This window comes from Piliocolobus tephrosceles, chromosome 10 (genome assembly GCF_002776525.5).
Source record: "Piliocolobus tephrosceles isolate RC106 chromosome 10, ASM277652v3, whole genome shotgun sequence".
Classification (NCBI taxonomy): Eukaryota; Metazoa; Chordata; class Mammalia; order Primates; family Cercopithecidae; genus Piliocolobus; species Piliocolobus tephrosceles.
The window spans coordinates 65560139-65704317 of record NC_045443.1 but is presented as its reverse complement, the minus strand read 5'-3'; the positions used below and the strand labels follow the sequence as shown (position 1 = coordinate 65704317).

General features: G+C 40.4%; 2 protein-coding genes and 1 long non-coding RNA gene across 8 annotated transcripts; 2 read left to right on the top strand and 1 right to left on the bottom strand.

Annotated features, from left to right (window-relative positions):
- Positions 1-6138: 6138 nt before the first annotated feature.
- Positions 6139-8338, bottom strand: LOC111528607. The gene is made up of 3 exons (XR_002727088.1): positions 8268-8338; positions 6915-6969; positions 6139-6207 (listed from the first exon to the last, which is right to left on the bottom strand). It is a non-coding gene; the product is annotated as an uncharacterized LOC111528607 (long non-coding RNA).
- A 44370-nt stretch (positions 8339-52708) lies between these two features.
- On the top strand, positions 52709-91005 carry MDM1 (Mdm1 nuclear protein). 6 transcript variants are annotated; one of them, XM_023195327.2, is made up of 16 exons: positions 52833-52863; positions 53883-53997; positions 58400-58767; positions 59846-59980; positions 60174-60249; positions 62178-62345; positions 63772-63872; positions 63956-64055; positions 68756-68785; positions 69116-69291; positions 70113-70439; positions 71325-71437; positions 71532-71641; positions 82372-82624; positions 88351-88410; positions 90204-91005. In XM_023195327.2, exons 7-16 carry the CDS (start codon positions 63811-63813, stop codon positions 90314-90316), a joined length of 1344 nt encoding a protein of 447 aa, XP_023051095.2. In that variant the 5' UTR covers positions 52833-52863; positions 53883-53997; positions 58400-58767; positions 59846-59980; positions 60174-60249; positions 62178-62345; positions 63772-63810; the 3' UTR covers positions 90317-91005. The 6 variants fall into 6 exon arrangements, with proteins under 6 accessions (XP_023051092.2, XP_023051091.2, XP_023051094.2 ...); XM_023195324.3 differs by lacking the exon at positions 60174-60249 and having other exon boundaries at positions 52709-52863; positions 88354-88410; XM_023195323.3 differs by lacking the exon at positions 60174-60249 and having other exon boundaries at positions 52709-52863.
- Positions 91006-130526: 39521 nt separating this feature from the next.
- IL22 (interleukin 22) lies at positions 130527-136236 on the top strand. Its single transcript, XM_023195343.2, has 6 exons — positions 130527-130549; positions 130638-130869; positions 131636-131701; positions 131818-131961; positions 132892-132957; positions 135602-136236. Exons 2-6 carry the CDS (start codon positions 130684-130686, stop codon positions 135677-135679), a joined length of 540 nt encoding a protein of 179 aa, XP_023051111.1. The 5' UTR covers positions 130527-130549; positions 130638-130683; the 3' UTR covers positions 135680-136236.
- Positions 136237-144179: the final 7943 nt, after the last annotated feature.

The window sequence follows — 144179 nt, the reverse complement described above, 5'->3', positions numbered from 1 at the left end:
TACCCTAGTTTACCTGGGGATAAAGACTGTGAGAGTATGCTGCAATGATGATGGTGGTGATTATAGCTAGTTATGGCACATACTAGATGCCAGGCAACCATATACGAATTATCTTATTTGATAGTCACAAACTCCCATGAAGTAGGTATTATTAGTATCCTTATTTTGCAGATAAAGCAGCCAGAGCTTAGAAAGGCTGAGGAACTTGCCTAAGGCTATCCAGCTACTGAGAGATAAACTGTGGTGTGAATTTAGAGAACTTGACTCCTGAGGCTCCACCTGTGCCTATAATTCCAGCATGACACTTGGGAATGGGCACTCAGTAGAGCTTCTTGATCTAAACTCTCTCTCTCTCTGTGTGTGTGTGTGTGTGTGTGTGTGTGTGTGTTCCTGTCACATCCAAAACTACTAGCACCGAGGAAGTTGGGCATGGTGTAGGGAAGAGAAACCTTTGCTGTTAAATCTCATTTCCAGCAAAACTGTCAATGGAAAGGTGGCATGGAAGGGACAACCAGCTCATGTACCAAATTACTCTCAGCTTGCTTGTTATCTTAGACTTATGTTCTGGGAGTGGCCAACCCTTGTTTTACATCTGTGTTAGTCTTTGCAGAATGAAAAGCAAATCAGTGTTTAATGGGGACTATTAATCTTGTCACCTAATTGAGTAGATCTAATAAATCTTTTCATTCAAAACCCAGTGGAAATTTCCAGTTGGAAATGAGTGTGGGGAATATCCAATCTCAAAAATATTTTCATACCCAAAGATTATATATGAGTTTGTGAAAGATGTTGAATGCTCAATGAAATTGAATGAGTATGAATTGAACACTTATCCTGGGCCTAGAACTGTTGGCAGTTGCTTTTGAGAGTTACAGAATACATTTATGATACTTACTGCACTTACGAATTTTGCTATGTGGTTTGGGAGTATCTGAAGTGTCTTACAGTAGGTCTCTAAACAGGTAATAATAAAAAGTCCAAATACATTATTTCGTTACACTCCACGAGGATCAAACTTCATCATGACATGATTATAATTTGAAATATGAGTAAGAAATATGTAGGGTCATGATCTCCATAAGCCCATTCTTTGCTTCTTAATTAAATTTTGCAGCTGATAGAAACATTGAAAGCAGAGCATTAGCTTATAAATAATTCAGAAAAGGGCTGGTAACTCCCATAGTATATGTTTTATGAGTTTTGTTTAAGAAGAGTCTATTTCGTGTTAGGTAAAGTTAGCCATTGTTTAGAATAAAGACCTGCATTACTTTCTATTCTAAATTAAACTGTTAAAGGGAGTGCTTGCAAATAAATGCCTTGGTGCTTTTTTTTATGTTTATTAGGAGCAACATCACTTTGGATCAATTATTTAATTTCCTTATGTCAGAGTTCTTTCAATTTAAAGAAAAATATTTCCTTTCCTCATTTCTTTTTGTCTGAGGATGAACCAGACATTGGAAGTTGCAGCCTGGGATCGTACTGGAGTTCTCACTGTGGTTGCATTCTTTCTTCACATTCAGCGTCCTCTCTTAAGCACACATTTTCATGCACATCTATTAAATTACCTGGGAGAGAGTTCTAGACATTATCAGTCAGTAAATCCGGTTGTCTCATTTTTCATTTTAGCTATTGTTGGGGTCATATGCCAAGGCTTGTATGAAGGGCCTAGAAAAATATCTGCTGCAATGTGATTTCTTTTATCCTTGTATGAGACCGTAGCATGAGACAGTAGACTGGCGAATTGGCAGAGCGGGGAGTGTGTGCTTACAGGGAGCAAAGAAAAGAGTTTTGATTCTTCTTTAGCTAAATGTTGTAAAACTTTAAAGCTTACATTTGAATAATCGTTGCAGATGGGTTAGATAAAATCCATCAACTCACAATGTTTTTCCTGTTTCCATTCACTAGTGAGTAACAGAAGCTTAAAAGAAGGAATGTTCTCTAAATAAGATATAGAATGTGGGTTAGGTTTACAAGTTAAGAGTTCCTCTTTGCCCTGCCCCCAAATTATTTTTAGGCCCCAGGCCTCTGAAGCCAAGGTAATCTGCAGGCAGCTTTCTCATTTTATCACAAGTCAGTGGTCTCTCCCCTTCCTTGTCCCTCCTATCTTGTCGGCAAATGGCTCTGTGGGAAACCAATTCTGCTTCCTGTTTAAACTGTAGAAACAATTCACTTAATTCAATATCTAGCTTTTGATTCTATTTGCAAAAATAGAGTTGTAAATAGTTCCATTCATTAGCCAATACTTTTTTTGTTTTTTGTTTTTTTTGGTCTGTTAAGCATATTTGGGTCATTTTATAGTTAACCTTGGCTGAGGGAGAAAAGTTCTTTGAAGCTCTTACTTACTTACTTGTGATTTTTTGGGTATGATATGGAGGCTTTGCAGGGCAGAAGCATGGCTTGACTGACCCAATGCCCATTTCTGGCTCTCTTCATCCTCTCTGACCTCTATAATAGAGAAAGGGGAAACTGAATATTCACTGCTCTAACCTCCCCTGAAGCAAGGGTGGCCTTGTAACAGTTCTGGCCAATGTGGCATAAGCAGAATTCTGGTGAGGTGGGTTTTGGGAACAACTTTTGATTTCCTAATAAAAGAGGCCAAAACTGCAGGCACTATTCCTTCCACCCATCTTGGTCTTGAACACGGCTATAATGTCTGGATCTATAGCAGTCAGCTTGCAACTTTGAGACAATATGCCAATCTAAAAATGGCAGAGCAGAATTATAGATGAACAGATGAACCCTTGGTTTTTATTAGATCATGGAGCCCCATACTATACAGGACTGCTTCCCTTTAGACATCATACATGAAAAATAAATCCCTTTGTGGTAGGTTAATACAAGGCCACAAATTCTTTGACACTCCTCCCAGCAAAGTCTAATTCACCCTCCCTTGAATATAGGCCAGCCTTACCGACTTGATTCCAACCAATAGAATCAGTAGATGTGACACTGCATGCCTCTCCATGCTAGGTTCACAAGGTAATGCGGTTTCTGCCTTTTTCTTCTTCTCTCTGACATATGCCTTGGGAGCATTGAGCTGGCATGTTAGAAGTCAGTCTACACTGAAGCTGCCATGCTGAAGAACTCATGTGCGAGAACACATAGAAATCGAGATGCCTGAGGAGCCCCAGCTGTACCAGCCTCCAGCTTTCTGAGTCTTCTCAGCAAGAACTGTCAAACATGAGAGCGAAGCAGCCTCCAGATGACTCTGGCCCCAGTCTTCAGGTGCCCTAGCTGGTGCCAAGTGGAGTAGACAAGCTGCCACCCACCAAGCCCTTCCCAAATTGCAGACTAGGAGCAGAATAAATGTTATTTTAAGCCACTAAATTTTGGTTTGTTATATATTGTAGCAATAGAAAACCAGAATCCCTTTTTTTAATGCCACTGTTAGTTGGATATTCTGTTACTTGCAGCCAAAAGCATCCCTATCTGAAATACTTAGTAGTGGAGAAGATTAAAATAAATCACTAAAACAATCCTTTTGAGTTGCTATATACGTTGATTATCCAATCTATTCCTCTCTTATTCTGTTTGTGGCAGTCCATTTCACTGTAGTACTAATATCATAACTTCCCATTGAAGTCAGTGCTGCTTTAGTTATGTAAAGGTTTTATTTACAAAAGGGCTGGGCTAGTAGAAACATGGAAAAAGAGGGACTTCAATTCAGGGCACCATACTGCTGTTTTCCTGCTCTTTTGGCGTTTTGATTATAATAAAGACAATATTAGTAACTTTTTCACTAGCAGGTACAACTTGAGAGTTCCTAACTTTATAAAACTCTCATCAGTGTTTGAAGCTGCTTTCTTAATAAAATGCTCCTAGCATTTGACAGCTTTATTTTTTTCATTGACATTTGAAGCTTTTAAAATAGATGAATATTGAATATCATGTTTAATAGGTCAGATTCTTTGAAGAAAATTTCCACTAGTTAGTTCCCATTTTCTAAAGAATTGATGGTCACTCAGTATTGTTGGAATTCTTAAAAAAGGTTTTAATCATAAATTTATTTTTAAGTCTGGCATATGGAAACTAGCAAGGTTGTTCTAGATTAATATTCATATCCTTACATGGGAGCTACACTATAAATTAAAAATCTTTTATTCCAAAGTAACATAATACTATTTTTAGTGATGGAGATTCCTAAGCAGCTTTGCAATATTGTTTGGGCAGTCTTCTTATCCTATTGCCCTGAAACTTTAAACCTGAAAGAACAGAACTGCAACTCCTGAAAGCTAGTTGCACAAAAGCCAACTTCAATTTTGTGTCTTTGTTTACTCAATGTCCACATCCTTAAACTGTTGGCAAATTTGCAGCTGGGTGGAGCAGCAAAAATGTCGTTGTGCTGATGATATGGGGAGGGATGGGTGTGGAGGCTAGATTGGGGCACCAGAGGGGTCTTTGCAAAGGAAAGTTACGTAAGTGATATCATATGCAGAAGCAGCCTCTGGGTTGAAAAATAACTGCACAGAGAGTGTCAGCCTTTCTTGGATTTCACTCCCTGATTTACTATCCTTAAGGGTCAGACCTATATTCCTGGGTGGGCTGGAGAGTCTAAGTGCAGTGAGTTCCTAATAGCAACCCTGCACAATAGCTTAAAAAGTCTGGCAATGTTTTTTTGTTTTTTGTTTTTTAAATTTTGTCTCAAGGCAGCAAGGTGCTGTATGCAAAAGCTGAACGAACATCTCAATGAGAAGCCAAAACAGGACAGATGTTTCAGGCTGCGCCTCAGATCTGGTTGCTTCCAGCATGATTTCCTTAAACAAACAGGAAACACAGAAAAACGGAGAAGACAACTGGTTTTCCATGGCAGCTCCAAAGCAGATTAAAACAAGCACTAATTTCTCATCCTGTCCTTCTTCTGCCTAGCCATTTTTTTAGGAAACTAAATTATTAATTCATGAGATAATGCCTTGTATTCATGCCATCTGGTATTTTTATTTTTGTAACCTGTGAAAAATAAGTTGTCACTGTGTGTCTATCCTGTGTCAGAGATTCCTTGGGAGCCTATGTCATAATTTACTTGGTACCGAACCCCCATCTAGCACCTGAGGGAAATTATATATACGCAGTCCTATAGACCGAGGGAATGGTGGGAGTAGGGAAGAAATGTAACAAAATTGAGACAACTGCAAGTACATATGAGATCTGCCACCTGCCTAGGGTGACCCTGAACTCTGAGCACCCTAATATGTTAAGTATCACTTGAGATCTTCACATCATTAGGGAGAAGCAGGTATTTCTGTTCTTTGGCCATCGTGTGCTCCACATCTTACTTGATGGCATTCTTTGGATTAGGACCCTTGGTGTCAGTCCCAAGCTCCTCGGACACCCTCTCTTAGCTAATGCCTTTCTGTGGGTTTCTCAGATGCCTGCAGCATTCTGCTTGCCCCCAAGCTCATTAGCAGATACAGCTTATAAATTCCTTTCTAATGCCACTGCCTGTTCCTGAAGTCCTACACAGCTCCAGAAAACAGAAAACCTTCACCCATATAAACGATTGCCTTTAGAAGCATCACCTTCTCAAGCTGCAGCTAACTCCTTCCAGAAGCTTGAGTTTTCTCATTCACAGAGGCAGTATTTCTCAAAGGATCAGAATTATGTAGCATGCTTGTTAAAATACAAATTCCCACTGAATCAGACTGTCTCAGGGTGGGATTGGGAGTTGGCATATGTAACAAGTTCCTTATGCAGGCAGTTACAGCTTCCATTTCAGGATAGAGAGCTAGTTAATTTCATCCTTGTACACATCAAGTTTAGCATTTCCTCTTAAGAATGAGAATACTTTTCCCCCTCACAGCTTGGAGACCTTAGGAAAAGTCTGTCAATTTCAACTACCACCCAACCCTTCAACCGGCAGCAGCCTTAAGAAAATTGACGCTTTGTGGGTAAAAACTGAGTCTAAAACCTGCATCGATCTTTCATCTTTGGCCTTGGCCAGACTTCTACGCTTACCTTTGAGGAGCTGCCTGCAAAATCATCCATACTCTCCTGTACTCTCATGTTTTCATTGTTTTGCCTCCTCACCCCTGCCTTACCACACTTCATGTTCACCCCCATTTCTTCTACCCTCTGGACTTCTACTCCATGGTAGACTCCCTCAGCCCCCAGACCTCAGCTGAAATCTGGGTCTCACTGGGATGAGCTTTGCCTTTCAGTCTTCCCACATGCCGGCTGCCCTTTTCTCCACTTGCATTCGGAACCATAGAGCTGTGGGTGACAGATGAGGGATAGAGTTAGAAAGGGGTTGGCCAACTTTTCCCGTAAAGAACCAGATAGTAAATATCTTTGTGGGCCACACAGTCCATCATAACTACTCAAGTCTGCTGTTGCAGCACAAAAGAAACTATAGACAGTATGTGAATAAATGAATTTGTTTCAATAAAACTTCATTTATGGACGTTGAAATGTGAATTTCACATAATTTCCACACATTACAAAATAGTATTCCTTTTCTGAAAAATTATCAACCATCGAAATGGTAAAAACCATTCTGAGCTTCAGGGCAATACAAAAACGGAGTGCGGGGGCAGGGCGGGGGGCGTGCGACTGGAGTGGCCCGTGCGCTGTGGTCTGCTGATTCCTGATAGAAACCAGTGCTTCTCAGACTTCAATGTACTTACATGTCACTAAGGATCTTGCTAAAATGCAGACTCAGATTAAGTACATCTGGGATGGAACCTGAGATCCTGCATTTCTAACAAGCTCCCAAGTGGTGTTAGAGCCCCTAGTGAGCGCACAGCACTTTGGGTAATAAGGTACTACAGTCAGTCAGGTGTAGAAGCTTCTCTTTTATATAATAAAGGCATTAAAAATAGCTTAATGACATAGGAAAATATCCTGACTGTAATGTGTGTTAGATGGAAAGTGAGACAGTCGAGAGCACAGGCTTTCAAGCCAAACATACTCCCACTTACCAACTATATGCATCTGGACACATTTCTTAACCTTTCTCAGTTTCTGTTCATTCAACTGTAAAACAAAGAAAAATTATCTCTGCCTCGGGTGGTTGTTTGGATTCTAACAAGACAATGCTTGTAAAACACTCAGCACCTAGCAAGGCCTCAATCCTAGCCCTTCTTATTTTTAAATTTAAAAAGCAAGATATGAATCTGTATATAACAAACTAATAGGAATGTTAATTTTGAGAGTCTCAGGGGATTTCCTTGCCATCTTTTTTAGAAAACATTTGCAAGAGTCATGCCCATTCATTCATTCATTCATTCAAGAAACATTTGTTGAGTTCCTACTTCTGCCAGGCAATGTGTTTTGCTGGATCTGCCAAGACGAGTGAAACGTAAGCTCACATAAGTTGGGGGGCTGGGAACAAAAAACAATCTCAGCATAGAAGAAGAGCTGTTTGGGAGTGTGCAGTGTGCTAGGGAACATAGAGGAAAGAGTGTTCACTCTGCTGGGAGGAGAGGCCAGAGGGATTCTACACAGGAGGCCACTGTTAAGCTGCACTTCAAAGGATACATATGGACTGCCTAATGGGGGAGGAAGGAAGAGAGTATGCAAAGGCAATGGGGAGTCCAGAGAACCTAGACCATAGGAGTGTGTGAGAGTGACCAAGGAGAAGGCCCTGGCTAATCAGAACAGGTGTAGGCCTTTATGCAGCAGAGATTTGAACTGGCTGGGTATCAGTTCTGGAAAGGCCATTATCCCTTTTGGAAAACATCCTGACAATTACAATAATATGTGCTAGCAGGGACTTCAGAAAAGACAGTGCCAGAAAATCCCTCACCACTTTTGCGGGAGCCGTCTTCAAAATTAGTTCTCTGGGACCGTACTTGACTCGATAATTGCCTACCAAGTGTCTGTCACGGGAGGGAGGCTTTGCATAGGGCTGCAGGGATGCTGCAATGAGGTCTGCCATCTGCCACAGGAGAGGTTAATCACTACACCACAGGGTGAAGGGAGCCAAAAACAACATCTCCTGGAGCTTTATAAGAAGGAGAAAAAGATGAAGGAGTATGGGTCTGAAAGTGAGAGCTCCAGATGGGCTTCATGGAGCAGGCAGCATTTGAGTTGGCCTTGGAGATGGCCCATTCTGTCTCTGGGCATTCTCTCCAGGATCTCCGGCTTGATGGGGGATTCAAGTCTATTTCTGTAAATTGCCAACTTCAATCAAGGGCATGGTAACTAACAGTAGGTTCCTGAACTGACCTTCTAGTGCTGAGAAAGGGACAGAAGGTGTCATCTGAAAGGGTCCTTAACCTGTCTCTCCAGAGGAAAGCTTGCTATCAAAGAAAATTTGGATTATAACTTACAGAATTAAAATTTAGAAATGGTTCCTGGCAATCTCTCTTCTGTCTTCCATTCCTGGTTCTCTGAGGCCTTCTGTCCTCTATAGTAGTTCTAAGACAGAGGGTTATGTGTGAGACAGAGTAGATCCAGCAGCATGGGGAGGAGGTACCTATTTGGGTTGGTCCATTTGCATTCTGATTCACCGTGTCCTGAGTGGCTTAATACTGTTTTCAGCCTGCTCTCTTCTCTGTAAATTCCTCCTTTCTCAGTGGTATGAGATGGATTTTTCTGCCCTCAGAGTCTCCTAAACCTTGCCTGATCTTTTTAAAACTCATCTTTCTCCATCTTGTTTGCCCTTAATTGAGATTTAGCCATGCCCAGGCCTGTCTGGTGACCCCAGAGGGCCCAAGCTGAGTGGCTCTGCCCCAGGGGAGATTTGTGCCTGGGTCTTGGAGCTGAGAATGTGGGGAAGGCACCATGAGGCTGCTCCACAAACTGTGGACTAAGTTTGTGCTCAGTAGAGAGGGGTCTGCAGGCGGAAGCGGAGGTGCTGATTTTTACGAGGAACTCCCTGAGACAAAGATTCATAAGCAACGTTGCTCAGGGTAAACCCAGACATTGTTAGTTGCTTCTAGAGCTAGTGCTTACAGAGTCCTAACACTTGACCTGAACTGGCTCAGCTCGGTCTTTCCACAGTGTTAAGGGAAAGGGATACTTTCTGCACGGAAGAGAGTTTTTCTGTCCCCAGAGTTGTAGTTTGGGGGATTTCTTAAACTGCTTCTTGGGCAAGAAAACAGAATGCCTATGAAGGGCTGGGCTGAGAAGCTGCTCCAAATCGCTATTTCTGTAGCCGGGTTGCCAGAACATAAATAAGAAGCGTTTGTGAACACACGAGATGCCTTTGGATGCTCCCAAATATAAGCATGGGAGAAAAGATTGCAAAGGTCTCCATTTATATGGTTGGCAGAACACATTACTAAAATGTGTGCCCTTATTTTAGTGTAAGCTCATTTGTACGCACTGGCTGGCCAGATCAGGCGAAGTTTGAGTTACATTTGTAACTGTACATAGGTACATACGAAATCGATACTGAAAGCCCTGTTCTAGAAACAGTGTTACCCAACCCAGTCAATCCAGTCACAAACACCATGGCATAGGTCTCTGTTTACAGGTGCCACATTTAGTATGGCTATGAGTCATCAAACCTCTAATTACTTCTTAAAGTTTCCTAAACCGCTCTTGTCAGTAAATAGCAGTATGGCATGGGGCTCTACCTCTGCAAATGAGGGAGGGAGTATAGTTAGCTGAATTTTTAGTCATAGATGGTCTATCTTATTTCCTAGAATGTGTAACTGGGACTTTGTCATTTTGTTTACTTCTGTATCTGCAGCGCCTAGAACAGTGCCTGGCACACAGTGGGTGCTTAATATTTGTGAATAGATAAATGAATGAACGCTTGGATTTTATGTATGAGATGGAGGCCATCTCTCTTCTCTGTTCCCACTCAGTTGCTGTTACATCTGCCAACTTCTGCTTTTACTTGAGCCCCTGGCATATGGAAAATTACACCCTCTCAGTGTAGACTGTGGGCAGAATCTGGGACATTATGGGTCAGCACATGGGTGTGAGTTCTTGTACAAAGAACTTTGCAAGTCCCAAAGGCTCTGAGGGACTTTCAGGCAGAACACTATCAGGCTCATCTTCCTTAAATCATGCTATTTTTTTTCTCATTATGAAAATAACACATGCTCATTAAACAAAGTTTGGAAACGCTAGAAAATATGAAGGTAGAAAAATTACCCACAGTCCCTTTACCCAAACACAAATCCACCCTTTTCTTTCTCCCAGTTTATCAGATAGCTTTTAAACCTGCACCATTCTCTTCAGTCTTGCATCCAATCCAGTCACAGCGCCAGGAAGAGATCTTTCTAAAACACAGATCTGAAAACACTTCAAAGGCTTCCTGTTGCCTTTAGTGTCCAAACTGCTCCACAGGATTGGCTCTGCTTGTGTCTTCAGCTTCCTAGCCCTCTGAGCCCCTATCATATTACGCTTGTGCCAAATGGAATTTCCTTCAATTCTTCAAACAAGCTGCACCTTCTCGGGTTTACTCTGCTTGGAACCCTCTCCACCTTTCTTGGCTCTATTCTTTTAGTCTGTTTCCTTGTCCGTGTTTATCTGTTTTTTTTCGTACATTTTCTCTTTGATTCAGCATTTAGATAGCATTTCCCCTAAAAAATTTTCCTGACTGTCCTTCCCCTTTTCTCTACCAAATCTGAGTTTGGAGGTTCTTTTGTGTGCTTCAAAAACCCATACATTTCTCTCGTCATGTAGCTCATCATGCAGTATTTTAGTGCTTCTTTGTAAGGGCAGTTTTCTAACCTCAGTGCTTAGCCCATCCCCTGGCTCATGGCACACAGCTCAATAAACAGTAGTCAAAGAGAATTTAGATTGACCATTATTTACATTTTAAAAATATTTTCATTATTAAAATTTTTTTTAATTGACAAAAATGGTATATTTTTATGGTGTGCTAGAAATATTTCCTCTTAATCTTTGTTTTAATCACATTGTGGTTGTTTGTTTTGAGACAGGGTCTCACTCTGTTGCCCAGGCTGGAGTGCAGTGGTGTGATGTCAGCTCACTGCAACCTCTGCCTCCAGGGGTAAGCGATTCTCCTGCCTCAGCCTCCCGCGTAGCTCGGATTACAGGCACATGCCACCACACCTGGCTAATTTTTGTACTTTTAGTACACACCAGGTTCCACCATGTTGGCCAGGCTGGTCTCGGAGTCCCTGACCTCAGGCGATCCAGCTGCCTCAGCCTCCCAAAGTGCCGGAATTACAGGCATGAGGCACCGCGTCCAGTCTACACTGTGTTTTCTATTTTACGTAGATATAATAATTGTGCAAATTTAATGTTATAGATCATATTGTATCCGGAATTGGTGGGTTCTTGGTCTGGCTGACTTAAAGAATGAAGCCGTGGACCCTGGCGGTGAGTGTTACAGTTCTGAAAGATGGTGTGGCCGAGTTTGTTCCTTCAGACGTTCAGATGTGTCTGGAGCTTCTTCCTTCTGGTGGCTTTGTGGTCTCGCTGTCAGGAGTGAAGCTGCAGACCTTAGTGGTGAGTGTTACAGCTCTAAAAGGCAGCGCATCTGGAGTTGTTCATTCTTCCAGGTGGGTTCGTGGTCTAGATGGCTTCAGGAGTGAAGCTGCAGACTTTCGAGATGAGTGTTACAGCTCTTAAAGACAGCATGCACCCAAAGAACTAGCAGCAGCAAGATTTATCATAAAGAGCAAAAGAATAAAGCTTCCACAGCAGGGAAGCGGACCCAAGCAGGGTAGCTCAGGCAGCCTGCTTTTATTCCCTTATCTGGCCCCAGCCACATCATGCTGATTGGTTCATTTTACAGAGAGCTGATTGGTCCACTTTACAGAGAGCTGACTGGACCATTTTGACAGGGTGCTGATTGGTATATTTACAATCCTCTAGCTAGACAGAAATGTTCTCCAAGTGCCCACTAGGTTAGCTAGATACAAAGTACCAGTTGGTGTATTTATAAACCTTGAGCTAGACACAGAGTACTTACAAACCCTGAGCTAGACACAGAGTGCTGATTGGTGTATTTACCATCCCTTAGCTAGACATAAAAGTTCCCCAAGTCCCCACCAGACTCAGGAGCCCAGTTGGCCTCACCCAGTGGATCCTGCACCAGGGCTGCAGGTGGAGCTGCCCGCCAGTCTGGAGCTGTGCCTGCACTCCTCAGCCCTTGGGCGGTCCATAGGACTGGGCATCATGGAGCAAGGGGCAGCACCCCTCGGGGAGGCTTGGGCGGCACGGGAGCCCACAGCAGAGGGGAGGGCTTGGGCATGGTGGGCTGCAGGTCCTGAGCCCTGCCCCACCAGGAGGCAGCTGAGGCCCCACGAGAATTTGAGCACAGCATGGGCAGTCGTGGGGGACGTGGCACAAGCTCCGCAGTTGCTGGCCCGGATGTTAAGTCCCTCACTGCCCTGGGCCGGTGACCCCGACTGGCCACTGGAGTGTGGGGCCCACCGAGCCTGCACCCACGCCTGCCGGAACTGGCATGCTGACCCAGTTCCCACCCATGCCTCTCCCTCCATACCTCCCAGCAAGCAGAGGGAGGCGGCTCTGGCCTTGGCCATACCAGAGAGGGGCTCCCACAGTGCCATGGTGGGTTGAAGGGCTCCTCAAGCGCTGCCAGAGTGGTCACTGAGGCCGAGGAGGCGCCAGGAGCGAGGGCTGCTAGCATGTTGCCACCTCTCAATATCATGTAAAAATACTAATCTTAATTCTTTTTACTTAACATTGTGTGAAGTATTTTCACTTTTACCCAATCTTCATATACTTCATTTTTAATAACTGCATACTATTCCATCAAGTAGATATATACTCTTGCTTACTAATCTTCTATTGTTGGATGTTTAGACATTTTAGGTGGTTTAGCTTCTTGCAAATTATGAATAATTTTGCTATAAGTATCTGGATATCTTTGGGCATAAAGATTTTTCGTGTTTTGAAGTTTTCCCTTAGAATACCTAAAGTAAGATTTCAGAGTCACTCAGCATTTGGAGTTCCTAATGCTTGGTGCCTAACTGCCTTCTCAAAGTGTTATCAATTTCTATTGGCACCAGCAATTTATGAAATGCTCATTTCACTTACCTTCACCAAGGCTACTTCCTTCTCATCCACTAAAATCTCCTGAAGAACTTGGACCTTCCAGAGGCAGCAGCACTGAGTACCCAGGCCAATGCTTGCCCCTGTTCTCACTCCCTTCTAAGGACAATATTTCAGCTCCAGTTTGTGGAGGGCAAACTTTCCTGGTTCTCACCCACTCAGGTTGTGCAACCTTGGATAGCATATTTAATCAGAGCATGTTTCCTCCTTTTAGGGGAGTGAGACAATTCTTCGGTTGCTGTTTATTCTATTTCAAACTCTTTAAATGGACCTAGGGCATCCTCTGCTTGCATTTCCTACCGTTTCATCAACACACATGCACATGTGCACACATGCGTATATATACACACACACGTGTGTGCTCCTGCACACACCACCCTCTGAGGGCCATGTCTACCAAGACCATCTTCCCTCTCACCTCGTCTTTTTCTTGGCGCTCTGATTTCTTTGCTTTTCCCTGTAGTTCTCAGCTTCTCCCTCCCCACCCCATCTCCCTTTTTCCCTCCCTCCCTCAATTCCTTCCTGCCTGCCTTCCTCCATTCATCCAACAAATTTATCAAGGACCTACTAGTCCAGCCATAAGTGCTGGGAAATGTGGAAAAGAAGGCAGCAGCAGTTCCCACCTGCATGGACTTTACATACTAGTGGGGATGACAGGTTAAAAACAACAACAAACAAACCCATACAATAGAAAGTTATACATTGTGACGGGCATTAGGAAGGAAATAGATGAAGGCTAAGAGAGAGAACCTCAGGAAAGATCTTTTGATAAGGGAGTAGTACCCCCCTCCCTCACCCCTGCTTACCCCCTTCACTCCTTGCTGGGCTTTCATCTCCACAATACTTACCACCAGCTGACAATAAACTTTCCTGGTTTATTTGTTTATTGCCAGTCTCCTCCAGCTTGAATGTAAGCTCCACGAGGGCAGTGCTTTGCTGTTCACTGCTGTGCCTGGCCACTGCGGGCCTCTATAGCATGAATGTGGAACTGGGGCTATTTGTGAGGATAGGTGGTGTCGGAGGTACAGGCGGAGGGAACGTAGTGTGCAGAGGCTCTGAGAAAGGGAAAAGGGGTGGAAAGGAGCCCAGAGGGGCTGAATCGGGTGAACAAGGGGGCAGCAGCACCAGGAGAGGTTTGCCAGTCCTTGCAGGCCCTGGTCATGGGTTTGGATTTCACTCTTAGGGTAGTGGGAAGCCCATGATAGTTTTGCTTCGATGGGACACTGGGATACGCCTCCCTGCCCTGGCAGAGTGTGACTAAAATATTTGTAAGTGGGAGTGGAGCTGGGAGTGGGGAATCCACATGGTGAGTTCTTGTGCATGGTTTTGTCTTAACCCGATGACCAAATAGTCCCTGCTGGGTGTGGGGGACTAGACTCCTTCCAAGCCTATTGTTTTGGGACCCTGTGATTATCAGGCAGCAAACATATGACTACACTCCCTGAGTTATCATGTTTCCTTGTGTTTTGACATCCAGCCTAGTGGCTGACCAGATGGGAAACCTTGCTCCTGCAACAGGCAGGCTCCGGAGCTGCCATTTTTAGGATGACAGTAGATCTGAATGACATCTGGTGGTTTACGGGAATATCTTGTCACTGACCATTTCAAGGGCAAACAACTTCCTTCTCACCCACCTGCTTGCTGCCTGCTTCCCTTTCTTTGCCTTCCTCTCCCACTGGGGAATGCCAGCCATTTGATCAGCATTTGTCAGCTCAGTTAAGCCACATCATTGTCTGCCCAGAGGGACCTATTTCCCTTTGCTCAGTCCAGGCCCTTGAGCAAATCTGGGAATTCATGGGATCCGTGGAGCCAGGAGGTTTGTGAGTAGCACAGAGTAACACAGAAAAGTGCAAATGGGAAGCTGGACAACTCAGGAGACTGTAACATGAGGTATGTGAGAGATACCATTTCTCTTCTTCCTGGAAGGGGGATGAAGGTGTCTTTTTTTTGTTTTGTTTTGATTGTGAGCAAATGGCCCAGCATAGATCCAATTGTTACAACTGAATTAAATTTACAACAAACTTAGTGTGGCACATTTTGAATAGAGCACCTAATTATTATTGGGTTGCATGGCAATAAGTAATACCCTATAAACAATTTATTGATACAGTATAGCTTTCATTCAACCAAACTACACTTTGTTTCTCTCATCTCCCTTTGCCTCTCCAGCATCTATAATTGGCATTCATTGTATTCCCTGATGGTGCTAGATTAATATCATATGGGCAAATAGTACTTGGTAGCAATTACTATCCTGAAGAAGAAATTAGAATCCACTGACATCATTAACAAGTGGGAAGACCAGCACGGTGTTCCAGTCCTGGGATTCAGACTTCAGCCCATCATTAATTCAGCAGTAGTATGGGCTACAGCATAATCACTGTCACCCTACACATCCGAAGGTCTTAGGCTGTCCTTTGCCAAGAGTGGAGTGGCTGGGGGCAGGGTAAAGACATTCTTGCAGCAAAGTTCACTGGATCCTGGGGACTGTGGTCTTAAGGCAGATGGGGGCGGGATAAGGTTAAAGGAGTGGGGCTGGCAGCAGGATCCAGGGACTCTACACTTCCTTTACCCCCACTCCACCCCTGCATCAAAAATATGTAGAAAGAGCGGGGAGGGTGTGGTGACTCATGCCTGCAATGCCAACACTTTGGGAGGCGGAGGCAAGCAGATCACCTGAGGTTGGAAGTTCGAGACCAGCCTGACCAACATGGAGAAACCCCGTCTCTACTAAAAAGACGAAATTAGCCGGGCATGGTGGCGCATGCCTGTAATTTCAGCTACTCGGGAGACTGAGGGAGGAGAATCACTTGAACCTGGGAGGCAGGGGTTGCGGTGAGCCCAGATCGTGCCATTGCACTCCAGCCTGGGCAACAACAGGGAAACTCTGTCTCAAAAATAAATAAATAAATAAAATAGAAAATATGTAGAATGAGTTTGGATCAGGATTAGTCTTACTGTAATATCAGAAAAATTCACCTGTCAAACGATGGCTCTCTCACTTACATATTCACCAAAGAGACAGAGTGTTTTATTACAAAAAAGGCATAAAGGTGAGAAAATAATATAAACGATCCAACCTTTGGGAATATCTGAAGAGGAGAGGCAGAGAATGCCTTAGGAGGGTGGGGAGCAGGTGGAGCAATCAATGGGAGGGTGAGGTGTATGTGTGAGGGGAAGGAAGTCAAAGTGGGGACTGAAGAGAAGACAAACTTCTCCAATTGCTGATGTTGCCATGTGGTCCTGTATGTTACAGAAAGAGGAATCTTCATGACAGTCTTTTCTGTTTGAGAGCACCACACCCATTCCTTTGGGAATATGAGTTTTCTCCACTTATTTCCTGCCCTAGGAGTTTCATGAATTGGCTTGCCAAGGACAGGGTCAAACTATCTCTGACAGCAATTAGAATTGCTTAGTGGCCTACAGAGTAAGCGGCTTACTTCAGACAGATGGGACAGCAGTGGAAATTTGAATTCTGCTTCGTGGCGGTCATGTGGGTACTTCATTTTTCTTGGTCATTGAACCTATGTACAACCGCAGAGAAGGGAACAGCAAAGTGTGAAAAGATGCTAAAGCCAATTGAGCAATCTGTTCTTTGCAGGCTTGGGAGTCCTTAAAAAAAGCTACTTCAGAATAGGTCAAATGGACGGGTGGCAGGCAGTTCATGGTTGCTATGGTGACCAACAAACATGTTTGGCTTCTAGAGGCCCTGCCCCTGAACAGGATGATGGCTTTTGTTATGAAATTTGTGAATGTCCCTTCATCTGTTTCTTCACTATTTATTTTCAAAGTTGTCAATAGTAACGAACTCTGCATCACTTGTGGCCCATCTCTGTCCAGGTTTGGTGCAATCCTTGGCCCCTACATTTATCCCTGCTGTGATGTGAGGTTCTGACCTCTCTCAGAGCCTGCAGAGGTTTATGGGAACCACAGAAAAGCACTGGGGAGTATGGCCATGAGGAAACCACGGCTCTGCTGTGTGACTTTAACTGTTGTGGCCCTCAATTGTATTAAAAGGGGGTTAAAAAGATCTGCTCTTATTAGGAAAAATGACTAACGCATGCTGGGGCTTAATACCTAGGTAATAGGTTGATAGATGCAGTAAACCACCATTGTACATGTTTACCTATGCAACACACCTGCACATCCTGCACATGTACCCCAGATCTTAAAGTAAAAATAAAAATTAAAAAATACCTGCTCTTCCTGCCTTCTGAGATTTTGTGAAGGTATATGAGATTTTAGATGTAAACGTAATTTGAAAATATTGAGTGCATTATATTCATTTGTAAAGGAGCATAATAATTTAAGTCCACAATCCTGGGATACAACGCTTATTACAGATGGTAAATATGTAAGTGTCAACCCTAATTGAATGATAGTGGCTGCCTCTGTGTTGAGAAGGATGTGAGGCTGCATCCAGGCTCAGCTGGCAATGGTGCCAGTCATTTAGTGATGTCTGCTGTGTGTATATGAGGCAGAAGTGGCATCACAAGTGCCATGTATTTGCTGCCTTGGTTTAGGACATTCTTCCCTGCTTCTTGCTGCTGCCTTTGGAGGTTGGGAACTCATTACTACTCTGTAACTTGCTTGGTGTTGGTTTGTCAGGGCTGATTCATGGGAGTAAACTCCTACCCTTTCAGCCTGAAACCTGTAATTTTGTTTTTTTCAAATCAACATTTTGATTTCTTACTGGTAAAAGTGAAATGTGTTTATTGTTAGAAATTTGACAAATAGTAGAGAAGCAGACAGAATAAAAAGAACAGCCCATAATCTCATCATTCCTGGATAACTTTTAACATTTTGTTTATAGGTTTCATGCCTTCTGATGTAATTTATTTTATAAAAGGATCATTAGTTGCTTTATGGAGAACAGATTGTAGGCAGGCAGTGTGAATTCAGGGAGACTAACAGGGTGGCTCTCATAGAAGTCTAGGGGAGAGATGCTGGTGGCAGAGGAATGGGCAGTGCTGATGAGGAGAGGAGCTGGATTTGGTGCATATTTTGAACATAGAGACAAAGGACTTGCTACTAATGGGTTGGAATGTAAGGTATGAGAGAAGAAGGAAGGCATCAAGCATATGATGCCCTGGTTTCTAGTCCCATCTCTGGTGAAAGGATGATCCATTTACTGAGATGGGAAACAACGAGACAGAAGCAGGTGTGTGCGTGTGTGTGTGTGTGTGAGGGGAAGGAGACAGTAATGGAAATCAAGAGTTCCATTTCGGATATAAGAAGGCCAAGTAAGAATTTCACACCTAAGCAAGGATTTCTAGTCGGGAGCTTAGGGGAAGAGGATGGGTAGGGAGATTTTATCTGGCGGGTTATCGGCATAGAGAGAATGTAGAGGAGATGGTCTCAGGAGTGACATGTAGATGGCCAGGAGGTCTGAGGACGGAGACTGAGCCCTCCAATATGGATTGGTTGGGAAGAGGAGAAGGATGCAACATGGGAGAACAAAGGAGCAGCCAGTGGACTAGAAGAAAACTAGGAAAGAATGCAGTGAGTGGAAGCCAAGGGCAGAGGGTAGTTCAAGAGAAAGGAAGTGCTCCTTCTCTCTTTGTATACAGAAACACTCACATGCATATACACATACGCACACACATATTTTTACATGAGACTATGTCCATTTTTATATAAGCGTAGGGCTTTTCATTTATTATGGTGACTTTTTTATGCCCTTAAAAACCTTCCAAAAGATTATTTTGAATGGCTTTAGTCTATACTTGTAGATGTAACCTTAGAAGGAACAACCTTGTATATATATTTTACGTTTCTTTAGATTAAATTCTTGAAGTGGAATTACTGTGAATATGAAAACCTTTAAGACTTTTGATATCTGTTGTCAAAGTGCCTTTCAGAGAGGTTGTACCAAGGTTGTACACTCCGCCAGCAGTCAACTGAAACCAAGCATTTGGCAAGTACTATTAGCATTAAAATTATATATATGTGTGTGTGTATATATACGTAATTTTTAAATATATATAAAGAGAAAACTAGATAACATCACGCACACACATACCCATATATACACATATGTATGGATATATATGTGTCTATATTTGTCTGTGTATATATATGTATATGTGCAATGCTATCTAGTTTTCTCCACTTGCAGGACTTGATTACTGGAGGTTGAACAAGTTTCAACATAAGGCTTCTTGTGTGCGGTCTGAGTGGTGAGCAAGTTGATCTGGCACCCACACCTTCTTAAGTATGAAAAAAATGAGTGTAAACATCCCCCGAGTCAGTCATTCAGGGCATGAGGGCTGCGGAGGAGGAGGAAAGCTGGTTCTGAGCTAGTTTCTCAGTGGGGGTGGAGTAGATCTTTGTCAGCAGTGAAGGAGCCTGTGTGGTTCCCACAGCTCGCAGTGCCTCCTCCCTTCCCGGCCCTACTTCCTGTGGGCCCAGCCTGGGAGAGAGCGTGGTCACTGAGAGGCAGAAGCAGCCCTTCTCAGCTGCACCAGCCCCGATGTGATAGGTGGTGAAGTCTGTGTTGCCCTGTGAACCGCAGCCACATTGCCCAACTCGGCAACAAACACGAGCCATGGGGCCCAGGCTGACTGCCCCACATACAGTGTCCTTTCCTGCCTGGGTGGAGCCTTTTCGGTCTGAGAGGCCGGGCCTCTGCAGAGAGACCTTCCTAATCCTCCCTACAGCCTGGCTGGGCCTCTGTCCAGCCGAAGCGGAAAGACCCTGTGTGCTGTGAAACTGCAGCAGGGCAGCATCCTTCTGTTGCTCTGTGACGTGGTAAAGGGCGATTGCACTACGTTGTTAGGCTGTGGATGTGGAGATCGACAATACTGAGGTGATAGAAATCTTAAAAGAATGTGTGGGACATAAAGATAGGCCAACAATGGGGATTGTGGCAATCTTGTGTGTAATATTTCTCATTTCATCACTGTGCCAACTACAATGGAACTCAAAGGAAAAAAGAAAGCACCACAACCCTTTGCTTTCTGGATAGCACAGACACCTGTAATATTTTCTATGGTCGCCAAGGAGGAATTCCTGAGAGAGTGCAATTAGCACAGGCCCAGAGTCGTCAAGTCCAAAGGAAAGGACTCTGTGAGAAGTTAAAACTGCAAGATGAAAAATGTTCAATAGGGATGGCGCTGATATTGAGTTTCTTTAGATGTTTTTCTTTCTGTATTTATAAAATATTTCCATTGTAAAGCATTCAATTAATGAAGAATGGTGTAAAGTAAAAGCTAGTCTTCTCTCACTCCCTCACATCTCACTCCCACTTGCTAACAGTTTGGTATGTGTTTTCCAGTGCTTTTATTATGCAATTATGAACATTTATATAAGAGTATAGTACATAACCCATGTATAGTCTGTTTATCATGCTGCTAGCAGTTAGTGTTCAATAATATATGCCCACACATATAATTTAAAAACTGAAAATGAGATTATGTTTCGCAAATTCTGCAACTTGTTTTAAGTTTTATTTAAATGCAATTTCTCTTTGTCTTTTTGGCAGGTAGTTTAGTTTCATCTTTGCTTCATAAAGACAAAAAATCAAAAACTTTTTCCAGCCAAGGACTACCGGGTAGATGAATTCATTCGACTATTATTTGTTGCCTGCCAATGATGCATCAGGCTTTGCTCAAGGAGCTGGGAATGAATGAAGTAACAATTCTCACCCTCATGGAGCTGACATTTTGGTGGAGGGAGGCAGGCAATAAACATGTTTAATAAGTGGATTGTCAGATGTTGATAGCAGAGCTGATAGCAGAGCATGTTGGGGATGGTTAGGGAAGGTCTCCCTGAAAAAGTGACACTTGAGCCAAGGTCTGGAGACGGAAGGGGTAATGTCACATGGATATCTGAGGAAGGGTGTGTCAGGGAAAATGAACAGAATGTACAAGAGCCCTGAGGAGGGAGGTGCCTTCCTCAGAAACAGTAAACAGGCAATGTGGCTGGGTAATGGTGAGAGAAAGGAGGACAGATGGGGTGATTGGAAAGGACCGGCGGGGCCTTGCAGGCGATTTGGAGGTCCTGGGCTTTTAGTCTGAGGGGGATAGCCTGTTCCTGGGGGCATGGAGCAGAGCAGCTTCATGATGTGATGCGTGTTTTCACGTGAGCACCCCAGCTGCTGTGGAGAGTAGACTCTCTCAGGCAAGGGCAGAGGTAGGGATGCCAACTGGGAGGCCATGGTGGTGATGAAGCAGGGGAGTGATGGTGAACATTGGGCTGGGTTGTTGGCAGTACAGGTGGGGACGCTGTTGGATTCTGGGTACACTTACAAGGTAGAGACAATAGGATTTGCTGATGGAACAGATGTGGGATATGAGACAAAGTGCAAAGTCAAAGATGACTATCAGGACCTAGCAATGCATGGAATGTTCCTAATGAGAGCTTTATTCATTAGTCAATGCAAGAAACAAACAACATGAGAGTATGGATGACAAGAGACATCAGAACATGGAGATCTAGAGGGCCATTATAGACCCTCTTTTCCTCTATTTTTGCCTCCACAGCATCATGTGCTATGCCACATGTGTGTCTCCTCCATACCGGCACCTCTCAGTCCTCACCCTGAGAAACCCCCAATGGCAGAGGAGAACAAACTATGAATCCCAGCTGTCTGGGCCAGAGCTTATGGGGCCCGTTACAAGCATGGCATTACATTAATACCTTGTACTAACAAAATCTATGTTAATGCTGGATTCTGCTCCAAAATATCTACATGTTCATTTTAATATATTCATTACCGATAATTACGTAAAATTGTTGGTCTTGTATGATGCAGGCCCTTGACATACACCAAGAATCCTTGAGGAGATACAAGGCTTGCAGATGTTTGGCCCATGCCTTTCCTATTGTATGCACAGGAATACTGCCTCCCAAGAAGAGCCCACTTATTCGTGGGTTGCCTGGTCCCTGAAGCACCTCTGCACTTCCAGGACCATGCTGTATACCTGCACTGAGATGAGCAGGTAACCGGATCAGTCACAATACCGAATGAATTTCTCACCAGCTTGGGCTCTTCCATCTCTACACTGTAGTACAGGCACTTTCTTACACATGGAAATCGATTTTTCTTCCTTCCTTTTACCTTAGAACATTCTACTCATCCTTGGGTTTTTAAACCTGTTAAAGCTTTTCTTAAATTTCACATCCTGTTCATGATGCCTTATGTTACCACTCAAAGTGATAACTTGTTTCAATTAATCCTTAGAGCACTTACTTTCTTTGAGGACCATCCTATATATTGGGAAGACAAAGCTTGAGTCAGAAGAGCAGGGCCTTGGAATCAGACTACTTTAGTTTACATGCAGGCTCTGCCATGACCATCTGCGTGATTTCAGGCAACTTTCTTCACCTCGAAGCCTATAAAATGGAGTTGAAAGTGGAACTGGAAGGATGATTAAGTGAAATGGACACGTGAAGCCCCTAGCACAGTGCACAGCCATTTGATAAATATTGTCTCTTCCCCCTTCACCTCTTAATTTGATACTTTTAAGTATTCTACTTGTATGGTTCCATCTTTTGAATTTTTATGTGTTTTAGTTCTCTAACTAGACAATAAACTCTTAGAGTTTGGAAACCACATTTTATGTTTCTTGACATCCCTGAAACATCCATCACAGTTCTTTGAATGTGGGAGATGATTAATAAATGTTTGCTGATTGATTTATGGATTTTTTTTTTTTTTGACAAGTTTAAAGCTGAAGGACATACTGCTGTCTGGAGTTGAGAACACAGCAATGAGCCTCAAAGAAGAAAATGAGCCTCAGTGTTCACGGAGGAAGGTCATTGCTTAGCACCTTGGGGAGACATGTAGCTGATGGATGAGGAGAATGCTGGATGGCTATGCTGAGTTGGCTGTAGACTCTGCTCACCAGCTTTGGAAGTATTACCCAGACAGATGACAATATCCTGATAACCCCTCCACGACCAAATTCTTTTTTTTTTTTTTTTTTTGAGACGGAGTCTCGCTCTGTCGCCACGGCTGGAGTGCAGTGGTGTGATCTTGGCTCACTGCAAGCTCCGCCTCCCGGGTTCATGCCATTCTCCCACCTCAGCCTCCCGAGTAGCTGGGACTAGAGGCACCCGCCACTGCGCCCGGCTAATTTTTTGTATTTTTAGTAGAGACGGGGTTTCACCGTGTTAGCCAGGATGGTCTCGATCTCCTGACCTCGTGATCTGCCCATCTCGGCCTCCCAAAGTGCTGAGATTACAGGCTTGAGCCACCGCGCCGGGTCCCAAATTCTTTAGCAAAGCATTTCAACAGGGCATCACCGTGGCATGTGGACTGACGGGTTGCACAGCTGTTATTATGTGCTTACAAGGGAAATTAGGAGTAATTAATGGACTGGGATCATTAACAGTATTATATGGAAGCGAATGATTTAATTTTCTTTCTAAGTGAAGAGGTAAGCACAAAGATTTCACATCATTAAAACAGATGTGAATCAGCATAGCAGGTTTGAAGAAACTACATTTTTTGCTGTATATAAAAGTTTAATTTTTAAACTTCTGTTTCCTTTTTGAAAAGGTAATGCATGCATAAGGTGACTTGAACAGTTCAAAGTAGTATTAAATGATTACTCCCCAGAGACAATCACTATTGCTAGTGTCTTGAGTGTTCTTCCAGAGGTGCCCTATGTATTCGTGTGTGTGTGTATGTGTGTTTGTTCCTTAGCTGGAAGTAGTTTCAAGAATCCAGGAACTTCCTGTTGGTCTGCTATATCTGTTTGGTTCATTCATATATCTCTGGTCGTTACCCCAGAAGCCAGCCTATACAGCCCAAAATTTATGGTCAATAATTATGTATTGATTGAGTAGATCTATTTTAGTTAGTGACTGATTTAATCTGTTTTAGCAGTTTTTAAAAAATGATTGGCATTTGCTTGATACATCTTTATTGTGAATTAACAAGACATGTAATTTGACATGTCTAGATAATAGAGCTTCTTAATGAATTCTAATGTATTGGTACAATAATTTAAAACCACTGGTGCAGAAGCTGCCCCTCTGAATATTCTTCACTGACTGGAGGGAGCTCTTTGGAAAATATGTGCCATCGGAGTTTAAATAAGAATGGGTTACAAAGCAAAAAAAGAAGTTTAAAAAACATGTCAGAACACACATGCAAATTGGTGCAGTTATTGAATGTTGCTAGTTGGGAGGTTATATATTTTAAAAATTGCCTCCTTGAGTTTACAAGCCACGTATTACTGTGGCTGCTGCCACTTCTACTGTTATTGCTGTTGCCACTACTAACATTATTATTTATTTGGCATCTGCCCCAGTACCATGTAGTATTTTATATGCATTATGTCCTTTAATCTCGTAGCAACATTATCAGGTAGGTATTATTATCATCTGCATTTTATAGATGAGAGGACTGAGGCAAATAATGATTTCATAACTTGCTTATGTTCACAGAGCTAATCAAATGGTGGAAGAGGGATTGTGGCCCAGTGTAATACTGGAGCACATATTTCTGAGTCATGCTTCATTTTTGACCCAAAATGGAACATTCTTATTGATCATCCTTTCTATTTGCCAAATTTAGCTCCAAATGACTTTTTACAAATTTTATATTTTTTATTAAGATGGAGTCCCACTACATTGCCTAGGCTGGTGTTGAACTTCTGACTTCAAGCAATCCTTCCACTTCAGCCTCCCAAAGTGCTGGGATTACAGGTGTGAGCCACTGCGCCAGGCCATCAAATGACCTTTTTTTTTTTTTTTTTTTTTTTTTTTTTTTTTTTGTGGAGATAGGGTCTTATTACGTTGCCAAAGCTGATCCTGAACTCCTGGTTTCAAGCAATCTCCTGTCTCTACCTCCCATAGTGTTGGGATTATAGGTGTGAGCCACTACACCCAGCCAACTTTTGACTCTTTCGACAAATGAAATCCACTTTCAAAAAGAATGCTGTTTTGTTAGCAATGGCTTTTCAAAAGATATGTGTCAATTGCTAAAATCAATTTTGAAAGAGGAGTTCCCGAAACGTTTTGCATTATTAAAATGGGTGAATACTTTGAAAGGGATAATAACTCATTTGTGTGTCTATACATGTGTGTTTGCTTAAAAAAATCTGCCCTTCTATTTATTGTCACACCTCATATATTTAATTTATTTAAATATAGGAGAATACAGGGAATTTCCTGTTAGAGTTACATAGTTGGAAAATACCAAATTGTCTGTGTTTCTTCACATTTCATTACTAGGCATCCAGATAGTCCTAGGCAAATCTATGACTTATGCAAAATGTGTCTTGCCACATCCCTTTCTTTCAGCACTTCCCTTTAATTATTTCTCCATCTACACTCTCCTCTCCTCATTCAAAAATACCAAGAGCTTGGTGACCCTCTGCAGCCATATGCAGAATCCTCAAGTTCAAGGCCCTACCCCATCCTATCCTTTCTGGGTACTCCTTTCATGTTCTCTAAAATCATTCCTCTCTTTAGCCATTCAACTAAAATTTTGTTCTTGTAGAATAACGAATAACATGTAACGTTCAGGAGAAAAGACAGCAGAGAAAACTAATCCACATTAAAAGGTGTAAATGACTAACAGCTCTAGCTTAATATAGAGATCCTGACAGTAGCACTGATATTTAGAAAGAGAAGATTATTAGGTCAAAAGGAGTATATTCTTTCTGGCCTGGGTCCCATTCTTGTCCTTTCTCGACCATAATAGATCCTGTGTGGGGAATTTTTTGTCCTACTTCAGCTCATGCAAATCTTGTATCTGTGGTTGGACATTATTCTTTGATGACAGCAGAGACCTACTTCTGCTTTTGGAATATGATAGGGGGCACTTGTTTATTTTGGTTGGGAAAGGAGGAGATTGTTATAGGCACTGATGGGGGAATGGGGGCCATGTTTCCCAAGGGGATTCCAGGATGTGTCCATGAGAAACACATTTAATATATTATTTGGGAAAGAAGTGTTTGTTATTGTTACAGTAGTTTTGCTTGATGATTTTTGTTTTTAACAGTGAGAAACTGAAAATATTCTATGATCATCTCGTTGCCTCTAACAGTGCTTTTGACTTATAGGGTGTGTGTGATTCCCTGAGATACTAACTTTTCTGCCAGTTTCAAAGTTTAATAGTATTTGGGGCATGCCACCTAGTGGCGATAGCTTTTGGTTTATTGCTCATTGGAAGAGAATAAATCAAAACCCTAGTAAATCAGTCTCCTAGACTTGAAAGCCACATGGGAGGCCATCTAGGTCATCCGTTAGCTTTTGCGTAAGCAGGCAAGTAAATCACCCTTTCTGTGGATCTGAGACAGAAAAAGCAGGGCATCTAAAGCCTCCTGGGCTCAGAATTCCTCCAGCTCCCAGTTCCCCAGTGAACTTTGAATGTTTGTGGCCTGCATGGCTGAGACGAGGCCCTGTATCTCTGTAGGCATTTTGGCAATCTCAGCAACAAATGCTTGGAAGACAAGGTTCCTCTGACTCTGAGCCCTGACTTACCACGTCCTCGCTCTGACCTCTTTTCTCCCTCTCCCTTCCCCCACTCTTAACTTCTCCTTACTCTCTCCACACTCCCGCTGCTTTTAGTGCCTGCCTTCCATTATCATGCTTGGTGGACCCACCATACCATACTTTTTTTTTTTTTTTTTTTTGCCATAGCGTCTTTTAAAATTTCTATTTTAATTTTCTGTCCCTAAATAGAAAAGGATTCATGCTTAGTACAGAAAGGTTTGGTAAAAACCCTTTTTGTGTCTATGTGTGTGTGTGTGTGTGTATGTGTTGAGTGTTGTTTAAAAAACAAAAATAATACAAAATACTATTCACTTAGAAATAGATCATGAGCATTTTCCCCATGTTAATAATGTTCTTCTACTCTAGGATTTTAGTAACTGCATCACAGGATATACCAGAATTTACTTAATTACTGTTAAATTCTAGGAAAGTGAGAATGATAGGAAATATTTTTAATTCACAGTCACATTCAGTTCACACTTTATTGAACATTGATTGTGTGTTATGCTCCTGTATAAGCCATTTTTACATTCATAAGTACTTTTAACTTTCATTAGATCTCTATAAAGGCCAGGAGCAGTGGCTCACACCTGTAATCCCAGCACTTTGGGAGGCTGAGGCGGGCGGATCACCTGAGGTTGGGAGTTCAAGACCAGCCTAACCAACATGGAAAAACCCCCGTCTCTACTAAAAATACAAAATTAACTGGGTGTGTTGGCACATGCCTATAATCCCAGCTACTCGAGAGGCTGAGGCAGGAGAATTGCTTGAACCTGGGAGGCGGAGGTTGTGGTAAGCTGAGACTGTGCCATTGCACTCCAGCCTGGGCAACGAGTGAAACTCGTCTCAAAAAAAAAAAAAAAAAAAAAAAAAAAAAAAATTTATATGAGGTAGGCATTGTGATGTCATTTTACAGAAGAAACTTAAGGATCCGAGAAGCAGCTTACCCAAGATCACATAGTTTGGAAGGAGGAAACACAATAAAATTTTTATCTGTGGATTTACAGTCCCTCAGCCACTTCCCGAGGTCCCAATAGATACTGAATGTGAACATAGCTTTTCTGAGCGTTGTTGCTCTTTGTCTTCAAGATGGGAACAGAGAGAGACCCCTGAAAGTAGATTAGTATTAAAAGGCTTTTTAGAGTCAAGGTGGGGATTGCAAAATAGGGTATGAGAAAGAGGAAGGAGAATTACTTAGATAGGAACTGCGTTTTCATAGCCTCAGGAATAGCTCTTGCTAAATGCTCTATATACATTATCCAATTGTATCCTCACAACACTGGGAAATATATACAAATATAATTTTACTTTATAGATGGAGAAAATTAAGATCAGAGAAGTAGTTGGTCTAAGGCCACTTTGCTGGCAGGTGGCAGAGGCAGGATTAGAACCCAGCTTGTCCGATTCTAAAACTTCTTCAACTGTAATATGAATTTCCTCTCCAGGTTAAATGAGTGTCCTAATCATTCTAAGAATGAGTAGTAATAAGAATTTTACAGTGATATAGTCATCGGTCCCACCCCTGGTTTTGAGGGTGTGTTTGAAGGGGGGTTATGGAGCAGATGAATGAAGTAGGGGGAAGGAAGGGGGAAGAAGAGTAAAGTGAAACAAAGCCCCCCAAAATCTAAAAAGCTGAAAGAATGCCAGTTGCAATGAAAGCAAGCCATGGGGAAGACAGATAGGCAGTCTTTGATGCAAAACATTTGGAAAACAATGCTCAGCTGTTGAAAAGATTGAAATTTCTGCTTTCTCATATTTTATAAGTAAAGAAGAAATCTAAGAACACTTGTTAGAAAGTTGTTTCTCCAGTGGTCCAATGTACATTTCCCAAAAATGGTTACCTCAAAAAACTCATCATATTACTTAGCCTAAGCGCCAGTGAAATAGTCTTTGTATCAATTATCCCACAAGTTTATAGTGCAGGGTGAGAGATTAGCAGCAATATACTTTTTCAGGCATTGTGGCCATTTCAATTGCTTCTGATTTTTTTATCTCTAAAATAGGTAATACTCCCTAATTCATAGGTGTTGTGAAAATTAATGAATAAATACTAAGAGCTTTGGGAGGGATTTAAAAGGGAGATGTTAGCTTATGCTATTATTATATCCTCGTTTCTATTCTGAAGTCATAATGCTCTGATAGTGACACTGTCATCATCACCATGGAAACCCATGATATATGTCACTTTTTTCTCTGGGGCCTTTCTCCATCCTCCAGGCAGTTCCTGATGCTGCCACAAAAATGCTTAGCTCCCATTTCTGATCATCTTTAAGTTCCCTCACTGGTTTGTAAATGCCTTTACTACTAAGTAAATGCCTTTACTACTAAGCGTTTCCTTGAATCTGTCCCTGTCCCTTCACCTACATCTTTCTTCTCTTTTATTATCCTGTACTCATTCCTGTGATTCTGGACACATAGCTTTCCATTCATTTGTTCTCTTCTACCTTGCTCTTCCTTTCCTCCTGTGTGTGGGAATAATCTTTGTTGATTCAACAAGTTGTTCTTTATCCCTATTAATGTCTACATGGAGAAGCCAAGGCAACTTAATGTTATCAACTTTATTACTGAAGTTTCAACGTCAATTATTGAGAAGTTGGCTTGGCACAGTGGCTCCCACCTATAACCTCAATACTTTGGGAGGCCTAGGCAGGAGGACCACTTGAGGCCGGGAGCTCAAAACCAGCCTAGGCAACATAGCAACACCCTGTCTCACAAAAAAAAAAAAAAAAAAAAAAAAAAAATCAGCTGGGCAGGGTAGTACATGCTTGTAGTCCTAGCTACTTGAGAGGCTCAAGCAGGAGGGTCACTTGAGCTCAGGATTTTGAGGATACAGTGAGCTATGATTGTCACTGTGCTCCAGCCTAGGTGACAGAGGAAGACAGTCAAAAAAAGAAGGAAAGAAAGACAGAGAGAGAGAAAGAAAAGAAAGGAAGGAAGGAAGGAAGGAAGGAAGGAAGGAAGGAAGGGAGAGAGAGAGAAAAAGAAAGAGAAAAAGAAAAGCAAGCAAGCAAGAAGGCACCATAAGTAGATTGCTCTAATCCCTGAGCATGAGTGAAATCAAATCAGTAACACTAGTTACCCATCTATGGGGCATCAGGTGGATATTATACCAGGTTGTTTCTAGTAGTTAGCAGTTTGTAAATGAATTCGATCAGATTTTTAAAACTCTGATGGTCTTCATTCTTTTGAGAGATATTTGGCATATAAAGACAATATATCTTTATTACAACACTTAATCTGAAGAAATGAAGCATATTAATTCTCTAATGAACATTTTTAATATATTTTCCATGTTACCAAGTAGTGTTCAGTTATCAAAAGAACATAATGAGATCTGATGCTGTATGAAAGAAAGCAGTACTATCTTGCCTAGAAGGGAACATTCAGGCATTTGCTTACAGCTGTCAGTGGTCATTTCTGCAGTGTTGAATTGTCTCTTCCTTTTCCTCCTCTACTTTTGAGTCACTTAAAATGAAAAATGGGAAAAATAGCATGCTCTGATTTAATGGTTTCCCATCCTTCAAATACTCTCCTTTTAAACATTTTCTCTGACATTAGTTTCTCTTTCCTAGCAGGAGTCTAAGTGTTTAAGCTCCTGACATATTCCCACCAAGTGGCTGTGAGTGTGAGAAGCAGTGCAGTACTGTAGGAGTGACTGGCTAAGCCTCTTGGATAGGGAGAAAGAACTAGGAGTGTGGCTGTGAAGTGGGTACCCTAGGGACAAGTATCTCTGTCTTTAGAATCTGTGTACCTAGTGTGGCTCTAACTTCAGTTCAGGGCCCAGTTAAAGTGGGGCTGGATGTCTCACGAAGTCCTGGATGGCCCCCAGTTCAGAGGACCCAGTATTCAAGGTGCCACCTTTACTTAGCTCCTGATCTGGGTTGGATGTGAAGTCCCCTGAGCTGACTTCTGACTCTGGCTCACCTCCCGATGCTTATATGCCCTTTCCTGCCCTTGCCAAATGATCTCCCTCTCACTATGGGTTCTCACACCAAATACAAACCTGAAGGTGAAATAAGTCATTGCTGTGCTCTGCTGAACCCCCAGCCTATGTAGGCGGCAGATGACTGATGCCAGGCCGGCTAAAGCCTCACTTCATTCTTGTGATTTTTCGGGCCCAAAGGAACTTGAATGAGTTGAATCTAAAGTTAAAACTAAACCAGAGGACAGTAAGCCATTTGCTCGGTGGCCTCTATAGCAATCACCCTTATAGACTAAGGGACAGGGGAATGACAGTGGCCCCCATGGCTCCCAGTGGCTTGTGCTCCTTCGGCATTTCCTATATTTCCCTTTCACCTTCCTCACTGGAATGACATTTGCAATCCTCCAAGCCAGGCACTATATTAAGTGCTGTACATACAGTACTTCACTGCATACATAATAATAGTAATACTATTATTATTGTGTTATTATTACTATTGCATTTTTGCAGATGATGAAACAAAGGTCCTATAAGCATTTCGTAGCTCTGGTGCTGAGTTCAGGACTTAATGTGTATCAAGGGCTCAATAGTATTTATTAAACTGGAATTTGACCAGTTCTAAGGAGTTAGTCTTATCATGTTAAAAACTCTGGACCTGGGGACAAGGCAAGTGCCTTTTTTTTTTTGAAACGAAGTCTCGCTCTATTTCCCAGATTGGAGTGCAGTGGTGTGATCTCAGCTCACTGCAACTTCCACCTCCCAGGTTCAAACAATTCTCCTGTCTCCGCCTCCTGAGTAGCTAGGACTACTCTGCAGGTGCACACCACCACATCTGGCTAATTTTTGTAATTTTTTTTTTTTTGAGATGGAGTCTTGCTCTGTCACCCAGGCTGGAGTGCAGTGGCATGATCTTGGCTCACTGCAACTTCCACCTCCTGGATTCAAGCGGTTCTTCTGCCTCAGCCTCCCAAGCAGCTGGGACTACAGGTGTGCACCACCATGCTCAGCTAATTTTTGTATTTTTAGTAGAGACGGGGTTTCACCATATTGGCCAGGCTGGTCTCAAACTCTTGACCTCAGGTGATCCACCTGCGTCAGCCTCCCAAAGTGCTGGGATTACAGGCATGAGCCACCGTGCCCGGTCGGCAAGTGTCTTCTTTAAGACTATGGAGATATTGACTTATCATCATTAGTCTCTAGGATTTCTGTGGGGTCTACTTTTCTGTCTTTGATCCTACAATTGGGTCAGTCTTCTTGGTTGACTATACAGCTACTTGACTATAACACAGTTAAAAAAATTCCTTGTGATTACTTGATTATGCTCAGATTCATTAGATTCTGTTTCAGTAGAATATGTTGACATAAATTTGCCAACATGTTGATAGGTATAACTTGTAAAGAGGGCTGTCTGGTCTAATATTGGCTTAAAGCAGGGAAGAGGGTTTCTTTACTGCAGGGCTTCCTTGCACCTTTAATATGTTAATATGCATTGGTGATCTCTTAAAGGGGGAATAAATATTTCATCAATTCTAAGTAGCACTTCCCTCTGTATTTTATTATCTCTGAAGTAGGATGCTTCTTACAGTCAGTGGTATCTTATAGCAGTTGTCGGTGAGGCAGCAGTTGTGCTGTGGTGGTCACTGCCTGGGTACATGCGATGTTGGCCATAGCTATTTCTGTTGTTACATCAACTGAGTTAGGTATATTCCTAGCACAGCATAGAATGATGTTTCATTGCTTTTGAAAGTATCTTCATAAAGATCACACTATGCATTTTTATTGAAATGAAAAGTTACTGTATATGTCAAAAGATATGGAAACAGAGCAGTCGGGTGTAAATAAGATGTTAGAGCAGCAGAAGCTCATCATTGTAGGTTAACTACATGTCTTAGTCTACTTGAGCTGCCATAACAAAATGCCACAGACCAAGTAGCTTACATCAACAGAAATTTATTTTTCAAAGTTCTGGAGGCTAGAACATCCAGGGTGAAGGCGCTGGCAGATTCAGAGTCTGGTAAGGGCACACACTTTCTGGTTCATGGATGGTGCTTTCTCCCCATGTCCTCTCATGGTAGAAGGGGCAATGAGATTCTCTCAGGCCTTTTTCTTGTTGTTATTAAAGTGACAGCAAGTTTATTAGGAAAGTAAAGAAGCAAAAGAATGGCTACTCTATAGGCAGAGTAGCCACATAGGCTGCTTGTAGTTATTTCTTGATTATATGCTAAACAAAGGGTGGGTTATCATGAGTTTTCTAGGAAGAGGGTGGGCAATTCCCTGAACTGAGGGTTTCTGTTCCTCCCCTTTTTAGGCCATACATGGTAACTTCCTGACATTGCCATGGCATTTGTAAACTCTCATGGCACTGGAGGAATGTCTTTCGGCTTGCTAATGCGTTATAATTAGCATATAATGAGAGTGAGGATGACTAGAGGTCACTTCCATCCCTATCTTGGTTTCAGTGGGTTTTGGCCAGCTTCTTTTCCTCATCCTGTTTTATCAGCAGGGTCTTTGTGACCTGTATCTTGTGCCAACCTCCTATCTCATCCTGTGACTAAGAATGTCTAACCTCCTGGGAATGGTGCCCAGTAGGTCTCATCCTTGTTTTACCCAGCTCCTGTTCAAGATGGAGTTGCTCCGGTTCAAATGCCTCTGACATATTTTCCCTCCTTTTTTACAAGGGGACCCTTAACCCTAACAGTCACAGAGGGATGAAGAGTCATCTTCTGTAACTTCTTCAGGCTGAATAGGGGCTGAATATTACTGTCTCAGGCATGTTTTTAAGGGCACTAATCCCATTCATAAGGGCCCTGTCCTCAGGACCTAATCACCTCCCAAAGGCCCCACCTCCTATTACCTTCACCTTAAGGGTTAGGATTTCAATGTACGAATTTTAGGAGGACACAAGCATTCAGCCCACAACACTACAGTTTCTTATATTCTTGCAAAGCAATAACCAAGTGCTTGATAGAAATTAAGAAAGTAACATACCCAGTAGCTAGGGCTATATTTTGTTACCGTGGTCGGTGCACAAGGAGTGGCTACCACTCACCAAGGCCACAGCGCAACGGAAATCAGGAAAATCGCCAAATCCCTGGGGAAAGCATTATGTCCTAGTTTAACTGGCATTGCTTTTTCTTTCCTAGTGGTATGTAATCAATAACTTTGTAGATTTGATGACATATGTTAGTGTGAAGCATTTTCAATCTTACTTGACCACAGGCTCTTGTTTCCCTAGAAACATCTCTTGGAACTACTGTTCTGTAGAATAGAATAATGATAATATTTAATACTTACAATTAGCCAATCACTATTTACATTTTTTTCACCTGTGTTAACTAAATTAATTCTCACTACCATCTCGAAATAGGCACGATTGGCTGGGCACAGTGGTTCACGCCTGTAATCCCAGCACTTTGGGAGGCCGAGGCAGGTGGATCACCTGAGGTCGGGAGTTTGAAACCAGCCTGACCAACATGGAAAAACCCCGTCTCTACTAAAAATACAAAAAAAAAAAAAAATTATCCAGGCATGGTGGCGCATGCCTGTGATCTCAGCTACTCGGGAGGCTGAGGCAGGAGAATTGCTTGAACCCGGGAGGCAGAGGTTGTAGTGAGCCAATATCGTGCCATTGCACTCCAGCCTGGGCAACAAGACGGAGCGAAACTCCATCTCAAAAAGACAAAAACCAAAAACAAACAAACAAAAAGAAATAGGCACTATTACTTTCCCCATGTTGCAGATGAGGAAACTGAGGCACATGGAGATTAAGTAACTTGCCTAAACTCACACAGCTAGTGTAGTAGAGCGAGGATTCAAACCCAGGCAAATTGTGCGTTCTTTAGCACTAAGGTCCATAGTTCGGAAAACGCTATTCTGGCCACAGACTAGGGAGGAGAATGCTGCAAATCCGACTCATAGTTAAAAAATGAATAAGTGGCACAACCACCACTGCTTCTTAAAATAGCAGGAATCTACAGGGAAATATAAAGATTTCCTTGCTCTTTGTTTATATTGCGAATGCGTTATTACCTTTTGTATATGCCTTGCTCACTCCCTCCAGGTTGTGAACACTCTCAGTGCAACACTGAAGTAGTACAAGTTTAACCTGAAGAAAATACCAGAATAAGCCGGATAAATATCAGCGCCAATGTAGGCCAGATCTGAATGTCCTGAAACGATCCGTTACCTTACAGGTTGCTGCTGCAGTGAAAGGGAAGCTGTTGCTTTTTTTCCCCCCGCCCCACAAAGTTGGTGGGGGCTGGGGGGAACTTACAGAAACTAGACCACTTTGTGCCACTCTTCCCATCTTTCAACTTGCTACTCTTTGTGAGATAAATTTCAATGAACCAGATGGACTTGCTGAGAGAAGTACCAATCTTCTATTAGCTCAGTCCCTAGGGAAGAGGCAGGTGACAGAAGGAGTTAGGCAGAAAAATAAACCAGAGAACAAAAGATGGTGTCATTGCTTGGAGCTGTGGTGATGTTCAGGTGCCAGGGGCTCAGATTTCTCAGGCAGCTGAGATGGGAGGAGGATTTTGCTTACTCCATCTTAAGAGGTTTCAAACTCTGCAACATGGTTTCTCCACATGCGGGTTGCTTCTGATTTGTTTGGTCTCCCTGAGATATGTCTGGCCGTGTACAAGCTGCTCGTGAACACAACACTAGTACCTAATGGTAATTTAAGGAAATTATACTCTTCCGGAGACAAAATGCTGTTCAGTTGCTATGTATCTGTGCCAACTGGGTAAGAAAGGAAGATGATTCCCAGCCCTGTCCACTGGGACCGGTGAAAGGCTTCATTGCACCTTGGTTCTAGGCTGTTTTTTTGGGGCAAATGCTTTGGCATTTTTGGATTCCAGAAGGATTGTAATGTTTAGACATAGACCAAGGTTTAACTTGGATGTTAACTTTCTTTTTTTATTTAAATTTTAAAACCTGCACCAAGCTGAATTGGGTATTAACTTTTAGGAGAGAGAACACACAGGTGTTAGACCGGTTGTATAGGGTCTTTCATGTTCTTCAACCAAGGTGGATAAAAGATATGGATTTAACCTTAACACATGAATTGTAGCCCCAAATGAATCAGATGGAGATGGCTATCTTCATGGCAGCTGGCTAAATGGCAGCTATTGAAATAAAAACAAAAGCAAAATGACAATTCCAGGGCTGAGAGACAGTTAACAAATGGAAAATTCCAGTGTGTTGAAATAAGTCATCCTTGTATACAATAGCCACTCCACACATATATTATGGTACAAGCCAAGTAGTAATACAATTCTGACAAGGTTTATTACACTCAGTTTATAAATTAATCTTCTGGGCTTAAGCCTCAGAGACACTCTTTGTTCTGGGAAGCTGCAAACTATGAGGCACTTGATAAGAAACTGCTAGAAAGAATCCAGCTGTTAGCCATTATCATTTTTCTTTTGAGCATACTGTACATGGTATGCATAGGTACAGAGAGAGTATTCGAGGAGATTAAAAACCATGGTTACATTAACGCACACCTATCTCAGGGGAACTGCACTGACTTTTCTCTCACAATGTAGGGATGCTTCCTGCTGTTCCTCTGCTTAATCTGGCAGGCTGCCTTTGGAATCTGTAGTGCCTTGAGTCACTTTCAGCCGGGTTGGAGGATAGAAGCCACTAAAGCATAATAGATGCTAGGGCAAGAGAGCTAATAATCCACTTAAATGTCAGTCAAGAATGTGTGCAACAGCTGAAACGTCCTCTCACACAAATATTTTGCTGGAGGTAGAATGACATGTAGGTAACTACTATTTCAGAGTCCTGTTCATTATCTTCGATACAATAAAATCTGAAGTCTTTCACCCATATGGAAATCATCTGAGCTTAGGAAAAATATATATTTGAATACCAATGAGGTGGTATAAAACATTCGTTATATAACAAGGTTTCTTAATTCCTTTTCATTTTAAAAGTGCCTACTATTGTAGGCAAACATAACCATTTTAATAACTTTTTAGTCAGATTTGCAAAATCTCCATGTGGCAATCAGAGCAGAAGAGTTGGCCTCTCACCGGGCAGAGTTTTCTGAGGTTAACAGGCTACTGGTTTTCTCTTCTCAACCCAAAAGCCAAGAGGTACAACTTCCTAATTAGGTCACAGGAAAATGACTGATTAGTCCAACTCTGCGACTTGCCACCTCAGTCTGGAGATGGGCTGTAGTCTTTCCTTCACACATGGGAGGTGACGAGTGTTGGGGCAAGAACCTAGCTTTTGGGGCAGTCGCCTTTAGTGTTAGGGTGTTGGCTGCTCAGCCAGACATCAAGGGATCACCCAGCCCCTTCGCACTCCCTTCTGAGGAGGGACAGCACCTGAAGCTCAGGTAGGTAAAGGCTAGCTGCTGTTTGGGGGGATACTTGACTGATCTTCAAACAGACGCAAGCTAATATAGCACTACATTATTTGTGAACAGCCAGAACTGTTCCTTTGTAACAAGGCAAAGAAAGTGTGGCTTTCAGAGCACACCACATAACACTTGTCCCCTTTCGGGATAGGGCAGTTGGGTAGTTGCCAATTTATGGGGATACTTATTTCGTAACGGACTGATGGTTGGGCCTGAGTGAGCTCTCAAAGCAATCCTATTGACCTCACCTAAAAATGGGGGACAGGGGAACAGTATTTTTTAGATTTCTTCTGTGATTCATTTAGAATCAGGTAAATAAAAACTGACAAACTGCATCATAAAAAATGTGACTCCTGGCTGGGCATGGTGGCTTACCCCTGTAATCCCAGCACTTTGGGAGGCTGAGGCGGGCAGATTGCTTGAGGCCAGGAGTTCAAGACCAGCCTGACCAACATAGCGAAACCCCGTCTCTACTAAACACACAAAATTAGCTAGGCATGGCGGTGGGCACCTGTAATCCCAGCTACTTGGGCATCTGAGGCATGAGAATCATGGACCCGGGAGGTAGAGGTTGCAGTGAACTGAGATCACGCCACTGCACTCCAGCCTGGGCAGCAGAATGAGACTATCTCAAACAGATTTTAAAAAAACAGTGACTCCTACTTATTCGTTCCCTTCACAACTCAGAAGTACAGAAATTTTGTATTACTGAAGTGAGGGTGAGGTTTTGGATTTCGCTTCCTTGGGTCTTCAGTGTATTTTTTACAGTATAATCTTCTTAGATTGTATTTTTGCATTCCTTCACATATCTCCACATGTGAAGATTACTCTGAGTCAGTGATCAATCATGATCAATCATGGGCAAGTTACTTAGCCTCTCTGTGCCTCAGTTTTCTCAGTTGTAAAATGAGGATAATAATATTTCTACTATTTCTAATACAGAATTATTGTAAGGATTAAACAAATTAATATATGTAAAGCTCCTTGGCATATAGTATAGTGTGTATTATTAGTAGTATTTTTATATTTTATCAATTTATGAGTCTTTTCTATGGATTTATGGCTTTTCCAGGTGTGGAGTAGGGAAGGGTGGGGCAGGGACACTGAACTTTAGAAAATGGATTTTATAATCTACTACACACAAAAAATGACTTACATTTTGAAACCACATGGAATAATGTGCCACAATGTGTCATCAGGGTCAAATGTTGGTTTCAGGTGCTGTAGTAATAGTAAGAATGAGGTCAAGTGGGTTTGTGCACCTCAGGGAGGAAGCTGAGATTGAGCCAGACTGAAGAACAAGTAGATTGAGACTGGTAGAGAAGAGCGAGGAGGGAAATTTAGGCGAGAACAAAATGCAAGAAGCAGAGACCAGAAAGAATGTGACGTGGTCTTGGTGCAGTAGGGAGACGGCAGGCAAAGTGGAAGGAAATAAGGTTGTACGGAGTGGAGCCATATTGTGGAAGTTCTAGAAAGTGCTCTCTAGCTAAAGGATTCTGCACTTGATGGGAATGGAAACTGGGAATACTGAACATTTCTGAGTGAAGAAAAGAACAACATTTGGGATCTAAAGAAGATTTCCATTATTGGGGCTGCAGAGCTGAGTCCATGGAGACACACAAAGAGGCTGTAGCCCTGGCTGCCTTGGCATGAGGAGCTGGGGCTGGACTGAGGCATAGTAGAGGGCAGAAGAGGAAAGCAAAAGGTTTAAGTGACATATCAAAGGAAAAATTTCTAAGAAAATTAGCAAGACCTCGCCGGGCACAGTGGATCAAGCCTGTAATCCCAGCACTTTGAGTGTCTGCGGCAGGTGGATCATGAAGTCAGGAGTTCGAAACCAGCCTGGCCAATGTGGTGAAACCCTGTCTCTACTAAAGATACAAAAAATTAGCCGGGCGTGGTGGTGTGCACCTGTAATCCCAGCTACTCAGGAGGCTGAAGCAGGAGAATTGTGCCATTGCAGCAGCCTGGGTGACAGGGCGAGACTCCATCTCAAAAAAAAAAAAAAAAAAAAAGGAAAGAAAATTAGCAAGATCTGTCAACTGACTGAATAAAGAAATTGAAGTAAACGGCAAGTCAGAGATTATTACAAATGTTCAATTATGTGGATCTGAGAAATAGAGACACCATGGAAAAACAGGAGGACAGTTGATTAAAGGGGGAGAGAAACAAATGAGGAGTGTGGTGTTGTATAAATTGAGTTGGTGGTGAAAGTGTGATGTCCAATAATGATAACTAACCTTTATTATTTACTTTGTGCCAGGCACTAGGTGTTTTACACATGTAAACTTATTTTATCCTCAAGGAAACTGTTTGAGACAGATATTCTTATTATCCCCATTTTATGAAGGATGAGAAGTTAAAGATGACCCCAAGTTTATACAGTTAAATTGGGATTTAAACCCAAGCCATCTGAATCCAGTGCTTATTCTAGACCACCACTTTGCTTTACTACCTCTCAGGAAGTCCAAGCTCTGACAGGAAGTCAAGACTGAACATTATGGTTGAGAGTCATCAGTGCAGAGGTGCTCACTGCAGTTACGGGGATGGATGAGCTTTCTGAGGGAGGAAGCATGCAGATAGGACAGCAGGTGACCAAGGATGAATCCCAGGGGAGGCCTACAGTGAGAAGTGAACACAGGGAAGGGTGCAGAGCCCTGTTGAGGGTGAAGGAGACTGGAGAACAGCCCAAAGGCTTGGCCTTTAAAGGACTGGTTTGGCGATGAGTTTGAAGATGGAAGTCAGAGTTAAGAAGTGAAAGCTCAGGCCGGGCGCAGTGGCTCATGCCTATAATGCCAGCACTTTGGGAAGCCGAGGGGGGCAGATTACTTGAGGTCAGGAGTTCAAGACCAGCCTGGTCACATAGAAAAACACTGTCTTCACTAAAAATAAAAAAAATTAGCCGGGCGTGGTGGCATGTGCCTGTAATCCCAGCTACTTGGGAGGCTGAGGTGGGAGAATTGCTTGACCCTAGGAGGCGGAGGTTACCATGAGCTGAGATAGCACCACTGCACTCCAGCCTGGGCAACAGAGTGAGACTCTGTCTCAATATTAAAAAAAAAAAAAAAAAAGTGAAAACTCTATCCATGATTGGAAGGGGAAGTGACAAAGTTTAGTCAGGGAAATGGAGAAGAAAGAACAGAGTGGCAAATTGAAGGGTTTACTTGTTTTCCCTCTACCTCCCCAGCAACACACACAAAATAAGAGGAACCTATGCCCCAAGAATATAGAGGAAAGAGGGAGGATTTAATGTGGAAAAGGAAGGGTGCACATGTGAGAGAGAAAATCCTGCAGACACCATAAAAGGAGAGAATCAACAGCTTTTACTCTAGCTGTGAGAAAAGGAATTCTGCTTTGTCAAGATTGGAAATGAGCCTTAAAATCAGGTCACTCATGTGGTCCTTGAGATAAATACACTATATTGAGGAGGATAAACTTGAATATGCAATTTCTCTGCCAATTTATTTATTTAGCAAAGAAATCCATGTGGCATCTCCGCTTGTCATTTAGGCATCTCAAAATTAATAAATCCAAAATAACCCTTAACTTCTCACCTTGCAACTGGTTCCTCTGTTTCCCCCTCCATCCTCCTAGTTGTTTAGGTTAAAAACTTTGGCTTCATCCTCAACTTTTTTCTTTCTCTCACACATAACATTTAATTAATCAGCAAGCCTTGTCTATTCTGCTTTAAGATCTATCAATAATAGGATCACTTCTTCACTGATACCACCTTACTCTTAGCCACTGGTAATATTTGCCTGGACTCGGAGGGTCTTCCTGCTCCCATCCTTGTCTTGTTGCCATCTATTTTCTTCACAGATGCAAGGGTAAGTTTTATAACAATGTAAATTGTATCATGACACTATGATGTTCAGAACTCTGCAATGAATTTCCATGTCTCGGAATAAAATCGAAAGTTCTAGCCACAGCCTCCAAGGTCATCACCTACCATTACCCCCAGAGCTTCCTCTGCTACAGCCATATTAGCTTTCTTGTTTTTGTCTCAGGGTTTTTGCATATGCTTTTCCTTATGCAAGAGCATATGGAACAGATTCATTCATTCAACAAATGTTTGTTGAGTACCAACTAAGCTCCAGGTAGTTGGGATACATCAGTAAACAAAGTGGACAAACAACCTTGCCCTTGCTGTGCTTACATTCCTAGCATATCTGCATCTCTCACCCCCTCTGCTCAAATGTCACTTATCAGAGAGATCTTTAACTATACGATCTCAAACAGTGACCCCTCCCCCACACCCCCTCATCACATATTCCTTTACGCAGGTTTATTTTGCTTAATAATTCCTATCACCATCTGACACATGATATAATTCTTTCTTTCTTTTTTACTTGTCTCCTTCCAGTAGAATGCAAGCTCCATAGCAGAGACTTTCCTGTTTTAGTGTCTGCCGTCGTTCCAGAACTGCACCTAGCACATAAAAGGTGCATTCACATGTTTACAGAATGAATTAATGCATGTGCAGGGTGAGCACTTTTAATTTGGAAACTTATGTCTTCAATTCTGGGAAGATTTCTTGCATTGTTTCTTTGGTAATTTCCTTCTCTACTTTTTTTTTTTTTTTTTTTTTTGTTTTGTTTTTTTTTTTTTTAAACAGAGGTGTTATGATGTCATTTTCTGGGTCTTTCTGATAACTGTTGACTTTTATTTTCTTTTATTTGATTGTTTTCTTTTTGTTCTAGTTTCCAAGAGATTTCCTCAGCTTTATTTTCTAACTCTTATACACCATTTAAAAATTCTCCTATAATGTTTTTAGTTTATAAGAATCCTTTTATGTTCTCTCATTGTTTCTATTACATTGGTATGGTCATTTTATTTACAAGTTGGACTGAATAGGGGAAAGACTTTATTATTTCCCATTTCTCCCTGCTAAATCCCATTCCCGGATGCAATCTCATCTAGGTTCCAAACTTCTTCAGTTACTCCTAGTTAGGAAATAAAAAATCTTCTGATTACTTTTAGTCAGAAGAACAGCCTCCTTTTCCTGATTTTTAAAGTTCTCATACAGCATAAAGATCTCATCTGGTTCCCTTTTCCCTTCCTCCTGTCTTTCTACCTTCCCAACCATGTGTCTGGTTAGGACTTGGATATCTGTGTTTGAAGAGATGCATACTTGACATTTCTACTTCTTGGCTTCTCCTTCTACTACCCTCTGCTTTCTAGATGCTATTTCTGACGTTTTCAGAGCTGGGCTCACAAGGAGAGAGGATTAATGAAAAAAGGCCTTTTGTGGCTTGTGCAGTTTGTAATCCAATGATTTCCTCTGAAGTGGCAGGTGCACAATTGCTGGCTCTTTCCCTTGAGGGATGTTTTTGGAGGACTACCCAGTGAGGACCTCTGACTGCAGCTCCCTTTTTGTGGGCAGGGCTGCACTTCAGGGACCACACTGATCTCACTCTCAGCACCTGGACTTCTGGCAATCCACAGTTGGGTCACATTTCCCCTCCAGGGAATACTGTTAGGCAGGATTGAACATGACTCCAGGTTGGTCCTCTCCATCTGTCCAGCTTGGCCCACGAGAGCTCATACATTCTTGCCCCTTATGCATATTGTTCCTAATGCACTCTCCTCTCTTCATTCTGCTGTTAAACCAACTCCAGCTGCAAACTTTCCCCATTGCATTTCCCACAATTCGATAATAGCCACTCTATCTCACAAAGTGAGAGGAGCACATGGGAAGTTCTCCAAATGGTCCCCTTAAAGCTGTTTACATTCAATTTGAAGTTAAAGAACACATGCCCTTTCCTCCCTCCAAATGTACATTTAAGGAAGCATTGTGTAGGGCACAGTACTTGGAAAAGACTGGAGAATTGAGGACTGTAGATATTAATTTTTCTTCAACCAGAGGAGGAAAAAGGACTTTCTAATAAGGCAGCTCTGTAAGCTGCCTAACAGTTCACCTGCTACTGAGGGCAGCAGAAATGTCCCAGCTTGGGCCCCAAAGTAGGAATGCATCCCTGACTCATCGCTGTAATCCCAAGATCTATATCTCTTATCCACAATGTTTTAGAATAGTCAAAATATATGCCTCTGGTAGTCACAGAGACAGGGACATAATATTAGAAGAAATATTGTGACAATTAATAGTACTTATGTAGATTTTGAAGGATTGTTAGAGAAGAGTTGTTAAGGTAGGATCATGAGCATCAGACCAACCTCGGTTTGACTTTTAGCTGTGTCACTGATTAGCATGTGACCTCAGGCAAGTTATTGAATATCTCAGAATTTTATCTGCCAAAAAATATTAACCATAACACCTACATCCTACATAGTAGAATTGACTGTATGCTGGACAGCCTGTTGGTCACTCCACACCATCAGCGCCATGCCTGTCTAAGGCTGGGAACTACCTTTCCCAGAATCTCCTTTCTTATGTAATTCCAGGTTGGAGTTAGTGAATGAGACTTTGAGTTTGCGACTTGTGCAAGACTTGGTAGGCAGAAGTGAGGGGAGACCATTGTTCTCAGGGTAAATCTTGCTGAGGTTTATCAGACAGGGTCACAAGATGTGGGAGTCTACAGCCCTTTCTATGAGCTCTCACTCTGTAGTGATAGCAGAATTCTCAGTCTTCACCCATCAGCTCCCTACCCATACTCCAGGCTTTAGGCTGAAGTCATCAGCAACTTTTTTTTCCAGTCTTCGGGCTGTCACTGTCTAGACTTTCACTACTTTACCTTCTCTCACATCTGGGCAAGCTTGCATTTCTATATGAAGCCCCTTATTCCTGTACAACCTGTAGTGGCTCTGATTTCCTGACTGAAACGTTATGGTACAGCATGGATAATCTAAAGACATGTAGCAAGGACTTAACCAATTGTAGTCAATACTAATAATAATCAGAACAGGTATTGTTTAGAATAATTTGAGACTAAAAGATGACTGAAGTTAAACTATGTGAGTTCCATTGTTTAGGAACAGCAAAGATGAGGAAGGGTACAAAAGGAAACATTCTTCATAGCCTAATGACAAGAACTGCTCCCATTTCTGTAACACTTTTCAATTCACAAAATGTTTGCACATCGGCTGTCCCTATAGTTGCAGCATTTAGCTTTCCAATCAATGAATTGATCACCTACTTTATGACATGTATGGTTGTTACTGTGCTGCATGGTAATTAGGCATAAGTGGTAGTAGCTGGTTTATAAATGACTGCAATTGGAATTAATTTTAGGGAGCCAATTTTTTTTCTTTTGGTTCACAAATGTGGAAAATTTTCCTTCATGTCATGTTTTATAGTTTCATAGATAAAAATACAAGTCTGCACAGCTCCTCAGATCCAGTTCCTTTTTTCTTGCTCTCTTCTAGGGCTGGGGTTTCTCTGCTCCTCTCTATACCCAATTCCCATCCTTCCTTTGGCTATGGATGTCATAAGCAGAATATCCTGTTTGCTCCTGGATCTGGCTTTCCTCATTGTTTGAATGGCAGCAATGCTACCAGAATGTCTGGAAGCACAAGGCTATGGATGATCTGCCCCCGGAGCAAAACATAACCACTTTGCCACAAAGCAAGGAAGGGGAGACCAGCCTAGGGAAGGGAAAGGAGGAGATGCAGATCCAATGTTTTGTCTCGGAGAGTTTTGAACCAGAAGTAGGCTGGAAAGCTTATGAAAAAGATAAAGGATTCTTTTTAGGATCCTGGCAGTAGGAAGAGTCAGTTCTTTGCTAAGGCAGGAACTGGACAGGATGAGGCAATGTTCCATCTGGGACTCTACACTGTGGCAAAAGGAACTCATGCTGACAGGTACTCTCCTTCACTCCTGAAGGTTTGAAGACTAAGGGTCTAACAGCTGCATTGAAACTAGCTCCCAACAGGACCAGAGTTTTTTTGTGTGTGTAAGGCTTCAAGTATGTACTGCTTGTTAGGAATACTGACTGATTAAACGGGAACATGCTTTCAGTGATGCACTGTCCATATTCCACTTCCAAGAAGGATGTGTTGCTGCTCCTACTCGGAGTGCTTTCTGCTGTCAGCCCCTTTAGAGGTTACCTCCACGGCAGATAGCCACCTTTTCCAAGGTTACAGCTTCCAAAGGAGGCTCATTTTGGCCCAAGGCAGGACACCTCTGACAAACCATTTTAATTCATGATTTCTCATGGGGCTGGCTGAGGCTGTCAGGCCTGCCTTGCAGCTGGACTTCTCCTTCTACCCAGTTCTACTCCGTTGACCTCCCTTCCACAGGTGTTGATCTCAGGAACCCTCATTAACAGACATTCAGCACCTTAAACTTCATCTCCGAGTCTGCTTTCCAGAGAACCCCGTCTGCAACAGACTGCTCTCCATAACTTCAATATTTGCTAATATTTCTATTTTATAGTTGTCCCCTCTGCCATTCTCTTTCACATCACTTGTTTATACCTGTTTTATTCATTTGCTGTCATTTCATGAAGTTTTAAGAGGAAATTGAGAGGAATGCATGTCTGCCCTGGCATTCAGTTACTGTCATGTTATGGAGTTTTAAGAGGGAATCAAGATGCACACATGTGTCTGACCTGGCATTGTACTGGTCAGAGTTAAATTGCAGATAATACAATTTATTCTAGCTATTCAAAACAGAAAGGGTATTTTCAGGGTATTCAGTAGTGAGGAAGACCTATTGCAATACTAGTGTACCAATTCTTCATTCTTCCTTTACAACGTGACTTTGCCACTCCTTCCATGTAAGGGTTGAGTCTATTTCCCTGGACCTTGAATCTGGGATGGCCTTTTAACCTGCTTTGGCTAACAGAATGTGGTAGAGGTGATGGTATGCTATTTCTAAGCCAAGTCCTCAAGAAGGCCTCACATACTTTGGAATCCTTTGGAATCCTCCGTACTTTGGATCCCTTTTGGAATCTTTCCTTTGCCATGAGAACAATCCAGGCTAGCCTGCTAGAAGATGAGAGCCCATGTGGAACCATGAAAAGTTGTCCTAGCTGAAGCCAGCTGAGACCAGCCAGTTTCTAGCTAACCCATCAGCTGGCCACAAATCCACAAGCAGGCTTAGTGGGATTAGCCAAGCTCAACCTACATGAGCAGAACTGGCCAACTGACCCAGAGATTCATAAGCAATAATAAATGGTTATTATTTTAAGTTGCTGCATTTGAGAGTGTTTGTTATACAGCATTATTGTGGCAACTGATGATTGATACAAGTGGCTTACGAGAGCTGAAGAAGTAGACTCTAGGGCCATATCACAGAACAGACTCACTAAAGGAGCCTACAGTCAGGAAGTCGTGTAACCAAGAATCTGCCTGCTAAGTTGAGATGCCTTTGCTACAAGCTCCGACTTCATCTCTGCTATGACCAGGAAGCTGCTGGTAGAGCTGCCAACTCCAGAACCATGCTGCTGTTGCTGCTACTGTCAAAAGCAGAGCAAACCTGTTCTCTGCTTTTTTCCCATCTAACTCAGTTTATGCAAGTGCTTCTGATCAGCAGAATGTAAATTATACCCACACTTCAGTTGCAAAGAGGTCTAAGGTCAAAGGGATTTTTAGTTTTCCAGCTTCTGCAGTAGGAGAAGGAGGTTGGCATGAATTTGGAATGACTCAGTCTCAGTGTCACCACAGCATGATTAACTAAAATATGTATGATTCCTGAAACTTATTCCATAGATAGTGCTCAATGATACTAAAACAATATATTTATTTGTGCAGTATTTTACATTTGGACATATCATGCTACACTGTAAACCATCGTTAATTCAATTAATAGAAGTGGAGAGGTTGAAGGATGAATTGAATAACGTGGTACTAAGATTTTATGAACTAATTGCTCCAGCAAAATACATCTTTTTTTGAGATGGAGTCTTGCTCTGTCACCCAGGCTGGAGTGCAGTGGTGCAACCTCAGCTCACTGCAATCTCCACTGCCCGGGTTTAAGCAATTCTCCTGCCTCAGCCTCCTGAATAGCTGGGATTACAGGTGTGCACCACCATGCCTGGATAATTTTTGTATTTTTAATAGAGACAGGGTTTCACCATGTTGGCCGGGCTGGTCTCAAACTCCTGACCTCGTGATCCACCTGCTTTGGCCTCCCAAAGTGCTGGGATTACAGGCATGAGCCGTGCCAGGCCATAAAAATCTTTTAAGGGAATCAACAATTAAAAGCCACAAAAGAGGAGAAACTGACTTTATGTTCTGAAAAATTTTTGGTCTCTTATTGATACTTCAGATGCCATTATCAGTAGAAAGACTGGTGATTTCAGAAAGAATAATAAGCAATCTGGGCTTACTCTGCAGTTATTTTATTTATTTATTTATTTATTTATTTATTTATTTATTTATTTGAGATGGAATCTCACTCTGTTGCCCAGGCTGGAGTACAGTGGCACAATCTCGGCTCATTGCAACCTCTGCCTCCCGGGTTCAAGCGATTCTTTTGCCTTAGCCTCCCGAGTGGCTGAAACTTACAAGCATGTGCCACCATGCCCGGCTAATTTTTGTATTTTTAGTACAGACGGGGTTTCACCATATTGGCCAGGCTGGTCTCGAACTCCTGACCTCGTGATCCGCCCGCCTTGGCCTCCCAAAGTGCTGGGATTACAGGTGCATATACATTATCTGTGATAAAAGAAATATTTCAAAATTTATCTTGGCATAAAGGTAGAGATTTACAAGATTCTTAGAAAGGCTGATCTGACCTTAAGACACAGAATCTGATTTGATGAGATGAGAGAATTCATGCTTTCAAATCAGCAATTAGCAGTTCTAGAAAATATCTGCATCCCTGTGAGGACTTTTCAAAGAGATGGTGATTTAGGACAATAAATAATCAGTGAAGAAAAGGAAAGGGATTTCTCGGAACAGAATCATATAGTGAAGATATTAAAATGAAAGAAGTTTTGTGCCCCAAATGTATTCCCTAGGCCTTGTTCAACTGCAGCACAATATTATTATTATGGTATGTGAGGCTTGCCAGTGGTTTATGCCTTACTGAGAGTTACTTTACTTAGCTGCGGCCTTGTATGGTGAAGAGTCCTTTCGACTCACCAAAAAGAGAGAGAGAAAAAAAGTCCTGTTGTCAAGAGAACCTGGAGTCCCTCCAAAAGGTGCCCCACTGATTCAAAAGCCAGACACTCCCTTGTCAACAAAGGCATCTCACGGCTAAAAGTCTGGAGGGCAAATTGCACTTGGCTCATTGCTAAGTCTTAATCATAGACCCTATTTATTCGATTCTTACTGACATTAATGTGAAGTATCAGCAATTTTTCTTCTCAGACAGAATCCATGGATTTAATTTTATCATTTTTTTTTAGTTGTGCAATCAGAAATTCATTCATAGGAGGAAAAATCAGTTAATACCTATGGAAAAATGCAAAAGAAAGCCGTTGTCAGACTGATTGCTTTTTGGCAAAGGCTGAGTTCAAGATTTACCAATGAAAGCCCAATTAAGTGTCACCTGAGAGAATGTTAACAGAGCTAAAGAGCATTACCAAGCCCAAAGACTGGCATTTCAGTTACCTTGTAAGGTATTTCAGAGAAAATTACGTCTATGTAAACACAAGGCTGTGTATCACTATATTGGTAAAACAGTAGTTTCTAAAACAGCTTTACTCTGATTTCTGAAGCAACAAGAAAAAAGAAAAGACAACAGAAAGCAAATAATTTACCTTTTTAGGAAGTGATCTTGAGTAAATGTTAGTTCAATCTTCTCAAGGAACATCTGGCTTGGATTCAGCTACCCAGGGCAGAACAAAATAAATGAAAGGCCTCTAGATCAGGTGTTTCCCAGGATGGAATTTAAATTCAGCTTCTTTATCCTGCCTGCTCTTTAATCACCTATCTTAGATCAAACTTTCTGGCTCCAGGTTTAAAAGCATCTTTAGAATACCAAGGTGCTCACATTTAGCCCCTTTCTCACTTTCTCCTTTCTTTTTACTTCCTGTGTTCTTTGTGTATGTATCGGTCCCCCATTAGAAGATTATAATTACATTTGAAGACAGGGGCTATGTCTTATTCATCTTTGTACCTCCCTTCTTCAACCCTCGTCTGATGTGTTTGCTCATATACACTTTTCTTTTGTTAAAGAAAAATAAATATAGTTAGAGGCAAATACAAATTCTCCACTGTTTTAACTGCTACTGAGAAAATGATAGGAGATTATTAATTTGTGAAGCAGTCAACTTCCTTTTTTAATAGAATGAGTAGTAGATGAGGATATTTATATTTCAAGTGCAAATAAAATTTGCCTCAAAGGATTTTGATATATTTTTGTCTCTAAAAGGAGCAACAGCCTTTTTGTGATGTACATGTCAAGATAAATCTAGAAAGGGCCAATGGAGTTATTTTATTTAAGGAGAATTGCCTCGGTGGTAACTATCAATACCTTAAAGTTTCTATATCTTACCAGTAAACTGAATAAAATGCTCTTTTCTTTATAGCTGCCGCTGATGGAGTTGGACTCATGAGTGAGGGAGAAAGTGCCTGTGAATGACATCATTATACGACATCATACGACAGTTTTTTTCTTTCTTTTATTCACTTGTCTTTCTTTTATCTCAACTGATGGTATACCATACACAGTCTTCTAAGCCTTGCTTTTTTTCTTCGAGAGTCTTCTATGTTAGTTCATAAAGAGGTGCCTCTTGCTTGTTAGGGGTTGTATGGAAATGTGCAAGTTAATAAGCTGTTGCATGTCAGTTCCAGTCTCACCCTTCAGACTCTGCAAATCACATGGCCAGCTCCCTGTTCTGTTTGCCAAGAAAGGAGGCTAGGGAAAGACTGGGATGCTCTGTTTTGCTTGCTGTTCCTCCCCGCAGCACCTGAACAGTGATCTTCTATCCCACAGTGGCAGTCTCCAGCTTTTCTCTTTTCCAGACGTTCCCAGAGGCAGTCTCATTTTGTCCCCTCAGAGGCACTCCATCCGTGGAGCAGTGGCCCTTTCTCAGTGGTCTGACCAACTCCAGGAGGCCTCTCCTACAAACCTCCTCATTCTAGTAACCTCAACATTTTCCTTTTGTTCTTTCAGTCTTACAGTATGAGCTGCTTCCTGGAGTTCCTCTTCTTTCTCCTTTTGGCTTTAAGTTCTCAAATAACTAATGAACCAATAGCTTATATTAAGTTCTCTTTGTGAGCTGGGCGCGGTGGCTCAAGCCTGTAATCCCAGCACTTTGGGAGGCTGAGATGGGCGGATCACGAGGTCAGGAGATCGAGACCACCCTGGCTAACATGGTGAAACCCCGTCTCTACTAAAAAATACAAAAAACTAGCCGGGCGAGGTGGCGGGCGCCTGTAGTCCCAGCTACTCGGGAGGCTGAGGCGGGAGAATGGCGTAAACCCGGGAGGCGGAGCTTGCGGTGAGCTGAGATCCGGCCACTGCACTCCAGCCTGGGCAACAGAGCGAGACTCCGTCTCAAAAAAAAAAAAAAAAAAAAAAAGTTCTCTTTGTTGAAATGCCTAATGTAGGGTCTATTTTCCCAGCTGGACCTAACATATCCATGCAGGATCAGAAGGCCCAAAGGAGCAGAACAGTCTGCGCTACTCTTTGGATTTGGATGAACCGTAATCTATTTGACTAGTTCTCTCTAAATTGTAACTTTTGTAACTAGAAACAGTACATTAAACAACCTTAAATGAATACTTTTTTTCACATATATGTGAGTCTATCTGTAAGATAAATTTATAGAACAGGGACTCCTGGATCAAATTGCCAAAAATACCCTTCATAGAGGTTGTGCAAATTCAGTCTCTCACAAGCAATAGACAGAAATCTATTCATATGAGAAACAGAGAAATCAACGAAGGGAAGAGTGAGCCAGGTGTTATACCATTGTCCCAGTAAGAGGGCCTTAGCTAGTGGAAAGGAGAAGCACAGCATGAGATCTGTCACTTGAGGAATTACTTTTTGGCTTAGACTCCATGGACTTCATTTTGAGCCCTTTGGCGATGAGAAAGGCTAAAATAGAAATGAAAAGAAGGTTCTCTAAGATATAGTGTTACTCACTTCAAAGAGGGTAACGCAAAAAGGAGAGGTGCTTTGCCAGAGATTACCACCAATGCCAGGCAATTTGAGGAGTGGCTGTGCCCAGTTACTATGCCCAGACTCAGTACCAAGCTAAAGTGGCTGTGATAGCCAGCAGCAAGAGTGACACCTACAGATGCATGGTTATTGGAACAAGCGGCAGTGCTGCCCAGCATATGCTATGTGGTTGCTGCCAGCACATGTGAAACACCTCCTAGGGACTCCCGAAAAAATGGATAGAACTTTGTAGGGTACTGGGTACTGTTTCCTGTAGTAGCAGACAAGATAAGAGCTGGTAAAACACAGGCTACAAAACTCATTTACTAAGGTTGTCACTTTTTTTCCCCATTTCTATATCTTTGCCTCTTAAACTTGGGGAGGCTTTTGTTTAACAACAGTAAAGTAAAATCTTCTTCCTTAAGTCTTTATGATACTTCTCCAGCAAGCCTGGGATGTGACTGAGTTATTTTTACAATCTGCTGTTTGGTTTTCTGTCATTTACTCCCTGTTCAGCAGAGCTCTTCTGCAGTGATCACTGCCCTTGTTTTGCAGACAGGTTACATTCTACACACTAGCTCTTGCTGATTTCACCTTAGCGTTTTGTGGTAACAAAGCTGCGTGCACAACCAGAGTTGTGCCTTTCTTACTCTGTAAAATGGGCTGCCTTCCTGCAGATGACTTTTATGTTCCACTGTGTCTTGTTTGTGCCATTCTTAATTTACACGACAGAGATGCTGTCATCACCAATTAACATTAATCAAGGGCCCCCTGGATGCATGGCTGCATTGGGACTAATTTAATATGCTCTTTGTTCCAGATATCAGGTGGCTTCTTCAAATGCATTTTTAAGTATCTCAGTGATGATGAAGAAGAACGGATACATCAATCAGGATTCAGGAAGACAGCTTTTGCAGAAAATGCTTAAAGGGAAGCATCAAGCATTGGTGTTGATATTTGAAAGTTTAAGAGAGGTATACTTTTATTCAGTCAGCACACGACAAATGTAAAAGGCACTCATTTGCTGTTCCTGGAACAAGCTTGGCAGCATTCCATTTAGACATCTGCCCTTTCATCGTCCCACTTTTTACTTATTGCAGTCCTTTCAGTCTGAATATTTCCTCCTGAGGCATTTTCTGCCCTCAGAAATGACTCCCTGCTCCCAGTTCCTGTAGCCTTTATCATTCACACCTTTCACTTCGAAATTTAGCACATGTCACATTACACCATTATTGAATAAATATATATCCTTCCCAAGTGTATCAGAGAACTATCTGGACAATTTGTTTCTTTCCCAATTCTCAGAATCAGCAGTGTTCTGTCAAGAAATATTTACCGACGATGATGGCAATAGTCGATTAAAATCAGATGAAGTTTTATTTTTAAAAAAAGGTTGAGAGGAGAGACAAGACTGAAGGTTTGGAAGTTGAGACTCACAAGCATCTTTAATAAACGTTTTCTCATCTAAGCGCTGTATGTACATCATTTTGGGGAGGGTAGAGATTGAGGGAGGAAGAACATCACTGGAGGAAGAGACAGCAGTTTGTCTTTCGAGTTTCAATAAAGTTTCAAAAATCCTGCCTAAGCTATATTTATTTTCTGGCCTTTCCCCTTTGATGTAACAATAAACTGTAATGTGGCTGTCGGTTGTACGAACCGGTATTCAGCCGAATAGATCTGAGCACTTTCCTTTCAGAAAAAGAAGCGTTCAGTTCTGTCATAGATTCTAGAATGAAGAACACACTGGGCCAGCGAGGCTGGCGGCTGGCGAATTCCACCAGCAAGCAGACGCATTGCTGCGCTGGAGCCGGCGAACCAGGGACCGGCCCACCCAACCCAGGAAGGCAACGCCGGGGTCCCGCCCAGCCCGGTTCCGGGAGCCTTATTGGCCGGCCTTCCGCCCGCCATCTCTATCAGCCTCCGGGATTTGGCACGAGCGGTAGGCGGCGCCCTTTCGGTCACTCATTGGTCAAATCCTAATGGAGGTAAGGCACTCTACGAGTTTCTATTGGTCCCTAGGCTCCAAAAATGGGCGGGGAAAAACAGAGCGACAGGGCTCTAGGAGGGAAGCGCGGAGTGCGCCGGCGCGTAGTCGGGGACGCCGTGCCGAGGGTTTGCTAGGGAACAGACTGTTATCGCCCCGCCCCCTCGGAGCTTTTTGTGCCGTTAACTGTCGAAGTGGTGGGGGCTGCGGCGCCGGGCGACATGCCAGTGCGCTTCAAGGTGAGGCTGGGGTCCCCGGGCCGGAAGGTGGCTGGGGGGAGCCACGGCGGGGGAAGTGCGGAGCGTCGAGGTCACGCTGCTTTTCAGCTCTGCAGCCCTCGGCCGGGCAGAAGCTGCAAGCCCCAGGGCGTGCCTGAGGGGCCCCAGAATCTGCCCGCCGCCTCTTACCTAGTTCTCTTTCCGCTCACTCACATTTGCAAGTTGCTGTGTGCCAAAGAGTCAGATGATGCGGGACAGATTTACTTAAGGGGACTCGAGAGGAATGTAGATGGGAGGAGGCCACTTTGCGAAGAGAACTAAAGGCGACTTCAGTTTGGGACACCTGAACTGAAGCTAAAGTGGCCCATTTAGCTTAGCATTTAACCCCCATTCCCTTTAAAACTTTAGTGTATGTGGCTTTTAAAGGCTTGAGAAATGGGTTCTTAGTAAAGATAGGGTATAAAGAAATACACATTTTTCATCGTTGTGCATTCTTAGGGTATGTTAAAAGTTCCAGGTAGCTGGTAGCTGTCAGGGACTAGCACCCTGCAACTTCACAGGTGGCCACAGCGTCCCACACTTCCTGACTCATTTATCTTAAAGGCGTGTATTCAGAATGGAAGGGGAGTTTGCCTTTTGTTAACTTTACCAAATAGCAAAAGGCCCTAGGCATAATACATAATATTGTGTACTCCGTGAAAACCTGGGATAAATCTAGTAGAGTGATCAGAATTTAGATTGTCACTAGTTATCTGACAAGAACTCATGCTTTGGAATCAGATAATCAGTGAAAGGGTAACCTCTGAGCCTGGTATTCCTGGTAGCATCTGCCTCAAGTGGTGTTGAGGCTTAAAGGATGTAACTCGTGTGAACTGCTTAGCACAGGGCTGGGTGAATATTAGCTCTTATTAAGGAGCTCGTCTGTGTTTAATTTTCAGTCTTAAGTCTCTTTGGAGGTTCAGAAATTATTTTTCACTGATGTCTGCTTTAAAACATCATTTATTAATTGCACTGTACTCAAAGTGTACTTTGCATTACAGGGGCTGAGTGAATACCAGAGGAACTTCCTGTGGAAAAAGTCTTATTTGTCAGAGTCTTGTAATTCCTCCTTGGTGCAAAAGTACCCATGGGCTGGACTTAGATCAGATCAATTAGGTAAGTTGAGCAAGCTAATAGCCATTCTAACCTGGGCTAAGTTTATAACTTGGGCTAAGCCATTATAACTTGGGCTAAGTAAACCTTGGGCTAAGTTTACCAAATGATATATTAAAAGTTCAGTTGGCCTGGTTGATTTATTCATTTATTAATCAAATATTTATTGAAGGTTTACTATGAGCCAGGACTATTCCCAGCAGCTAGTGTGGCTGGCCAGGTTTCACTAATGGAGGCCTCCATCACAACTGTTTCAGTACTGACTGAGTAGTTAAGTTAAATATTAAAAGGTAAGAAAAGCCTTACACGGAGGCTGGGATGTAACAAAAACCCATGAAGAGTTTTGCCTAGGCCTTTCCTTGGCCGTAAAGCATGACAAAATAAGGAATTCTTAACAGGATCCATTTAGGATTAAACAAGTTTTAATGGGGGTCTGCAGAAACTCCCCAGGCCTCCACAAACAAATTTATTGGCGGTCTGAAGGAACTCCTCAAACCTCCGTGATTCAGCAGGAGACAAGATAAGGGTAATCAGCCCAGCACCTAGACGCATTTAGATAAAGTAAGTTTACTGATGCTCCAGAAGAAGGTCTTCAGGACTCAGACCTTACTTATAGATTAAAAGAAGTTAATCACTTACATCCTTAGATGAATGCACACTTACACGTAGACTTATAGCTTAGAAGGTATATAAGCTCTGAAAAACTTTGTAATTTGGGGTTGGTCTGGTGATAATTTCCAGGCCTTCTCCCCGTAACTGGTTATAGAAACAAAAACTTACTTTCTCCCTAGTTCATCTGCATCTCGTTATTGGCGGAGAGAAATAGCAGCCCGACCCTCAGTTTGGTCTGGGAACACTAGGGATATAGCCCTGAACCAAAGTACCTTAACTATGGAGAGAAACAGTAAGCAAGTCACTCAATAAATAAGGGAATTTCAGGTTTTTATATAAAATTGTGGGGAAGTGTGATAGATAACATGCAGGAGGGGTGGACTGGAGGGAAAACGCTGTAGATTAGATGGTTGGGAAAGGCTGTTTTTGAGGAGGTGGTATTTGAGCTGAGACCTGAAAGCTGAGGGGAAAGTGCTGGGGAAGAGTGCTCCCAAGGTCTTGAGAAATGGAAGCTTAGGGAGATTAGGTCGCTGCCCCAGCTTTACAGCTAGTAAGTGGCAGAACCATGATTTGAAATCAAGTCTGTTTTGTGCAAAGCACGCGATTTCAGAGGTCATGTTCTTGTTATCACACATGCCTCCTCCCTGTGTCCCAGGGAAGTCAGATTCCTGGGCCAGGGTTTCCCAGAGGGTGACAGAACAGAAAGGAGACAGACTGACTTCATTATACCTGCTTGTTTAATTCTTCCTTACTGGTATATTAGATCTCTGAGAGTAGGGCTCTGTCTTATCCACCACCTTGTTCCTACCCAGTACCTAATATAGGCCTTGGAACAATCTATTGCTTCTTGAAACTAATTTTTGAATGAATGAATAAGCCGAAATTTGAATCCACAATAGCTGTTGGGCAAATTGAGCTAGTTTCATCAAGTGAGATTTTAGGAAGCCTGTTACATAGGATTGCTGGGAGGGTTTAAATGAGATGTTGCCTATTAAGGGCCTGGTTCATGTACACAGATCAGTGCTTGGTGCCCCACATTTGATGTGTGCGAGCATGGCGGGTAAGTCACATAAATGTTAGATGTTTGAAGCCAGGAAAAGACTTATGGGTAGGGTACCAAGCCTGGGAAGTTAGTAAGATGAGGAGGTATTTTCAGAATTAGGTTGGGAGAACAAGGGGAAGAGTGGGCAAGAGTGGGTGTCTCTTTTAGGGTTCCTCTGAAGCATCATGATCTGACCCACTGCCAGACTTCAGAGACTGGGTGTCCCTGCTTCTCTGGCAGGGTGCTAGGAAAATCCCTCTGCTCATAATCCTCTTTTTACAAATGACTAGAAATTCCACATATTTGAACCTCCATTAGATTAAGAATCGAAATAAATCTCTGTTTAAGCATAGGTATCCCACCCTGCTGAGCACCTACAGGGCTATTACGACACTGGAAAATTCATTAAACTGGGTAGTTGTCCAATAACATTTCAGCTTAGATCAGCTGCATTTGAGGGGAAGGTGACGAAATGAGACCATGAGAGCAAAGCCACCATAGAGCATGGTATATAATGAAGGAAGGAGTGGACTAGGGGAGGAACGTTAGTGGAGAATTTTAGGTCATGGGGAGGGACTGAGCAAGAACTCCAGAATGCTTAGAATGGGAGGTGGGAGGTTAGCAAAAAACAACAGCAGTGTTACCCAGGATGGCTGTCCCTTCTTTTAGAGTAGTGTATTTTTACCCTGGGGATTTGCTGGTGCTGGAGACAACAGCAGACCACTTGAGAATCTTCTTTTATTTTACTCTTCTACCAAAAACCTGCCTCTGTGTTAAAGCAGAGAGGAGTCTAATTGGTGATCTTCAAGCTTTTAGCTTTTATACTTCCTAGAAAAATTTAGAAAAACATTGTGCCTCATCACAATGTTTTTCTAAATTGCTATTTTTTATCATAAATTTTTATGAATAGTTTTGAATAATAGAATTTCTGGTATATTGCATAGTGCTTATATGTTTTACATATATTTTGTAAAAACTCTGGAACTGCCAGTTTAGCCCATTCAATTTATGGAAAATGTTTATCATGCAACTGGCAAAGTCAGTATTGATTGGCAAACTAACCGGCCAAATTAGAATTATTTTCTGTGAGGAAAAAGTCTGTTTATCTTTAATTAAGGTAAATGTGTTAATCTGCATATGTACATTTCACATGATATCCCTCTCATACCTGAATTTTAATACTAAGAAGGTAGATGGAAAATCCATGGAGATATATGAAATAAGATACTGTTCCTTTGTTATTTCTAATCTCGGTCTGCTTTGCTTTGCTGTCAAATATTCTCCCTCAGGAATATGCTTTCTTGAATTGTCCCTTTGTTTGGCTTCCTACCCCTGAGGTTTTGTTCTACCTTGGGGGGATGCACTGGAGTACATTTCAGGCTGGTTAAGAGGTGTGTCTTTCTTCTGTAAAGTGGGAAAAGGGAGATTATGAAAGGGGCGGTGGGAGATGGAACTGCAGATGGCAGATGCAGCTCTCAGGCAGACAGATCAGCGTCCGGCGAGAGAGCACACACATACGGAGTTGAGGATCTGGAAAATGATTCCCTTAAGCCGTCCACTTCTGTTTACCCTCCACATCTTTGTGTGCCTCCAGACAGATATCCAGCCAGTGTGAAGACCTGTGGTCTAGGGAAGCCTTTTAAAAGGGTAGGGACCCGGGGTGACGTGGCCAGCACATCTACAACAGAGGCTAAGGAGTCCTGGGTTTTACCTCATGCCCAATTTTCTTTCCACCTTCCTTTTCCGTTCTGGTCTTAATCTTCCTTCTCCACCCTGCAGCCGTCTTAAAGAATGGCCCTAAACTAGGGCAGTCTCTCAGTGGCTGTCATTCTGCAGAGCTGCTCTTACCTCCATAGAAGGTTAAGTTTTTGGACATTTGCTTTCCATACAGAAATATAGAGAAATTGTATCTTAGCTGTTGTTAAAAGGGCTTATTCTTTTTTTTTTTTTTGAGACAGAGTCTTGCTCTGTCGCCCAGGCTGGAGTGAGTGCAGTGGCACAGTCTCGGCTCACTGCAAGCTCCGCCTCCTCGGTTCACGCCATTCTCCTGCCTCAGCCTCCCGAGTAGCTGGGACTACACACCCGCCACCACGCCTGGCTATTTTTTTTTTTTTTTTGTATTTTTTAGTAGAGACGGAGTTTCACTGTGTTAGCCAGGATGGTCTCGATCTCCTGACCTCGTGATCTGCCTGCCTCGGCCTCCCAAAGTGCTGGAATTACAGTCATGAGCCACTGCGCCCGGCCTATTCTTTTTTAATTCTCAGGAAATCAAGGCAGATGTAGAACCAAGATCCAGCACAATGACATCTTATTCCTTCTCATCTTGGTCTGCTCTACTTAAGAGAAGCTTTGTGAAAAGTTCCAAATTTTGACAGTACCAGGGCCCATTGTTCTGTTAAGTAGCACAGGAAAGTAATTAGAAACGAGGCAACATGTACTGCCTGGCTTGCCAGGTCTATCATGTTGCAATTCTAGTGACTTTTGTTAGGATAACTGGAACATTGTGACCCACTGATTTTTAATTTTTTGTTATGGTTAAATTTTTAATGCTTTTAAAAGCAAAATTAAATATTTTATGTTGAAAAGTTGTACTTTTAAAATCCTATATTCTAAAGGATATTGTGTGTATATATAGGTGCATATATCTGAACTAAATTTTAAATTTCATTTCTCCTTCACAAGTGTTCTTAAAAGTTGTCTTTATAACTTTTTGCTTTGGTAGCTACTAGTTTTGTATACCGTGTTTTGTAGGGATCACGAAGGAGCCAAGTTTTATTTCAAAAAGAAGAGTCCCTTACCATGACCCACAGATTTCAAAATCCCTGGAGTGGAATGGAGCTATCTCAGAGAACAATGTGGTTGCACTGCCAGAACCAGAAGCCCCAGAAACACCAAAATCACAAGAAGCAGAACAAAAGGATGTTACTCAAGAAAGAGTTGACTCACTAGAAGCTTCCAGGGTTCCCAAAAGAACCAGATCTCACTCTGCAGACTCCAGAGCTGAAGGGGCTTCAGATGTTGTGGAAAATAATGAGGGTGTAACAAACCATATACCAGTTAATGAAAATGTGGAATTGGAGCATTCTACCAAGGTTCTTTCAGAAAATGTAGATACTGGGGTAGGCATATTCACTGCATTTCTTTTCAAAAGCATAGAATTCTTTGTTGGTTTCATCGTCATTTCTGTAATGTTACATTTTGTGTTTCAGAATTTTCCATTGTTGTTTTCTTGTCTAATGTCTATAAGAATAGTTGATAACAGGCTGTTGACTTTAGTTGTTGTGAATTAGTTCTATTCTTACTACTCGCTATTTTGTAGTAGTTATGCTATGATATCCCTTTATTGGATGGACCTCCTGTGTCTGGATTTTATTCATCATGTATTAGCACCTGAGTCCTAAGGGAGAGATCAAGTTGAGACAGAGAAGGGAAGTAGGCCCTTACTTCTGGCAGGGTGCTGAGCTGACTTCTATCTAGCTGCTTTTCAGTTTCTTATCTGTACAAGAAGACAGACAGAAACTCAACTGATGAAATGCAAAAGGAAGGAGAGCTCTGGCTGTCTCTCAGAGATCTTGCATTTTTGCTCTCTTATGTCACAGCTGGCCTGCAGCAGGTCCCTGTGAGCACATAAGCAGAGGCTACCAGAGCTTGCATGGGGATCTCAATGCCTTCCACGTTTCTTTCTCCATTCTGTTCCACTGCTCTTCTCTGGTTCATGTCCACCACTGACTGGGACCCTGAAGAGGCATTTCAGAGTGTTGGAGAAGAATCCATAGCTTGTTGAAAAAGCTGGGGGTAAAAGGGAACAAGGAAGGTGATGTGTGAGTCTGGCAGGCAGGAGAAGGGGTGTTCACAGAAGCAATGTGCAGATGAGGCAAAGTACTGGGACTTTTTGATAATAGATTTAATTATGAATGATTAGTAGGAAAGGACTGAGAGTATTATATTTTTCCTGGGATGCCTAATAGTCCTTTGATCGAAAGGAATTTTAAATGGTTTGACACTTGAAAAAAGATACTATTTATAAGTTAAAGAAAGTTTGCTGTACCACAATGTGCATGTAGTTTACAATTTTGTACTGTAGACTGAACATTTTGTTAAGAGGATAGATTTCATGTTATGCATTTTTTACCACAATTTTTAAAAAGTTTGAATAGAAATTTTTAATGTGTTTGAGTGGATTTTTGTTTTGAACAGTTGGATAGACTTCTGCGTAAGAAAGCTGGATTGACTGTTGTTCCTTCATGTAATGCCTTGAGAAATTCTGAATATCAAAGGCAGTTTGTTTGGAAGACTTCTAAAGAAACTGCTCCAGCTTTTGCAGCCAATCAGGTAGTTTAATGGATGTAATACATTTCTGAGTACCATTATCTTATCTAGTAATGTAGATTTACATAGAATTAAGAGTTGCAAGAAATTAGGTACTTAAGTAGCCTGGAGGTAGGTTCTAGAAAACCAAAGTGAGAATTTTGCTAAAATCGTCCTGTTACTTATGATTTATGGTAGTAATATTATACTGTCCTAGGCTACTGATGATCATTGTTGCCAGATGCAGCACATATACTAAATATGAGACAGGGTAATGAAAACTTGGGGAACTGGTAAGTTTTTGCATGCTATAAGATTTTTTTACTTAATAAAAAATTGTTAAATTGATCTTATTCTAAAATGTTGTGTTTTGTTGACTAATATATTGCATGTTTCCTGTATTCTAAGAAAAGCATAACTGCTTTGAATATTTATTTTAGTAAATACAAAATATGTTGACAATAACACAAGATACATAATTTTGTCCTTATATCAGACAAATAGTAATAGGCATTGTCGGTATAACTATATTTGTAAAATTCAGAAGCTGTAATGATGTGGTTTTAGATTTCATTATACTCCTGAACAGTTTTAGTGTTGAGATACCATTACTAATAAATAGTCTGCTGTTTTACTACCTTCATCCTTTAGGCAGTTCTTAGGCTTTAAACTCTCATTTATGTTCTTAACAGTACTTCTAGGCAGAGACAGGAAATACCTCCACTTGTAATATTCCCAGAGACCTATAATGGCTTAGTCTGTTTTTTCTTCTGGTCTTTGTGTTTTTCTTTATAAATATACAGACTTTCACACACCCTTACATTCATTTTCTCCTGTACATCAGCATTCACTTGTGTATTGCGTATAGCCCTAAGAACTGACAGGATAATTAGATTCAGCAAGACAATAACATCTAGTCATCTTACATTAAGATGAAAAAAACACCAGTGATCCTATAAATTGTGGCAGCTTTGGGCTTATACAATTTTTAAAATACCTTTGACATTTATATAACATTTTAAGAACCTATGAAGTAACAAAATGGTAAGTACCCATTATTAACCTAGTGAATAGGATCAGTACTTTTGCTTGCCTACAGGGTTTTTTGGAGATTAAGTGTATCTAAAACATTATTTACAACATGAAAATTGTAATTATTCAGTTTTTTATAGAGTATTTGACCTTGAAGATAGAGCTGATTCAAATCAAATCGTATCGTCAACAAATAGGGCTTTTACATGTCAGTGAAAGCGTTGTGTAGAAATGTTACTTTTATAAGAGAAATCACTAGCAATATATTCACTGGTAGTTTTACTGCTTTCTTTAATGTGTTTCACAAGCTTTTTTTTTCAGAAGGAATTGCACATTGTTCAAAGCATACTGAATTCAGAGTCTATGGATTGAAGAGCTTTGAGACAGCTTTTAATGCTTGTTGATAGGAAACCTCTAAAAAGGTTGTTCATTTCTATTTTATCAGACACCTGCTTTCTGAAAGGATGTCTTATATTAATATGTAAAGGAGTCAGAACAGTTTTTGGCAGGAGAGTCCTTGAGGTTATACTGTACTAAAGTAGATAAACTGTTTAGATCTGATCTGTATGAAGATACCCTATTCAGCATTACAAACCAGTAATATAACTTGTTTGAGTTCCCTATCTTTTCCATTTGCTTTCCTTGTAATCAGTGGTAATATGCTGTGAAATAGAAACCATATTGTGAAATAGGATAAAAGGAAACATTTAACAATACAAGTGTAGTAATTGCTCAGAACATTTTCTTTGCCTTAATAAAATGTGCTGAAAATAAGCCAAGGGAAGAAAAGCTAAACAAATTGAACATATTGGGTATTCGAAAATGTCAAGAATTTTCTATTAAGGCAGGAATAAAAAAAATCATGTCAGGGAGGAAGAAAAAAACCTGTATAACTAACAACAGAGTTGCCTTAAAGCTAATGTCTATGTCATATGAAAATATGCCAATATTTATTTTGGTTATAAGCTATATTTTGATTATAAAACTATTATTCAAAACATAATAATGAGTATATAAAGGTGACCTTTGGATGTTAATAATATATGTGAAATGAAATTAAAATCATATATAACTTTGCTTTTTTTGTCCTATAATTCAACTTTATGTATGTATGTTTCGTTAAGTAGTTGAAGACCGAAGTTCTGCATATTTAATGAACAAAACTAAACTAAGATAATTTTTGTTTAAGGTTTTCCACAATAAAAGCCAGTTTGCTCCACCATTCAAAGGTAACTCAGTCATCCATGAAACTGAATACAAAAGAAATTTCAAGGGTTTATCTCCAGTGAAAGAACCAAAATTAAGAAATGATTTGAGAGAAAACAGAAATCTTGAAACAGTATCTCCTGAAAAGAAGGTATTCATCAACTTTTAACCTTACCAAACAAAATCCCCATTATTTTAGATTCTCCACATTTTCTTTTACTTACTACCACCTGGGAGTTTTTGGTTTTCGCTAGTTCATTAATTCATTTGTTCATCAAATGTTCATTGAGCCAGCTAGTAGGAGCAGATATGGGTTGGTACTGAGACTACAAGGCTGGCAAATAGCCCCAAGCAGCTGTTGGGCTAGTGGGGAGACAGACATAAATAAAAATGATACAGCATGTTGAGTACTTAACAATGCAGGGGGTAAGTCTAATATGTTTAATATCAAAGTCTGGTAAGTTTAATATCAAATGACTGCATTTATAGTAACTTCCCGGGGTAACAGTAGTGCTAGAAATACTTATTTTAAGTTAAACACATACATACTCACATGTATTTTATTTTTATTTATTTTTTCAAGACGGAGTCTCACTCTGTCACCCAGGCTGGAATGCGGTGGCATGATCTTGGCTCACTGCAACCTCTGCCTCCCAGGTTCAAGCAATTCTCCTGCCTCAGCCTCCTGATTACCTGGGACTACAGGTGCATGCCACCATGCCTGGCTAATTTTTGTATTTTTAGTAGAATTGGGATTTCACTATGTTGGCCAGGCTGGTCTCGAACTGCTAGCCTCAGGTGATCCGCCCACCTTGGCCTCCCAAAGTGCTGGGATTACAGGCGTGAGCTGCCACGCCTGGCCATCACAAGTAGTTTAAACCAAAGTGTTAGCATGCCAGATTATAGCCAGTATAATTCATATGATCTACCTCAGAATATACAAACAACAGCTTCTGTGTGATATTACAGCCATTTAAGTTGCAGAATCAGGCTAACATGATTATAAATTACAGGTAATTGGGGTGTAAATACTATTTTTTAATCTCCTGGAATGTTGATACCTGATATTTTATGGGTCCTAAAAATAGTATATAACTATAAGTAAATATGACTAAAAGTAAAATGATTTATACACCCACATATATTAGGCCTATGATATTATTGGAGAAAAAAAAAGAATTGTTATTCAGTAAAGCGATTTAGTAACTAATTCATCAGGATCCTATGTTTAATTACTGTAATGCAATTGTAAATTTAGAATATCAAGTTCAGTGTGTGGTAACATTATTTAGGTATGTATTTTTTAACTTAAAAATTTTCTTCCTTAGCCAAAGATCTGAAATCTTTATTGTTAGAAAATGAAACTATATCCTCAGCTAAACTTCAAAAATAACTAACCAAATATAATAAAAATTTCACAACTTGTTTGTTGATTTCTTCTTTTTGTTTTCTTTAGTATCTAAAGCTTCTAAAAATAGAAATGTCATTAAATATTCAAGTTAACTTTATAACATCCATGTTTTCACTTTAATGTGTAACATTTTAAGCATAAAAAGCTTAAATTATTTCCATTTCAGAGTAATGAAATAGACGATCCTTTAAAATTGGAAGCAGAGATGGAGTTAAAAGACTTACACCAGCCTAAAAAGCTTACTCCTTGGAAACATCAAAGACTTGGGTATGTATTTTAATAGGAAAATATAGTATTTCAGTGATCAACATGGTGAAATATTTACTTTACTTTCATTTCATTTCTATTAGGAAGGTGAATTCCGAATATAGAGCAAAATTTCTGAGCCCAGCTCAGTATTTATATAAAGCTGGGGCTTGGACATGTGTGAAGGGAAACATGCCAAATCAGGTGAGTGTATGTGAGCTCAATAAGCCCACAGGTTCTTTCAGCCTCTATTAACACTTTAATTTCACAATGAGTTCCATTTGGTAATAGAGACCACAATTTAAAGAAGTATGATATAGTAATAGCACTAACAGTATCAGGAACTTATGTATTAGGATGTAAATTATCAGTGTGTTTTTTTTTAATGCCACTGGCTCTTCAGCAATTAATATTCATTGAGGTCTTTTAAGTTAATGCTTTTTACCATCAAACATTTGATCGTGTTAATAGATTGAATTTATAGAATTGTATCATTATAGATTGGATTATTTCATAACTTTCAGACCACTCTCTCAACTGAAGATTAAATAATTTGTCTGATAGTGATGCCCATTGTCAGTGTGTACGCTTACAGTTTGTAGGCAAAAGAATAGTGCAGCTTGTGTGGTTAGAGGTGTGAGCTACAGTGTTGGGATACTCTAATGTGGGAGAAACTGGGGATCTGAAGATAGGTTTGAGGGGAAGGGTAATTCTAGAGTTGAGAAGTGCTACTTTAGTACTAGCTTCTTATACTCAAAGGATAGCGAATGGAACATTTTTGTTTGGTATTAGCATCTTTCAAATCGTATCTTGACTTTTTTTGCCTTTTCTGAGAGAACAAGCTACAGTAAAATGTTTCTGTTTAGATTAGACATTAGTAAACATCCCACTTCCCCCTGTCATTGTAAACAGAAGGATAATTTGGATGGGGAATGGGTCTTTTATTTAGCTCATTACTTAAAACCATGGCCCACAATTATGTGTAATCAGCCTCTGGGGGAAAGGGCTAGTGCTCGGTGCTCAGTGCTCAGTGCTCTGCAGCTCCCAGACACATGTCCTAGTGACTATCATGCTGTCGCTATTGTTTCAGGAGGTCACTTGATTCCTTCCACCGTGGCCACTCTTTTGCTTTCTACTTCTCTATTTGAGCATATCTTGAAGACAGCACAGGCAAGTAAAAGACAAAGCTCAAAGCTGTCCCAGATATTACCTGGGGCAATGTTCATATATTCACCTTAGTGAAATCAAGTTAAAACTAGGAGCATCGAAAGCACCCATGATGGAAGAAAGGCAGTGAGTCAGCTAAACTCTTGAGCAGTTTGTGACCATCCCAAGTCTTGGCAAAGGTCTCCCTGACTGAGGAATCTGATAGTGGGAGTGAGGAAAAGCATGACAGAGGCAGAACAGTGTGTGGCCAGTAAATCGGTGTCAGCTGCTGGCCTGTTGTGTTTGGGCATGACACTAGGTTGAGGTTATGAGAAACTCTTTGTTTTGGAAGACTGTGTTTTCTCTGAGATTTCTACACTTGATCTTAGCCAAAAGGCCGAGAAGCAATTTCTTTAAGATGAGTTTAGGCGTCAGAACTAAACATCTAATTGGGAAGATTTGTTAAAACTGAAGTAATAGTAACATGAGATTCCTTATCCTGCCTTGATGGACAAGAACATTGTTGTTGTCAATAGACTTTTCAAAGTTTCCTATTGTGATATCTTGGTAATGTTGCTTTTTTTGCTTACTAAAGACTATATTGGTAGTTGTAAATATTTAAATTAGTGGTATAGTTTGCCTTAATTTCTTTGAGAATAATAATTCAGAAAGTAAATTGAAGTTAGAATAAGAATTTTTAGCTAAGAAGTCAGTGATCATTGATGATAACAGTTTTAGTTGACCAGGTTGTAGACATTTAATATGGGCCATGTTTTACTTAGATCTCTCGGAAGTCATTTACTATAGGCAGCTGATTATGAGGTTCCTAAATATAAGGTACAGTACTCCTTCATTTTCCCACTCCTGACATTCCAACACTTATGACTAACGAAGTCATAAGTGACTTCGTTGTTGGAATATTAACTCACTTTTTGAGTCACATTAGTTTTTGAGTCCATATATCATCTTCATTTCTTTCTATGTTTGAGATGTACTTTTTGAATATGTTAATAGTCTAAAGTCACTGGAAATTCTATGCTAAGTCCCAGTTACCTCTCATAGAGCATTAGGGTGATTGGTTTTATTTGCCCAGTGGTTGTGTATTTGTCATCTCCATTACAATAACCACTTGACTATTGCTTTTTAAAATGCTCACTTAAGGGATTGTTTCTTAATAGTTAGCAATTACAATTTTTTAGGTTCTATTCTCAGAATAACTACTTGATGTTAAATTTCTTTTTTTCTTAATAGTTAGTTAATCTTTTCATCATCGATTGGTTGAGGTGATTTTATTCTAATGTGTCTTCCACAAATAGGACTGTGTTTCAAGATAAAGTCCCGCATTTGAGAGATGTCCTATAAGTTGACACACATTGTAAAGACTAGGTATAAAGTGACCCCTCATTTTGGGGGGATGACTTTTGAGTAAAAACAGTTTTTATCCCCAGTTTCTTGAGTTTGAATTTTCTGCATATGTTTTAAATAATTTAGTTGAACTCTTAATTTGCACAAAGAAATTCAGAAAAGAAAACATTTTTACTTATAATTATATCATATCATATAATGTGATGACATTACTTGACCCAGAAAGGTGCGTGTATGTTGTTTTGAGATGGGAATGGTTTATTTCTATCCTTTTTAGTGGCTCTGGTTGTTGGCTATAGGGATTGTTCTATTTAACATTGAGTTCATGCCATTCATTTTTTTCCTCTTCTTTTTAGTAGAACATACTACCTTGGAAAATGTCAGCCTTCTAATTTTTCATCTTAGTTTAGGGTTACAGATATTTAAAATCATATATTTGTAAAATATAATAGCACTAAGATTATTAATAAAGATTGTTGATATAGTAAATTTAAAGCACTTAGTTTTAAATGTCAGTAACAAATAGAACTGAATAAATCAAAGTTCTACAGAATTTTTATGAAGTATCCTCTCCCCCTCCTTTCTAAGTAAAGTTGATGTCAAATAAAACTGGATGACTGTGTACATGGAGAGTATTCATCCATTCTTTCATTCATCATGCATGGATAGATGCAGCTGCCTCTGCTGCCCCCTCCACCCACACAATCCCGCCACTCTACCCAGCACAGTGCAGGACCAATTGGTCCCCCTTTTGAACCACTACTTCAATTTACATTTCATTTCATTTGTTTATTATGGCATAGACCCCCATCAATATTATGATAATTTATGTACAGGTTGACCTCCTGTCTCAGACTGTGAGCTCACTGAGGGCAGGGAGTTTCTTGCTTATCCTTGGCTGCCCTGGTTAGCTCAGGCATACCACTTAGTCTGCACTCAGGACAGGTTGTGGACTCAGTGCTTAAGTGCTACATTTTACCTCACCTGAAGAAGTTCATAGGTTGATGGACAAGGAGGACATGTGCAATTAATTCCAGTAAAATTGAATATGTATTAATGGGGATGTGCACAAAGAATTCTGAGAACACAGAGGAGGAAGTGATGCTAGAGCACGTAGGTGATGGAGTGGCTATGAAACATCTGAAACATGGGGGCACTTATTGGCAATAAAATCTGGAGTATATGGAGGCACTTTATAACAAGGTTCCTGTGCATTCAGAATACCCTGGTTAGAAGTTCAGTAGAGTTAATTCATGTACCTCACTTCTACCTGTTAAATGCGAAAACCACTGCTAGAAATTTTCTTTAAAATTATAGGAGTTGATAGAAATGATAGATTAGCAAAGCTTTTTTTTTGTTGTTGGCAGTGAAGAAAATATTTCATATTATCCTTTAGGATTTTTTTTTCAGGTATGGTTCATTAGAGTAGGACTCTGTTGGCATTATATGGTTTCTTATGCTATATAGGTGCTGTCTTTTGCTTTTGCCAGTTCGTTAGAGTTGTAACACTTTCATCTCTGCATTCAAAATCGTACCTTGTTAAAGAGCTGAGAATATGTTTCTACAATTACTTTTACATTGCTGTTTCATTGTTTGGTTTTTTTGGCCTGAAAGAAAAGCAGTTCTAGAATAAAGATTTTCTGTCTTGATGATTAAAAAAATTAGTGTTTTTCGAAAATAAATAAAGCTATTGAACAGAATTTTAAGGGTAAAATTTCAACTTATTTTTTTTTACATTGTGGAATTGTACTTGGAGAAGCCAGCAGGTGGCAGTATGATGTATAAAGTGAAAGGTTTCAGATGGGTATAAAGGCTCCTTTTCATCAGAAAATGTTACTTGCATATTAAAGAATTCATATCACTTTATTATTCATCAGAACTTTTTTTATCCTGTCACTTTGTTGAACATATTTCTATTATGATTTTGTGGGCTATTATTTTAAATTATATATTTAGTACTTTTTTTTAAGTAGAGATTTTGCTGATTCCAAGGGAACTTTGAGGAATTTGGAGAGGGAAGCCTCATAACCTCATAACTCTCCCAGTGAGGGCTTCTGTAGCAGTAGTAGCTGTATGCAAAGCCATGAAATAAAGCTGGGTTAGGGATTTCTGGCATGTAAGCACCCTTCCAGAGCTGGGGAAATAGGAATAATAATTAGAATGCCTCATTTATCTGTCATCAGCAGCATCCTAGCCATGCAAGAATGTGGCTGGTTTTCAAGATAATAATAAGCTATCTTGGTTACTGAACTAATTACTAAAAATACTAAGAAGTATTGATTGACAAGTTTGGTAGATATTTAGAAGGGAGAATAATGTGTTTCATTGGTTCCATTAATATTCAGTTATGGCATTAACCTATCATTAAGTATGTTTCTGTATTCCTTCTCTAGGGTTCTCTAAATGCCATGTGGTATGCCGAGGTTGGTTGCTTTTGAGTTTTTAAAAACTATAATGCATAGATCACTTGTGTAATTTCAGTTGGAATAAAAAGTAGATGTCAATGTTTTTCTTAGCTGCTGTAAATTTTTCCCTGCCTGCTGGTCTGAAATAAAACAGCTGCATCGTGCTTTAGCTTGATTGTTTTCGTTTTTGCTTAAATGCACAAAGTCTGATGACTGTATGTGGCTAATTTTGCCTTCCTTTGTCCTTGGTCCCTGGCTGTATTTGTTCAGTGTCTTTGATATGCTACTTGGTGCTATTTGTAAAGAAGCATTTACAATAGTATATGATGTCTGAACTCTCCTGTATAGGTTAAAGAACTCCGAGAAAAGGCTGAGTTTTATAGGAAGCGAGTTCAGGGGACACATTTTTCTCGGGACCACCTGAATCAGATTCTGTCTGATAGCAACTGCTGTTGGGATGTCTCCTCAACCACAAGCTCAGAAGGAACCGTTAGTAGCAACATCAGAGCATTAGATCTTGCTGGGTGAGATATTCTTTGTGGATGGCAAAAAAAAGTTTGTTGACACTTACATAGATCATAGAATGTCATAGGAAAATGACCTGACTACTCAAAATTTGTCTCCAGTCAAATGGAAATGTGGCAGCCATTTATTTCATTTTTATTCTCTGTGAAAAATAAAGCAATATAGATTGCTTTATTTGTGTATGAATAACACGTAATGTAAATCTGGAAGGCTAGATTTTTATAATATTTTTTGTTGACAATTAATAGCAGAGTAGGGATGATTATATGGTAGATGTAAAAAGACCTTTAGAAGGTGAAAAGAAAGTCAACAACAATAAAAACGTAGAGACTGTAAGCTATTAATGCATACCTATTATCATTCATTGATGGATTTTGTGGCTGATTCAGAACTTGACTGCTGATTTTATGGAAGAGCACTCTGCTGTTTTGGGTTTAAATGAACATGATTTCACTATTTGTAAGCGAAAGTAATTGAAGAACTTAGACCATGGGATCCTAGGTTTTGTGTGTAAATGCCAGTTTAGGGCTAGGTATGACTTGTGTCAGCAGATTAGATGTACACAAGCATATGTGAAGGTAGGAGTAAAAGAAGATAAATACATTTTGGAATATTTTAATAGAAACTCCAGATTATAACTTTGATTTATTTTACTATAAAACAAATTAGATTTCCTTCTTCAATGCCTGAGCAAGGCAATATCTATGGAAAACGTATAGTTGTGAACAGAAGAAGGAAACGATGGACTCACTAAAATTGGTGTAGATTAGGAAAGTGCAGACTATTCACATTTAAAATAAAACTGATTTTGTTAACGCAGAGATCCTACAAGCCATAAGACTTTGCAGAAATGTCCTTCTACAGAACTAGAAGAAAAAAGAAAGATCGTGGAAGAACAGCCCCAGAAAGATACCACAGAGAAATTGGGAGTGTCAGCTCCCACTCTACCTGTTAGAAGGCGGCTGGCTTGGGATACAGAGAACGCTAGTGAAGATATACAGAAACAGCCCAGGGAGAAAGAGGAGGAGAAGGAAGAGGATGACGACAAGGAGCAAGGGGACAGGAAAACGGGCAAGCAGGCTTTTATGGGAGAGCCAGAGAAGTTGGATGTACATGAGAAATCCAAGGCAGACAAGATGAAAGAAGGGTGAGAGTTTTAAATTACTCAGTATGGAGAAGCATTATTTACGTAGTCGATATGTACTTTGTTTTGTCACTAAATATAGTGGTTTACACTTTTGATTTTATGACTAATAAAGTGCAGATTTTATTTCAATGTCACAAAGGCACTGCTATGTGGTGAATAATTTGATTCAGGTATTTAAGTCACTACTGATTGGTAATTGAATACTTGAATTCTGGGCTACTTTGGGAGGAAGTAGTTAGGATTATTTTCATTTATGTCCTATAATTTATGGGTGCCAGATTTGCAAATGTGTCTGGAAGAATGACTTTAAAGGAAAAAGCTGGTGCTCTTTAATATCAGATGATTCTAACAAAAAAGATAATGTTTTATGATATTTTTTAAAAAGTGATTTCTGAAAATAGCTAATTCCTGTTGTTTTATGTGTAAATTGCTTTGGGGAGTTGCTCTTCTCCACCTATGATAATACTGCCTTTTGTCTATAATCTAAATCCCTTATTCATTCATGGATGTTATGGAACTTGAGCCTTGATGTAAGGAAGGATTCTCTGCTGTGCTGGTGCTGACTTGCAGTGATTTTCCCCCTCATCCAGTATTCAGTCACTTTTTTCTTTGTGGGTTGTTTTTATTCTATTGATATAGTCCATATAGCTTATAGTATTTTTTCAGTGTTCAGTTTTATTTTTGATCTTGTGCTTAGTTCTATTCATTATTGAAAATTTTAGTCTCTTTTAGCTGCATGTGGATTTGGTGGTTATTTTTTCAGAAACAAAATGGCATTCTCTTAGAAGTTTTATACTTTATTGCACAATGATGACAAAGTATTTTTTTAAATCATATTTTCTGGAGTAAATGCTGTATAGATTCATAGATTGTTTCAATTTATAGGTCGGATTCTTCTTCTGTATCCTCAGAAAAAGGAGGCCGGCTTCCTACTCCCAAGCTGAGAGAACTTGGTGGAATCCAGAGGACTCATCATGATCTCACTACTCCAGCTGTTGGTAATCAGCAAACACCGTGCAGTTCTTATTTAACCTGCTTTTTCTACATGATAATTTAGTGTAATTGAAACTATCATCTCCTTTATTTTTCCAGGTGGTGCTGTTTTAGTGTCTCCATCTAAGATGAAGCCTCCAGCCCCAGAACAGAGGAAAAGAATGACCTCTCAGGATTGTTTAGAAACTTCAAAGAATGATTTTACTAACGTAAATATATTTTGGGGAAAAAATTATCTCATCTGTGACTAATTATTGTAGACATGTAATAAATGAATGATAGGTTAAGAATTTAGAGAATTGTGGCTATCATACGAGGAGATGATACTGTTAACCTACTTTTAGTAAGGCAAAAGTCTTGACATTTTTTCTGTTAGAAGCATTGTGTTTCTGTTGATACACTTTCAACTTTGTCAGTAGTGACTCAACAGGAAGAGAAAGAAAATAGTACTTTTATTGAGCATCTCCTGTGTGGCAGTTGTATTCCAGCTATGTTCCAGGCATTGTTTTAGTGCTGGGGATATAGCAGAGAACAAACAGACAAAAATCATGGCCGTCATTGAACTTACGTTCTAGTGGAGGAGAGAGACAATAAACAAAATAACCAGGTAAAATACACAGTATTTTAGATATTGATTAGTACTAAGGAGAAAAATAAAGCCGCTGAAGTGAACAGGAAGTGGTCAGGAAAGTCCTCAGTGCGAGAGTGGCATTTAAGCAGGATCTGATAAAGGTAAGGGATTGACCTGTATGCGGATCTGGGAAGGTCTAGGTGACAAGAACAGCAAGTGCAGATCCCTTAGGTGAAGGGGGTATCTGCCTCCCTGAGGAACAGCTAGGAGATCACTGTAGCTGGAAGAGAGAGAGAGAATGAGAGGGATAGCAGTGTTGATAATGGGTTCAGAGACATAATGGGGTGCTAAATTGTGTAGGGCTTTGTAAATCATAGCAAAGATATTGAATTTTTTTCTGTATGCAGTGGGAAGCTATTGGAAAGGCAGAGGAGTGGCATAATATTACTTAGTTTTTTCCCAAACTGTGTTGAGAATAGATAGTAGTAGAGCAAGAGCTGGTGCATAAAAACAGTTGGGAGTCACTTACTCTATCCAGGCAAGAGGTGATGGTTGTTTGGACCTTGGTGGTGGCAGTCAAAGTCATATGATAAAGTTCAATTCTGGATATACATGGAAGGTACAGCCAACAAGATTTGCTGATGGAGAAAAATTAAGGGTGACTCAAGATTTTTGGCCTTAGCAATAAGGATGGAGTTACCATTTAACTGAGTTGGGGAAGATCAAGAATTCCATTCTGGACACACTAAATTTGAGAAGCTTATTAGACATACAAGTAGACATGTTGAATAGGGAACTGACTATATAGGTTTGGAGTGTAGAGGAGAAGTTGGGCTATCGGTACAGATTTGAGGCTCTTTATAGCTTAGGTGAGTCAGGTATTTAAAGTATTGAGACCGGAGGAAATCATCAAGGGAGTGGGTGTAGACAGAGAAGAATAGTTGCAGACAGGTAGGTCTAAGCCCCAGTTTTTTGATATTGGGAAGTTGAGGACTAGTCAGCAAAGGAGACTGAAGGAGAGCAGCCAGTGAGGTGGTGACAGACAGGAGACTGGTATCCTGGAGGTGTCAAGGAGGAGGAGAGTCAATGCTACAGATAGGTCAGTAAGATAGGACAGTTGCTTATTGGATTTAGCAACACGGAGGTCATTGGTGACCTTGATAAAGGGCAGTTTTGGTGGAAGGGAGGAACAAAAGCCTAAGTGCAAGTGAATTCAAGAGGAAAAAGAGGAGAAGAATTGAAGAAAGCTGCCATAGATAATTCTTTGAAGTGTTTCTTTTCCAAGAGGGGAAGCAGAGTAATGCAGGAGTAGTTGGGAGAAGTAAGATCAAGACGGAAGACATTACAGCATGTTTGTATGTTGACAAGAATAATTTTGGAGAGAGAAAAGCTGATGATGCAGGAGTGAGGGGAAAGTTGTTGGAAAGATGCTCTTGAGTAGGAGAAAGGGCTTAGGATCTGGCGGAGATATGGAAGGGTTGGCTTTAGACACTGACTGTTTATTTTTACAAGAGGGAAAGCGGAATTCATGGGCACTGCTGATGAATGTAGGAAGATGTGATGGCAGCTTTTGGAAAACCTCTTCTTACTGCTTCTTGGTGACGTGTGAAGAAAAGTCCTTGCTGAGAATAAAGCTGGGGAAGATGTTGGAGATTTGAGGAAAGTGAAGGCATGAAGTAGTCTTCTCAGAGAGTGGGAGAGTGAGTGGGCCAGGGGATTGTGGGATATTTTAGGCCAGTGTTAAGGGGCCATTTTAGGTTGGTGGTCACAAAGTTGGCGGAAGACCAGTCAGGAAGGGTTGTGTGCCTTTCTCCAGCAATGTTTGGCTGCAGAGGTGCAGCATACTTTTATCAGATAGAGAGTTGGATTTACCTAGGGTTTGAACTTGATAGAGTCAGAGTGTTGCATTTACCTAGGGTTTTCAACTTGTCATGAGAATAAGACAAAGTGAGAAAAAGGGGAATGGAGTTAAGGTATATATGAAGAAGGGATTATAATGAGTTGGTGAGGGAAAGACACTGGGACTTGAGAACAGTGCAGAGGTGATAAGATCAGTGGATGGATGGTCTAGGTAAAATAAAAGACTTGTTGGAATTGGGGCACCCTTGGGGATTAGTCTTAAAGTTAGGAAATGGTGGTTAGAAATGTAGATTATGGAGAGGTTGCATTTACCAGTAATGACAAGGCTTAGCAATAGGTGTAAGTGGTTGGAGTAGAATAGAGAACATTCAGAGAAAAGGTTGAAAATCTATAGGGAATGTTGCTGATGGCTGTTTGTGAATTTGAGTACAAAGTAGGAGTTTTCAGGGTTTGGGAACAGGTGGGAGATGGGATCAGAGTACCCTCTACCTCTTAATCCCCAGTGCTTAGAACAGAGCCCAGCTCATAGCACGTAACAGATGGAATGAATGTTATTGGAGTGACAGAATATCTAAACTATTTCCTGTTGCTTATGTATACATTGGTTTATTAAAGGAAATGTGACATTAGGAATACAGTCAGAGGACTCATGAGAATCAGATCTTAGTGGACTGTTACACTCCTCCTGAGAAATCCAGGCTGCCATCTGGAAGGTGTGAGCTTTTAGGCAACTGTATACACACAGCTGATTCAGCCAAAATGAGTGACTAATCTATATTTGCAACTGGATTTATATGTATTATTTTCACTTACTGTGGAATTAATTTATTGAGTAATCTAAGTAGAGTAATATCATTCCTCAGAATGTTAATGCCAATCTCTGTCTCACTGTGCGTACTGTACACTTTTAACATTTTAATTACCAACTCCTCTAAAATAAGCAAGTTTCTGGCCTGATGCGGTAGCTCATGCTTGTAATCCCAGGACTTTGGGAGGCCAAGGTGGGCGGATCACATGAAGCCAGGAGTTCAAGACCAGCCTGGCCAACATGGGGAAACCTTGTCCTTACTTAAAAATACAAAAATTAGCTGGGCGTGGTGGCAGACGCCTGTAATCCCAGCCACTTGGGAGACTGAGGCACAAGAATCACTTCAACCCAGGAGGCGGAGATTGGAGTGAGCTGAGATCACGCCACTGCACTCCAGCCTGGGAGACAGAGTGAGACTGTCTCCAAACCAATAAATACATACATATGTACATACGTACACAAGTTTATTATTGACAACTTGATTGGATATCCTTCCATGTGAATTTTCTGCGACCAGCACTACCAGGGACTATACCTGGAGCTAGCTAGCTTTGGTTATTTCCCAGTGTCTACCCCTTGGTTACTGGTAGGCAGAGGAGTCACTAAACTTTGATATACACATCAGTTTTTCCCCTTATATTCTCTTATAGAAGCATTGATAAGAAATTACGTTATTATTATGTATAAAATTAAACGTGTAGGTCATTCAATTTCCAATAAATTATCAGTATGTACCAAAACTTTAGGGTAGAATTCTCATATTGGTTTGATCATCAGGAAGCATTTTCAAATTTAAAATTATATTAAAAACCCAAGCATGGATTTGCTTACTTCATTCATTTAACAGATTTACCCATATGCTGTGGCAATGATAGTGGATAGAAACAGACATGGTACATAATCTTAGGAAACCTGCAGTCTGGTAAGATACATGTTAAAATCACACACAAAAAAAGTGAAATTAAAACTAATAAGAGTTTCAAAATACAAGTATTTAGCGCTATTCTGGAAGGAATTGGCCTAATCATGGAGATCAGAAACCTTCTTGGAAGTCAATGATGCTTCTTTGAAAAAGTCATAACTGAACTAAGATAAAGGAGAAAAGGAAGCATTAACCAGGAAAAAAGGATGGGGAGAAGGAGCATAGCATATGCCAAGATCTTGTGGAGAGAAAGAAGGCAGAGTTTGAGGAAACAAAGACCAATACAGTGTGTGGCAGGGAGTCTGGTGCAACATGAGGCTGGAAAACATAGCAACATAGGGATTTCTGTCATTATCTGAAGAGCAATGGGAAGCCATTGAAATATTTTAAGTATGGGAATTGTGATGGATATATGTTTTCAAGATCTGTCTGGCTGCCATAGGAGGCAAGAGTAGACTGAATGCCCTTAAAAGGCCATTGTAGTAGTCCACGTAGGAGGTGTTGGTAGCTTGGATGAAGGAGGGGAGAAATAGAAGTGGATGAAACTGCACAATTGTGTAAGGGGAACAATGTTAAGGCTTGATGCTGGGTTGGATAACAGGGGATGAGAGACAGGGATGCCTGCTAAGTTTCTAGCTTGCCCAACAAGATTGATGGAGGTACCATGCACTGAGCAAGAGAACTCTGGACAAGGAACCTCTTTGGAGGGGTGTTTTATTTTCATTCATTCAATTCAATATTTAATAGGCTCTTAACAAGTGCCAGGCACTGTTCTAGGATCTGGGGATTCATTAATCAGTCAAAATCCCTGCCTTCATGAAGCTTACATTTTCACTGGGAGGAATAGACAATTTTTAAAGAAAATACTTTCACATAGTAGTAAGCACTGTGAATTAAATAAAACTACATATCTCTAAGGGATGGGTAAGACAGCTTTAGTTTGGGCCATCAGGACAGGCACCTCTAAGGAGATGATGTTTTAACTGAGACCTGACTGATGAGGAAGGTGCCCATGCTGATATCTGGGGCAGAGAATGTTTTCCAGTTAGAAAGAACAGGGACCGGCGCAGTGGCTCACGCCTGTAATCCCAGCACTTTGGGAGGCCAAGGCAGGTGGATCACTTGAGGTCAGGAGTTCGACATCAGCCTGGCCAACATAGTGAAACCATCTCTACTAAAATTACAAAAATTAGCTGGACATGGTGGCGCGTGCCTGTAGTCCCAGCTACTTGAGAGGCTGAGGCATGAGAATTACCTGAACCTGGGAGGCCGAGGTTGCAGTGAACCCAGCTCGCGCCACTGCACTCCAGCCTGGGCGACAGAGTGAGACTCTGTCTCACAAAAAAAGAAAGAAAGAAAGAACAGGAAGTGCAAGTGTTCTTCCCTAGGGCAAGAACCCAGAGAGATTAAGAATGTGGCTGAGACTAGAAAGGGAGGCCAAGTAAGGATCTTAGTAGTTCTTTTTTTTCTTTTTTTAAGTTTAATTGTATATTCACTTTTTTTCTTTTTTTTTGGAAACAGGGTCTCACTTTGTTGACCAGGCTGGAGTATAGTAGTGCGATCTTGGCTCACTGCAACCTCTGCTTTCCAGGCTCAAGCAGTTCTCATGCCTCAGCCTCCCAAGTAGCTGGGACTATAGGCGCCTGCCGCCACATCTGACTAATTCTTGTATTTTTAGTAGAGATGTGGTTTTGCCATGTTGGCCAGGCTGGTCTTGAACTCCTGGCCTCAAGTGATCCACCTGCCTCGGCCTCCCAGAATTCTGGGATTATAGGTTACAGCCACCACATCTGGCCCACTTTTTGCTTTTGGAGACAAGGTCTTGCTGTGTTGCCCAGGCCCGAGTGCAGTGGTGCGATCATTGCTCATTGTAGCCTCAACTTCCTGGGCTTAGGCAATCCTCCCACCTCAGCCTCCTGAGTAGCTGGGACCACAGATATGTGCCACCATGCCTGGCTAATTTTTGAAAAAAGTTTTTTGTAGACTTGGGGTCTCACTGTGTTGTCACACTGTTCTCAAACTCCTGGGCTCAAGCAGTCCTCCCAAAGTGGAAGGATTACAGGCTTGAGCCACTGTGCCCAGCCTGAATTTTATTTTAGATTCAGAGGGTTCATGTGCAGGTTTGTTACATTGATATATTGTATAATGCTGGGGTTTGGGCTGTATTGAACCCATCACCCAAATAGTGAACATTGAACATTTCATTCTTTTTTATGGCTGCGCAGTATTCTATGGTGTGTATATGTACCACATTTTCTTTACCCAATCCCCTGTTGATGGGCACCTAGGCTGATTCCATGAGTTTGCTAATGTGAATAGTGCTGGAATAAATCTATAAGTGCAGATCTTTTTCACAGAATTATTTCCTTTGGGTAGATACCCAGTAGTGAGATTTCTGGGTTGAATGGTAGTTCTAGTTTTAGTTGTTTGAGAAATTTTCATATTGCTTTCCACAGGGGTTGCATTTCCTTTTCTCTGCAGCCTTGCCAACATCTGTTGTTTTTTGACTTTTTGATAATAACTATTCTGACTGGTGTGAGGTGATATCTCATTATGGTTTTGATTTACAACTCTCTGGTGATTAGTGATGTTGAGCATTTTTTCATGTTTGTTGGCTGCTTTGTCTTCTTTTAAAAAGTGTCTGTTCATGTCCTTTGCCCACTTTTTAATGGAATTGTTTTTTTCTTGTTAAATTCCTTATAGATTCTGGATATTAGTCCTTTGTCAGATATGTAGTTTGCACATATTTTCTCCCGTTCTGTAAGATGTCTGTTTACTCTGTTGATAGTTTCTTTTGCTGTGCAAATGCTCTGTAGTTTAATTAAGTCCCAATTGCCAATTTGTTTTTGTTACATTTGTTTTTGAGTACTTAGTCATAAATTCCTTGCCTTAGCCAATGTCCAGAAGAGATTTTTCTAGGGTTTCTTCTAGGATTTTTGTACTTTGAGGTCTTACAGTTAAGTCTTTAATCCATCTTGAGTTAATTTTTATATATAGTGAGAGGTAGGGTTCCAATTTCATTCTTCTACATACAGCTAGCCAGTTTTCCCAGCACCATTTATTGAATAGGGTGTCCTTTTTCCATTGTTCATTTTTTTGGTCATCTTTGTTAAAGATCAGATAGCTGTAGGTGTATAGCTTTATTTCTAAGTTCTCTTTTCTGTTCCATTAGTGTATGTGTCTGTTTGTTTACCAGTACCCTGATGTTTTGGTTGCTGTAACCTTCTAGTATAGTTTGAAGTCAAGTAATGTAATGCCTCCAGCTTTGTTCTTTTTTTTTTTTTCTTAGGATTGCTTTGGGCCCTTTTTTTTGCTTCCATATGAATTTTAGAACTGCTTTTTCTAATTCTGTGAAAAATGACATTGGTAATTTGATAGGAATTGCATTGAATCTGTAAGTTACTTTGGGACAGTGTGGCAATTTTAACAATATCGATTCTTCCAATCCATGAGCGTGGAATGCTTTTCCATTTGTTTATGTCATCTATAATTTCATTCAGCAATGTTTTGTAGTTCATGTGGAGATGAACTCAAGGAGATAACCTCCTTGGTTAGCTGTGTTCCTAGGTACTTTATTTTTGGGGGGCCATTGTAGCAGGACTTTATCCTTGATTTTGTTCTCAGCTTGAATTATTGGTGTGTAGAAATGCTACTGATTTTTGCACGTTAATTTTTGCATCCTGAAACTTTACTGAAGTCATTTATCAGGTCTTTTGGAGGGATTGTTATGGTTTTTTTAGGTTTAGAATCATATCATGAGTGAACAGAGATAATTTGACTCCCTCTTTTTCTATTTAGATGCCTTTTGTTTCTTTTTATTGCCTGATTGCTCCGGGTAGGACTTTCAGTACTATGTTGAATAGAGGTGGTGAGAGTGGGCATCCTTGTCTTGTTCTTAGTGGGGATGCTTCGAGCTTTTGCCTATTTAGTATGATACTGGCTGTGGGTTTGTCATAGATGGCTCTTATTATTTTGAGAGGTATGTTCCTTCATTGCCTAGTCTGTTGAGGATTTTTATCATGAAGGGATATTGGACTTTATCAAATGCTTTTTCCACATGTATTGAGATGATCATATGGTTTTTGTTTTAAATTCTATTTATCTGCTAAAACTATTCCCCAAAATCAAGGAGAAAGGATTTCTCCTTAACACATTCTATGAAACCAGTATCATCCTGATAACAAAATCTGTCAAGGACACAACAACAACAACAAAAGAAAACTGTAGACCAATATTCCTGATAAACGTAGACACAAAAATCCTCAACAAAATCCAATCAAACTGAATCCAGCAGCACATCAAAAAGATAATTCATCACAATCAAGTGGGGTTTATTCTCTTGGATGTTACTCTAATGTCACTGAGAAACCTCTGGAATATCAGAAGCAACAAAGCAAACAGGATATGCTTCAGAGGGTAAATCCAATCACTGTGGCTCCTCAGTGGAGAATTGCCATACACAGGGCTGAGTAGAGCAGTGAGACCTATTGGCCTTTTGAGGCTTTAGGCTCAAAAACAGATCGCAGAATCAGTTATGTTAAACCTGGGAACCCCATGTCTTTTATTTTACAGGTTTCTTTCAGGTATTTTCAGCAATTGTAAAACCAATTTGACAAAGATCACAAATTTTGTTCATATATATAGAAAAAGGAAAAAAAAAGAACAATTTATTTGTATTGTCCTAAGTGATACTTGTTTGAAAAAGAAAGCAAGTGGAAGATTTGTGGTTTTATCCTACATACTGATTTGAAATATGTTTATTGGTTGAGACCAGCAGCCCTAGGCCACTTTGAAGCAATAAGCTCTACAATCACAGACAAAGATATCTAAGTTTAGAAAGCAGTGTTTTGAATGTTACATTGATAGAATCAAAGATAATAAGTGAAGGCAACAATTACAAGAAATTATCAGGAAAGTTTGGAACTGTATTTGATTTTACTGGTTTGCCTTCTTTTGTTTTTAATTTAATTTAAATTTGTTCTTTTTTTAAATAAATAGAGATGGGGTCTTGCTATGTTAACCAGGCTTGTCTTTTTTTTTTTTTTTTGAGACGGAGTCTCGCTCTGTCGCCCAGGCTGGAGTGCAGTGGCCGGATCTCAGCTCACGGCAAGCTCCGCCTCCCGGGTTCACGCCATTCTCCTGCCTCAGCCTCCCAAGTAGCTGGGACTACAGGCGCCCGCCACCTCGCCCGGCTAGTTTTTTGTATTTTTTAGTAGAGACGGCGTTTCACCCTGTTAGCCAGGATGGTCTCGATCTCCTGACTTCGTGATCCACCCGTTTCGGCCTCCCAAAGTGCTGGGATTACAGGCTTGAGCCACCGCGCCTGGCTACCAGGCTTGTCTTAAACTCCTGGCCTAAAGTGATCCTCCCATCTCAGCCTCCCAAAGTGCTAGGATTACAGGCGTGAGCCACTGCATCTGGACTATTTTTATTTTTATTTTTTGAGACAGTCTCTCTCCGTTTAGTACAGTGATGCGATCATGGCTCACTGCAATCTCTGCCTTCCCAGCTCAAGCAATTCTTGTGCCTCAGCCACCCAAGTATCTGGGATTACAGGTGTGCGCCACCACACCTGGCTAATTTTTGTATTCTTAGTAGAGATGGGTTTCACCCTGTTGGCCAGGCTGATCTTGAACTCCTGGCTTGAAATGATCCTCCCACCTTGGCCTCCCAAATTGCTAGGATTACAGGTGTGAGCCATTGTGTCTAGCTAGCTGCCTTCTTTTAAAAAGTAAAATTGTTAGTGACTTTTAGAACAGTGATACATAGTCATTGTGGAAAACAGCAAATACTGACCAAACTAAAAAAGTAGGTAAGTATCTTACATGTACTGTTCAGGGACATCCACTGTTAAATTTTTGAGTTATTTAGGTATATATGTATTAGAATATTTGGTTATTTATTTATCATACTGTAGAAAGGTTTTATAATCTATTTTTAGTGCTGTTGTGAACATATTTTCACATCATGAAATATTCATAATCTTATTTTTATGGAGATGTGCAATCTATAGTTACACCATAGTTTTTAAAAACCAGATGCTTATTGTTAAAATCTAATTTTTATTCAGATTTCTATTGTTATTTCTTAATCTGTTTGAAGAAATCCTGTAAAGAAATCCATCCATAGCTACATTTTTCTTTACATTATTTTGTGTTTGTAACTACTCCCCAAGTATTATTGTGTAGTCAAATAACACAAAATTTTAAGGCTTCTGTGTGTTTTGCCAGCCCCCCAGAAAGATTGTACTCCCAATAGCAGTCTATGAGATTGCCAATTTCTCTACATCCTCGTCAGCTCTGGTATCATTGTTCTTTTAAAAATTAATTTTTGAAATTTGGTACGTGAAAAGTTAATATCTCAGTGCTTTCATTTTATAGTTGATATTTAGTAAGGTAGAATATGTTTGCTGTTTGTGATTTGTGTGTACAGTATATGAATTGCTTATTCATACCCTTTTTCTACTTTTAATTGGGTTTGTGTTTTTCTTACTGCTTTTAAAGAAATGTAGCAATGATAATTCATTGTCAATCATAAAAGTTGTATATTTTTTCCAAGTTCTGCATTTTTCTTTTAATTTATAAAACGTCTACGTATTTTGTTTATATAGCCAAGTCTGTTCGTCTGTATCATATCTTCCCCATATAGAGGTTGTATAAATTCTCTCATATTTTTTCTTCTGCTTTTTGGTTATATTTTTTTGCATTTAAATGTTTGGCTTATTTATTTACATAGGCATTTACTACACATAGGCATCTTTTTTTTTTTTGTCATTTAGAAAGAAAGTCGTGCTGTATCCCTACTGACTTCTCCAGCCGCTGGTATAAAAACAGTTGATCCTCTGCCTTTGCGGGAAGATTCTGAAGACAATATCCCCAGATTTGCTGAGGCAACTCTTCCAGTTTCAAAAATTCCAGAATACCCAACAAATCCCCCTGGACAGTCACTTTCTCCACCGCATGTTCCATCCTACTGGCATCCCTCTCGTCGAATTCAGGGCTCTCTTAGAGATCCAGAGTTTCAGCACAATGGTAATTATTTTGGTTTTAATTTTTTGTCTTTTAAAATAAATTGTTATACTGATAGGTACAAAGGCTAAGAATGCACTTTATATTAATAAATCACTTATTTAGTATTTTTGGTTAGTGTATTAATAAGATTTCTTTAAATAGGAAAAATCCCTCTTTGGGATGAATTGTGCTGCACCTAAGTTCACTTTTTGCTGTTGTATATGTGTGAGATATCTCTCATGTTGTTATTCATACACAGAGGGAATCCACTAGATAGATGCCAGTAGCACCTCTTCTCTGGATGTGACAACCAAAAATGTCTCCAGACGATGCCAAATGTTGCCTGGGTGTAGAATTCACGGTCAGAAATGACTTTCCTTTAGTTTTAGTAGGCATTGCTCAGCTCTTTTCTAGCTGTCATCGTTAATGTTAAGAAGTCAGATGCTGCTTTTATTCTGGATCTTCTATATGTGATGTTTTCTTTCTGGCAGCTTTTGAGATCTTCTCTTCATATCTAATGTTCTAAAATTTTGTGATGTGCCTCTGAGAGAGTATTTTTTTTAATTCATTTTGCTGGTACTCCATAGACCTTTCAATCTGGAAAATTCTTACTTCTGGAACATTTTCTTGAATTATTCAGTCAAAAATTTCCTCTCCTGGCCAGGCACAGTAGCTAACATTTGTAATCCCAGCACTTTGGGAAGCCAAGGCAGGCGGATCACTTGAGGCCAGGAATTTGAGACCAGCCTGTATCATGGGCCACATGATGAAACCCTGTCTCTACTACAAGAAAAGTACCTGGGTGTGATGGTGCACGCCTGTAATTTCAGCTCCTTGGGAGGCTGAGGCATGAGAATTGCTTAAGTCTGGGAGGCAAAAAAAAAAAAAAAAAAAAAAAAATCTCTCCTTTCTCTGTTTCTTCTTTCTAGGGCTCCTATTCAGATATTGGACATGATTTTATTTTTTGTCTTACCTCTCCTATTTTCCATCTCTGTCTTTAAATTTGAAAGGTTACTAATTTTTATCTTCTATCTTTTCTGCTTTAAAAAATTTTTATTTCAATTGCTTTTGGGGTACAGGTAGTTTTGGTTACATGGATGTATTCTATAGTGGTGAATTCTGAATTTTAATGCAACTGTTACCCAAGCAGTGTACACTGTACCCAATATGGAGACTTTTATCCCTCCCCCCACCCCAAGTCCCCACAGTCTGTTATATCACTTTCTATGTCTTTGTGTCCTCATAGCTTAGCTCCCACTTATAAGTGAGAACATGCAGTATTTGGTTTTTCATTCCTGAGTTACTTCATTTAGAATAATGACCTCCACATCCATCTTAGTTGCTGCAAAAGACATTATTTCATTCCTTTAAATGGTGGATTAGTATTCCATGGTGTTTGTTCCTGTTTCTCTAGTTCCTTGAGGTGTGATACTAGGTTGTCAGTTTGTGCTCTTTCAGACTTTTTAAGGTAGGCATTTAATGCTATAAACTTTCCACTTAGCATTGCTTTTGCTGTATCCCAGAGGTTTTGATAACTTGTGTCACTGTTATTCATTTCAAAGAATTTTTGAATTTCCATCTTGATTTCATTGTTAACCCCCAAATCATTCAAGAGCAGATTATTTAATTTCCATGTATTCGTATAGTTTTGAGGGTTCCTTTTGGAGTTGATTTCTAGTTTCACTCCACTGTGGTCTGAGAAGATAGTTGGTATGATTTTCTTAAATTTATTGAGACTTGTTTTGTGGTCTGTCATGTGGTCTGTTTTGGAAAATGTTCCATGTGAAATGATGAGAAGAATGTATATTCTACAATTGTTGGGTAGAATGTTTTGTAAATATCTGTTAAGTCCATTTGTTCTACAATATTGTGTTAAGTCCATTGTTTCTTTGTTGACTTTCTGTCTTAATGATCTGTCTAGTGCTGTCAGTGGAGTATTGAAGTCCCTCTCTATTATTATGTTGCTGTCTACTTCATTTCTTAGGTCTAGTAGTAATTGTTTTATGAATGTGGGAACTCCAGTGTTAGGTGCATATAAATTTAGGACTGATTGTAATATCTTCTTATAGGATTGACCTTTTTATCATTATATGATGACCTTTGTCTTTCTTTAGATAGTTGTTGCTTTAAAGTCTGTTTTGCCTGATATAAGACTCCCGCTTGCTTTTGGTTTCCATCTGCATGGAATATCTTTTCCTACCCCTTTATCTTGAGTTTATATGAATCTTTGTGCGTTAGATATTTGGTTTGTGGTTTTTAATCCATTCTGCCATTCCATATCTTTTAAGTGGAGCATTTAGGCCATTTACATTCATGTTAATACTGAGATGTGAGGTACTGTTCTATTCACTATGTTAGTTGTTACTTAGATACTTTGTTTTTTCCGTTGTATTGTTTTATAGGCCCTGTGAGTTTTAAGCTTTCAGGAGGTTCTCTTTTGTTGCATGTCAAGCTTTTGTTTCAAAATTTAGAACTCCTGCTTAGCATTTCTTGTAGTGCTGGTCTGGCAATGACAAATTCCTTAGCATTTGTTTGTCTGAAAAATACTTTATTTCTCCTTCATTTATGAAACTTAGTTTTGCTAAACTAACAAAATTCTTGACTGATAGGTATTCTGTTTAAGGAGGCTAAAGATAGGACCCCAGTGCCTTCTGCCTTGTAAGGTTTCTGCTGAGAAGTCTGTTGTTAGTCTGATAGTTTTTCTTTTGTAAATGACCTGATGCTTTTTGCCTCACAACTGTTAGAATTCTTTCCTTCATGTTGACTTTAGATAACCTGATAAATATGTGCCCTGGTGGTGATCTTTTTGCAGTGAAGTTCCTAAGAGTTCATTGAGCTTCTTGTGTTTGGATATTTAAATCTCTAGCAAGGCCAGGGAAGTTGTCCTCAATTATTCCCTCAAGTGAGTTTTCCAAACTTTTAGCCTTTTCTTCTCCCTCAGTATCACCATTTATTCTTAAGTTTGGTTGTTTACATAATCCCATATTTCTTGGAGACTTTGTTCATTTCATTTGATTCTTTTTTCTTTATTTTTGTTTGATTGGGTTAATTCGAAAGCCCTGTCTTTGAGCTCTGAAATTATTTTTTCTGCTTTTTTTCCCCCTTGGACCTGGCATGTAGCTATCTTCTACTTGTTCTAGTCTATTTTTGAAACTTTCCACTGCATTTTGTATTTCTCTAAGTGTGTTTTTTGTTTCCAGATGTTCTGATTGGGTTTTCTTTATGATATCTCTCTGGAAAATTTTTCATTCATATCCTGACTTTTTAAAAATTTCTTTATGTTGGTTTTCACCTTTCTCTGGTAGCTCCTTGAGTAGCTTAATAATCAACCTTCTGAATTTGTTATCTGGTATTTCAAAGATTTCATCTTGGTTTGGATCAATTACTGGAGAGTGAGTGTGATCTTTTGAGGGTACTATAGAACCCTGTTTTGTCATATTACTAGAATTACTTTCTGGTTCCTTTTTTAGGTGCACTATTCTAATTGTCCTCAAATTTATTTTTTATTTGACTATATGTGTTTTTAAAAAAAAAATTTTCCCCTCTTAAGAATGTGACTTTAATGATTATAATTTGTTATAGTTTAATTTGGTTCTTGGTGCTTTTACGGGTTAAGAGTATAAGTTCTTTGGTTATAGAGAGTCTTTGTATGATGGCTTCCTCAGATGCTGGTTGTAGTGGCTGTGTACTCAGTGTGTGGGCGAGTTCACTGTCTCCTGTGGGGCTGGAATGGCAGAGATATCTTGAAGCTTATCTCATTCCCCTGTGGTTTGTACTTCTTTATTTATTTAATTTTTCTCCAGTATTTTCTTTACTGAGTTGATAGTTCAGGTTTCAGGCCATTAGGGGAGGTGTCCCTGGGTAGGAACTTATTGTAGCTAAGGCAGGTGGGTTAATGCAATACCCACTGGTGGGCACAGGTCCCAGCCTTGATGAAGGTGGCTGGTGGAGCGCTCAGATGCAAGGAGGTCTTATCAGGGTGAAGGGTGAGAGCCACCTCAGCTTCCCTGCCAGGCCAGCAGGAAAGCTATCCACCTCCTAGCCTCACTCATGTCCCAGTGTCCCAGCTATTCAGATCAGACAGGCACCTCTTTTTGTCTGTAGGAATGTTGATGTTCCAAGTGGATAGGAATTGTGACTCTGCCTGTCATGCAAGCCTGCATCTGGGGAGTGCTCCTCCTGTAGGCGAGCAGTCACCCTGAAGTGTTCCAGGAAGGCTGTCTATAGGCACACCCATACCGAGTCCTGTGGGAGAAGCCCCAGCTGTGTCTGCAGTGGTGGACAAGGGGAAAGAAGACCCCTTCTCCAAGACCCTTCATGAGCACTAAGGCTGCCTGACTGTTGGGGTGATGGGGTAGACTCCCTACTGAGCCTAGCACTGCAGTTGTGTCCCTGCTGAAAGAAACTTCCCACCAGTGGAAAGATCTGGAACTCCTGAGATTCCTTGGTTGTAGATAGGCTTAGGGTGCTGGCTTTCTTGCATGTTGGTTATAATAGTAGTGAACTTGTCATGTAGACAGATTCAGGACCACTGGTTAGCTAGGGTGTTGCAGGCAGTGGTGATAGCTGAGGTCAGGCCCTGGTTTTCTCCATTCTGGGCACAGCATTATTCTACCTAGAGATGGTATAATGGCCTGTCAGTTGACCTCTAAACAGGAGGTGCTGCTTGCAAAAGAGCACCAGCTGCAGTAGTAGCAGTGGTATTTGAGCTTGCCCTATGTTGCCCAGGGGAGTTATTCTGGCTTCTCACACCTGGGCAGGGTTATAAAACTCCCCAAAGTTTATGTCCTTTGTGTTAAGCTGTGGAGGGGTACAGCCAGGCAGGGGATGGGTTAACTGGGTCTGCTCTTTGACTCTCCACGTGCCATCTGTTAGTTTTTTAAAAAGATTTTTGCTTTTTTTAATTTCTAAGAATTTTTTAAACATTGCATATTCCTTTTATACAGCATCCCATTCTTATTTCATGAATGGAATGTTTTATCTCTTTGAAGAGGTAAATGATATATATAATGCCTCTGTTTTGACTATAGTACCCTTGCCCACTGTTGAACCTGGTATCCTTCAGTCAAAGTAGTTCTGGTAAACTTTTGGAGACGAAACTTCCATGTCTCTTTTGGGAAAGAGGGAACTGCCCAGCTGTGCAAATTTAAAGAAGGACCTAGCATATTAACTATTTTTGTAAAAGGATTTTTAGTCAGTTTCCTAGTTCAGTCTTCCCTTCACTCCAACTTTCAGTGGTACTCAATACTCCCAAACCCAGAGCCATTGGGGAACAAGTTGGTTGTTTCTTGGTTTCACTCTTCTGCTGGCTTAAAATTCCACTTACTTGGGTATAGTTATACATACACTCACTGCCCTTCCATTTGCTTTCCATGTTCCAAAAAGTTTCTTGGTGTCTTATTTGCTCCCATTCTCTTTGTCCTATGAGTTTGTTGTTCTTGTAAATGTATGTATTTAATTTACCATCTCTAATCAGAAGCCTACTACATTTCTTTAAAGTTAGATCAATATTATCATTGGAAAGAATATTAGGAAGTTATCCATAGTTTGTTTACATGCTTGCTAATAAGTGCATTATAAATTATGATTGGCCCTTTTATGGTAATTTCTTCAACCTTTACTCACATGTAGGTTTGAAAATTAATAAAATTTCTGACAGCCTACTTTTACTAACAGTTTAGAATATAATTGAGATAAGCTGTTCAGTGGCTTTTGAAGGATAATTTCTTCTGCCTTTTTTTTTTAAGTAGGAAAAGCAAGGATGAACAATTCGCAGTTACCTCAGCATGAAGCCTTTAATGATGAAGGTATTTCAATAGTCACATAACATAAAAGTTTGAGTTCTAGTCTATGATATAGCTTATGAAGTACTTCCACAGATTTTTCCTTAGATCCTTGAAACCCTGTAGGGGGAGGGAGTGAAATTACCCCCATTTTCAAATGAATAAGCTGAGAGTAAACTGGTAAAATATTGTTCTAGGGCAAACATATAATAAGAGATTGTGCCCAACGTCACAGCTGAGGTCAGTGTTCTTTCTCTTTTTCCACCTTGTCTAGCTGGGGGCTCAGGAATTTGGCGTAGCGTTACATCCATCTTTTTAAAAAATGCCTTGGGAGGCCAAGGCGGGTGGATCACGAGGTCAGGAGAACGAGACCATCCTAGCTAACATGGTGAAACCCTGTCTCTACTAAAAAATACAAAAAAATTAGCCGGGCGTGGTGGCAGGCGCCTGTAGTCCCAGCTACTCGGGAGGCTGAGGCAGGAGAATGGCGTAAACCCGGGAGGCGGAGCTTGCGGTGAGCCGAGATTGTGCCATTGCACTCCAGCCTGGGCGACAGAGCGAGACTCCGTCTCAAAAAAAAAAAAAAAGCCTATATATTTTTGTCAATTTTCAATGGTCAAACAAATACATGATTAGAGAAAATTGACATTTTTCTTCTTTGTAGTTTTGTTTTGTTTTGTTTTGTTTTGTTTTTGAGACAGAGTCTCACTCTGTCGCCAGGCTGGAGTGCGTGGCGCGATCTCAGCTCACTCTGCCTCCGGGGTTCAAGCAATTCTCCTGCCTCAGCCTCCCAAGTAGCTGGGATTACAGGCACCCGTCACCACACCTGGCTAATTTTGTATTTTTACTAGAGATGGGGTTTCACCATGTTGGCCAGGATGGTCTCAAACTCCTGACCTCATGATCTGCCTGCCTTGGCCTCCCAAAGTGCTGGGATTACAGACATGACCCACCATGCTTGGCCTTTTGTAGTTTTTATTCTGACATTTATTTGCTTATAATAGTGGCAGGAGGAACTTGAATTCAATATGAATAATTGAATCACTATTTTAATTCATCCTAAGTAGTACGGAATTATTGAACTTATAAATTTTGAATTTGAAGTAAATTTAAATTTCATACTCTGTGTCATATATTAAAGACTTTGCGTTTAGCATGTTTAGGACTTTTTGTTATAATTCATTGAGCTAGAAATCAAGTTGTATGTTTTGAAATGCAAATAAATGTCTGGCAACTTTGAATCCAGTCCTATTTTCTTTCTAATGGAAGAATAGGGTCTATATATAACCTTATAAAACACTTGCTTACTCAGAATGAGGAATTTCAGTACTAATGAAGGGTAGCATATTAAAGTCAAACATTATTTCTACATTTAGTGAGATTATTTTAGAAATGTGATGTAAATACCATGTTAAGGTATGGCATTTTGTTTTTAAAAAGTTTAGAAAAGCTTTTTGCTCAGAATAGCTGTGCTTTTTAAAGTAGGATAAAACAGTATTATGATGAATTATTTTCAAGTAATACTGAAATCATAGGCCATGTGCTTTGTTAATGACAGGATTTCAGGAAGGAAAAAAAATTTAACGTTAAATTTTAACATTAAAAGGTTTGATGTCTATGCATGAAAAACCTGTAAAACTACTGTCAGGTATCATGAGAATGTTAATATCTTACATTTCAGTAGATTACTTTTTTTTCTGACTGACTTGACATTGATACACAGTTTGATGCTTTTAATTTTCTGTTATATAAAACATAATATTTATTTAATAGATATTTTTGACACTGAATATAATCTCTGGATTTTTTCATTGCAGATGAGGACAGATTGTCTGAGATTTCTGCTCGCTCTGCAGCTTCTAGTCTCCAGGCTTTTCAAACTCTGGCACGAGCTAAGAAAAGGAAGGAGGATTTCTGGGGTAAAACATAAACCTAGTTGAGTTGCCTTTATCTAAGGAAACATTGGCATAATTTTTCTTCATTGCTTACTGTGTTAAAACTTTTGAGTGTTTGAATTTTTTCCTAACATTTTCTACTTTGAAATATTTAATTTCCAATAGAACAGTTTACTCGGAAATTTTTAACATAGGCTTATACAAATTTAACTTTTAATAAATTCTTTTTACATCTATCCCAGACTACAAAGACATAGATTATTGAATTCTTCACATGTTGTAACTTTTGTAATAGGTGTCATGGATAGATTTTTCACCTATCCAGAGAATATTCTAAAAAGATAAACAAAGTGAAGTAAAAGTTAAGATCCCAGTGTGAAGTATATATTTCCCTAAGATTTGATATCTGTATCTTTATAATTGATAATGTTGTAAAATGAATTTGTTGTTCCTTTAACCTTTGCTGTAGTGTTTCTTTTTATTTTAGTTCCTTCTATACGTGTTTGCAGTGTTAAGATAATTGTACTTTGAAAACACCAGCTGTACATATTTTTCTTATGTAACAAAGTTGGCTGAAAGATATGTATATTTTTGATCTTTGAGTGTATTCTATTTGTGTAAGGACTTTGGCTTACATTTGAATAATGTCTAGCTTTTGAAAACTTACCTGTATAATGGAGAATTAAAACTCGGTAGACATTTTGAAATAAAAATTGATCAAGTGTGTGGCTTCTCCAGAAAGTTATTACATGGAACAAATAATTATCTTTTAGAAGAATTCTACTCATAACAGGTTAATGAAAAGATATACTTGTTTTGCAGCTGTCAGAATGGAATGGAGCCAAGTCTATGATATTTTCGCACAAATGTAGGACAAAGAATTTGCAAGGCAGACTCATTTACAGAAATTTAACACAAAACTTTTTTACTGTATTTCTTCACTCACAGGACATGTTCTGTTGTCATACTGTTTATCTTGCAAATCATGATAAATTTAAGTTTCTAAAAATACAGATTTTACAACTATGTTACGTAAAATCTTTACATAATACATAGAAAGTACTGAAGCTAAAAATACAGAATATTCATGCTTATTGATTAGAAAACAAGTGAACCATCTGTTCTAAAGTGATAATTTGGTCAAAAGTGCATTTACAAATCATTGGTTCACAATAAGTTTGTTAAAGATCCTACATTATCATGAGGTTTTAAAGAACTGTAGGCATACAAATATTTGCCTATCTTTCACTGACCTTTAAACTAGTTTGTTCATTAAAGGCTACTAAGGCATTAAATATGAAAATAAAAGTTTGAAATTAGAGTATAACTGGACTTTAGAACACAAATTGGCTTCTATACATATGTGTACTGAGGTATATTAATTGTAAAATAGGTTTGGAACTTATCTCTCTAGACAATAGACATATCATTGTCCTCTTCCTCAAAGGTTGATTAGTCTAGTTGGTTAGGACGGAGTTTTCAATGGCTGACCACTGATGTATGGTAAAGAAGTTCGAAATTAGAGCTGGCTTGCAAGGGATTTTGCATAACTCAGTCTATTTTGTCTAAGCTGTAGACGTAAAATCTGGGTACACCCATTAGAGTGATCAAACCACATGAACTTGATCTATCAGGTGTTAGATGGATTAGGATATAGTTCTCATGGGGACAAGGTCATGACCCCAGTCTCCATGCAACTATTTAGCTCTGCAGTTATTGACTGCTTCTGTTAAAAACCCTATTCAGTGGCCCAGGGGAGAGAACAGTGTTGAGGGCCCAGTAGAGTTTTATTGCTCACACTAAGGGCAACTCAGACGACATGCATTTGAGTTGGTGAGTAGTCTTTGTTACATGATAACTGCCTCTTGAGATTTGCTAGTATTCAGGAGCTGGGATTGCTAATTCAAATTTTTATTAGTTTTATTAAGGCATACTTTATAATAAACTGCAATTGTTAAAAAAATGCAGAGCTTAATGAGTTTGAATAGATGTACACATCTGTGAAACTAACACCACAATCATGATACATTATGTTTCCATCACCCCAAAAGTTTCTTCATGTTCTTTTGCAGTCAGTCTGTCCTTCCACCCCTGGTCCCCAAGGCAACCAATAATCTGCTTTCCGTTGGTATAAATTAGTTTACAGGAATTTTGTATAAATGGAACCATCCTTTATGCCTGGCTTTTATTCAGCGTAATATTTTTGAGAGTCATCCATGTTTTGGTACGCATGTTGCCTCTTAATGTATTCACTTGCTGGTGGACTTTGGGGTTGTTTTCAGTTTGGGACTGTAATGAATAAAACTGCTATCAGTATTGGTGTGCAAATCTTTGTGTAGATATGTGCTTGTATTTCTCTGCAGAATATCCAGGTAATTCAGTTTTTATTCACCTTGAATATAACTGCTGCTTTGAGTATACAGTATATACCCAAATAAATATAAACTGGTAGCTTGATCTTTTTGTCTAAATTAATATCTCACAAGCCACACTGGGGAGCCAACCGCAGAACTGCAGTGGGAAGTTTTTCTAAAGTGCATACACCTACCTGCTCTTTTCCCTGCCCCTCCCCGTCTTCACCCCAGGTGTTGAGATTCTCAGTGTATCCATGTTTGAGAGCCCTTATAAAAATGCACCAAAACACATACATGGGAGGTTTCGCACATTAATTTCTAATCTCATCTGTGGATCCCCATGGAATTCTGAACTCCAAGTTAACCCTTGAAGGATGGTTTTGATGATTAAGGATAAATAATATGATAAATATGCTTGGTACATAGGAGGAAATGTTGCCAAGAGATTTAGTATAAATATCCTCATTTTACAGATGGGAAAACAGACTTAGCTGAAATAACTGGCCCAAGATCTCAAGGCTGGTGAATTAAATCTAGGTCTCCTTACTCGAAATCCACCCACGCTAACTCCTTTGAAAGTGTGTATGCTAAAATTGCAAGTCCCTCTGTGATTCAATTCTCTCTCTGGTTGATTCATTTGCGAGTTAATTTTCCACTTTGCCTTCTTGGAAGATAAATGTCTACCTTTTCTAGTCGGGAAAGAGTATGTGAGCATTGAATTTTTGTACAAATGGATTCAACCAGAATGAAAGCAAATTAATATTTAAAACAAGCTTGTCCTTATGTAGAGCAGCAGTGAGGTTGGCTACTTAGGGAGCTCAAGGATGGATTATATATTTTTGTTATAATTGTGCATGCACATATCAGACATCCAGAAAATATCCTGACTTCTAGAAGTTTACCAAAGGAACAAATAATGTAAAGTAGTAGATGATCCCAGAATTATTTCTGTTTGGTTTTGGGATATGTTTTTGGTACTTTTACATCTGATAGTGGTAGTCATGTTAGGGTGCTCAGAGCCCAGTCTGTCAAACCACCATCACTCAGTTTCCCAGGGTGATTCTGCTGACAGAGACTACTCCAGACCAAACAACAGTCTGTGTCATTGGACTAGCTAGGGTTGTGCACCAATAGGTGCACCAATAGGTTGTGCACCAGACCCCATGTCTGGTCACATGGGGTCTCTGAGAAGCCAACTTGCCCCATGAGCTTAACTCATGGACTAAAAGCAGGCTACTGATCTCTTCAGCTCCATGCTGATGAACTTTCTTGCTAATGTTGACTCTGCAATCTAACCATATGTGTCTTTCTCCCATGGCAAGTGGAGGCACAGAAAGACCCAGCCCTTTGCTCTCAGGCTTAGAGCCAAGCTTCTTTAAATCCTATGTCATGTTTCATTCCCACCCTACAGCTCTCATACAGGAGGCAGCTGCCCATCCTGCGACTCCTGCCACGTGGCAGGTAAGAGCAAAGGAACAGTCATCTTAAAGATGGCATCCATTTCTCTTCTACGAAGTGCTCTACCCGTTAGTCTCCATCCGTGGTTTCATTCTGCCCTATATCCATAAAAAGCATATCTGGAAATTGAGAAATGAGGACTTGGGGGACACTAAGCCACCTGTGGAAATCAGAGCATGAGGCCAACAGGTAGGGTAATGTTTGGGGAGTTTACACCAATTCAAACCACATAATGGACAATTTAGATAATGCTGGGAAATTGTTCGGTTTCTCCCCTTTACAGTCTACATGCCAGTATTATGCTGGAGCTGACTCATGGCCAATCATTAAATATTGAAGAATGTTGTGAGCAAGTTGTTAAAGTTATCAGTAGTTTGAAATTGGCCATGGTGGGAGTATTTACACTACTGAAATCAACCAATGCCATGAATTAGGGCTTCTCCCATTTACTGCGAGGTGGTTTACAAGCTCACCACTAGTTACTACCTCAGTCTCTTCTATTCTTTCCATATCACTTGCCTGACAGAGAAAACAATCTACTTCAGAAAACCAGCTCAAGATAAACGGCTTTAATATTTATTATACCACTTACACATTCCTTGGCTTATAAAAATGGTTTGGTTTAGTTTCTTTCCTTGGCTGAAGTCCATCTAGAAAATAAAAACAAGCCACAAATAACAATAGACTTACAGAGGGAGACTATGCAGAGACGGCCTAGGAATCTATATGTGTCATCTTCCAGATGATTCTCGTAGGTAGTTTGGGAACAACTGGCTTTGGGGTTGTAGTAGCCTATGTTCAAATCCTAACTCCACCTTGAGCAAGCCAATTGAACTTTGAACTTGTATTCCTCATCTTGCAGATGGGGGTAACTCACCAATTTAGTTTTCAGATTAAATGGCATAAGGTCTGTAAAGTTTTCATATATGCTATTTAAATGTTACTTCAAAATGTTTAGTTTTATTATGTTGGCAAATTTTCATTAAAACAACAAGAAAACAAGCCTTGTTTTAGAGAGGCTAAGGTTAAATCTAACAAGCAGGTGACAGGGTACCCTGAAATCGTGGCCTCTCATCACAGACCTATCAGTTGTGACCTACATTCAGCTTACCCAGAGGCAGTTTCAGGTAGGGGTGCTGAAATGATTTGTCTATTTCCGTTATGTGGTAAAGCAAAAAAAGACTGACTACAGTGTTGTGACTCAGCGACTCTAGAAGGTGGAACTAATTACCTGATATATGCGAACGATATTAGCGTAACCATGAATTGGAGATGTTATCAGGTTTGAGTCAGGAAATGCAGAGATAAAGTACCCACGATGATTACTGATGAAAGGAAAGATAGTCAAGGTTGGTCCCTGAATGAATGCGTGCCCAATATCAAAGATTTCCTATGTTTGCTGCCAGTTTTTTTTTAATAAGATGAATTAAATAAAACTCAGTTTTGTAATTTTAAGAAGAAAATATAAACTAACCCAAATGCCACACATTATGGGAAGATGTAGGCGCTTTACACTCATAACTTAACAATAGTCAGTTTGGGCATCCCAGGAAAATTTTGCCCACAGTGAGTACCTTAGTATTCAAGGTTCCTGTCAAAAAATTATTCAGGTCAAAACAGTTAAGGTTCTGGGGAAACTGAAAGAAAATTGAAAATAGGTTGTATGGCAATACTAAATTTTGGTTCCACAAGGAACGAGTAATATTATAAAGTTTAACTTGTAATTTTGCAAAGATGAAACATCGGAAGTGCTTTACTAATTTGAAAACATACACCTGGCACTAACAAATACCCTAGCATGGTCATTTAAATCAATTACTGGCCAGGTACGGTGGCTCACACCTGTAATCCCAGCACTTTGGGAGGCCTAGGTGGGTGGATCACGAGATCAGGAGTTCGAGACCAGCCTGGCCAACATGATGAAACCCCCATCTCTACTAAAAATACAAAAATTAGCTGGGTGTGGTGGTGGGGACCTGTAATCCCAGCTACTCGAGAGGCTGAGGCAGGAGAATTGTTTGAACCTGGGAGGCGGAGGTTGCAGTGAGCCGAGATAGCACCACTGTACTCCAGCCTGGGCAACAGGGCAAGACTCCGTCTCAAAAATAAATAAGTAAATAAATAAATAAAATAGATAAATTACCATGAATCGTTGCTGCTAAGACTTTAAAAACATTATGGATCAATACACTAAACATGTCAGTTTCTTTTGTCAGAATCAAAATGTGGGGACCCAAACAATTTTATTCAATTTATTTTAATGATTGAAGACATATAAAAATACAGAATAGTAGAGACATATATCCATATATATAGTTCTTTAGTCACTACTTAATAAAAATAAAACTTGGAAATGGTGAATATTTTTTATTAGAGAATCTTCTAGAAAAATATCTGATGACCCTCCTTATTATACAGATCTAGTGGTTATTTTCATTCAGTAATTAAAACTGCCTGCAAAAATTCCAGACATTTTCTGCTATGTACAACACATTAATCTTAGTATCTAAGTAGAAATCTGTTTAATCTTAAAAAGTCAGTCACAAATTACAAAATAATTTACTAGACAACCAGTTTTTTCTTTTTTATTTAATTCCATATAAGGAGAAAGATTAGCTTCTATTGATACTTCAGGAAATTTTAGATTTTCTGTGACAAGTAATTTCCATTTCCTCTTCTCTCTGAACAACAGCATAGCCAGCGAGTCTTACTTTTTCCCATGCTAGGTTCCCTTCGGTAAACTCTATTTCCTAGTTGCTAACAAAAAAAAAGCCCATCTAAGCCACAGTAAAATATATGAGTTGCGTGGCTTGTGTGTGTGCATGAGTACATGTTCCCATGTGTGTTAATGACAACACCAACACACTACCATTGTGTCATTTACCGCTGTTCCTTTGTGTGCACTAAAAGACAAAAACATAACGAATTTTTCCTTCTGCCAAACCAACCTGCTTTAAGGAATATTTGCCTTGTCTTTGCCCTTCCGGTTTTCCATAACAAGCATGGAGCACATTCCCTTTTGTGTCTAAGGCACTGGTTACTCTAGGACTCCAGAATTCACCTTTTCCTTGGCCTTTGTAGGGCATCTCAAATCTAGACATGGCATGACACCAACTCATATGTGTTTAGAATATATTCACTCACCATATATTCCTGAGTAAATGATTCAATCTCCACAAGTCTCTGTACCATAGATTTTCTTTAATAATCTTAACAAGACCACCAAGGAGCTAGAAAAAAGAATCAGCCACAAATGTTAATTTTTTTTTTTTTTTTTTTTGGACGGAGTCTTGCTCTGTCACCCAGGCTGGAGTGCAGTGGTGCTATCTTGGCTCACTGAAACCTCTGCCTCCGGATTTCAGGTGACTCTTTTGCCTCACAGTCACCCAAGTAGCTGGGATTACATGGGTGTGGCACCAAGCCAGGCTAGTTTTTGTATTTTTTTAGTAGAGACGGAGTTTCGTCATGTTGGCCAGGCTGAACTGCCTCAGGTGATCTGCCCACCTCAGCCTCCCAAAGTGATGGGATTACAGGTGTGAACCACCACACCTGGCCCACAAATGTTAATTTTAAATGAAGCTTATACTATTGGGTCAGACAAGAGCACGTTCTGCCACTCGTTAGCTCTGTGATCCTGGGCAAGTTGCCAAACTCTAAGCTCCAGTTGCTAAGTAAATAGGAATAATAATTATACATTTTCTGAAATGATTTTTGTGAGAATAAATCATCTTATTCATTGAAGTACATAACACTGGCATGTAGTTAGAGCTCAATAATTGCTAACTATGATTGCTCTTTCCTATGTTATTTCTTACACATAGCTCTATTTTGTGGGAGGTGAGAGATCTGGAAGGGATAGAAATTATTTCAACTTGGTGTTTACAAAAACTAACTAGCAAGTGAAACACGGGTAGTTAGGGCAGTGGCCTAAGGGCCAGGAGGGTCAACCCGAACAGGCATTACAGCACGTTCCTATCTTTTGGTCTGAGCCCTCCACCCACTTTTGAGGCATTCACTGAAGCACATGCTGGGTCTTCACCTCCTAAGGAATTGGGCGAGGACTGGAAACAAGTGGTCTAATCCTTGGCCAACAGTGCTGGCAGGGGCTTTGGGAGATGGGAGAGGGAGTGAATTCTCTGTAATGTAGTGAGATACTATTTTGATGTAGTGAATATAGATTCTTCCCACCTCTTTCTCCCAAATCTGATATTTTCTGTTAAACTATTTTTTCTCTCTCAGTTCATCACTAGGCAAGAAGCCATGATTGTCTATTATAGTACATAAGCCATTACAACCAGAGGGTTGTCACTGCATAAATGGAGAAGTAGAGCCTGGCTTTTGGTTTTGTTTTTGAAAGATAAAAATTGAGTGACAATGTGGGCAGGTAAAGCCAATGTTTCTAGCTTCCAGCCAGACTGGGAATGAAAATGGAAAAGAGAAGGGGTAAATACTGGTGTGTTCCTAAGGAGGGCCTATTCCCTGAGACTCTCCTAAATGGAGCCCTGGGTTTGCTGAGTGAGGACTGTAGACATTTTGGTTCGTTTGGGGCAATGGTGTGTTGGAGACAGCTTCACCCTGAGGACTCACTGGGGCATTTCTTTCCAGCTCCTCATTTGGTGCTCTCATGTTGCTTGCTTGAAATTGGCCATGGTGGGAATATTTACACTGCAGAAATTGGCAACTGCTACAAAGCAGAACTTTTCTCTTTGGAGAGTTGATTGTTAAGCATTTGCCCCTCACACCACTGGTTTGGGACCTCTGTCTTACTTCCCTGGTGCAGTCCAGAAAGATGGCAAACTTTTGGAAATCTGCCTCCTCTTTGCCCTATGTCTGGCAAAAAGTAGAAATGGCCGTGTGGCCTGTGACCTATCTTGGCAGAAAGGTTGTACGACGCATCCAGAATTTCCCATGGCCATAGAGGGTTATGGGAGACCACTCCAATTTGTTCTGTACTTTAAAGAGAGGCTCAAAAGTGATTAAAATGGAGCCATGCCTGTGTGGATGGACAGTCAAAGATCATTCAGGAAGGTGCACATCTCAGAGGATGAGAGAATGAATAGGTGGGGCTAGGGGCTATGGCTTATGCCTGTAATCCCAGCACTTTGAGAGGTCGATGTGGATGGGTCTCTTGAGCCCAGGAGTTCACAACCAGCCCGGGCAACATGGTGAAACACCGTCTCTACAAAAAAAAAAAAAAGAAAAGAAAAAGAAAAATTAGCTGTGCATAGTAGCACATGCCTGTAGAGTCAGCTACTCGGGAGGCTGAGGTGGGAGGACTGCTTGAGCCCAGAGGCAGAGGTTGCAATGAGCCAAGATCGTGCCACTGCACTCCAGCCTCGGTGACACAGTGAGACCCTGTCTTAAAAGAAAAAAAAAAAAAAGATGACACAGGACCAGCTTCCTTCCTCCCCACTCTGGTGGGCAGAAAAGTAGTGGCAGCCATAGAGGTCATGCAAAAGTTAGAACGATTCTTGATAACAAGTGCCTGAAGTTGGCCCCATTCTACCACCCACCTAAATGGGACTTTGAAGAGAAGTTAAGATTTATAGTGAAAAATAAGTAAAACTGTGTTTCTGGTACACCCGAGCTTGTAGTCTGCACTTTGTGGGCAGTGCTTTAGCTCTTCAGAAATTTGTAATACCATCTGGGGTGTTTCTGCAAGAATCAGTTCTCCAAGCCCCTTAGTTGTACAAGTTCTATACATTTGATAAGTGAAAATACAAAGTGTTCATCAGCTTGTGATTTTTTTCAGGAAAGCATCTCTATGGGAAGTTCAGTGATTAAACACACAGGCTGTGGGTTTTGACTGGGTTCAGATCTCTGCTTTGACAGGTACTATGTAGTCTTAGGCAAGTTACCGGGCTTTTCTAAGCCTGTGTTGAGTTCTTCACATAAGAATTAAACAAGCAGGTCCACATAGGATTCTTACATAGCCACCTGTACACAGCAAACACTCACTACACATTAGCTATTACTAGAAGGGAAGTAATAGTCATCAGTAATAAGCGGATGAGGGGCACCTCCAGCTTCCTCTCAAATCAGTGACCAACTGAGAGTTAGATGCCAAAGTTCAACTGAAAACAAGAGATTCTGACTCTCGATCCATGAAGAGTCTACATTATTTAATTCAAGTTTTTGAATGATCTTGTGAGTACTGTCTTTCTTCTGCCAGTAAGAAAGTTGAGGCTAAGCTGAAATCCAAACTCAGGTCTTTTGCCTTCAAAGCCACGTTACGTTCATCTCTACTGCTTTGGAGAGGGGAATGAGGGGACACCTCCAGCTTCCTCTGAAATCAGTAGCCAGCTGAGAGTCACAGGCCAAAGGTCAACTGACAGCAAGAGATTCTGACTGTAGATCTATGAGGAGCCTCATACAATTTTTTTGACATTTGAGGTGTAAGTGAAAAATGAAAAGGTTTTCATTAGAGAAGAATGAAGATGTCAAGTTTATTCTAAACACTCAAAGACAGCCATTCAACTATGTCAGTATAAGAATGGTGTCACAGTGGACCCACGTATTTATTTTTATTTATAAAAAATACCTTAGTCTAAATTGCATATTACTTTGCTTTTACTAAGCAATTAGAGCTTGGTAAAAATAATTGCACTAGATAGTTAATGAAGCTGTATTTTGGGCATGCTTGGGAGAGCTCAGCTGGCCGTCCCACGGAACCTGAGGCTGGGGCACCACCATGCACCTGGTGGCAGCTATGTAAATGTCAAAAGTGGTGACCTAAGACCTAATGCGGTGGCTCACACCTGTGATTCCGGACTTTGGGAGGCCAAGGTAGAAGAACTGCTTGAAGCCCAGGAGTTCAAGACCAGCCTGGGCAATATCTGGAGACCCCATCTCTACAAATAATGAAAAAACTTAGCTGTGCATGGTGGCGTGTACTTGTAGTTCCAACTACTCTCTCTACTAGGGAGGCTGAGGTGGGAGGATCACTTGAGCCCAAGAGGTCAAGGCTACAGTGAGCTGTGATGGTGCTCCACTGCACTCTAGTCTGGGCAACAGAGCGAGATCCTGACTCAAAAAAGAAAAAAAAAAAAAAAAAGTGGTGACCTAGATGAAAATACCCGGTCTAAGGGGCTAGTTCTTAAAAGTACAACCTTAAGACATCACATATGAAATTAAGTTGTACTAAGAAAAGTTGCACTTGCTTCTTTGAGATAGCAGCTTTAAATTAAATGAACATTAAGTGCAATTATTAAATTGAACCATAAGAAATTGCTATTTTTGGCTGGGTGTAGTGGCTCACACCTATAATCCCAGTACTTTGGGAGGCCAAGGTGGGCAGACACTTGAGGTCAGGAGTTTGAGAACAGCCTGGCCAACATGGTGAAACCCCATCTCTACTAAAAGCACAAAAGTTAGCTGGACGTGATGGCTCACGCCTGTAATCCCAGCTACTCAGGAAGCTGAGGCACAAGAATCGTTTGAAACCGGGAGGTGGAGGTTGCAGTGAGCCGAGATTAAGCCACTGTAGTCCAGCCTGGGTGACAGAGCAAGATTGTCTCAAAAAAACAAGAGAGAGAAAGAAATTGCTAGGTTTTTGCAGGTAAAAAGGGGTAAAATATCAGCAATTGAGGTGGCTCAGCTATTGATTAAATTAAAACTTCAATTCCAGGCTAATTTTACTTCTTCCCTAAAGAAGTATTGGATAATAATTATAGTAATAGGAGGAGGAGGATTCTTTGTTATCATACTCCTTACACTTACTTAGCTCTTATGAATATCTCACTTCTAGTCTGTTTATATACATTAACTCAGTACCACAATAACCACAGAAAAAAATAATTTTTATTTCTATTTAACACATTTATCAGGCTACATGTGGCAGCTTTATAAATAATATCTGTAGTTTTGGGTGCTCATAATACATTAAGTGTTGTACGAAATGCCCTTCACAAATGATCTCTTTGCCTCTGAGATGCACAATTGACCTCATTACTTCTCATTACTACGATTTTCCTTATTCTTCAGAGCAGGACCCTGAGGTGAGAAGTTCAGAAATTTTCTGAGGTTCACAAAATTAGTAGAGGGCAGAGGAGAAATTTAAAATGAGATTCATTTAGTTCTGGGCCTCAGTGTGTAACTATGAAGCAACTCTATTTCAGTCTATGCTTTTTCCATCTGGCCTTTCCAAGTCTTCCTAGCAGCCTCCCCCATCTTCTTTCATAATTTAGCGAATTTCACTAAGTACTTAATAAATATCCTTGCATGCACACTGATTTCACATGCGGCTGATTTTTGAGAATGTAACATTTCCAAGGTGCTTGTGAAACTAGGCCAATCAAATGTATTGATTCCAATAAAGTTCTTACTAAATTTGATTCCTCCTTGTAAAATTGTGAAATGGTCATAGAAACACCACTAGAGTTAAGTATGCGCAATTTCCTTAAATTGGATTCTCAGATAAGCATCAGCCTCTTAGAGCTTACGATATCTGAGAAAATAACAGCAAAACACCCCGGCACTGATGTGGCAGTGAAATGATTTCTCTGGTAGTGGCTCATTTCTTAGTCACCAAGTAAAGTATTTACGGAATCTTCCCTCAGGTACAGATATTACTGTTATCACGAACAATGAGATGAGAAAATTGAGGAACCAAGGTGATTACAAAACAGCTAAAGGCAAACTGGCTATTTGGCACCCACATTGAAAAGATTTTCTGAAGTCTGATGATTTAACTGGTTGTAAAGGATGTGCTGAGTTCAATCAAAGATGTCCAACCTTAGTTTACATTTTCTCTCACAAGGGATTAAATTGCTGTAAGTGGCCTATTTCCTGCTCTGCAGGGTCCCCCTCCAGGTTTGCATAGGAAGAGTAGGTTCCCTTGGGAGACTAGCCTCACTCACATGTACATCTTCACTTACATGGCTCCATCAGGAGCTGTGAAAATGGGGGTTTTACTCTCTAACTTAAAATATGAGTTGAAATGGAAAATAAAATAAGAGGTAGACAGTGCAAGTATCTGAGATCCCTCCTTCAAAATGCTACAGGACGCCAAGGCAAGAGGATTGCTTGAGCCCAGGAGTTTGAGACCAGCCTGGGCAACATGGTGAGGCCCCATCTCAAACAAACAAACAATAACAAAACCTTGCAATGATGTGCAGCCTTGATGAAATAAAGAACAGGCCCCCTTTAGTACAGGACAAATCACATGAATGGTTTCTATTTACTAGGCACTTACTATGTGTCAGACATTGTACCAAATGCCTGAATGTGGATAATCTTATGTAATTTTGCCTATTATTATCTGTATTTTACAGTTGAGGAAACTGAGGTTTACAGAAACTGAGTAACTGCGCCAAGTCCGCATCCTTCATAAATGGTGTAGTTGGGGCTACTTGCCATGCCTAACTGACCTTGGAGACCAGGTATATTGCGAGTCTTGAGCACCGTGGTATATTGCTTCTCATAGAAAACGTAGCCCATGTGCAGGCAGACTGAATCTGCAAGCTTCAGTCCCTTGACTATAGAGTCCTGCTTTCTTCAGCTCTCCTGCACAGTATATTCTAGATTCTTTGTCTTGGGTAAGGGATTATAATGACTGTTTATCTCCAACCACATGCCAGTGCTCTCATGTCCTGCCTTCCCTTCAAATACGAAGTCTGCCTGTGATCTCATTCCCGTGTCTGAGCAGGTAGAGCTCCTATTCCTGTGCCATTTTGCAAGCAGAGGCTCCTGTCCATCTGTCATGTAATAAACCTTCCTTCAGCGGGAAAAAGAGCGACTCAATAAATGTCCCTAGGAAAGCATAGTTCTGCAAGACTTGGACAAATCCTTACCTGAGGATGTGATTTACATGTTACAACGAAAGGAGAAGGCAACAGCATGGGGTGTTTTTCAGTCTTTATATCTTATTCTATGCCAACATTACAGTTCTTTAAAATTTAAATTCATTCATTCAATAAATAATATATACATATATAGTTCAAAATCAAAACAATATAAAGCAATTACATATAAAAACATATTTTATTTCTACCCTTGTCCCCATTCACCCTGATTTTCCCTCTAAATTAGTAAGCATTTTTATTAGTTTCTTGCATATTCATCTCATCCTTTTTAAATGCAAATATAAATACATGCTTATTCTTTTTTTTTTTTTACACAAAAGCTGCACTCTGTCCTCACCTTTTTCACTCTAAGTGTTTTAGCAATACGTAGAGAACATGCACTTTTTACTCTTTACATCTGCATAGTATTCCTTATGTACCTGTCCCACAGCGTATGTAACCAGCATCCATGAATGGGCATTTTGGTTTTTTGCAGTCTTGTAATTACAGAAAACATTGCAATGGATTTGTTTACGCAGTGGTATCTGTAGGATAAACTCCCAGAAGTGGGATTGCTGGGTCGAAAAGTAAATGCGCTTTAGATGGTTATTGCCAAATTGTCCTTCACAGGACTCTGCCACTAGCATTAGATAAGAGAGTCTCCTTCAGTGCCCTGACAATAGAGTGTGTTGTCACACTGGATTTTTGCCAATCTGATAGGCGAGAAATGGTTTCCCAGAGCAGTTCTGACTTAATAGTTGCTTTTTTTTTTTTATGACTGAGGTTGAGAATATTTTCATTTGCTTAAGGGTATATTTCCTTTCTGTAAAAAATATGTGCAGAGGAGTCTATGCCTGAGATGAGTTACACATGTTTTTGCGGGTTTGCCACTTATCTTTTGACTTTGCCTTGGCATGTTATTATTATCACTACTCTTTTGCCTTCAGAGGGCTTTTGTTTGTTTATGTAGTTAAGCATCATTACTCTCTCATGATCTCTGGATTTTCAGCCATAGTTAGAAAGGCCTTCCCTACACTGATGTTACAAAGGGATTTGTCTGTGTTTTATCATATTTTGACAATTCCTTTCCCCCTCATGTTTAAATCTTTGAATTATTTGGAGTTTATTCTGTTGAGTATTATGTTAGTTATGGATCTAACTTTGTCCTTTTGCCCCTGACTACCCAATCGCCCCACTACTGTTTTATTGAAAAATCATCTTGACTGATTTGAGATGCTGCCTTTATCATATACCAAATCCCCACAGGCATTTGCTTATCATTCTGACTCTGCATCTTTTCCATTGGTCTATTTGTGAATTCATTTAGCAGTAACACTCTGCTTTAATTATTAAGTCTTTATAGCCTCAATAATAGTTGGGGCCTTGTGATATTTCTTTTAGGGAAGAGAGAAAATCCTTTAGTGCTTTCAATGAGAAAGAAAGTGGCCCCTATCAATTATCTTGAGTAGAACAGTTTCACACTTTTACACATCAATATATAGTAGGACTAGGTATCTCTACCATGAATCACTTTGCAAGGGAAGCAGCAGTGGGCCCTTACGTGCTTGGAGCTGGATGATACACGATGCTCCTTTTCACCCCCGAATATGCCAGGAGGCATGAGGAGAGTGTGAGTTTGGGAGTGAGAGGGGTGGAGGCCTTCTCTTCTACTTGGATGCTTGAAATGATCCCAGGGAAGGAGCCTCGTTGGAGGAGCACTGAGAAACCAATGCTGGGAATGTCTAATTGCTACCAAATGGTATCTAAATTGAAAGCGTTATGCTCGATGTCTATCTTGGAGTTCTAAACTTTTTGCTTACTGACTTTAAAAAATATACTATGAATTTAGAGCTCTGACTTTGGCTAACAAGCCCCCTAAACCATCTTTTATCCCCCTAAACTGTGTTCTCAAAAAACATAACCACCGTGTGAGAAGCTCTCTGGATTGTCTTCAAGCGGGACAATTGTACACTCAATGATTTACACTTCCAATAATGCTATAGAACAATGTTTAATTAAAAGAAAATGTATATGTAGCATAAAATAATTCTGTGACTTTCCCCAAGGTGTATACAAACTGAGGTTGCCTTTTCACTCAACTACCGTGATAGTAACTTATGATGAGCCCACTGCTGGCTTAACTATTTCCGTGAATCCTCAAGCAGCCCTGATGGAGTCGGCTCTGAGGCTTTAATACCTTGCAAACTGCACACAGGAGCATGGCAGAGCTGTGCGTGCGTGCTTGGGTGACTGTGAGCTGGGCAAGGAGGTGGGAGTAGGAGTGGGCAGGAAACCCTCTATTCTTGATACTACAAATCTCTGAGTCATTTTCTTTCTCAGTAGGAGCCTTTGTTATCAATCCCTCGATTCTCTGCGGTTTGTTTTTAGCATACCTCAGCCTCTCACAGTGGGAATGTCTCGTTCTTTCTTCCCATCACCTTCTCTTTCTCCTACTTTACAGTAGCAATTGTATCTTCTCCTATTCTCCTTCTAGATTGCTCTGATGTTTGAAGGAACCTTCAATGGCTGTTCCGGGGTGTGGCAGGCAACCTCACAAACGCATGTTGGCCAAGGATCCGCTGATTTCCTACGTAGCCGACATTGTACAATCCAGTTCTAACAGTAAAGGAATTTTCTCTATAAACACTTAGAGTGTTTTTAAAATTTCTTTTTCTCAACAAAAGTAATATATACATTAAATAAAATTTAAACACTGAAGAAATACGTATTGTAAAAAGTGAAGGTGCCTTGTATTTCTATCTGCAGAGAAAACCACTTTAATAGTCTAGTGATCCTCAATTTTTTTTAAATAGATATGCCAGCTAGATTCCTCTTCTTCCTCCTCCTCCTTCTTCTCCTTCTTCTTCTCTTCTTCCTCTTCTTCTTCCTTTTTGACAGTCCTGCTCTGTCGCAACCAGCCTGGCCAACCCAGTGGAACCCCATCACTATGGGTGGAACGCAATGGCACAATCTTGGGTCACTGCAGCCTCCACCTCCTGGGTTCAAGGGATTCTCCTGCCTCAGCCTCCTGAGTAGCTGGGATTACAGGCACCTGCCACCATGCCTGGCTAATTTTTGTATTTTTAGTAGTGACGGGGTTTCACTAGGTTGGCCAAGCTGGTCTCGACCTCCTGACTTCAGGTGATCCACCTGTCTCGGCCTCCCAAAGTGCTGGGACTATAGGCATGAGCCACAGCACCAGGTCAGATTATTCTTATTTTACAAAAATGGTGTCACAGTACACATATGGCTTTTCATTTTGCTTTCTTCACTTCGGAAGTCTATCCAGCCTGTCCATATGTGGCAATCGCTGTTGTAATGGTGCGGCAACATATTTTTGCTCCATTTCCATTTATCTCATCTTTGGTCCCATCGTAAATAAAAAAAGTACACTGAAGTGAAAGTGAGGAGCCTTGGGTTTCTAGCATAGTTTTGCCACTAGCCAGCTGTGTGGCTATAGACAAATTGCTCAACCTCATTCGTTTCAGTTTTCATTGTTAAGGGTGGGGAATATGATTTTAAAAGCCCCTCCTAGCTCTGTCAGATCAGGCCCATTGGTAATAGTATGTGTTGGGCACCTGCTGTGTTCCAGGAACTGTTCTAGGTACTAAGAAAGCAGTAATGAATGTAGAAGAAAACCCCTATCCTCATAGAGCTTTCATTTCAATGTTGAATGTAATCCCCTCTGAATAGCACCACAAAGCATCCGAAAACAAGTGCCTCTTCTCCCTCCATTTCTTTACCCCCCAATTATTCTCCAACTCAGCTACTGAACTCTTGCTTCAAACCCTCCCACGGCAGTCCTCTAACAAATGTCAGCAATTAACCTTCTATTCACAACATCCAATGGAGTCTTCTAGTCTACATTTTACTTAAGCTCTAGGTGGAAGGTGACACTATTACTTGTTTTCTTCTTAGACTGATCGTCTCTTTCAGCACTGATTTCTCTCAAGAAAGACCCCTCCTTTCCCTGACTATACATGTAGTCAACAGTTATGACTTATGGAATCTGTCTTTGCAAATTTGCCTATGCTAAAATTTATTTGTAACTCCAAAAGTGATCCTGATAGGGTTTTTGAGGCCACTCACAAATGTGTGCAGAGGAGCACAAAATTTGAGCTTCCCAATGGGCATGCTCTCAGCTGAGGCTGACCAAGTTGATGCTTTGCTTTCCTGTTTCAGTTCCCATACTATGAAGAAGTTTCCTTATCGTGGCCTATTCAGTGTGCATTTTTCACACCTTTGTGCTTTTTGTTAATGACTTTACTTAAATAGCCCCAGGCCTAGTACTGAAGTGCTATTTAGTGTTTCCAAGCACAAGAAAGCTGTACTATGCCTTATGAAGAAAATAAGTGTTGGATAAACTTTGTTTGGGCATGAGCTCAGCATTAATAAATTGACAATGTAGATGAAATACGTTATTTTTAAACAGAAACACACATAAAACAAGGTTACCACTGAAAAGTTGGTAAAAATGTCATGACCAGAGGCTTGCAGGAACCTAACCGTGTATTTCCCCTATAAGAAATGGTTCAGCGTTTTCTAATTCAGGGTTCACAGTGGCTTCAGAGAACTTAACTGCCATGAATAATGAAAATCAATGTATTTTAAAATCCAACTTCTCTTTCCTTACCATTCCTCAAATGTTGGCACTCCTTGGGTCTCTCTTGGTCCTGTTGCTCTTCTCATCTGGTGACTTCTCCAAGACTACCCCCTTCTCTCCTAGAAAGGACTCCAGACATGTATATCCAACTGCTGTATGTGTGTATTCCATATTCCTGGTCTCAACTAAAAATCCCAAACTAGGAGTTTGAGACCATCTTGGCCAACATGATGAAACCCCATCTCTACTAAAAATACAAAAAATTATCTGGGTGGGGTGGTGCACGCCTGTAATCCCAGCTGCTCAGGAGGCTAAGGCAGGAGAATCACTTGAACCCAGGAGGTGGAGATTGCAGTGAGCCGAGATCACGCCACTGCACTCCAGCCTGGACAACAAGAGCAAAACTCCATCTCAAAAAAACAAGAAAAAAACAATCCCAAACTATGCTTACTACCTCATTGATGTGTTCTTCCTTGAATAGTCCCAGTTTAATAAATGATACCATCCAAGTAGGTAGGCCAGATCATGGAGAATCCTTCTTGACTTCTCTGATTCCTTCCCCACTCTCCCTAGCTCCCAGGTGGTTGACTCTAGCTCCTTAATGTCTCTCAGCTCACTCTCTTCCTTTCTGCTCCCATGGCTACTCCTTAGATTGGGCCCCATGGTTGTGGCCTTGAGTGATGAGCTGGTTTCTCAAGTCCTCTACCTACAGTCAGTATTGTACCTCCATTTCTACACTTTCAATCCATCTTCCACATTGGGGCCCAAATGAGAGTTCTATTTAATAGCAATGTAATAGCTGACATTGATTTCATGGGCCTGTGTCCCAGGCATCATGCTAGAGACTTGACACATACTATCTGTAATCCTCAGGCTGCAGATAAACACAGTTATACCCATTTTCCATCAAAGGAACTGAGATTCACAGGTGATAAAACCCTAACTCCTAAGTACTAGAACACAGGAGCCTTTATGATTTAGTCTCTGGCCACTTTGTTAATTTCATGTGTTGACAAATTTTTTCTTATCTCTCTGTGTGTCCTACCCTCTAGCAGTTTAAAACTACATGTGGGTTTCCCAAACATTTTGTGCTGCTTCATATTTCCATGCCATTCTTTAGCTATGCCCTCTGCTCATCATGATCTTTCTTTCCTTGTCTATGAGAGCCTACTGAACTTACTACACTCAGCTTAACAAAAACTGGCTTTAATAAAACTTCTAGAGCTTCCCAAGTAGAGCAGCCCACAGTCTTTTCTGTTGCCACTATACTCTGTAGAAACTTCTATTGCAGTGTCACCTTACCACATTTACTGCTTAAATGTCTTTCTCTATGTAGACTCTTCTCTTTAGATGTGACACCTTTTCTCTGGGTGAACTAATTTTTGCTTATTACTTATATAACGGTCAATAAGATCATGAGTTTCTAATCAACATTATGGCTCAATTGCCTCTACTCAGCTGCCTATCCTAATATCTGGTTACTGGACCTTTGTACCAGAATGGTCCAAGCCAAATTAATTATTGTTTCTCTAATTTGCACTACTTCTGGATGCATAATGTATGAAACTCCATCCATCTGCTGTTCAAGCAGGAAAATTTGGAATTGTCAATTTCCCCACACTTCTATCTTTACATAGTGTCTACCTTTAAATTCTATTTACCCTAGAGCTATCCTATTAATACATTTTGTACCCATCACCTTTCTCCCCACCCCAACTGGCCATATCAGATCACTATCTTCCCATCAGTGCACCCAGCTCCTAACTTGTTTCTCTACCTCCAATCTTGCCAAAATGATTCTCCTTATTCTAATCAGAGTGCTGCTTATAAGGAACAAATGGGATCTCCCCAGTTCATTCCATCATAATCCTTCAGTGTCTTGCCATGGCCAGTAGGATAGTGTAAACTCACAAGTATTACAGAACCCTTCATGCTTTTCTCTCTAGCTTTGTCTCTCTCTCTCTCTCTACTTCTCCCTTTCATATAAGTCTTTCAGTGTCATCTAACTATTCACAGATCTTCAAAGGGAGATTTGTGTATGTTTTTTCTTTTTGGGCTGGGTGAATTGTATATATATATATTTTTTTCTTTCTTGTTTCTTTCTTTCTTTCTTTCTTTCTTTCTTTCTTTCTTTCTTTCTTTCTTTCTTTCTTTCTTTCTTTCTTTCTCTTTCTTTCTCTTTCTTTCTTTCTTTCTTTCTTTCTTTCTTTCTTTCTTTCGGATGGACTCTCACTCTGTCACCCAGGCTGGAGTGCAGTGGCGTGATGTTGGTGCCTTCTGGGTTCAAGTGATTCTCGTGTCTCAGCCTCCCAAGTAGCTGGGACTACAGGTACAAGCCACCATGCCCTGCTAATATTTCATATTTTTGGTAGAGATGAGATTTCGCCATGTTGACCAGGCTGGTCTCAAACTCTTGACCTCAGGTGATCCGCCTGCCTTGGCCTCCCAAAGCCCTGGGATTACAGGCATGAGCCACTGCACCTGGCCGAATTGTGTATTTTCTTTATGACTTGGCTCAGAGAATTTCTAGTTTGGATTGTGTCCTCTACTTTCAGAGAAGTCTGCCTCTGACTTTGCACACTGTGCACTTTAAATCCCTTAAAGGCAGGAACTGTGTATAATACTCAGAGCATGGCCTAGGGGCCAGCATGGAGGGGGTGAGGAACAGATGTTTGTTGAATGACTGTATGAACTCACAATTTTGAAGGTGTTGACTATGGGCATTGCTGACCTGGTATATATTTGATTGACCAATGGACAGGATCACAAGTCATACCATTGACCAATGGACAGGATCACAAGTGATGGCATCTTCTGATGCCATCAAGGGCTGCATTCCCAGGAGGAAACAAATTACTGGGATCTTAGAGATGTTCTCCCTTTCCTATGCCTTCAGAGACATATCTAAGCTTAGCCATGCTTTCTTTCATCCTCTGAGTTTCAGCAACAACCATCCATAGCAGTTAAGACAATTGCACATTGCTTAAAGTTAGGTAACAAATTACCTTTTGCATAATGTTTGCATAATGCATGATGCAAAATGTTCCTAGATCACTGATTTTTTTTTTTCGGGGAAAAAAAACTGTGCTATATCTTTTTGACTTATGTTTTAATTTCTAGATATTCTTCTTTCCTCCAGGCAAAGCTAACCATAGGGTCAGAGGACTTGAATGCCCAGTGACATTTGGTGACAATCCGAAGCCACCAAGGAAAGAAAATATTTCTTCTTTGTGGTACAATTGTTTAAAACCTGGTTGAAAGCAGGTTTAAGTAGGACTTTTTTTTTTTTTTTAAACATATGTTGGATTAAGTACAAATTTGAAAAACAAAACACAAAAAGACAACTACAAAATAATATGCATAGCATGACCTCATTTTTGTAAAACAAGAATAATCCCGTTAACATAGCTGAGAAAAAATGGAAAGAATATGCACTTGGCTGTTTAATAGTGCTTTTTTTTCTGGAAATTATGATTATAGTGGAGCTTCACTTTTAACATTACTTATTTCTGGTTTTGCTATGCAAAAAAAGTGCAGAAAACTCCAGGAAAAATTTTATTTATAGCTTTATCCTGGGGGCTGTTTTGCTTTTCTGCATCTTCAGAGTGGAAATGCTGTCTTAACCAATAAGTTAACAATTTGCTTAACTATTGTTACTGCCATCATTTTGCTTTTCTGTGACACTGGGAGAAGGTTTTCTAGCTTGGTCCCTTGTTCAAGCAAATGTTACCAATTTTTTAAAAAGAGACTGTGCACTATCCTCAGAAGTAGTCAAGTTTAGCATGTATCTTTTGTTTGAATGTGTGGGGATAAGTTATTCTATAATAATATGATTATATTATAAAATCTTAGACCTTTATAATTCAGTGAGTAATGATTTCCCAAAAGCTAAAATTTGTCAATTACTTGCAGCTAGTAATTTCCAGGTTGTGAGGCTACTTCGACAAAGGGTGAGACTCTGGGAGTTGCTATGGGGAATGCCTCCAGCAGTGAAGCTGATGTAGGCTTGTGCCACTGCCATAGGGGCCACACTCTGAGTCAGAAAGGACCTCAGAGGAAAGGAGTTCAAATGCCCAACTGATGCAAGAATCCCTCTGCAATGTCCACGACATGCCAGACTCCTGTTTAAAATTTTCTGACAGCTTCCCACGCTCACAGGGCAAAGTTCAAACTCCTTGACGTGCTTCAGGAGGCCTTGCACAGTCTGGCCTCTACTTACATCTCCAATTTTGTTTTTAAGTATTCATCAATTTGCTCACTAATTCCTTTATCAACCCATGCATCAAATATTTACTGAGTGCTTCCAGTGTACCAGGCACTATTTTAGGAATTGAAAATACACAACAATAAATGAAACAGACAAAATCCTCTTGGAGTTTATGTTCCAGTGGTCTAAGAAACACAGTAAACAGGCCGGGCACGGTGGCTCATACCTGTAATCCCAGTACTTTGGGAGGCCGAGGCGGGTGGATTGCCTGAAGTCAGGAGTTTGTGACTAGCCTGGTTAACATGGTGAAACCCTGTCTCTACTAAATATACAAAAAATTAGCGGGGCATGGTGGCACATGCCTGTAGTCCCAGCTACTTGGGAGGCTGAGGCAGGAGAATCGCTTCAACCCAGGAGGCAGAGGTTGCAGTGAGCTCAGATCGTGCCACTGCATTCCAGCCTGAGCAACAGAGGGAGATTCCATCTCAAAACAAAAACAAACAAACAAACAAAAACACAGTAAACAAATAAATAAAACATGTTGTGTCAGGTAGTAATGAATGCCATGGGGCAAAATAAAGCATGGAAGATGTAGCGATTTTAAATACAGGCACACATTCTTTGATACTCCTCCCTCCAACAGGTTGAGCCTAATTCCTTTTCCTTCTAGTTTGGACTGGACTTAGTGACTCACTTCAAATGAATGAAATAAATCAGAAGCAACAATGTGTGACTCTGGAGCCTAGGCCTCAGAAGGTACTATGCCTTCCCCTTCTCTCTCTTATATCACGCTCTCTGGGAGATGTTGGGTGCCACGTTGTGAACAGCCTTTAGAGACAGCCCTATGTGACGAGGAATTGAGGCCGCAGACAGCAGCCATCTAAGTGAACCTTCTCGGAAGTGGATTCCCCAGCCCCTGTCAAGCCTGCAGATGACTGCATCCTTGGCCAACTCTTGACTACAATGTCATGGGTGACCCTGAGCCAGAATTCTTAGAAATGATATGAGATGACAAATATTCATTGTTTTAGTCTGCTGAGTTTTGAGACAATTTGTTATACAGAGATAGGTAACTAATAAGAAAAGAAAATAGGGAAGGTGTATGTGGGTGGTGATGACTGTTTCCAGGGTAATTAGAGGAGACCTCACTGAGAAGGAGCCTTGCAGCTAACTCTTGAAGTAGGTGAGGGAGTGAGCCATGAGTACGTCTGGAGAAGATTTCTTGCCACTCTTCCTGTTGCACTGTAGTCATACAGAACTTGCCTCAGTCGTTGGAACACACCATTTTCCTTCTTAACTCCAGGCCTTCCCATATGTTATCTCTTCTACTCACAACTCACACCCGTTACCCTTCCCTGTCACCCCACCTCACTTCCAATGCTGGCCACCTCATTAACTCCTCATTTATCCATCAGGTCTCAGCTTAGATGCCGCTTTTTCCAGAAAGCCATTCATATCTGCCTACCTCGGGTAAGTACCCCTTCTGCGTGGTTCCTTGTGTTCCCAGTCATAGCATTTGACACAGTGTAGGATGATGGCCTTTTGGGATTTTTTTTGGCTGTTAGAAGGATTATATTCTCTGTGAGGACAGGGCCAAATCTTTTGCAGTTGTAACTGCCATAGCCAGCAGAGTAATTGACACTTGGCAGGAACTCAGTCAATAGCTCATAAGTGTATGAAGACATTCTGTTCCATTATCGCATGGCAGTCATACACACCCTCACCGTCTCAGTTTCCTCATCTCTAAAATGCCCCCCTTCCAGGATTATGGTGAGGATAACAAATGCTCACCATATGATGAGGATAACTATGTAAGTCACCTAGCAGAGTAAGTTCTACAGAAGCAATAGTCAAATTCTAGTGCAGGAAGTCTGTTCCCTTATAAGACAGTCCCCTTCATTCCATTGCTCAGCAGTTCTAATTAGGAGGAAACTGTTATCTTGAAACTGGAAAAATTGAGGACAAATACCTTCTCTGGGTAGGGCCCATTTTGATTTTTCATCCTGAATTAGATGGATATTTTAGGACATAAGAGAACAATTCTAGTCAAATCTTTCCTTCCTCCTATTCATCAGGTTTATTGAGGTTTAATTTGCTGTAGTAAAATTCGCCCTTTTTAGGAGTGCAGTTCTGTGAGTTTTGACAAATGCATGCAGTTTTACTACCGTCACCAGTCAACAGGTTTTCACTTTTTATTAATTCTCTGTTGACAGCTCAAAGTAGTGTACAGTTCTTACTTAGTACTGCTTCCACTCTCTGCAAAAACGAATTCTCCAATTTTAAACGATCTTGGCTTGTTCAGTCAGTGTTTGGTGCTTGGGCCTCTGGGGGTGCCTGTGTTTTTGTCTGAATCTCTGCCAGCCTGAAGGGTTGTTATTCCAAAGTGTAACCAACCATTAACCAAAATATTATTACATTTATTCTTATTCCTTTTATTACCATCTCTCAGAGCAGAAATTGTAAATGGGCAATAACTCTTTAGCTTCATTTGGGACCCTGAAGAGCAAAATTATTTCTCTTGTGTAACAAAAATAGAAAAAGGAAGATTTTGAAACAAAGAAGGATTTCTAACAAGAAATTTGCACACCTGCATGTTTCTCCCCTGCTCCGAATCTCTATTATAATTGTTGTCAACACTGTTTGTCACTTTAATGCTCCCTAATTGCCACTCCTTTGTGTTTGTCACCATTAATTTGATTACAAGATGAGGAGCTTTTCCCTGTTTCTTTCCTCCTACATACTGAGGATGAGCACAGGACTGGGTACACAGTTAAAACCCAATAAATGTTCTTTTGAGATACTAACTTGTAGGGAGAGGTGGCTTTTCGTAAATTCATGGGAAGGTTCTTTGCCGATAGATCAGGGTTTTTGAACAGAACTTCCATTTAGAAAGTCAGATCTTTTAATTTATTATGATGAATAAAGTTTTCGCCAGATTAACCGGTTTCCCTCATAAATTATGAAATGAGTTGCCTAGCAATACACTGTAATAAATGTAGACATCTAGGAAGGTGGGTTATCTCAAAAGATCAAGGTAAAGTTTAGGTTCCATCTGTGGGTACAAAGAAATGAAAGAAGGAAGCCTTTGTGGCTCTTGAGGTAAAGTGATGCTAGCGTCCACTTCTTTCCCCCAATCCTCCTCAGTTTATAAGTCATTGTCGAGAATACTAAACCACTAGGGCGATACAGGGGAATCCCATAGGTGAACATGACATTAGAACATGCTTTCGGAGAGGGTCTCTGAAAGAGGTTTTCTGGACATCTCAAGGGAGCTCATGGATACCTGGCAGTAAGTACATAGTAACGTCCCAGAAATCAACCTGCAGCAATTTTACTGCAATTTACTATTCTTGGGTCATATAAGAAAATATCAAAAGCACTTTCTGCTCCTTCTCAATAGCAATGAATACAATTAACCACAAATATTTCCAAAGAGGTTACAGAAATTTTAATGTTATGAGAAAGTCAGAGGGTCAGGATAGGGTTGAGCCTAATGCATATGTGTTAGGGCACAGGAAGTTGCTAAGAGACACTTATCCAATTTTTTTTTTTTTTTTTTTTTTTTTTGAGACAGAGTCTTACTCTGTTGCCCAAGCTGAAGTGCAATGGCACGATCTTGGCTCACTGCAACCTCCACCTCCCGGGTTCAAGCGATTCTCCTGCTTCAGGAGGATTTCACCATGTTGGCCAGGATGGTCTCGATCTCTTGACCTCGTGGTCTGCCTGCCTCAGCCTCCCAAAGTGCTGGGATTACAGACGTGAGCCACTGCGCCCAGCCTTATCCAAAATCTTTACAGTCATTTTGTCTACATTTTTATTAGTTATTTTTTTGGGCTAAGATGTTAAAGGATCTTGCAGAAATACCTATCTGCATTTAAGCTTTTCTAGAGATTAATGCCTATGCATGCATTAGTTGGCCATTATAGTCTCAGTGATCTGGTGCCACCTTGGGTAGTTGCAACACAGGCCAGGTAAATATTTTATAAGTTTGGGCAGGATGTATGATTCAGAGCACGGGGTGCTTCTATGGAGGTTGTGCCTCCATGGAAGAAACACTGGAGACCCTGGATAGCCTGGGGGTCAAATAAGGGCAACCAGGGCTGGCGAAACAACAAGAGGAGAACCGGTCTAATAAAGAAGATGGGTGTGGTGTTGCATCTAGAGTGCCCTCAAGATGGACCTGCAACTGAGCTGGATGGAGCTGCTCGGTGGTGAAGTTGGTAGTCATTGTCACTGGGTCACCCTGAGGCATCTATGCCAGCTGTGGTAGGGAGAACTGGACAACTCTCTTGAGACACAGAGCATCCACCTTCATGACCCAACCTTCCTTGAGTGAGTCTCCCAGGCCTGACTTTAGCCTAAAGAATAAGGCACAAAGAGGCTGCTGAGGTCATGAGGGCAGGCTTTAGCCTTCACAACATGAGGAAGTGGGCAGTTTGCCCCTCCTTTTCCCTGGGTCCCACATGTACTCTCTTTCTTCTTTCTTGACACCCTTTCAATAATTCTCCGAACCTCGGTTTCTAAAGTGAGGGGGAAATTTTCTATATGCCTCCTCCCCACGTTCTGCTTGAATAATCATGTAATTTATGGGAAGTTTTGTAGGGTAGCCCTATTCTTACTTCCTATTCTTTTTATTTTACCCCAGGCCATCCCCAGGTCAAATATAAATTGGTGTAGTGTGTGTGTGTGTATGTGTGTGTGTGTGTGTGTGAGAGAGAGAGAGAAAGAGAAAATAAGAGAGAGAGAGAGAGAGAAACAGTGGTATTTACTGGAATTACAGAAAGAAGCCAGGAAAATCTGACCTGTTCTTGTTTCCTGCCCTAATGGAACTGGCCATCTAGTCCGGGAGATAGAAAAGTATCCCGGGCATTTTAATTCAGATTTACATGACCACGATAGGAGCAAGCACAAGATCCTATGTGCTTTAGTTAGGAAGTGGTATAGTTTTATGGATTCCAGTAAAGTCTTTTTTTTTTTTTTTTCTTTCTTTTTTTTGAGATGGAGTCTCTCTCCATTGCCTAAGCTGGAGTGTGGTAGCATGATCTTGGTTCACTGCAACCTCCATCTCCTGGGTTCAAGTGATTCTTCTTCCTCAGCCTACCAAGTAGCTGGGATTACAGGCACCTGCCTCCATGCCCAGCTAATTTTTGTATTTTTAGTAGAGATAGAGTTTCACCATGTTGCCCAGGCCGGTCTCCAACTCCTGACCTCAAGTGATCTGCCTGCCTCGGCCTCCCAAAGTGCTCGGATTACAGGAGTGAGCAACTGCGCCGGGCCCAGAAAAGTCTCCTTTAATGACCAAGTATATCCCTTCCCTGGATCCCTAGTCGCCAAAATCCAGCAAGTAGAGATGCATTTAGCTTGACACTTCACTCTGAGATAGCATGGTGAATGGAAAAAGCCCTGTATTCATCCTGGATTTGTCATTTTATGGCCATGTGACTTGGAGAAAGTTATTTCATCTTTCTGAGTCTCATATTTCTTATCGGTAGAATTGGAATAACAGAGTTTGATGGGTTACTATGAAGATGAAATGAGATAAAATCTAGGGGAACAGCTTGAAAATTATGGATGTATTAGTTTTATGGTTTCTGACAGTGTGAATATAAAACAGACTAGGGTAGAAGGTGGAGGCTGAGAGAAGAAGGAGAGAGACAAGGGTGAGTGAAAGAAGGTAGAAAGGAAGAGATGAAGGTCCCCAAGGCATGCTTGCTCCAAGGTAGTTTTGTTGTTGTTTTTCTTTCTTCTTCTTCTTATTTTTTCCGAGACAGGGTCTCGCTCTGTCACCCAGGCTGGAGTGCAGTGGTGTGATCTTGGCTCACTGCCACCTCTGCATCCTGGGCTCAAGCAATCCTCCCACCCCAGCCTCCTGAGTAGCTGGGACTACAGGAGTGAGCCATCACACTCAGTTAATATTTTTGTATTTTTTGTAGAGACAGGGTCTCACCATGTTGCCCAGGCTGGTCTCGATCTCCTGAGCTCAAGCAGTCCACCCGCCTTGGCCTTCCAAAGTGCTGGGATTACAGACGTGAGCCACTGTGGCTGGCTTCAAGGTAGTACTAATTGCAGGTAATAGTTATTTGGAATGCAGATAATTGACCTTGGTTATAGTGGAGAAAAGGTAGGGAAAACTAGAAAGTGTGCGATGCAGCCAGTTATAGCTGTGCCCATAGGTAAACCATCTCATTTTCTTCCAACAGAAAGTATAATGACATCACCTAACTTCTGTCTTTTTTTTTTTTTCAGTCCTGAAGAACTGATGCGTTCCAGAAAGCTCAGCAGGAGCATGTTTTCATAACTGGCTGAGAAGAGCCTGAAAATTTTTAAGTGGTGATAAGAACAAACCAGATTCGGAGACCAAGATGATGCCAAGCATGAAGAATTTTTACTCAACTCATAGAGAACCTGAAAAGAGACATTCTAGTGAGGCTGGAGGATTGGGAATTGGGAGAAGAGACCAATGGTGGGCTATTAGAGAGAGAGAGATCATACCGAAAATCTTCCCCAAGCAAGAACATCTCTGGTCGTTTCCTTGAGCTTTTTGGATAAAGTCTTACCTTGTAAAATTCAGCATAAATCACCTTTCCATGTTCCTCTCTCTGTGGGCAGTGTGTGGAGGTGCGAGGAGCAGGCACTGAAGCCAAAGAAATCAGTTCTCATTATTCACTGGCCTCCCTTGTTGTCTGAGTTTCTGATGAGGAATAGAAAATTTTTGGTCTTACTCAATGCATGATTTTGCTCAGGCTGTGTCGAGAAGTCATCAAAATAACTAGCTGAAAGCAAAAATCTTGGCCAACCCACTTATTGTTTTATTTTCACTAGCAGTTTTCTCGATTAGGTGCCTCAGCTGTCTCCATGAAGGCAAAGATCGATGAGCCACCAACTCCCTTTGTCTCTCCGCAGACACCTTACACTCTACCCCACAGTCACCCACCCCACACTCCCATTCTCATCCCTACTCTACCTCTTTCCATAGGGGAAGTAGTGTTTGACCTTTGCTTCAGTTGGTTCCCCTGCCTATTATTTCAACTGGAACAGGGCAGGAGCAGTCACACCTGGGGACAGGATAAGACCTTTGGGCCACTCCTTCATTTCTCTTGGGCCCATGAATCAATGAATAGGAGAAAGTCATTGAGAAGCATTTGGGCAACCACAGTGGCAACAGCTGTTAGGTGATTCTGCCTGAGGTCTTTGAATATGGCTTAAATTTCCCTCAAAGTAGGCAGTTCTTATTCCATTTGTCTTTTTCTCCTAAGTGGCTGCACCTTTCTCAGGGACCTCCATGTGCCAGCTTTCCATTCTGGATATGTCAATTATTTGCCAGATCTTTCTGACTGATCACCACTACTGTATGGGACCACTCTTTAAGAATCACTAGTCCTTAAAACATTTAAAAATAGTTGACTTTGTTTTCCTATTGAATTGCCTGAATGAAAGTTTTGAGAAAATATTTTGTCATAGTCTTAAACTAGCTTTCAGTCTAAATCTTACCCACTGGTGGCTCAAGTGTTTTTGGATTACTGATCATTGTTATCATTGCTTCTTATCTCACTAATGGTACTAAATTAACCCCATGACTGGTGTTAGAAGCCTCCTAGCAGGTCTCACTGATGCCAATTTCTGCCTCCCCAATTCATTACTCTCTCGCTCTCTGCTTAGATAGTTGCTTTTTGCAGGTTCCTTCCACGGTCAACTGCCCACAACAGGTCTCTATTGCCCTTCATATCAAGTGCAGACTATCGGGCTGGTATTCAAAGAAGCTCATAAGCTGTTTCCATCCTCTCTCCCTTCCCTTCTTTGCCATCACTTCACAACATGTACATTCTATTCTAATCCAAGGAGTCATTTCTTTATCTTGAACTAGTCCCATTTTCAAGTTTTATTTTTCTGCTTCTTCCTCTTCTTGGAAAGTCCTTCTTCCATTCTTTCAACTGGCCCAAGTACTAATAATATTTAAAATGTTACTCAAATCCATCCTTCTTAAAGTCTTGAATGAGTTTTCAGTATCAATCATCTCTGTTGCAGTGATTGTAATTTCATTGTAAAGATGTTTTGTTCATTTAAAGTTAATTCTTATTTGTGGGACAATAAATACTACATAGAATTGTTATTTTTCCTCTTTGAATAATTGTCATCTCTACTATACTCTGAGTGTTCCAAGAGCAGGAAACATGTCTTTTTCATCTTGCATCCCTAGTGTCCAGCCTAGTTCCTGAGACATAACATTTGAATTGAAACTGTTACAGTATGAATTGTATTCTGAAGTTCCTTGAGGACAGGGCTATGTCTCAGTCATTTTATATCCCCCAAAGCCAAAGACAGTACTAGGCCCATGGCAGATATTCAACAATCTTTATTGCGTTGAGCATTCAGAATAGAAAAGTAGGAATTGTCATGCTTGTTAACATTAAAGAAGGACAGAGAATAAATCTAGAAGGTGAATGGTCAGTTCTAGGAATCAGCAAGTATGCCCTGGGTTTTGTCCATAAACTAAGAGGAGAGGCCTGAACAGATAGCAAAGGCCAACATGGCCACCTCCTGGGAGGCACAGAACTGAGCAGAGGAAGGAAGACTTGAAAGTTATTACCCAAATTTGAGAAAATGGGGATAGGGTGAGAATTGAGAAGATTTAACTGATTCTGAGGAATAATGACTTTAAGAACCTTTTCAGTAAACTACAAAATACATGTAGAAAAGTGAATAAATCATAAATGCATAATTCAATAAATTTTCACCATATAAACACACCCATACAATCAGCCAGATAGAGAAAAACATTACCAGCATCCCTAAAGTCCCATTCCAGCATCTCAACACCCCTTAAAGTAACTACTCTTCTGACTTCCAATGTAATAGAACAGTTTTGCCTGTTTTTTGAATTTTATATGAAGGAAGTGATATTACTTGTATTTTTCTATATTTGGTTTCTTTTGCTTGGCATTTTTCGTGGGATTTAGTCCTTTGTAGTTACATGTAGCAATATAATGTGTATTGTTATTGCTGTATAGTATTCCAATATATAACTATATTGCACTTCATCCATTCTGAAGTTTTCAGTGTGGGGCAATTATGAATAATGCTGTCACACATGTTTCTGTACATGTCTCTTGGTAAACAAGCTCATTTCTGTTGGGTATGTGGCTAGAAACTGAATAGCTGAATCACAGGATATGTGTTTGTTCAGTCTTAGTGGATAATGCAGAACAATTTTCTAAAATGGTTTTTCTAATTTATACTCTTTAGAGTAGCATATGACAGTTTCATTTGCTCTGTTTCATTTGCTCTAAATGCTTGCCAACAATTGGTATTGTCTGTCTTTTTCATTTTAGTCATTCTGGTGGGTGTGTAGTTTTAATTTTGCATTTCCCTTTGCCTAGTAAAGTCAAACACTTTTCATGTGTTTATTGGATCACTTTTGCAAAGTGCCTGTTCAAGCTTTTGTCCATTTTTTTTTTCCTCCTGGGTGGTCTTTTTCTTATGGATTTGCAAGAACTCTTTTTAAATTCTGGATTTGAGTCCTTTATTAGTTGTATTACAAATATCTTTCTGGGATTATTTTTGACAACAACTCACTCGTAGTGGCTCCAAAAAATAGAGTGTCAGTAGATGTTTATTGATTGAAAGAGGAAAAGATTCTACATAAAGAGATATTTCAAAGGAAGATGCAAGAAGGTTTAGGACAGTTTGACCATACAGGATGAAGGCAAAGAAAGACTCATGCTAAGATTTTAAGTCAAGAACAAGACTCATTAATTCATTCAACAGATTTGACTTGTGCAAGGTAAAACATTTAGTTAAGTTGCAGAATCTCTATTTCCTGACTTGTGGTTCGCTCATTACTATTTCCATGTCTTTCTCTCAGTTGCTACATATGTTGTTCATGAAGAAGCCCCTTGTGGTTAATAGCTGGTGTTTCCTGAACACTTACTATATTTCATGCCTGCTGAATGGTAGGAGCTTAGTAAATGGAATAGTCAGAGATATTTGCTGAAACAATCATTTGGTCATCTGTGCTTATAATTCATTCAGTTATCCAACTAGAACTTACTGAGGGTCTATGATGTGCCAAGGACTGTTCCAGGTATACAAACTCTTTGCTTTTATGGAGCTGATGTTACAGATGTTACAGTGAATGAATGAATGAGAAAATGAAGGAATAAAGCACATTGCCCCCTTTCTCTAGTGCAGCACCTTGTGTGTAGCTTTTTGTCTCTGCTCCGTTTCCTAGGCAGACCTCACTCAGGTATTTCCTGTCATACTCATGCATTCACAAACTGTGCCTTTTAATGGATGATTCCTCTTGTCTATGACTATATTATGCATTGTAACTCTTTCCTTTTCCAGCCTGTCAAATATTCTAAGCACTATTTCTATTTGGTTCTTATATTTAATTGCTTGCCCCTGCCAACTCATTCAAGCACTTTTACTTTCTCTAAAGGCATGTTAATTAACTAATATGAGTACAGTTTAAATTCTAATTCTCTAATCAGCATTTACGTACTTTTAATCTTTTCTTTTAAAAGCAAGTCCATTTCAGATTAATCCTGAGGTTACTGCAATATAATTAATGCTGACAATTTTTGTATTTTTTTAAAAGTAAGAAATGTGGAGCCAAGATTCCTTATTTGGCAAAATATTCCAACAGCAACAAAACAGATATTTGTTAAACAGGTTGAAATACTATTATCTTCATTTACTTGATTGTAAGAATATGAAAGTAATAACAAGATTGCACCTCTTTTGCAACAGGCTACATTTGAGATCTACCATAATTCGGAGTGACATCTTGTCCAACTAACCCAAATGTGGGATAATTTACCCTATTTATAGTATAAATGCAGCTGCTGAATTAGAACACTGACAAAGAAAAGAAAAAAGAAGCATTCTCTCAGGATTGACATTTGTGATATTTTAAAACCAAATCACCTAGGCTTTGGAACTGTGTTTGGACAGGCAATACCAATTGTTGGCAAGCATTTATAGAAAATGAAACTCTCATATGCTACTCTAAAGAGTATAAATTGGAAAAACCATTTTAGGAAACTGTTCTGCATTATCTACTAAGACTGAATAAATGCATACCCTGTGATTCACATTTTTAAAAGTTTAACAGGGTCGTGAGGAGTAGAAAATGTTTAGTTTACTTGGCCCACAATGTTCCCATCAAAGGCTGAGCGGATCTGGTAAGACAACACCAAGAATCACAGAGTTTTGAATATGAATTTTCAAAAGTTATGTTTTTAAAATATGTAGCCTCTGCAAAATGATTGTGAAAAATGTTAATAACTCTAAAACTGATTAGAGAACTGGGATAAAATATTCACTGATACTAGTAAATTAATTGTGTTTTGAATTTCTGGTGACAGAAGCAAGTGTGGGTTATGACTCTTCACACCTGTTTACTTGTCGAAACAGAAAATGAAAAGAGAGATTGGGATGTACGTGTGGCCGTCAAAAAAATCTATGACAGTCGAGGGCAGATGTTAGGAAATTCTGTTTGCATTAGAGGAGTGAAGAATTTCCATAAATGTTGCTTTCTTCTGTCTTTTAAGTTGATTTCAGTACTTAGCATTAGTAGAGAGAAAAACACGCTCGTTTACATTATGACACCTTGCTGTGGATAGAGTCTTCTCTTTAAGGTGAGATGTAATATTGACTGAGAAGACTCGGTCTCCAGGAAGAAGGGAAAGGTGGCTATGGTTGACAAGTGCCTTTGTGGGCAGATTGTGGCAGGTGAGGTGGGACTGGTAGGAAGTTATTCTGGGCACCACCAGGGTTACCTTAGAGCAGAAGTGGGAAGTAAATGCAGTTTATGTTTGAAAACCCCAGTCTTTAGCTTTTGTTCTTTGCTGTACCTCTAACCTCTTCTCCTCGCTGGCTGTGAATCACTTACTCTTCGTGTTCTCAGGAGATGAGTAATTGAATAGTCCCTTTCTCCAAGCCAACTTGGTACTTATTCACACCAAGGTAAATGTGACTAATAACAGCTTCGCGTCTTACTTCTCCCATAAAGTAACTAGGAATTAAATCTCATACACAAGACCTCAGTGGAAAAAATTTTGAAAGACTATCAAAAGGGTATAAAAGAAGGTCTTTGGCAGAGACATGGTCGATGCTCTTGGATGTAATGAGTTCACATTATAAAGACGTTAATTCTCCTAAAACTGGTCTTTATGTTAAATAAAAACCTAGTAAAAATTTCTGCCGTATTTTTCCAGAAACTTGACAAATTTATCATAAGCTTTATATAAAATATATATGAAAAGTTCACGAATAGCTAAGTCAGCCCTGAAAAAGTAGAGCAAAGAAGGTAAAATATCCTGTTTAGTTATAAAGAAACTCTTCATTAATATAATCATGTGAAACTGGCTTAAGAACAAAAAGAAAAATAAATAAACCAATGGAACAAAAAAGAGGACTCAGATATAGTATTTCTATGTATGGGAAATTCACATATGATAAAAGACTCATGGTTTAGTGGACTATCTTGGGAAAACTGGCTCACTATGTGGAGAAGAATAAAATTGAATTTCTTACCTTTCATCATATACAAAAATGAATTAAAGACCTGATTGTGAAAGGTTAAGCCATAGAATAAACAGAAGACAAGATAGAAGAATGTCTTTGTGACCTTGGGAGGCAGAGAGGCTTTCCAAACAAACCTTGAAAAGTACAAATCATATAATTATAAATAATGTCTTAGATGACATCCAAATTAAGTTTTGCTCTTCAACAAAGGCCAAATAAACAAAGTGAATAGATAGATAAAAAATTGGGAGGAGGCCCGGTGTGGTAGCTCATGCTTGTAATCCAGCACTTTGGGAGGCTGAGGTGGATGGATCACTAGCGGTCAGGAATTCGAGACCAGCCTGGCCAGTAAGACGAAACCCCATCTCTACTAAAAAATTAGCTGGGCATGGTGGCTGATGCCTGTAATCCCAGCTACTTGGCAGGCTGAGGCGGGAGAGTCGTTTGAACCCAGGAGGTGGAGGTTGCAGTGAGCCGAGATTGCAGCACTGTACTCCAGCCTGGGTGACAGAGCAAAACTCCGTCCCAAAAAAAAAAAAAAAAAAAAAAAAAGGAGGAGAGTTTGTTTTGGCCACAATCAAAAATATACAGGGAACTCTTACAAATCAACAACAGAAAAAGAGCAAAGTCCACTAGAAAAATGAGTGACTAATGTAAGTAACCGATGTATAAAAGGTGGAAACCCGAGTGGCTACAAGTATATGAAAAAAATGCAAATTAAAACAGTAATGAGATAGATACCATTTTAAACCTCCAAAGCCTGGCCAAGTTAAAGCTGGATAATACCAAGTGTGGAGGGGGATTTAAGGAAGGAGAGGAAGCTTTATTTGCTGGTGTGAGAGTAGATTAACACTGTCTTTCTGGAGAGCAATCTGGCAATATTTAGTAAATGCTAATAAACTTATCCTTATGACCTAGAGGACATACTTCAAAAATTATGTCAAAAATACTCTCAAAAATGCCATAAAAATGACTTGGATGAGGGTGTTTAGAGCGACAATGTCTGTGGTCTGGGCAATTGGAGGCAGTTCAGGTACCCACCATTGGAGAATGAATACGTAAATTGTGGTGGGTACGCACTCTTGAATGTCACGTTGCAAGCAGAGGCTACCAGCAGAAACATGGACAGATGGTAAGACCATCACGCTCAGTAAAAAGATAAGAAAGAGAGCCATTCCTGTAAAATAAAAATACCTACACACACTAAACAATACTTCTTTTTGCACAGGGATGCGTCGATATTCAGAAATACATGTGAAACATTAGAGCCACGACCTATGGCAATGGTAGAGATGGCGGTAAGTGTTCAGTGGGGAGGGAAGGAGAAGATGAGGGCAGGATCACACCCACGCACGTGTGCACGCGCGCGCACACACACACACACACACAGAAACTTGTATGGAACAACGATCATGTGCATTGGACTGAGGAATATGATAAGTACAAATCTTTTTACCTGTGATACCAAAAGTCTTCTTTCTTCTAGGGAGATTTGTGTCTTAAAGAATGCATTTCCAGTCATGGATTTTCAAGCATGAGTCAATGCGTTTGGAAATTATTTTACGTATGTGGTTAACGAATATTTATTTTGCCATTATACGCCAGGCACTATTCTAGGTGCTAGGCACAGTATAGTGAATGAGACAGCCAAAGCCTGCTTCTGGTTGAGGATTCTGATTAGTCCTTCTTGGCATTAGATCAAGTAAATTGTCACATATTCCAAATCAACCATGTGTATGGTCTGTCTGGGACCTGGGAGGTGAGCATTGGGGTTGCTCTTCATCTGCAGTGGCTTTGGGAGAGACTTGAAAATTCACAAGGAAATGACTGCAGAAAAGGCCCATTATAATCTGAAAATATTTAGCATACATATGTCTTTGGTTGTTGTTTTCACAGGAGCACCTTTTTGTTATATCCACAATCTCTTCTTCTTCTTTTTTTTTTTTTTTGAAACAGAATCTTGCTTTGTTACCCAGATTATAGCGCAGTGGGGCGATCTTGTCTCATTGCAACCTCAGTCTCCTGGGTTCAAGCGATTCTCTCACCTCACCCTCCAGAGTAGCTGGAGGAGCACCAACATGCCCGGCTAATTTTTGTATTCTTAGTAGAGACAGGGTTTCGCCATGTTGACCAGACTGGTCTCAAACTCCTGACCTCAGGAGATCTGCCCGCCTCAGCCTCCCAAAGTGCTGGGATTACAGGCATGAGCCCTGCGCCCAACCTCATAATCTCTTCTAACAGCAAATATTTCTGAGACTCCTAGTATGACTGTTCAGAAACCCCCACACAACACCAGAGCAGATTTTCCCTTTAGTGAGTTTTAGTTAAACTCACTGAAACTTAAGATCTAGGCTCCATTAACACTATCTTACTGATGCTTGGTCCATCAGGGACATACAATGACTAAGAGGCACACTGCTGCTCTTAAAGACGGCTTTGCAATTTTCTGGCATTCTCTTTCTGTTTCACAGTGATTTATTTTCCATTCAGGAACAATAAGCTGGTAAGCAGGACTGGGTCAAACACCAACTTTAGAAATATCATAAAGGCAGTCAATATGCTTTTATTGAGTCCTTCCTATGTGTGTAGCACTGTTCTAAGTGTTGGAGTTACAAAGACGAAAGACACAGAGACTCTTCCCTTGAAAGCACGTAATTCGACGATGTCAAAACTTATTTTCCCATGGAAACAAAATTATGTATGCTGGTCAGTTTCCCAGGCAAACCAACAAAAGCCCATTTAATCCATGAATAGCTTAAATCTAGTGCTAATAGAATTATACAGAGTTGTGGGCAAAAGTGGCCATATATACTAGGAAATTGAATAAGGAAGAGTTTCATCATCTTTTCTTGGGCTCATGGTCAACCCCAAGGAAACATTTGGAACACACCTATTTTTTTTTTTCAATTTAACAACAATTATCTCATTTTTATTTGACAAATAAGAATTGTATATACAGTATTTATGTTACACAATATGATGTTTTAAAAATTACTTATTTTTTAAATTAACACATTATAATTGTACATATTTATGGAGTATAATTTGATGTTTTGATGTAAGTGTATGCTGTATAATGATACAATTAGGTCAGTGTATCCATCACCTCATGCATTTATCATTACTTTGTGGTGAGAATCCTCAAAAGCCTCTCTACTAGCTATTTTGTAAAATACAATATTTTCCTGTTAAATGTAGTCATTCTATTGTGTAATAGAACACCGAAATTATTCCTCCTAATTGTGTCTTTGTACCCATTGACCAACCTCTCCCCATCCCGCTTTCCCCACTTACTTCCCCAGTCTATGGTAACCACTGTTATAATCTCTGCTTCTATATCAACTTTTTTTTTTTTTTTAAGATGCCACATATGAGTGAGATCTTGCAGTATTTGTTTTTCTGCATCTGATTTATTTCACTTAACATGATGTCCTTCAGGTTCATCCATGTTATTGCAAATGACAGGATTTCATTTCTTTTATGGCTTAATACTATTCCATTGTGTATATATACCACATTTTCTTTATCCATTCATCCATCTGTGGATACTTAGGTTGATTTCATGTATGTTTTGATATATACATACATTGTGGAATGGCTAAAGTGAGTGAATTAACATATATGCATTACCTCACATACTTGGATTTTTTTTTTTTTTTTTTTGTAATGAGAACATTTACAATCTATGCTCTTTGTGATTTTTAAGCATAACATATATTGTTCCTAACTATTGTTGCCATGATGGACAATAGAGCTCTTCAACTTATTCCTCTTCTTTAACTGAAATGTTGTATCCTTTGGGTAACATCTCCCCAATTCGCTGCCCCTTGCCCATCCAGCCCCTGGCAACCACCATTCTATTCTTTCTTTCTATGAGTTCAAGTGTTTTAGATTCCACATGCAAGTGTGATCATGTGGTGTTATTTACTCTCATTAATCTTCCTTTTCGCTTCTTTCTCCTCTGGCCACCTTCACAAATGCTCAGTGTCCTCATGTGGTTCCGACCCTTCACAGTGGCACCTTGCTTAGGTCTGTGCCATCTCAAAATGTGGTCTAGGTTTTACAATTATTTACGTCCCTTCTCCCAGTTCTTCAACACTCTTGATCTTAACTAGTTGTGAGGAGAAAAATCTGATCATACAAATTTACACTAATTCACATTCCTTCCCTCAGCAATAGGTACTTGGCATTTTGATAGTTGCACTTGCTTCCTTCTCTTGCTCTGCAGGAGAATTTCCAGTCTAGTTTTAGGTGTATTTTTAAATAATTTAAAGGTAATGTGGAACCTCTATATTCCTATATTTCCTTCCTCAGACATCCATGTATGTGTGCGTATATATATATACACACACATAGTGTATATATTTATATACACTATATATACATATATATTGTGTATATATACACTATATACACACATATATGTGTATATACAATATATACATATACATATGCAATATATACATATATACACACATATATAATTGTTATAAGGTTATTTGGAAATATTATGTTGAGACCTGTGTGAAGTTTAGAATTAGGTAAAATTTTAAGATGAACTATATCCATTGTATTCTTTTCTTTTAAAAAAAGTTTACATGTTAAGAAAAATGGTGATCAGATTGTTCAGCATTAGTATTTACAGACTTAAGTGGACATTGATTATAATTCAATTAATACAATTTTAAGATATATTTGCTTCTGCCTTGTTAGGATCTCTCAAAAATAGTCCCAGAAAGGGAAGAAAACAGTAACTAGATTAGCCAAGACTGTTATTTTTGAGACAGAAGTCTGGTTTAGAATTCAGCATGTTTAAAAATGAGAAAAAATTATTTTAATAATGGAATGATCTGTAAGTTGTCATCACCATTTACTTTAAAGCAGAGGATATAGGACACGGGTCCTTTTTTTCTGATCACCTCCAATGAGATAAGAATCTATAAAGCGGGCAGGAAAATGAGTCCGTGACCAAAATGCTTACTCAGCCTCTATAGGAGATAAAAAAATTGTATACTAAATCTGAACTCTACTAAGACAAAACAATTGTTTTCTTTGAAAAATATGTAGGGTTTAGAAAATTTCTGGGATTTGTCTGTAAAATACCCCCTGGTCTCTAATAGTGACGTTTTAGGGAAACGCTTACATCTCAAGGTGGGAAGAATAGAGGTGGTGCTTTGTGGGCTCCTGTGGTGGTTAGGTCGTTCTCAGAAGACAGTACTGGAAATTAGATAATTGCTGATGTCACATTTTGCACAATGAAAAAAAAGTCGGTATCCTGGGGGCTATAAAAGCAGCCGCTTCTACCTTCCCCATCACAAGCAGAATCTTCAGAACAGGTAAGCGTTTCGGCAAACTTGGTACAATTGGTTAGTTTGATGAAATACTTCTTGACTAATTTTGTTCCTTCACGTTGTCTTCGACCAGGTTCTCCTTCCCCAGTCACCAATTGCTCGAGTAAGAGTTGTCTGCAATGGCCGCCCTGCAGAAATCTGTGAGCTCTTTCCTTATGGGGACTCTGGCCACCGGCTGCCTCCTTCTCTTGGCCCTCTCGGTGCAGGGAGGAGCAGCTGTACCCATCAGCTCCCACTGCAGGCTTGACAAGTCCAACTTCCAGCAGCCCTATATCACCAACCGCACCTTCATGCTGGCTAAGGAGGTATGCATCTCAATCCTGCGCTTTCTCATTGGATCTACTTGGAACCCAAATAGTTCTTAAACTTTTCTTCAGAGCACCTCTAAGAGCTTTAGGAACCCATTGTTTATCCCTGCTGGCAGATAAATTTTCTGTTTTTTCAGAGACTCTTTGGGAATCTGGCCTTTTTTTTTTTTTTTTTTAACTTGAACTCCTTCCCTCCATTTTGGCCTTTATGATACATGTGATGAATTCTTTCATTCATGTTTTAGTTAAACTCGGCCATTCAGTAACCCATCTGATGACTTTTTTTTCCTTTTTTTTTTTTTTTTGAGACAGAGTCTCGCTCTGTCGCCCAGGCTGGAGTGCAGTGGCCAGATCTCAGCTCACTGCAAGCTCCGCCTCCCAGGTTTACGCCATTCTCCTGCCTCAGCCTCCCGAGTAGCTGGGACTACAGGCGCCCGCCACTTCGCCCGGCTAGTTTTTTGTATTTTTTTAGTAGAGACGGGGTTTCACCGTGTTAGCCAGGATGGTCTCGATCTCCTGACCTCGTGATCCGCCCGTCTCGGCCTCCCAAAGTGCTGGGATTACAGGCTTGAGCCACCGCGCCCGGCCGACTTTTTTTTCCTTTATGCCTTTGTGCATTGTTCTAAACTTATGCACACATCTGAATTCTGTTTCTAGTCTTTATGGGGTTGCTCTGGGGAGAGGGGATGGGGCACATGTCTACGTACAGATTCTTTTTCTATCTGCTCAATGTCCAGGCATTTAGTCTTTTCTTCTCTTCTAGGCTAGCTTGGCTGACAACAACACAGACGTTCGTCTCATTGGGGAAAAGCTGTTCCGCGGAGTCAGTGTAAGCTACAGTTGTGACGAACAGGGCCGTGTGCCGTCCGTGGGTACTTGGATTGGTGGTAATGATGATTTAGGTCTTATCCCTTATGACGCTTGCTGTTTCCCTTCCACCTGTAGACGAGTGAGCGCTGCTATCTGATGAAGCAGGTGCTGAACTTCACCCTTGAAGAGGTGCTGCTCCCTCAATCCGATAGGTTCCAGCCTTATATGCAGGAGGTGGTGCCCTTCCTGGCCAGGCTCAGCAACAGTCTAAGCACATGTGTAAGTTCAGCTCTCAGCCTATGCCCATCTACCCCTCCTTCCCTCCTTCTTCCACAGAGACCCCCTTACCCCAACTCTCTCTTCTCCCCCCTACCCCTAAGCTAGCAGGAAGAAGTGTCTTGGCAGCAGTATTATCGGGAGTCATTTGGGAGCACAGAGTGTGTTTGTTTTTGCTTTGATTGAGTCACATCTTGAGTTTATAGTGGTGAAGGGGGTCTGGAACTTAAGTGTATAGAAGCTGCATTGGTTTGTCTCTGGAAAAAAGGCAACTCAGGTTGTGTAAAGTGAGAAAGGTGTTGGGAAAAACATCTAGATGTGGAAATGGATCCACTGAGTCTAAGTTGTTGAGGGGAGGGGATGGCATGGAGAGAAAGTAGAAGAGAAAGTGGGAAATGGGAAGGCTTAATGTCAGCGGTGTGTCGGCAGACTGTTGCCCTGTTGATGTCATGGGAAGTGACAAAATCAGAGGTGTGTGAACTTGATGCCGCTGAACATATGAAACTATGAAAAAAAGTTTGAGTGGAGTGGGCCCAGTAAAAGGCCCTAGGACTTACTGAAGAGGGCTTAATTTTCACATGAGATGTTTTATGTACATTTCTTGTTCTGAGCATGCTATTTTGTGGAGGTATTATTGAGGTTTTATTCCTTACAGAATTTGCATAAACCACTCCACTGTTTCCACAAACGCAAACCTCAGTAGGATTTCCCAAAGATGAAGAGAGGTCTCTTGTAAGGGAAGTGACTGGATTCTGGTGTCCAAGGGAATTCAAGAGCTCAGGAAATCTAGGTCACCGTTGAAATCTAGGTCATTGTGGGTGAAATTACTAAGAGTTTTAATTCCAGGTGAATTGTACCGTACCTCCACGGGTGTGGAGGTTCATGAAGTTTCAGCACAACATTAAGATAGTTATTCTTGTTTTTGTTTTATAGCACATTGAAGATGATGACCTGCATATCCAGAGGAATGTGCAAAACCTGAAGGACACAGTGAAAAAGGTAGGACTGATAACTATCAATGCTAAGTCATGCAATAGGAGAGACAAATGCTGTTTTTCTTTCCTTTCTTTCTTCCCACTACTTTGTGATTTTTCACTTGATTCTCCTACCACCAGGGTGATTACTTTGGTGTCTGTGTATGTAGAGATATCTATATATCTAGAAGTCAGTTTCCAAATTTCGCAAATTGTAGAATTCTAGAATTGGCTGGAATCTTAGGTTGTCCAGCCACATTACCTCACGTTCTGGGGGGCAAGTGGCAGAGACAGGGCTGAACACAGGTCTCCTGAATCCCAAGCTAATACTTTTCCCGGCAGTGATACAGATTAGTTTCATTAATTCTTAGGGAAATTTCAGATTCCTATTGACTCATGTAATCTGAAGAAGCACTTGTTTAAAAACAGAAAAATGCCTATGGGCAAATTTATTTGAAGTCATTTTTGAAGGCATTCATGCATTGCTTTGAAACTTGGAGGAATAAATTCTGAACAACAATAAAAGAGCTGGACTTGCATATAGGGCTAATTTCTGGAGTAATCGATGCTTATTTTTAATTATCATAATATCTAACAGCTATTGATTTTAGTTTAAAATCAAGAGCAGATAACACCTGATCTCTTTTATACAGGTTCAAATAGATTAAAAATGTTAGTAAGAGATTTATTATAGTTAAATGGAAGTCTGAATTGGTAAGCCTTTTTTTCTTCCTCTCTCCCTTCAAGATCTTCCATTTTAGTTTCTTCCTTCATTCCCTCAATAAACCCCTAGTGAGCATTTATCCACGGTGGGCTGGTGTACATTTCTATAGTGAATGATACCATCATGTGGCCTATTTGGTGAAAAGAACAACAATGGAAGGCTTAGACTAACAATAGTGACTCACCCCAAAACCAGAGGAATGATTAGGAGCAGTGAAAGTGATGCTCTTACAAGCAGGTACAAGTAAATACTCAGAAACATGAAGGCTCAGTTGATGGAATTTTCAGTAATAAGCTTAACCTTAATTCCTCCTTTTTTCCTCTTGACTTTTTAAAAAAGCATTTCTTCCTGAGCATCATTTAATGAATGTGACTGTTTCTTCCTTTGATAATTGAAGGCTTTGTAGTTTTATATTGTGAAGCTCAGTTCTCTAGTTATGGAACTATTATCTAGACATGGAGGGCTGAATGTTAGCATGTCACAGACAAGACGTGCTTTACACATCTTGCTTAAAAAATTCCTGATTTCAGCTTGCTTGTTGTCTTTAGAAAAGTGAAGTGTGAGAGGGGAAAATCTAATGGTGATCTGGGTGATTTTCAAGGCCTTTAATCCATTTTGAAAGAATCAATTTCCTATTTGCAATGGTTTGCCACATGGAAGAATGATTATGCTTGTTTGCTGGTACCTTCAGAAAGCACAGGTGGGAGAGGAATGCTGTTCAGAGAAAGATCAACAGGAGGAGAAACTGCCAGGGCTGTCTGAAATAGGGTGGTCTCGGGAGGCCTTAATTTCCTCTCGCTGGGGGTAAAAGCAGAGCACAGGCTGGTAGTAAAATGCATGACAGACAGTAGGGGAAGATAAACTTTAAAATTTTTTATAGTCTTGGAGTCTTTGAGATAGAAAAGAATATCTTTTTGGCTTTATGTCAAAAGAAGTATGGAAAGGTGAAAGGGCGGAAGAAAGCAGGAAAAGAAAGATCAATGTACTGTATAGAGGATAATGGTGACAAGGTTTTTCTTGAAATAATGCAAATATGATAGATTACAGGAATTTCAATAGGGAATGCTTTTCACTTGAATTTGGGTTTCCTCTTCCATTAAGTTTGGGAGCCTCATCTGCATTTGACTTGGAGGGAGAAAGAATGAATGTTAGGACCTGTACCTGGTTTTCTATTAACTAAAGCAAGTGGAAAAGACTTACTTGACATTTTTCCCACGAAAGTGAGAACTTTTCTTTTACTCTTTGTCAAAAAGGTGGAAACAGAAAAAGCCTCAATGTATTGGTAAATATATGGTTTGAAGTCTTCTGAGCTGAGATGTTTTAAATCAGGAGTGTCTAATCATTTGGCTTCCCTGGGCCATCTTGAAAGAATTGTCTTGGACACACATAAAATCCACTAACACTAACAATAGCTGATGAGCTAAAAAAAAAAAAGTCCATGCATAAATCTCATAATGTTTTTAGAAAGTTTATGAATTTTTGTTACGGTGCGTTCAAAGCTGTCCTGGGCCACGTGCAGCCCGTGGGTTGCGGGTTGGACAAGCTCTTTATAAGCCATCTGTCATAGATAGTTTTGGAGTTGCAAAACAGGCCAAGGCATAATGGGTGGCACTCAGGATCCCCCAGATCCCAGCCTCACTTCAGTCTGCTTGCTCTGGTTAAGAAGGGGTGGTCAACCCACTGCCCAGCTTTTAAACAGCTTCATTAGTGTGAGGTGCACCTGAAATTGATGCCTGCTGGTGGCCTCTCAGTCCAGAGAGCTGTCTTTTTAAGCTCTTTGGCAAATCATACAATACTCTTGCTAAAGGGGTATTACAATGAATGTTTTACAAATGCTTAAAACTCGGTTTCTGTCTCCATCAACCTAATCTTGCAATTTCTAATTTGTTCACTTTAGAAAATATGGCATAAATGCTCAAATACTTTTGCATTCTTATTTTCACAGCTTGGAGAGAGTGGAGAGATCAAAGCAATTGGAGAACTGGATTTGCTGTTTATGTCTCTGAGAAATGCCTGCATTTGACCAGAGCAAAGCTGAGAAATGAATAACTAACCCTTTTTCCCTGCTAGAAATAACAGTTAGATCTCCCAAAGCGATTTTTTTTAACCAAAAGGAAGATGGGAAGCCAAACTCTATCATGAAGGGTGGATTCCAAATGAACCCCTACTTTAGTTACAAAGGAAACCAATGCCACTTTTGTTTATAAGATCAGAAGGTAGACTTTCTAAGCATAGACATTTATTGATAACATTTTATTGTAACTGGTGTTCTATACACAGAAAATAATTTATTTTTTAAACAATTCTCTTTTTCCAAAAAGAATATTGCTTCCCATTCCTTTAGGGGAAAAAACCCCTAAATAACTTCATGTTTCCATAATTAGTACTTTATATTTATAAATGTATTTATTATTATTATTATAAGAATGCATCTTATTTATATCATTTTATTAATATGAATTTATTTATAGAAACATTATTTGATATTGCTACTTGAGTATAAGGCAAATATTGATATTTATGACAATAATTATAGAGCTATAACATGTTTATTTGACCTCAATAAACACTTGGATATCCTAAGTCTTGTGGCTTTGTGATTTTTCTCCTTTAATATCATCATCATCATCATCATCATCATCATTGTCATGTTACCATTCCCATAACATTATTCTTGACTCTAAGAAAATGAGGTAACTATTAGTATTATTCCAATTTTACAAATGAGAAAGCTGCATTAGAGACACGTTAAGAAACATTTTATAACTATAAGTAGTTGACCCTTATTAAGCCAGGTCTGTCTGATTTCAAGGCTCTCTGCTATAGTGCCTATACTGGTTTATTAGGTTGACTCAGCATGTACCTTTGAAAAGAAAAAAGGTAAGAAATTGAAAAGAACTTATCATAAGTCATTTATGGATAAAAGAAAGGAGTGATGATGCTGGAGAGAAATACATGTCAACTCTATTGCTATAGATAAACTGTTTTAGTTCTAGTTCAGGCCTACTGAAAGGTGCACTCTCCAATCTCCCTGAAAGTAAGACACTAAAGAAACAGGAAAGTTGTGTTTTGGGGAGTCTTTCCTACCAGTAAATTTAGCACTGATAGGGAAGTCTCATAGGTGGAAGATGGGCAAGATACTCTGAAACACACAGAGAGAGGGAAAGGGTTTCATTTTCAAAATTTGTATAATGCTACAGAGAAGAGAGAGAAGAGGTAGAGATAAAGGTTGGATTTGTTCTACCAAGAAGAATGGACAAAGGATGCCAGCAATGAGGAGCCGTTCCTGGGGGAAGGGCTTTGAAAGATTGCGTAGGTCTTTTCATACAAGGTCAAAGTCAATGATAGGAAGTGAGTCGTCAGCTGCTAAGGTATTTTCTTCTCCAAGCAATCAGGAACCAACTTTGCAGGTCACTTGCCAGTTGTTGGCCAAGTTCCTGCAGGATTAGGTCCAGCCTGGTGGTAAGAGGGGAGCACATAGAATAAATTCCCAGCAAGCCTTTGTCTATTCCTGGCAGTCAGCCCCTCTTTTGCTAACTTGCCCGTTGCACTCTTGCAACATATTTTCATACTTTCTCTAGTAAATCTGCCTTTCTTTACCCACAACGGTCTTAGTAAACTCTTTTACCACCTGTGCCACCAGCCTCAGATAGTTGTCGCTCACCTACAACATTTTGGTGGCCCGTATGGGGTGCTCTCTCTCTTTATGGGAACTCTCTCCACACGGGGGCTCTCTCTCCTCATAGGGAACCCTCTCGCCTCTCTCTCTTTCCCAACTTGGAACCCTCAGTGGATAGCATTTAAGCACGGAGACAATTGTAGGTCTCTGGCCAGAGCTATACTCTGGTGGGCTGAAAGGTGTCCCCGTGGAAGCATCTAACTGCCATGTCCGTTCAGGTGAGGCACCTAAGTTTGTTTTCTCTTTTCAGTCTTTCAGCAGCCAGCTTCTAGTACCTCTCTGGCAATTGATGGTAACTGACCAGGGCTGTTCTCTGGTGTTGCCTAAAGGTCAGAGGATGAACAGGGTTAGCTGCCTCTCCCATTAGGGAGGAAGGCTTTTTCCTCTCTTCTCTGGTCAGAAGTCCCTAATCCCTAAGTGTGGCATGACTCGTAGTGGAGGCTCATTCAGAGCGAATTCACACATGTTTTGGGTGACTCAGACCCTCTCTTTCTGATTCTGAATTCCCCCATGGAGTCAGCCAGCCATTCTGTTCTGATGTTGCTGAATCAGGTGAACTCAGACAGCCTCAGAACAGTGAGTCTTCCCTTCCCTGGGCTGACGCCAGGTCAAGTTCTTCCTTTACCTTTTTCCTGGTGTCTGGACTAATCATCCAGCTAAGGCCCCCGAGTGGCTGAGAGGTCTTTACTAATAGGTGGGATGCCCCTTTACAAAGTGCACCCAAGTCCCTTGGTGGATGCAGGTGGACCCTGTTCATCTTGGTGGGATGCCACAAGAGAAAATGCAGTTCGGTGTGAGGTTCCGTGATGCAGTGGTGAGTACATGAGACTCTAAAAATGCAGTTCATGAGGCCCTGAGTGGTGTGTTTTCCCGTCCCACTAACCCCATCTATTCTTTCACTCATGTCTAGGCTGCATTCTAAAGCATTAAAACAAACTTAACCCTCAGACTCTCAAAAAGAAGCGTCTAATTTTCTTGTGTAATACAGCGTGGCTCCTATGCAGGAAATCCTCCAATTAGCCTCCTTAGTCTTTATAATCAAAAGCAGAATAAAGAAAACAAAGCTAAGTATAAAGAAAAAGACAGAGACAAGAGGTAGGCTTAACTGTTGGCTGCTTTATAAGCCCCCAGCCCCCTCCGAGTTGCCCTAAGCACTCTCCTCCAGATAACCACCACTGGGGCAGAAGAGCAGGCCAGAAGAAAGGCGAACTGCTCCAATGAAATAAAAGGAAAAAAGCCCCACACGGCTTGCCCCCTCTGCCACAAGCTCCACCACTGGAAACGGGATTGCCCTGAAAGCCGAAGGCCCCTGGAACAAAATCCCAACTTCTAATGGCCTTAAGCTGAAGGGGCTCCCTGCTCTGGCTGGAACAGGTCACCTTAACTGGTGACTGGTGGAAGTGGGAGAAGTTCATCTCATACCGTGTAGGTCTGGGGTGCTAGGGCTTTCCGCGATGGAAGACAAGTGAAAGTGGTAGAGGTACTGGCCCTGCACCACAGGCTCACAAGCCCGCTTGTAAAGCTTAACCTTTTCCTCTGCGTTCTTTGCTTTTCTTTTTCTCTTTTTCTGTTCATTCCAGGGGTCTAGCCTTAAAAGGAAAAGATAGTTTCTAACGTCCTAACCCCTGATTTTGTCATTCTCTTTAAATCTCCAGCTGGTTACATATTATGGCCCGTTTCTGTGCACATTTTAAACTAATGGGCAAATTACAACAAGAAAGCTTCAGAGCTCAAATGGTCAATCTGCACTATAGAATTCAGTAGAGTCTTCTGAAGCTCTCTGTCTTCCCCTCTTTTTTCTGCCTGCTTTAAATCTGCTGTTACTAAGCTGCTAGTGCTGAGATAAGACTCATTATTTGTGGTCTAACTAGAATATAAACATTGAAAACTCATTTAAAGAAAAAAGGTAAAAGAGGTTTTGTTAAACCAAGCAGCCTAGAATTTTTAACCTCCCTAAAAGTTAATGAAAATAAATCCAACACCTCTTTTAAATGTTATTTTTAAAGCAGCTCTTTTTATTCAATTTTACTGCAAGCTCTCAGTGATTATCCATCTGCCTCCCTTGAGCAGCTTCATGCTCTTAATATTAATGCTTTTATAAGGGAAATAGTACAAAATTGCTGTTTTCAGGGAGACCTCCAAAACTACTACCCAGATGAAATTTCTTTCTTCTTTTTTTCTTTTTTGAGATGGAGTCTTGCTCTGTCACCTAGCCTGGAGCACAGTGGTGCAATCTCGGCTCACTGCAACCTCTGCCTCCCGGGTTCAAGCGATTCTCCCAGCTCAGCCTCCTAAGTAGCTGGGACTACAGTCACTTGCCACCATGCCCAGCTAATTTTTGTATTTTTAATGGAAATGGGGTTTCACCACGTTGGCCAGGCTGGTCTTGAACTACTGACCTCAAGTGATCGGCCTGCCTCAACCTCCCAAAGTGCTGGGATTACAGGTGTCGGGCCCGAAATTTCTTTATACTTGTCCTAGTAATGTTATTTACCCCTGAACCACAACATTGATGTGCTAAAATACTAGGTATCCATTTAACTGTTTTTCTTATACTCTTTGCAGCCCTTCTTCTTTTCTAAGTTTACCATATATTGTCATTTTCCTTAAATATGGCTCTGTTTTTTTTTTTTTATCATGACTAACTATTGCCTCAATGGCTGCAACCAGGCACCCACTCTACCCAGTAATATCTCAGGTTACTAACATAAAACACTGTAATAACTGCTAGATATGCTCACATAGGCAGGCACTTGAGAATAACATTGCATTCCTAGCCGTCCCACTATCTATAGAAGAAATAGCTAACACACAAGCCCAATACTCAATACTCTGGATTTGACTACACTATGTACACGCACACCAAAAACGCAGGTTTAGGAGGGGGACCTAGGCCAATTGATCTCCCTCATGGCAATTATCCACTGTGACCAAGTGAATAGGGAAGGCACCAGAAATGGCCTGTAAAGTGAGCCTTTGCATCAGAAACTCGTAAGGGCCTGGTCCTTTCCTAGGGGCTTTAACACAAGCCCATTGTAATTACACCCTCAACTATAAAGAGTCACACCAGGAATGGGAGCTGTATGATGACTGACGAGTTCACCGTGGACCTCCACAGGTTTTTTCTGTGGTGGAAAAACAACCAAGTTAATGCCAGCAAAATTTAAAACGATTCCTTTATGCCTATAAATAGCTTAGCGACTGGGATGGAATATAGACGAACAGGGGTTGAAACTGGACAACTTCTTAACCTCACTAGTACGGCTTTTTCTAGATTTTCCCTTAACCAATTAATACTTAGAAATCTTATCTGTCAGGCCCCATATTTACACAACAAACAAGTCAAACTTTTACTTCCTTATGTGTGGATAACTACTTTTTCAGTCACTGCCCGTTCACATTTAATCCCCGGGGACCATGAAATCCTCCTATTTATGCAACTTATACCGGAATCCAAACTAATCATACCTATGTCTGGTTGCAAAGTCCCTTCTTGGGAGTTTCATTAGAAGGAATTGGGTTCTTCTTGTTATGTGTATCCAACATGTTTCTAGCCTTGCCTATTAAGTGGATGGGCACCTGCAGTACAGCTGCAGCCATACCTGCAGTGCATATATATAACTCCTTGAACTTCATAACCTCTGGCCAAGTTTCAAATTTGGTGTTCTCCCTAAGTGGAGCCCTCTAAAGGTCATCAAAGAAAGAAAACAAAAGTGGAACTTAACCTCCCACCATTTGGCATCCTTGCCACTGATAACCCCATTATGGAGAGAAATGGTCTAGAATATTCTATAGCCAGTGGACTCTTGGTTTGCAGGTATACCCATGCTGGAGCACAGCATTTGTAATCTCACTGATATGATTTGGCTATGTCCCCACCAAAATCTCATCTTGAATTCCCACATGTTGTGGGAGGGACCCAGTGGGAGGTAATTGAATCTTGGGGGCTGTTCTCATGATAGTAGAATAAGTCTCACGAGATCTGATGGTTTTAAAAAGGGGAGTTTCCCTGCACAAGCTCTCTTCTCTTGTCTGCTGCCATGTGAGGCATGGCTTTCACCTTCTGACATGATTATGAGGCCTCCCCAGCCACATGGAACTGTGAGTCCAATAAACCTCTTTCTTTTGTTAATTGCCCAGTCTCAGGTATGTCTTTATCAGAAGCAGGAAAACAGACCAATACACTCACCATCTTAGTCCAGCAATCTTGGAAAACTAAAGTCACAGCCACTGAGGCCCAGCAACAGGTCCTAATTTCATTGTCAGGGGTTATCCTGCAGAATCAATATGCTTTAGATGTGCTTACCACCAAGCCAGGAGGCACTTGCACACTGTGAAATGAAACCTGTTGCTTTTACATCAATACTTCAGGTCAAGTAGAAGAAAGTTGAAAAAAGATAAAAGAGAATATCAAAGTATCAGAGGGCCTTCAAAAAAGAGTTCCTTCATATATATATTTATATATATATATATTTGGCACAACTATTTCAAACCTTCTCCAACTGGGTTTGGCCATGGATTGCCCAACTTCTCCCCTCTGTAATAATGTTCATATTAGTTTGTTTACTTGCACCACGTATTTTTAATGCAATATCTCATGTTGTGTCTTCTAGAATACAACAATCTCAAACCAAAATGTTGTTGCAGAGAGGGATGTCAGCTCCTAAAAGAATTCCACGACTCTCCTTTGGATGCAGCAGAACAAAATTTTAGGCTGCAAATGCGGTTTCCCCATAGTCTCACAGCAACCCTACCTAATTTAAGTTTCAACTCAGGGATTTAGACCCATAGAACCTCCTAACTGACCAACAATCCTAGGTAAGGCCAACTCTCCACTTCTAGTCAGCAGGAAGCAGTTGGAAGATGAGACCTTCACCTACATGCCAAAGATCTGTCATTCTTGCTCTGTTAGGGAGGGAATGTGGAGTCCTAATTAGGGAAAAGGAGTTAGGCTGGTGGGACTGACAGAAAGCAAAAAGAGAAAGTAGATAAGCTGTAAAGTCTGCTTTTCTTCGTGGTCCAGGACATACAGCCCTCCTGTGCCCAGTTTATCACCAGACACCAGCGAGTTAGCTCCCTGCAGCCTTGGCGTTATCAGCACTGCACGCAGCACTCTTCAGCCCACGTACCAGTCTACAAAATCCCCAGCAAGCCTTTGTTTTCCGGCAGTTAGCCCCTCTTTTACTAACTTGCCCATTGTACTCTTGCAACATATTATCATACTGTCTCTAATAAATCTGCCTTTCTTTACCTACAGCTGTCGTGGTAAGTTATTTTACCACCTGCACCACAGGCCTTAGATAGTCGCTGCTCACCCACAGCAGGTTCCAAATGCTGAGAGGCACCGATGTTCCCTTTCAGGGATGATAGAATTATAATTTTTTTTTTTCTGTGATTAGCTGAGGTTAAGGAGTCTTTCTTTTTCCAAATGAGTCTCTGTGTAATAACTAGAGCAAAAGTTGATAGTGGTCTTGTTTTTGGCCAGTCTTCTGGAAACTGAACCATAAGTGGAAGAATATTTACCCCTAAAATTGGAAGGTAAGAAACTGAGAGACTTTATATTCAGATATATTTCTGAAGTAGCTAGAGTCAACCTTGTTTTTTCCTTCCCTAACCCTGCACATTGAATGTGTCAGAAGTCCTGTTTGCTCTAACTACAAAATAACGGCTGAATCTGTTCACTTCTCATTCTAGCTAAAGCCCATCAACACCACTATCATCTCTCCTCTAAATTACCGTAGTATTGCAGTTTCTAAAGTTCTTCCTACTGTCTGTTTTTAACTCAGGAGCCAAAGTAAACTTACAAATTAAAAACAATAGATTGGGCACATCCTGGCTTCCTCTAAGGGCTTCCCTTCACAGTGAGAATGAAACTGAAAGTTCATATCATCACCCCACTTCTGCAATCTCATCTGCTATCACCCTTCCCCTGAGCAATCTGCTGCAGTCACAAGGCCTACTGGCTGGTCCTCACACGCACCAGTCTAGCTCCTGACTAGGAGTCTTTGCACTGGCTGTTTTCCTAAGCCCAGAACAATCTTCTCAGTAATATTTCATGATCATTCCCTCCCTTCATTCAGGTACTCCTCAAATGTTGCTGCTTCAGAAAGATCTACACTGGCCACCCTATCAAACACAGCCTCTTCACCACCCTCCACACCCTCCCCTCGCCTCCCATTACCCCACTTCATTTTTCTTTGTTGTACTTAGCACACATGAAATTAGTTATTTACTTACTTTGGCCATTGATTTAATTTTCAGTATGTACTTACTGGGTGTTAACTTGATGCCATGGGATGTGGTAGTAAACATCGTACACACAGAGCCCCTGTCCTCATGGAACTTGCATTCTAATATAAATGTAACAGAGGACATATAATATAATAACAAGCATGGATATCTGCTATGAAGAAAAACAAAGTAGGGCGTGGGGGTAGAACTTAACAGGGATTAATTTAGATAAGGAAATCAGGGAAGGTCTCTTGGAGGGCAGATATTTAAATGAGGTGGGAACATAGGTCATGTGCAATATCTGGGGATATCACCTTGAGATGAGGCAAGTTTGGCATATTCAAGAAGTAGCAAGAAGGTTGGGACTGGAGTAGCCTGGGTGAAGGGCAAAGCTGAAGATGAGCCCAAGATTTGACTAAGACCAGGTACGTGCATCTCTGCAAGCTAGAGCAGGACTTTGGATTTTGTTCTAAGGCTGAGGAAAAGCTACCAGATGGTTTCAAGCATGGGGAAGGCTTGGTATGACTCATGTTTTGTAAAGATCACTCTGGTTGATAATGCAGAGTAAATCTAGGAGAAGTAAGGAAGCAAGGCCAGGATGAGAGCCTAGGAA

Excerpts from the sequence above, each read along its gene's own strand:
- IL22 (XM_023195343.2), top strand. The coding sequence starts at position 130,684 with ATGGCCGCCCTGCAGAAATCTGTGAGCTCTTTCCTTATGGGGACTCTG. Across the intron at positions 131,702-131,817 it reads AGCTGTTCCGCGGAGTCAGT|ACGAGTGAGCGCTGCTATCT; the intron begins GTAAGCTACAGT and ends TTCCACCTGTAG. Across the intron at positions 131,962-132,891 it reads GCAACAGTCTAAGCACATGT|CACATTGAAGATGATGACCT; the intron begins GTAAGTTCAGCT and ends TTTGTTTTATAG.
- MDM1 (XM_023195323.3), top strand. Across the intron at positions 68,786-69,115 it reads ATGCCATGTGGTATGCCGAG|GTTAAAGAACTCCGAGAAAA; the intron begins GTTGGTTGCTTT and ends TCTCCTGTATAG. Across the intron at positions 70,440-71,324 it reads GCAGACAAGATGAAAGAAGG|GTCGGATTCTTCTTCTGTAT; the intron begins GTGAGAGTTTTA and ends TTCAATTTATAG.